The 121896-nt window shown below is 35.7% G+C and overlaps 13 protein-coding genes and 1 pseudogene across 20 annotated transcripts; 4 read left to right on the top strand and 10 right to left on the bottom strand.

The window, feature by feature from the left end:
* The first annotated feature begins 2516 nt into the window (after positions 1-2516).
* Positions 2517-4639, top strand: LOC130993151 (protein DETOXIFICATION 33-like). The gene is made up of 4 exons (XM_057917929.1): positions 2517-2778; positions 3024-3039; positions 3116-3892; positions 4009-4639. Exons 3-4 carry the CDS (start codon positions 3357-3359, stop codon positions 4151-4153), a joined length of 681 nt encoding a protein of 226 aa, XP_057773912.1. The 5' UTR covers positions 2517-2778; positions 3024-3039; positions 3116-3356; the 3' UTR covers positions 4154-4639.
* Positions 4640-12333: 7694 nt separating this feature from the next.
* LOC130993149 (tubulin-folding cofactor A-like) lies at positions 12334-15645 on the bottom strand (annotated as a pseudogene).
* Positions 15646-17683: 2038 nt separating this feature from the next.
* Positions 17684-19721, bottom strand: LOC130993148 (40S ribosomal protein S24-1). The gene is made up of 5 exons (XM_057917928.1): positions 19534-19721; positions 19320-19437; positions 18740-18910; positions 18042-18128; positions 17684-17891 (listed from the first exon to the last, which is right to left on the bottom strand). The coding sequence occupies exons 2-5, from the start codon at positions 19431-19433 to the stop codon at positions 17850-17852; spliced, it is 414 nt and encodes a 137-aa protein (XP_057773911.1). The 5' UTR covers positions 19434-19437; positions 19534-19721; the 3' UTR covers positions 17684-17849.
* Positions 19722-25108: 5387 nt separating this feature from the next.
* LOC130993147 (uncharacterized) lies at positions 25109-30991 on the top strand. Its single transcript, XM_057917927.1, has 4 exons — positions 25109-26475; positions 27819-28390; positions 28469-28691; positions 29163-30991. Exons 1-4 carry the CDS (start codon positions 25222-25224, stop codon positions 30513-30515), a joined length of 3402 nt encoding a protein of 1133 aa, XP_057773910.1. The 5' UTR covers positions 25109-25221; the 3' UTR covers positions 30516-30991.
* Positions 30992-33038: 2047 nt separating this feature from the next.
* On the top strand, positions 33039-35117 carry LOC130993145 (uncharacterized protein At4g14100-like). Its single transcript, XM_057917925.1, has 2 exons — positions 33039-33704; positions 34648-35117. The coding sequence occupies exons 1-2, from the start codon at positions 33206-33208 to the stop codon at positions 34830-34832; spliced, it is 684 nt and encodes a 227-aa protein (XP_057773908.1). The 5' UTR covers positions 33039-33205; the 3' UTR covers positions 34833-35117.
* A 143-nt stretch (positions 35118-35260) lies between these two features.
* Positions 35261-38074, bottom strand: LOC130993144 (protein NRT1/ PTR FAMILY 6.1). The gene is made up of 4 exons (XM_057917924.1): positions 37333-38074; positions 37046-37263; positions 36380-36960; positions 35261-36306 (listed from the first exon to the last, which is right to left on the bottom strand). The coding sequence occupies exons 1-4, from the start codon at positions 37547-37549 to the stop codon at positions 35421-35423; spliced, it is 1902 nt and encodes a 633-aa protein (XP_057773907.1). The 5' UTR covers positions 37550-38074; the 3' UTR covers positions 35261-35420.
* Positions 38075-41207: 3133 nt separating this feature from the next.
* On the bottom strand, positions 41208-44192 carry LOC130993146 (peptidyl-prolyl cis-trans isomerase FKBP19, chloroplastic). The gene is given in 10 exon segments (XM_057917926.1): positions 41208-41397; positions 41480-41556; positions 41751-41811; positions 42226-42270; positions 42361-42441; positions 42684-42734; positions 42827-42912; positions 43703-43837; positions 44009-44066; positions 44068-44192. Coding segments are annotated over 10 exon segments (777 nt in total). The 5' UTR covers positions 44149-44192; the 3' UTR covers positions 41208-41295.
* Positions 44193-45076: 884 nt separating this feature from the next.
* On the bottom strand, positions 45077-48348 carry LOC130993143 (uncharacterized). Its single transcript, XM_057917923.1, is given in 8 exon segments — positions 45077-45264; positions 45266-45466; positions 45569-45751; positions 45874-46062; positions 46446-46746; positions 47152-47201; positions 47440-47611; positions 47955-48348. Coding segments are annotated over 8 exon segments (1329 nt in total). The 5' UTR covers positions 48143-48348; the 3' UTR covers positions 45077-45219.
* Positions 48349-58132: 9784 nt separating this feature from the next.
* Positions 58133-63002, bottom strand: LOC130993142 (putative disease resistance protein At1g50180). 3 transcript variants are annotated; one of them, XR_009091586.1, is made up of 3 exons: positions 61800-63002; positions 59845-61665; positions 58133-59671 (listed from the first exon to the last, which is right to left on the bottom strand). XR_009091586.1 is itself a non-coding variant. In XM_057917921.1 (2 exons), the coding sequence occupies exons 1-2, from the start codon at positions 62845-62847 to the stop codon at positions 61196-61198; spliced, it is 1518 nt and encodes a 505-aa protein (XP_057773904.1). In that variant the 5' UTR covers positions 62848-63002; the 3' UTR covers positions 58133-61195. The 3 variants fall into 3 exon arrangements, 1 of the variants encoding a protein (XP_057773904.1); XR_009091587.1 differs by having other exon boundaries at positions 58133-58456; XM_057917921.1 differs by having other exon boundaries at positions 58133-61665.
* On the bottom strand, positions 59856-60761 carry LOC130993928 (probable disease resistance protein RF9). Its single transcript, XM_057918965.1, has one exon. The coding sequence runs from the start codon at positions 60759-60761 to the stop codon at positions 59856-59858; it is 906 nt and encodes a 301-aa protein (XP_057774948.1).
* A 2226-nt stretch (positions 63003-65228) lies between the features above and the next one.
* On the bottom strand, positions 65229-68477 carry LOC130993141 (cytochrome b-c1 complex subunit Rieske-4, mitochondrial-like). Its single transcript, XM_057917920.1, has 2 exons — positions 67973-68477; positions 65229-66174 (listed from the first exon to the last, which is right to left on the bottom strand). The coding sequence occupies exons 1-2, from the start codon at positions 68136-68138 to the stop codon at positions 65531-65533; spliced, it is 810 nt and encodes a 269-aa protein (XP_057773903.1). The 5' UTR covers positions 68139-68477; the 3' UTR covers positions 65229-65530.
* Positions 68478-87449: 18972 nt separating this feature from the next.
* Positions 87450-93199, top strand: LOC130993138 (E3 ubiquitin-protein ligase ORTHRUS 2-like). The gene is made up of 9 exons (XM_057917918.1): positions 87450-88080; positions 88807-89342; positions 90049-90174; positions 90848-90947; positions 91028-91089; positions 91166-91268; positions 91430-91571; positions 91753-91967; positions 92109-93199. Exons 1-9 carry the CDS (start codon positions 87631-87633, stop codon positions 92769-92771), a joined length of 2397 nt encoding a protein of 798 aa, XP_057773901.1. The 5' UTR covers positions 87450-87630; the 3' UTR covers positions 92772-93199.
* Positions 93200-93386: 187 nt separating this feature from the next.
* Positions 93387-95337, bottom strand: LOC130993140 (uncharacterized). Its single transcript, XM_057917919.1, has 4 exons — positions 94339-95337; positions 93948-94018; positions 93691-93789; positions 93387-93604 (listed from the first exon to the last, which is right to left on the bottom strand). The coding sequence occupies exons 1-4, from the start codon at positions 94907-94909 to the stop codon at positions 93494-93496; spliced, it is 852 nt and encodes a 283-aa protein (XP_057773902.1). The 5' UTR covers positions 94910-95337; the 3' UTR covers positions 93387-93493.
* Positions 95338-99162: 3825 nt separating this feature from the next.
* LOC130993137 (crossover junction endonuclease MUS81) lies at positions 99163-109358 on the bottom strand. 6 transcript variants are annotated; one of them, XM_057917912.1, is made up of 15 exons: positions 109019-109358; positions 108497-108585; positions 108310-108388; positions 108129-108215; positions 107916-108041; positions 107163-107418; positions 106616-106754; positions 106402-106523; positions 105335-105492; positions 104077-104134; positions 103650-103808; positions 103035-103114; positions 102545-102776; positions 101840-101926; positions 99163-99527 (listed from the first exon to the last, which is right to left on the bottom strand). In XM_057917912.1, exons 1-15 carry the CDS (start codon positions 109210-109212, stop codon positions 99423-99425), a joined length of 1971 nt encoding a protein of 656 aa, XP_057773895.1. In that variant the 5' UTR covers positions 109213-109358; the 3' UTR covers positions 99163-99422. The 6 variants fall into 6 exon arrangements, with proteins under 6 accessions (XP_057773895.1, XP_057773898.1, XP_057773896.1 ...); XM_057917915.1 differs by having other exon boundaries at positions 99163-99513; positions 109019-109344; XM_057917913.1 differs by having other exon boundaries at positions 106616-106736; positions 109019-109344.
* Positions 109359-121896: the final 12538 nt, after the last annotated feature.

Raw genomic sequence — 121896 nt, 5'->3', positions numbered from 1 at the left:
TAGATAGGCCTTGAGTTGGTGGAATGACCAAAAAAGAAAGAAGGCCTTGAATTAGTGAACGGATGGAGTAATACTTTTATTTCATTTTATTGATATAAGCTAAAAATCGTTATTTATCCAAAAGCTATGAAAACTTATTATGCAATTAATCTTCTTTTGACATATGTGTAAACACAAATTTTGTATTTCAATTTGATAAAATACAAAACGCGTTACAAAGATAATTTGATAGAATTTGAAGATAGATTTATGCGAGTTGCAATCTCTAGTTAATCCTCTGATTCTTCTCTTCCATTTGATTCTTGAACAAACTCGAAGGTTCTTGAAATACTTGATTTGATGACGCCAATCCAAGGGACTTAAGTCGTGATTTTGGATTAAACGTTGAACTTGATTTGATTTGAGAAGAACGTCCTTAGAATTTTGTAAGAACGCCTTGAAGCTTTCGAACTTGATTTGATTTGATTTGAAGAACGTCCTTAGAATTTGTAAGAACGCCTTGAAGCTTTTGGGACTTGGTTGATTTGATTTGAGGAAGATCGTTCTTGGAATTTGTAAGAACGCCTTGATCACTTGAAGATTTGAAGAAATACTTGAAGATTTGAAGATAATTGAATACTTGAAGATTTTGAATGCTCAAATACTTGAAGATTCGAAGGATACTTGAAGATTTGAATGCTCAAATACTTGAAGATTCGAAGGATACTTGAAGATTTGAATGCTCAAACGATTGAAGATTTGAAGGAGACTTGAACGTTAGATAGAATTCTTCAAGATACTTGAATACTTGGAAGAATACTTGAACTCTCCAATTCTCCGCCTCTTCTACTTGTGATACTAGAGAGAATTCTTTGTGCTCTTCGATCTTCCACTCCTTCACGTCCTCATTTATGAGCTCTCAACACCTCTATTTATAGATTTTAGAGATGGGCTTCATGGGCTTTATGGGCTTTGGGCCTCCATATATGGGCCTTAGGGCTTTAGGTGTCCATAAGCCCATTAATTCATTTATGTTAAATATTAATTATATATCTATTTAATTTAGGAATAAAATCCCATTTAATAAAATAGAAAATATAATTGAATATTTAATTCATGAATTTACACGTGGCACGATTTAATTTGACGACAAATTTAATTGCCTACAAATTGCCCCATCGAGACTTGTTTATAGACAAAATGCCTTTGGTAATAGACGAGTCTCGAAATATATCTTGATAGTTTAAACTCTTATCGCGGAGTTCTTGATTTTGAATTTTGTAAATAGTTTATACTCGTATTTAGGAGTTCTTCAATTGATTTTGGAATTTTAAATAGTTTATACTCGTATTTAGGAGTTCTTCAATTTGAATTTGAATTTGCAAATAGTTTATACTCGTATTTAGGAGTTCTCGTATTTCTTTGAATTTTGTAAATAGTTTATACTCGTATTTAGGAGTTCTTCAATTTGGATTTGAATTTTAAATAGTTTATACTCGTATTTAGGAGTGCTTCAATTTCTTTGGATTTATAAATAGTTTATACTCGTATTTAGGAGTTCTTCAATTTCTTTGAATTTTGTAAATAGTTTATACTCGTATTTAGAAGTTCTTCATTTTGATTTTGAATTTGTAAATAGTTTATACTCGTATTTAGGAGTTCTTCATTTTGAATTTGAATTTGTAAATAGTTTATACTCGTATTTAGGAGTTCTTGAATTTCTTTTGAATTTATAAATAGTTTATACTCGTATTTAGGAGTTCTTGAATTTCTTTGAATTTTGTAAATAGTTTATACTCGTATTTAGGAGTTCTTGAATTTCTTTGAATTTTGTAAATAGTTTATACTCGTATTTAGGAGTTTTTCAATTTCTTTGAATTTTGTAAATAGTTTATACTCGTATTTAGGAGTTCTTCATTTTGAACTTGAATTTGTAAATAGTTTATACTCGTATTTAGGAGTTCTTCATTTTGAACTTGAATTTGTAAATAGTTTATACTCGTATTTAGGAGTTCTTCGCTTGAATTTGATTTTTTTTTTTTTTCAACGTTAACTTGTGGAGCACCTCTTTCTTTTTCTTTTTCTTGCAGTACCTTCAAGAGCATTAAATGCTTCTTGTTCACTTCCCGAGATCAAAATTGACTGCAGCAAATTTGTTTTCTTATGCCATCCTTTTCCTTTTTGCAACAACCTTACCTCTTTTAGGAGAGTTTTTTTTTTTTTTTTTTTTTAGTCTGCGACAGCTGTAGTGAGAGGAGGCATGTGCATAGCATTTGCTTGAGAGCCTTTGCAGCCTGTTGAAAATTGCAAAGAACAGCTGGAACTCCACCTTTTCTTCGTACACACTGGCAGCTAGGATTTAGGGTGTGAGTTTTCGGTTATAAATAGAGGGGCCATTCTGCAGTCTTTTTCATTCACAAATTCTAAACATTGCAGCCATATTTTCTCTTTTTCATAGTTCTTAGTAGCGTCTTTCTTGAGCTAGGCACTACCAACCATTACTTCATTTCATTCATCTTTCTAGCCTCTTCCGGGAAGAAGTTGAAATATTGCTGGTGAGGAGCGAGATCTCGTCGACTTTTGGGCTGAAAGCCGCGACTTGAACGCTGAAGGCGAGCCCAGTTGCGAGGCGAGTCGATATGCCTGGAAGGTGTTCGTAAAATTGTCTCGAACGACGAGGGCTTCCTTCTAGGCCTCGCCTGCGCGGAGCTCGCCGAGAATCTCCGGCTGGTGGCCAAACAGCAGGCTTCAGGACGCGAGGAGGCAACATCGGCAACAAAGAGCTTGTGCTTCCATGAAGTAAGCTTCCTTACACCACCTCTTTTATTATTTTAAGCCTTTGAATTGTGTATGGTGTGTTTCTTTTATTATTTTATCTGCATCTTTTCATTAGTTTTGCTGCTACTTTGCTTGAGAAATGCCTCAAGATATAGCTCTTTGACTCAGCCTTCCTCATGCGTTCTTTAAGAGCACCGCCTAGCTACTTGGGTTATTCCTCTGCTTCTAGCTGTGCATCTAAATTTGCCTCGGTTTTATCTTTGAAGGTAGCAGCATCTGAAGGTAGCAGGCTTATCCTTGACAGCTGTTTTCAGCTTCCCTGCGACAACTTTAGGCATCGCCTTGGTTTTTTTGACAGATGAGACCCTCTCCTCGGCGGCGGTCCGCTTGGCTTGAGTCGACGGTGCAGCGTCATGAATGCTCCAGCACCGACAGTGAGCCTCGGTGGCGGGAGTGGAGATCGCTGCTGCTCATGCCAGGAGACGGAAGCATGGTAGAAGTTGAGGTTGAACTCGCCGGATATCCATGGCGGCGGCAACTTCAGAAAAAAACTGAGAGAAGCAGCAGCAGTTCATGGTAACTCCAACAAGAGGTGGTGGATGGGCTGTGCGCTGGAGACGCTGTGCGGGCAGGCGGTGGGCGGCGGGCGATACGAGATGCTGGGAATCTATATGAGGAGATCATGCATCATAACTCTCGTCACCGCCTTGTTCCTCACGCCTCTCTACATCTTCACGTCGCCGATCTTGAAGCTCCTCCGCCAGAAACACGAAATCGCCGACCTCGCCGGAAAATACGCGCAGTGGGTCATCCCTCAGCTCTTCGCCTACGCCGTCAATTTTCCGGTGCAGAAGTTTCTGCAGGCGCAGAGCAAGATATGGGTCATGACCGTAATCTCCGTCGCCGTTTTGGGATTCCACGTCGTTTTGAACTGGATTCTGATCACCAAGCTCGACAAGGGCCTCGCCGGCGCCGCCGTAGCCGAGAACGTGTCGTGGTGGCTCGTCGTTCTGGCGCAGGTTATTTATGTCGTCGCCGGTTTCTTCCCGGAATCGTGGACCGGGTTTTCGATGTCGGCGTTTAAATCGCTTCTTGGTTTTGTGAAGCTGTCGCTTGCGTCGGCTGTCATGCTGTGGTGAGTTCTTCTCTTCTCTTCTCTCCGGAAATTAATGATCATTCATTTTAATTATATGTAATGTGATTAGTGTTGAAATTCATCTTGTCTTCTTTTCTTTTTCTTGGTTAATGCAGCCTGGAATTGTGGTATTACACCATTGTCATCCTCATGGTTGGGTGGTTGAAGAATCCAGAGATCGCCGTCGATGCTATATCTATTTGGTTACATTCTCTTGTAAACACAAATTTTTTGTATTTCAATGTGCGCAGTTCTTGCTGATTTTCGGACCAGCGGCGGCGGTATTTTTAGGGAGATGGAGAGATGGCTTCTCGCCGGATTTCAGAGACTGAGAGGACGGCAGCGGGAGTGGCTCCTTCGGTGGGGCTGAGTTGGATGGCGGCGGCAAATTTGGGAGAAGATTGACGGCCGACGGCGATTTCGAGCATACACTCTTAATAGATGCCGGAGCAGGAATCTTGCAAGGCGACGGTGGAAGCAGTGACCCGCCGGATTTGCGGGAAGAAGCCGAGGGCAGTTGGTGGAAGGCAGCGGCGGCGGTGCCAACAACCGGGACGCGGCTTCGCCGGATTAGAGGCGGCGCAGATCGAAGAAGAAAGGAGCAACTGGATTTTTGTGTTCCTGTGCTTCTATTTCAGCGTGAGAGAGAAGCCGAGAGGCTTGTGGGCTTTTCTTAAATGATTATGTTGGGCTTTTTTAAGTTAATATTGGCCCAAAATTATTAATAAACGGAATACTTCTCTGATGGCACGCTGATTTCTTCCTTCTTCCTCTTCTTCCCTTTTCTTTTTTTTGAATATTGTTTGGAATATTGTTTATTTTTCTTGCAGTTGATGGCAATGGGAGCTTGGAAGTTTGTGTTAAAGATTAGCATAGTCTCATTAATCAACTTCATGGCGGATTTTGCCCCAAACGAGATGCTTTGAGTATTTGCAAAGTTCGAAATCTATTGTCTTCTTTCTTTCAGTCTTGACATCTCCATCTGCCCGACTAAAGACCATCTTCAAAGAGTTCATCCAAAAATCTGGCAGCAGCCCATCTAAGACCTTATTTGAGTGATGTTTACTTTGCACTTCAGGTGGCTCAATCGGCTTTTAATCAGATTTCGGGTGCGCTCGGATCTGGGCCCTTGTGAGTCCAACCTTTGAAGATTGCTGGTTACATCTTCTCTTTACGCCCATTTGAGCAGGCTAGATGACTCAATGGTGTTCTATTATGTTTGGTGAACGTGTATTTCCACTCCACAAATGGATTCAACTTTAGCTTGGAGATGAGTGAATTTGTCGATGCATAGCCGACCTCAATGCCAGATGACTCAATTCTTTGACAGGTCTTGGGTGCGCTCAGATCTGGGATTGTTCGAGTCTGGTTCGAGTGAGGTTGTTATGTTTGGCATCTCACGAAATTGGGAGAATTCTGCACAGCGGCTCGAGAAGATTGAATCTTCTCTTCTTGATGCTTAAGCCAAGGAGAGTGAAACCATCGTCCGAATTGCTTTGATCAAGGAAGAGCTTGCTATGATAGAGATGTGGAAGACGAAGATGACATTGTCCCTCAAGCAAGATAGTGCCTCCTTTCATTCCGTCTGAGGTGCAATCCAAGAATTCAAAAGAGAGTTTGACAAACATAAAGCTGCACCTATTGATGAGGAAATGCTGAGGAATTTGAAGACTTCAGAGTCACATTTGATCTCTGCTCAGAGAGCTTTGGAGGATCAAGACCATTTGCTTAGTATTGGTGCAAACCGTATTTTCTATCATTTCTCTTTTGATGGTTCTCATTTGGTTTGTCATGGATATTTTGACATCTTTATCCAAATGTGCTTATGTTGTTTTTGATGGCTTGATTTTCTTCCCAATTTGAGACATATTCGGCTTCACATAATCAACTTAAATCATAACTTGATGATATAAATTGAAAAGAGTCAAACACAATTCATGACTGAACCTAGAAATTATCTAAGTTGCCTACGTACCCTTTTGAAAGGGATCAAGTCAAAACGTAGTTCATAGGATCAACAAGTGTTTGGGATTGGGTGCCGTGCACAGTTTATACTCATGCGGGCCAGGAGTAACATGCAGTTTAGGCTCGTGCGTCAAGGAGCTGTCTTCATACACTCCATTTTGTTGCTTTTCTTCATCTGACTCATTTTTTGGCTTTTCTGCTTTTCTATTTTTTTTTTGTTTTTTATGCTTTCCATTTTTTTTGGCTTTTCTATTTATTTATTTTTTTTCTGTTTTTTCTATTTTTTGGCTTTTTTTTTTTGGAACTATATACATATGTATATGCTTCAACTTCTACCACCTTCAAGGATAGTAGTACTTCAAGAACTTTCCTTTGAGAATGGTAACAATTGGCCTCCTTGCAGCGAGGGCCATGTCTCCAATTTGAAAAGAGGGCGCTCGCACTGCTTTGTTGAAGGATCTTGAAGGAAGAGTTTGATAGTATTCCAATTTTGCTGGACTTCTAGTCTCTCTTCATCCAGAGTTTCCAGTTCTTTGGGGCTTAAGTGCGAATTCTCTTCTCCAACGACCATTTTCTCGCAGGAGGTGATATGGTTTGCTGTGACATCGTCTTCATCTTTTCGGCGAGGATCTTTGCAATCAAAACACGTCATTATGCTTTCATTTCTCTGGCGTATGAAGGCTAGATTCTCTGCAACGCTTGTTGTGATAACGCCACTTCTAACGAGACTTGCAATTTCACGACGCACTTGACTTTGAGTAGTATGAGGAAGAGGAACTGGATTACTAGCACTATTAGTAGTGTAGTAAGAGGAAGCCACACTTTCTCTATCTTCTTGATCTATGGCATCTCGTGTGAAGATGGTGGTCTTCATTTGAGCTTTCATTTTTTTCCCACATGACATAATCAAAGTGGTGTATCTTTTCATTCGAGAAGGGATCAAACTTCTCCATTTCTCTGTTATGTGCAGTTCATCACTCCCTTTTTGTCTTGCTTCGTCTCCATGATTTGCCTTTGCCAAGTCTTTTAAAGACAGATACTCGTTGAGCTTTTCTTCTACCCATCATTCTGAAAACAGAAACCCTTTGAATGTTTGACGATTCCATGGTTTGTTGGGTGCTAACATAGTTAGTGGCAGCTCTTTTGATGGCGATACGAACGGGACTCTGCGCTGTATATCCCAAACCTGCTTTGGAGTTTTGGCCCGCGTTATCAGTCTTTTCCAAATGAGACTTTGACATAGAGCTTTCTTGAGGATTGTATCCAGTATTCACGAGGAGTTTATATGCCTTCGGACCAAAGTGCTTTGAGAGTTCTTTGTTTGAGAGATCTTCATGATCTGTGATGCTACTTTGCTTTGGTCGGACAAACCCTTCAAATGGTTGGTGAATTGGCTTCTTGGCATCAATCTTCGTTAAAGGCATGGTGAATCCTTCCATCTTCAGAAAAGATTCTTCTTTCTTTTTCTCCTGGCAAGATCTCAACTCGTCATGTGATGTATCATCTTTCACCATTGAGACTTTGGTTCTTTCCAAATAGAACTTAGCATCAGCAAAATGTGATTCTGCTTCCGTAAACGGCTTTTGATCACCAACCACTTTTCTTATGGCACCATTTTGATAGTACTTGAAGCATTGGTGCAATGTAGAAGGAACAACACCATTTTCATGAAGCCATGGTCGACCCAGAAGCATATTATAGGACGTCTTGGCATCGATAACATGAAGCAACGCTGTCGAATCCATGTCCTGCATCAGCAATCGCAACCTTATAGTTCCAAGAGCTCTTTGCCCTTCATGATTGAAACCTTGGATCATCAATCGACTGTTTGACAGCTCATCTACTTGGATTCCCAATTGCTTCAAAGTCCTTAGTGGCAAAATATTGACCGCCGAGCCTCCATCGATGAGAATTCGATTGACCTTCTGCTCCTGTGTATAACAACTCACGAACAATGGCTTGTTATGAGGTTCAGATCCAAGCTGCAAGTCTTCATTGGAGAATGTGATTGCCAATGCATCATCGTCTTCATCCGTATTTAGCTCAGGTTCTTCATCTACTTGATTGGATGTATCATACAGAGCTCCAATACCTTCTATTATGTCATTCAAGTCGGTGGAGACCATATTTACAGCAGTATCATCTTCTTCAAGAGATATTTTCCCTTCTCGAGCTAACCGCATGACCCTATCTTTGAAGATGAAGCAATCATGTATGGGGTGCCCAACCAGACGATGGTATTTGCAGTAACTTGGATCGTCTGTCCTCCCTGCTTCATTTGGTCGCTTCATTTCTGGCAACTCGATAAGCTTTTCTTTGATCAGGTCATCAAAAATTCCTGAAACATCAGAGTCTAAGAATGGATATTGTTTTTGTTGCATTTCTTTCAAGGTAGGTCTTCTTTGCCCCACGTCTCGGGAAGAGTTCTGATTGTCTCGTGAAGTGTTCTGGTTGCCTTCTTGTCCAGCTTCTCTCTTTAAGAATTTCACCGAAGTTGCCTTAATCGCCATGGATTCTCTCTTTGGTGTTTCATCGGATGGTTTGCTTCCTTTCTTGAATTCTGGCTTGAATTTGCGAGGTTCTCGGATGGGTGGTTCTTCGATCCCGCTTGCCATCATGCTCAACTCCATATCATGAGCTCTTGTAGCAAGTTCTTCGAATGTTCTAGGCTGGATTCCTCGCAAGATGTATTGCAAGCCCCAATGCATCCCTTGAATACACATTTCGATGGCAGATGATTCAGACAATCGGTCCTTACAGTTGAGACAAAGGTTTCTCCATCGGTTGATGTAGTCAATGACTGGCTCTTCTTTGAATTGACGTGAACTTGTGAGCTCCACCATGCTGACAGTTCTTCTAGTGCTATAGAAGCGGTTGAGGAACTCATGCTCCAGTTGTTCCCAACTATCAATTGAGTTTGATTCTAAGTCGGTGTACCAATCAAAGGCATTACCTTTCAATGAGCGAATAAACTGTTTGACCAAATGATCTCCATAAGTACCAGCGTTGTTGCATGTTTCAATGAAATGAGCCACATGTTGTCTTGGATTTCCTTTGCCATCAAACTGTTGAAATTTTGGTGGTTGATAGCCAAGAGGCATCCTCATACTGTCAATTCGCCGAGTATATGGCTTGGAGTAAGTTAACGATGACTTGGAGCTTCCATCAGAGTTATTCTTCATTGTTGCTTCGATGAACTCTTTGAGTTGGTCAATGGGAATGAGGCCACCAGACGAGAAGAGAATGTCTTTTCCTGAAGGCCTTTTTCCATCACTCTTTGATTTGTCTTTGGAGATTTCTTCATCGTTATTCTCTCCATCTTCTTCGCTTTCTTCGCCTTCCCTATCGTTGTTGGCGTGGCTTGAATCTCCTTTTTCTCCTTTAAGCTTTGCAATCTGGGCATCTTGCTCTTGGATGTGCTTGGTTAGAGATTCAACCATCTTTGTCAAGTTCAAGAGTTGTTCCTCCATGGTGGAAGTGTTTGTCATCATGACACTTGCATGGAGTTGATAATTTTCAGTGGGGAATGTGAAGCTTCTCTCAAAGTTGTCATCTTCTTCATGGATAGATGGAAGATGAAAGATCGGCTTGGACACTCCTTGCAATGATTTCGATTTGCTTCGCGTGATCATACCAACGTTTGCCGAAGAAGCTTTGGATGAAGCTGGAGCAGCTGCATTTGATTGAGTAGACATAGTTCAAGATTTTTGGTGAAGAGTAGAGATGAGAGGTAGAGATTGTCCCACCGGGCGTGCCAAAATTTGTAAACACAAATTTTGTATTTCAATTTGATAAAATACAAAACGCGTTACAAAGATAATTTGATAGAATTTGAAGATAGATTTATGCGAGTTGCAATCTCTAGTTAATCCTCTGATTCTTCTCTTCCATTTGATTCTTGAACAAACTCGAAGGTTCTTGAAATACTTGATTTGATGACGCCAATCCAAGGGACTTAAGTCGTGATTTTGGATTAAACGTTGAACTTGATTTGATTTGAGAAGAACGTCCTTAGAATTTTGTAAGAACGCCTTGAAGCTTTCGAACTTGATTTGATTTGATTTGAAGAACGTCCTTAGAATTTGTAAGAACGCCTTGAAGCTTTTGGGACTTGGTTGATTTGATTTGAGGAAGATCGTTCTTGGAATTTGTAAGAACGCCTTGATCACTTGAAGATTTGAAGAAATACTTGAAGATTTGAAGATAATTGAATACTTGAAGATTTTGAATGCTCAAATACTTGAAGATTCGAAGGATACTTGAAGATTTGAATGCTCAAATACTTGAAGATTCGAAGGATACTTGAAGATTTGAATGCTCAAACGATTGAAGATTTGAAGGAGACTTGAACGTTAGATAGAATTCTTCAAGATACTTGAATACTTGGAAGAATACTTGAACTCTCCAATTCTCCGCCTCTTCTACTTGTGATACTAGAGAGAATTCTTTGTGCTCTTCGATCTTCCACTCCTTCACGTCCTCATTTATGAGCTCTCAACACCTCTATTTATAGATTTTAGAGATGGGCTTCATGGGCTTTATGGGCTTTGGGCCTCCATATATGGGCCTTAGGGCTTTAGGTGTCCATAAGCCCATTAATTCATTTATGTTAAATATTAATTATATATCTATTTAATTTAGGAATAAAATCCCATTTAATAAAATAGAAAATATAATTGAATATTTAATTCATGAATTTACACGTGGCACGATTTAATTTGACGACAAATTTAATTGCCTACAATATGCATCCACAATTTTTACGTATTTTGTGACTTGTTGCATTATGCTAGTGTTACTCCCATATCTACTATCTGTGTTCCATATCTGATACACTACGCTAGATAGTATAGAAAGTTTTACCCAACGAAAAGAAATTTAAGGTGGTGTAGCATTTTATAAATAAGAGTTGGGGAAAGTAGGGCCAAAAAGAAAGTGCTAAAAGGCGCGACGGTGTCCTACTACAAACGTGGGTGAGACTATTACTCACTTACTTTTCTAAATCTAAAGGATTTTGCGGCTCTCACATTTGACTATGGTTTTCGTTTTACCCTCTTCCCTATAAACACTTTACACCCCAAAACAAAAGACAAATGCTATCAACTCAAATGTGTGCACGTGCGCTCAAGAGTCACTGTGACACCATCATAATACAATTCTATTTGCTCCTTCAAGATAATACTAATACATCCGTGAGTTGATCTCCCATCAGCTTGAGCGTATGGCTGAGATCACGGACGGAGCCAGGAATTAAGTTTGGGGGGGCTGAAATTGTACGGGCGCCCTTGAGAATTTTTTTTTGAGCATTCTGTATATTTAAGGTATTTTTTTATTAAAATACGAGCATAATACTAATAATAACGAATAATATTTTCATAGATTATATAGTTTCAATATATCACAAAACTTTTTTTGGACATTCCGTATATTTAAGACATTTTTTATTAAAAGGCAAGCATAATAATAATAATAACAAACAACATGTTCATAGATTATATATTTTCTATATATTACAAATTAGTTTCAATACATTATAATTTTTTTTAGCATTTCATACATATTACGCATTTTTTATTAAAAGACAAGTATAATAGTAATAATAACAAACAATATTTCATAGATTATATAGTTTTAAATAACAGAATTATCCTTAAATTAAGTATATATGAGAGAATATAATTACCAAATACTCTTTTATAAAACAAAATTATTTTATAATAGGTATAAACATATATCTATATATATTTTTTTAAAAAAAAAAATGGGAGGGGGCTCTAGCCCCCCTGGCTCCGTCCCTGGCTGAGATTGATTTTACTTATAGAGGTCAAGTAATTATTATTGTAATAAAAATAATTATTAATATAAAAAAAGTAAATATTTTAAATAATACTTTGTCTTATGTTGATTATTAATTTTCATTATAATAATAATAATTACTTTGAATTATCCGATTCAAACTCGCGACACGTGTTCAGACCCGCACCCCAACCTCGACCCGACCCGATCCGATCCGTCTCACTCATACACACACAGTCTCACGGGAATTTGCAATACATATGCCCATCACTTTCTATTATCTAATATTAATTTGACTCAAGATTACTCATAAATCATGGCTATCTTACATAGCATTATCTTGAAATTGAGTAGTGGATCATATCTATCCAACCGAACATGAAGATTAATCTTATCTAATTTTACAAATCGAATAACAATTTTCAATTATTCGAGATTAAATTGATCTAAAATTTATTTAAATAAATTGTGATTAGATTAGTTTGAGACTACTCAAGATTAATTTTATCATAATAAATTTTAAGACTTATAAAGCAAGACTAACCATAGGTTGTATATATTCTGTGACTAAATATTGAATGTAGTCTTTCTAAACATCACATCATAAAACCAAATCTTGTCTTATCCACTAGACCAAACACTCCCATATTAATTGATAACATTTGACAAAGCATTCAATGTAAAAACTTCTTCTTTTTTTCTCCACCATATATAATAATATTAGTTATAGTTTGATAAATGAGCAATACAGATGAGGCCTAACTCAAGTGGCAAAGTTGAGGCACCCAAAGGCTCTCATTTGTGAGAGGTCTTGGATTCAATCTCGTCTGCATGCGGTGTAATTTTCCACCTTTGTATGGTGTAGAGATCTCACCTACGCATGGATGACTTTATTTGATTATATAATAGATACCTCTAAAAAAATAAAAATAAAAATAAAAATGAGCAATACTATTGGTATTGGGAAGCATCCAGAATGAAGTGAAATCATTCTCCTTTCTCTCTTGTGAATGTTTCATCACACAGATCCTATGAGATTTGTAGTCAACAAAGTAGACATCATCTCATCTCTGCAATATGATACCAAATTTGGCGATGATCAGAGCAAGACCGGACAGCTTCCAGCTAATCATGTCAATTCCCAATGGTTTCATACGGATCTTCATCAATATATATATATATACGTAGGGTTCTTGTTGAGAGAACTCTTTGCACTGCACCTGTAAATTAACTACACCGAACCTATAAATAACTGCACTGAACTCTACACTCAACAAATATTTCAAATTACTTATAGATTTAGTGCAAGAGTCCTCACAGTAAAAAGTTTTTATTTGAACCATACCCTATGTATATATATGGTTTAATCATGTCGCATAGAAGAACACCTTCTATGACAGATCTAATGCCTTTTAAGGAAGTTGACCGTTTGATTCTTAGTCCTCACTATTAGCCGTTTGTATTACAATACTGGATTTATAAATATATTATTGTTATCCCTAGAAGATAGGGTAAAAGATTTAGGAGCAGAAGGATAAAATTTCATCAGCACTGAAGCATGATATATTACCAAAGTGCCTTTAAGATCACTTAGAGCAGCCTCTAGACGCTTGCGGCAGTCAGGAACCATCATCCTAGATTCAGCCAGCACATTTTCCTGATCGAAATATATAAAAACACAAGTCATAGAAATGGAGGAACGAAACAGCGCAAAAAAGAGCATATTTTATTAAATCAAGATTCTTATGGCAAGGAAAGCCATAATTTGTCAGATATATCACTCTCTGCATGCCATGTGACCTCTTTGCATTCATTCTTTGTTAACAATCGATGTCCCAAATCAAAGCACATTCCATCTGAGTTCATCCATTAAAATAGTAATTAGGTACGATAGAAGAATTGGAGCAACCACAACACAATTCCACCTTGTCAATTCGCCAAGAATCTTCACTAGATATATGTTTAGCATGCACTCAAACCTCTCACTTTTTAACAAAATTTAGAATGTCAAGTGCCAATACATCCCTTTTTATATTAATCTCATTTGATGCAAATAAGAAGTCTAAATCAACATAGTCAGCAATACACATAGAAATTTAGCGACTAAAATTTGAGCTATGGCAATTAAAACTCAACAAGCGAATGAAAGGTCACACCCAATCCTAACAAACTTTGCAAGATAAATTTCTTAATTAGAAAGCTTCGAGTTCGCAGAATCAAGCATTATAACATGTCGAGTTATAACCTCATGTGATTGCAGAATCGCCATCACAAATTTCAAGAATAGCATAACTCAAATACAGAGCCTAGCATGTATTTATGTTGAAAAAGGAAAAAGAAATCCCACATTACATTTCATTTGGAGAAAGAATAAGATGTGGTCAAGCAATAATTAGTGAATTGGGAGAGAACTAGGGCACGGCGAACCTGCTGTTTGAGATCATATGGATTAGCGCCTTTTGCCTTCATATCAGCAGTTTTAGCAGACTCTCTTTCAACCTCTCTCATAGGAGTGAAGCTCTTTTGCTATTCTCTTGCATGTCAATGTCTTTATCTTCAAGTTCCTCAATGTCGCCATTGTTGTGCAAATGTTTTACTACACTTTCATTTGCACAAGACTATTGAGCCGAAAGATTTTTCCAAAAAGAGAAGAGAATTTCTGTAATACGGTGAGAGTAAAGCTTTGAATAAAATTAACCAATCATGAGAAAACTAAACAATTATAGAAAGATAAGATAATAGTAGTGGCAAATAAATATTATATATGTGTGTGTGTGTGTGTGTGTGCAAGCGGGCGATTAATAAGACAATAACAGGAGATTGCTGAATATACCGTGAATCAGTCAAAACAACCAAACTTTACTGAGTAATTTACTCTGATTAAATTAACTTACCAATGGAAACAGATATCTATATTTTGTATTGAGAAGTATGATTCAACAAAGGCAGAAATAGTCAGGTGTGGAAAAATGAAAAACAAGAGAAAACTACAAGTTGAGCATAAGAAGAAGAGGGAAGTCGGGGAGCATTTGGATGACAGAACATTTGGAGCCCTTTTCAGTTTTCACAATTTGTTTCACACACAATCCAATCAAAACCACATAAATGTCTTGATTTGTTTGAGTAACAAGACATATTTGAGTAGCAAACTACTATGCTTATGTCTAGACATAGAACTACTGGAGCTGACTCACCAGACCCCGGCCATCAGGGCCAAATGTACTGATTCCGGTCAGGCACCAGGCTGCATATCCCTCAGCCCAGTCCAAATAGAGTGAAATCAAGACTCGTTTCCATAGGAAAACTACATTAATCATCATAGAGCACAGTCCATTCAGACATCAAAGAGAATCAAACAAGTAGTCAAGATCATCAATATAACAGGATTTCAAATCTTCTTAAGATCAAAACTTTTCTTACTTCATTCCATTTTTTCCAAATCCTCAATTTCCACCTTCACTTCCTTAGTTTCAAGAAATTAGCAGCATTTGATCAGATCGTCATCCATAAGCTCAAGAATACAACTTTACAGGATTTTTCCAACCTAAACCAATATCTATGGAGCTACTGATATTCCAATCCAACAACCAAAAAAGAATGGAAGGGAACATGTGTAACACACACAATGCACAATTCATATCATAAGAAACAGAATCGAGAGCAACTTCTTCCTGTAATTGATGATGTTCTGACGTAGCTCACCAGATAGCCAAAAACTATCAAATTACCTGGTGACGATGAAGCAATTCAACAGGGTGGCTGGCAGGCGGCCGTGACAAAGCATCCGGTGCGGAGAATGGGGGGATTGCCAGCGGCGCTTCACAGGGGCTTCTAAGTTCTGGGTTTATGATGAGGAACAAAAACTGCTAAACCAAAATAAGGAACTTTGCGGGGCCGGGCCGGGCCTAATCAGCCCGAAAGTTTCGGGCTTCTGACGGGCTATAAATGACCATCCATCGGGCCTGGCCATGTTCACTTGTTCAGAAGTTTACCTCTAAGGACCCGTTTGATAGCTAGTTGAGATAAAGAGTGATAAATAAAACCTAGTTAAAATAATATGGATTGGGTGAGATTAGTAATGTATTTTAGTGTTTGATAGATCAAGATTAAAATCTTGATAACATGAATGAGTTGTTTGATAGTTTAAATTAAAATTTAGATTAAATAATAAAATTACTATTTTAACCTTATATTAAATTAATTGAAAATTTTAAATAAAAAAATGAAACACTATTTTGTTGGGTCTTCATCTTCAACCTCCCGATTCTGCTACAAAATTTTTTTTGGTCTTCATCTCCAACCTCCCCCTCCACCTAATCGGCGCCGCCTCCCTCTCTCCAGCGCCGCCTCCCTTCCTCCAGCGCATAGCGCCGCCTTCCCCCAACCCCCTTCGAAAAATTCATGTTTCCCGTCTAACGCCTCCCATCCCCAACAACCCCACCTAATCGGCGCCGCCTCTCTCTCTCTAGAAGGTGAATTGTCTACAACACCACTCCACAAACACGTGCCTCCCATAGCCCACCCCAACCAACCCAACTCAAAACAACATCAGACCTCCCCCCATGCCTTCGTCTTCGTCAGATACCCCCGATGGGGGGTTTTCCTCGTCTTCATCATCCTAGGGATCCCGCAGTTCAACGAGACCGAGTTACAGCAGGCCTCCCTCCTCGGAGGCGTCGCCCCACCTTCATGCCACAATCACAGTGATTTCATTTTCTTTTTTTGGGGTAAAGTTTTGGGCTCTGATTTCTTATTTATTTGTTTGTAATTGGACTTTTTTTTCAAAAAAAATCATGTTTGGAAGCGAGGGCTGGGGTTGGCGGGGATGGAAAGGTCGGCGAGGACAAGGGTCGACGAAGGTGAGAGCGAGAGAGGGGCGGCGAGGGCGAAGGTGAATCTGGGTTTCGGCAAAGGCGAGGACGAGGCGAGGGAAATCTGGGTTCGGCAAGGGAAAGAAGGGATCGGCGGGAACGGCGATGTCGGCGATGGTATTGGGCGGCGAGGTCGGCGAGGACAGGGTGGTCTATTAGCTGTTGATGCTTGCGGGTTAGACGGGAGAGAAGGGTTAGGTGAGAGGGAGACAGAGGAGGCGGCGATGACAACTGGTTGTAGGAGGAGCGGCGGCGGCCACTCTTCGCCGTCGGCCGTTCGACTGAGGAAAGAGAGAGAGGGCGCAGCCGCGCAGGGGAGGGAGAGAAGCAGAGGAGGGAGAGAAGATGAAGGAGAGTGGAAGGACAAAAATGTCTTTTCAATTTTAATCTACTTTACTATTGGAGTTGGGGTTGCTTAACTCACGATGGGGGTGATATTTGTATACTACATGTAACAGTTGTTTTTTTGCGGGCCTTAGTTTTAGTGCGGGCCTGAGGTACTATATATTTTGTCTATCAAACACAAGATTAGGGGAGATAAATAAGCTAATACCCCCTTGTAACCCCTAACAAACACGCCCTAAATACAGAAATTATCAACTTTTTTCTTTTTAGTTTTGTGTACAATTTTTAGAACTACAGAAATTATAAACTTTTTTCTTTTTAGTTTTGTGTGCAATTTTTAGAACTTATTCACAATCACACACAAATGTACAAACTTTTGAGTTTTTGTAATTTTCGCAGGGTGCACAACTTCTTGTAATTTTCTCAGGGTGCACAACTTCTTCAAATTGGAACAGAAACGTGAGAAATGAGAATCAAAATAATGTCATTTTAATTATTAAAAAATCCAAAATATGAAATCCACCTTTAACAGCATATCTAATAATAGCAGCTACAAATTTCCCATCTAAGAATCTGAAATTCATCCAAATTCAAATATCACACAATAAACAACCAAAATATTTTGTAGGTTACCAACAATCAACCACAAGCAGCCACTGATACAAAATCCTAATCAAGTAACCAATAATCTTAGATAGATTAGTGAACGAACTTGTGTGTGGACATAAACAAACAGCATACGTTGCTTATGGTAGCAGGCAACCCAGAATGCATATCACCATCAAAATATCTAATCAGACTGCAGAGACAAAAATGTTACTAATACATTTTCATTTCACTTCATAGAAGTCTTCTCCCATCATCAATAACAGATAATAACAATCAAAAAAGAGTTTTGGCAAAACAAAAACATCACAAACACATACGCTCTTGTGATAATATTGAAGATCGCAAAAAACCAAAATACATAAAATCCTAACTTATTTCTTCTTTCCAGCCTTGGCAGCATCTCCAGCCTTTGTCTGCACAATGATGTAAAACCATAGTTAGCATAGTCAGTGGATCATAGCTACAGCAAGTTCAATAGTAGAGGATCAAGAAACGAGTTTATCAAGTTTGGGAAGTGAGCTCAAAACTATTGAGGCTCAATCACAGTGTAAGGAAAATCATACCTTCTTGACACCACGGATCTTCTTGGCTCTGTTCTTGCGTTCTTTCATCTGCTTCCTCGACTTCTCAATCTTGGTGTCGAGGCCATTCTGAATCCCAAAAGTTGGTTAAGTTAGATGCAGGAACATGACTTGTTTCCAATACAAAAAAAGCAACTAACAGCCTATTAAACAAGACTTATGTTCTGATTTCCTAAGGATTTTACATGTGTGAACATGAGAAGAAATTTCTTAGGAATTGTGTTTAGTTTGTATATCTTAGGAGAAGGAAATAATATTGAAACAGTATAAATTGGAAGGAACATGACTTGTTTCCAATACAAAAAAAGCAACTAACAGCCTATTAAACAAGACTTATGTTCTGATTTCCTAAGGATTTTACATGTGTGAACATGAGAAGAAATTTCTTAGGAATTGTGTTTCGTTTGTATATCTTAGGAGAAGGAAATAATATTGAAACAGTATAAATTGGAAGGATGGCTGTAGAAATGAAAAATACAAGCTATGAAGAATTTTAAGGAACCCAAGCAACTAATACTATGTGATAGACCTCATTGCAAAAGCAGGTTCAAGAAACAAAAGTAAGCAATGAAACATAATACTAGACACCCATAAGCTATGGCCTAGCTGACGATACATCTTATTACCAAAATACACAGAAATATATGAATAAAAGCAGTTATATAAAATAGACAAATTACCCTGATTAGCCTGTATTTTGGCTCGTATTTCTTAGCATTTTCCACAGAATCATAAATCAAGCCAAATCCAGTGGACTTGCCACCACCAAAGTGAGTCCTGAACTTGAACACGAAGATCCCATTCGGATCTTTCACCTCGTACATCCTAGCCAACTTCTCCTTCAGCTCAGCCTTCAATAAAACAGAGCGAATGAGACAATCAAACAAACTTTCTACACACATTATTGCTTCCAAATAGCGTTGTGTTGTTAAAAATCATACTACTTCTCATGTTCCATTAACATACTCCTGAACATAGGAAGATCAACTGAAACACTATTACAATTCAATCGAACTGCTATCGTTTACCCACATATATACATTCGTCAAAAACTTATTTTCTACTTAACCGGCTCAAAACAAACTAGACAAACAACTTTCCTCTAATAACATAACAGCATACCGAACTACAAGCTCTCTAACATCTAAAAACACTAAAAAAACATCTAATTTAGAAATATATATAATATTTCCGAACTAAATCATGTACACAAAACAAAAATAATGAAGGTAAAACAACAATGTAAACAGAAAATCAGACCTTGGAAACATTAGGTCTTCCGGGATGCAACACATCGATGATGAATTGCTTCCTCGAGAGGAGGCGATTTGTCATGAACTTCCTTGTTCTGATTGTGACCGCCTTGTCCGCCATTTTCCTGCAAGATATTTCATAAAGAGCTTCAAATAAATATCTCGATTAACTCGTACACGATTGCAAATTGAGGCGGACAGGTGTAGTCGAAGAGACATACGGAGTAGTTTAAGCAGTCCACGCCGTGCTTCGCCGCTGGGATAGGAGGAGATTGTGCCGTGCGCGATGGCGTTTTTGCGAGGAGGAGTGGCTTTAACCTTAACCCTAGGGTTTTGTAAATGAGAGAAATTTTCATGGGCTTAATAGATCAAACGGATATAGCCATAGCCCAAATATAGTAACAAAGCCCACTTTGGAGACTTTCAGCAGAATGTATAAACATTTTATTCGTATACAACGATTTTATTATTTTTATTTATGTTTTAAATTATGAATTATTATTATTATTATTGCCTGCGTTCTGCCAGAAAGAGATGTATAATCTCGAAATATAAGTTCAATTTCTCCTTAATTTCTTATGTCGTTTTTTCAATGAAAATGCTGAGTATCTATATCTATATCTATATCTATCTATATTACTATAAAATAACAGTATAACGGCTACTTTTTCCGAGCAAAATTTCCCTCTTCTCATTTTTCTTTTTTTATTTTGATTCTCTTTTAAAAATAATCAACTTTGATTTATAAAAAAATATTCAATATAAATGTTAAATTAAAGATGATGACAAGATCTTTAATTTGATGTAAATTTTATAAAAAAATAAATTTAAAATAAATAAGTTATTATCGTTTAAAGTCACAAAATTATTTTCTTTTTCTCTCTCCTCTCTTCTATCTTCTTTCTTTAAATGCCAAGGTTCTTCATTTTTTTTCTATTTCATTCCTTTTTCTATTTTTAATTTATTTTATTTTTTTGTTAGAAATTATTTTTAATATTTTTATTTATATTTTTTTATTATAACAATTTAATGCAACTAAAAAGATTAAACTTATATTTGTTCATGTTTATCAATTATAAATAATTAATTGGTAGTTCAAAAATTCAAATGTTTTCAGATTCATGTGTTTATTGAGATTATGTCGTTCATAACTTCAATTTTTTATTGAGATTTATATTTGCATTTATTTATATTTAATTATATTTAATATATATATTTATTTATTTAAAATATTGTTCAATTTCAATATTGATTGTGCATCGCACGAGCGGGCATACTAGTTATAAATAAAAGATGGAAAAAATTACATACTACAAACCTTATCCAAGGAGAAAAAAGCCGCATTGCTCCTAAAAAAGGTGAGGGCAAGGGAATGGAATAAGTCGTAAGCACAGAGCTATTCTTTTTCGTGCCTCTTACGTGATTTGGTAGGTTTCTCATCATCTTCTGCTTTTTGTTGCGGCGGGCACTCTCACCAGCACTCATTGGCGAGGATGTGTTCCATTGGTTGATTTCATGGCTCCAGCCCCTCCTGTGAGGAGGACTATTCGTTCTACTATGGTGCGCTGGACCCCTCAGATTCTCCGTGGGTGAAGCTGAACACAGATGGTTCTTATGATTTCGAGATGCAGCGTGGAGCCGGTGGAGGCGTGGTTCATGATCACACGGGAGTCTTCCTTGCTGCTTTATGCTCCCCTTGCATTGTCTCTTCCAGTTTTGAGGTTGAGATATGTGCTCTGCTTGAGGGTCTTCGACTAGTTGTTACTATTTCTGCTCAAATATGAGTTGAGTTGGATGCCACAATAATTGTGTTGCTCATGTTTGCGAGGTGTCATGGTCATGCTAGTGTTCGCCATACTGTTGCCTTGATTCGGCAGGTCCGTTTTACTCACATCCATCGGGAGGGAAACCAGTCTGCAAATTTCATGGCGCGACGAGGACACCAGGTTCAGGAGTTCTCTACTTTTGATTGTTTATATGTTCCTAGATATTTTCTTGCTCTAGTTAGGATGGACCAGCTTGTTATCCTAACTTCAGATTTCGTTTCTATGATGATAGGTAGTTTGTTTTGGATTATTTACTCTTTAATGTTGTTTGCTTTGCCTTCTGGGCGGAGCTATTTTGGGCCAGTCCTTTGGCTATCTTTAACATGTTCTATCTCGTCTTTTTCTTATCGTATCTTTTGGGTGTTGTTACTTTTGGGCAATACTTTGTATGAGATACTTGTTGATAGTTATTTACAGATTGAGGGTCTGCCTAACCCCTCACCCTTCAGATATTTATATATATATAAAAGAAGAGGGTTGTGTTTCATAAAAAAAGACAAAAAGATAGATTAAAAACATAATCTATCAAAAAGAGAATCCCTAATAAAAAAAACATACTCCCTTCGTCCCACGAATCTTGATGCAATTTCCTTTTTCGATCATCCCACGAATCTTGAAGCATTTTTAAATATGGTAAAAATTAGCCAAAAAAATAAGGGTTGTTAATTACACTTAAGTTAATTAAAATTATGTCTCTTTATTAATTAGGGAAGTTGGGCAGATTAAAAAAAAAGGACTTCAGGTAGTAAGCAGGTTTTAAAATAAGGGTTTTAAAAAAAGGTATTAAAATAAGGGTTTTTACTTTGTAATGTCAATTTTTTAGACCAATATATAATCAATTATTGTAACAATTTATATTTTATTATTTAAATATTTATAAATTTAAATGACTTCAGGTAGTAAGCAGATATCACTATACGAGTTTGGGAATAGGACAAGCAATAAAATTATTTTTTAATCGAATATGAGATGAATATGTGTACATAGATTCAAACATGCTTCATAAATTGTATAATTTCTTAATTTATGAAATTTGATGCCATGAGTTTTAATAAATATTTAGTTGATAGTGTGTTGAGTAGAGAAAGGTACCAACCACTTTTGAATTGTGGGGTTATTAATTGTAGTTATTAATTATAGAGAAAGGTACCAGCTACTTTTGTTATTTATACTAGGTAGTATTAATATTTACTTTGTAATGTTTTGATTTTCAATAAGACAAATAATCAATTATTGTAACAATTTATATTTGATTTTTTAGATATTTACAGACTTAAACGAGTTTGAGAAAAAATAGCTATATTACAATACGTGTTTTGACGAGAACTGGTAGTAAAAACACTTTTGAGTTGAGTTTGCGACATGACTGATATATAAATTATAATAAGATATTCTAAAAAGATTTCGTATAATGTATAATTTCTATATTTATTAAAACTAAATTTTTAATCTTTTATTTTATGCTATTTATTATAAATGTATACTTGTAATGTCCAAAAATAGACATATTGATAAGCTTTTATTGAATTAGATAATCAATAACTATAAAAATTTATATTATTTATTTAGATACTTTATAAAAATTAAATGTATTCAGATAATTAATGGATATTATTATATATGTTTGGAAAGAGTGTTACTTTCTTTCATATATTTGTCAGTTTGGATGGGCACATAATTAAAATTACTTTTAAATCGAGTTTGGCATGAGTAAAAATATATAAATTTTAAACGAGTGCATAAATTACATAGTTTTTATTATTCATACTATTTATTTTTAAAACACACATAAGATGATCAGGAATCCACATGTATTTTTTGCGGAGGACTTCACTAATTGTAGAATTTAAATAAAAGATTATCTACATGCTTACGTGAAATTTTCTCTATTTATTAATCTTTTATTATTTATTATTTATTGTTTTTATATATTTTGAAATGTTATGAGTTTTTATTGAGATAGATAACTAATTATCGTAACAACTTATATTTGATTCGTTAGATATTTAATAAATTTAAGCATATTCGGATAATTAGCGGATATTACTATTATGAATTTAGAATAGGAGTAGTAAAATTATTTTTATTTGAATTTTAAAACTAATATGAATATGTAAACGAAGTTCATAATTTGCAAATTATACAATTATCAAATTTATACTTAAAATTATTAACAAAATTTATATATAAAAATTAATTTCCATCAAATTTCGACGAAACTAGTTTTTTTTTTGTTATGTGATAATATTAGTTTGTGTTTTTTTTTTTTTTTTTTTGAGGGAAAAATGAGGTAAAGAGTTTTGAACTTATGACTAATTTTGATTGCTAACAAGATTATTACTATTATTTTTTTTTGATAAATTTACAATATTAAATAAATAAATTAATTAAAAGGCCGCGCTACAGGGGACTTGAACTTAAGACCTTTGGCCTTAGACATTAACTTTTTACTGCTTGGCCAACACACGCCCACAGAATATTAGTTTGTGTTAGGAAAATGAATCATGGTTTTTGAAATACCAAGTTATTATTGATTATTCTAATTTTACCATGTAAGTTATTAGAACATGTTGATATTTATTCGATTATTATTAATACTTCACAGTGAATGGATCTATTTGTAATTGTTACTCCCTCGGTCCCGGGAGTCTTGACACGTTTGGGTTCGGCACGAGAATTAAGGAGTTGTAGATTAGTGTTTTAAGTGTGTAATTAATAAAGTATAAAATTGATAAAGTATGAGAGAGAATGTAATAAAAGTGATAAAGTAGGAGAGATAATATAATAAATGTGATAAAGTAGGAGAGAGAAAAGGAAACATGTCAAGATTCGTGGGACGGCCCAAAAAGGAAAACGTGTCAAGATTCATGGGAGGGAGGGAGTACTAGTTAAGATTTTATGCAATAATATTTTAGAAAACAACATATATATACATAAAAGAGAAATATTATTATATAGTTATGCCTAGCTATATTTTTAGTGATACATTACACTTAAAATAATAGTGTAATTTTATTTTAAATTTTTTCAAATTATATATATATATATATTATTTTAAAATTATTCCGTCATCATAAAATATATCCAATTTGCCATTTTCGTCCGTCATCATAAAATGTATCAAATTTATTTTTGGTAAGTTATCTACTCACAATAAAGTGAGACTCTTACTTCACTCACAACACATTTAACTACTTTATTAAAATCTGCGCAATTTAAAAATGGATACTTTTTATAAGGACGGAGGGAGTATAAATTAGGCCCCTTGAAACAAAATCTTGGCTACGTCAGTGCACCCATGAGCCAACCACTTTATTAAAACTTGTGCTAGTCTTAATTGGATACTGAAAGTTGGGACGGAGAGAGTATTATTTTGATGATAAAATTGATAGACATTTGAAAAACAATAATGTTATTTGAACAAAATTTGTCCGAACAAAATATGGTTAAATACTTAAAAAAATAAATTTATTTAAAATTTTTGGTTTAAAATAAAAGAGAATTTAGTTAGTTTTATTATTTTCTCCATGTTGTAATTTTTAAATAACCTTTTTAATTTTTATTATTTTTAAAGTACAAAAACTATTAAAAAATAATTAAAATTAAAAAAATTGTTATTACAAAAAAGTACAATGTAGAGAAAATAATAAAAGTAATTGAATTCTTTTTAAAATTTTAAAATAAATTGATTTTTTTAAATATTTAACTCTTTTTTTTGTCAGATAAAATTTATTCAAATAGCACTATTCTGTCGAGAACGTCACATTTTCACATAATCGATAAATTTTAAATACTGATAAAATTGAAAAATCAGCAAATGTCTAGAAATCGAACAATAACTCTGAAACTTGACAAGGGTCCCACTTGCAACCAATCGAACGGCCAACCTAGTCTCAAACACGTCACGTATACCTGGAATGACCATCATACCCCTGTAAACATTAAAACTTACATTTACCTTTTCCCCCTCTCGATTATGGAATTTAATGCCATCACAAAAGTCTAATCAGAGCTCAGACTTTTGACTCCATTTCTTTCACTCACTCCGATCCCATCACGAAACCTTTCGCCGCCGCCGGCCAAATGCTGCCGCCGGAGCTCCAGCCCCGGGCTTTCCGCCCTTACATCTCCCCCTCCTCCAGCGCTCCCTCATTCGCCACCACCTCCTCCTCCTCCTATAACGGAGAGCAAAACCCTAACCCTAGCCCTCCGACATCCTTATATTACGGCGGAGCAGCCGGAAGCGGCCGCCGGTCCAGCTCCTCTATGAAGAACTCTCGATTCTCCCCTTCCTCCTTCGTCCACAACGCCAGAATCGCCGTCGCACTCGTTCCGTCCGCAGCCTTCCTCCTCGACCTCGGCGGTGCTCCGGTCGTCGCCACCCTTGTTGTCGGACTCATGGTTGCGTATATCCTCGATTCGCTTAATTTCAAATCCGGTTCCTTCTTCGCCGTTTGGTTTACCCTCATCGCCGCGCAGATTACGTTCTTCTTCAGCTCCTCGCTCTACTACACCTTCAATTATGTTTCCCTTGCTCTTCTCGCTGCCTTAACTTGTGCATTGGCGAATTTCCTAATCGGAGTTTGGGTTTCGCTGCAGTTCAAGTGGATACAGATCGAGCACCCCACCATCGTGCTCGCTCTCGAACGCCTCTTGTTCGCATCTGTTCCGCTCATAGCTTCCACACTTTTTACCTGGGCAACTGTTTCTGCAGTGGGTATGTCGAACGCTGCTTACTATCTCATGGTTTTTAATTGCATTTTCTACTGGCTGTATTCAGTTCCCCGTGTATCCTCGTTCAAATTGAAGCAAGAAGTGAATTTCCATGGAGGTGAGGTCCCCGAAGATAGTTTCATTCTTGGGCAGCTTGAATGCTGTGTGCATACGCTGAGTCTTTTGTTCATTCCTGTATCTTTCCACATTGCCTCCCACTATTTGGTTATGTTCTCATCCAGTGCTGCCATCTCCGATTTGTTTCTGCTTTTCTTTATCCCCTTTCTGCTTCAACTGTATGCATCTACAAGAGGGGCATTGTGGTGGGTTACTAAGAACGAATACCAGTTGCAGAGCATTCGATTTGTCAATGGTGCTGTGGCTTTAGTTGTTGTTGTTGTATGCCTGGAGATTCGAGTCGTTTTCCATTCATTTGGGCGGTATATTCATGTTCCACCGCCTCTGAATTATCTGCTTGTCACCATCACAATGCTCGGAGGAGCTGCTGCTGCTGGTTCTTATGCTCTTGGTATGGTTTCTGATGCATTCAGCTCACTGGTATTCACTGCATTGGCCGTCATTGTCAGTGCTGCTGGAGCGATTGTTGTGGGATTTCCTATCCTGGTACGTAGTTTTCTGGTCCAATTATTCGCGACTTTGGTCATCTAATAATGTAATTTTCCTTTTGTAACCCCTTGTTTGAGGATTGGTTTGTGAATTCACTCCTTTAATAAGGTGTGCCTTTTCTTTCTTATATTGGCATGAAACTAGTGGCTTCTGACTGTAATTGTTGCCGTCTCTGATATTTGTTTTGAGAACTTCTATGGAATTCGTTTAAGGATGTCCAATGTTGAAAGGAAGTATCTTCTTCAAACTGAATACGTATCCTAACCATATTCTATGCAATTTGCGTGCTTTGCTGATGGTGCTATCTCTTGATATCTCTTGATTAGTTGCCATAGAAAATATTAGTTAGATGAGTCCTCATTAACTATTAAGGATTCTTAGATTAACCAGTGCTAAACTGACTAGCACAAAGGGGATTCAGAGTGCCATAAAAAGGTTATCTCGAAAATGCTAGTAGAATGTACCATACAAATTATGCTCCCTCAGCATGTTTTCACACATTATATAACTCTGAGACTGAAAGTTCTCTAGAGTTACTGTAGGATGCATACATTTTTCGTTCTGCTCTAATGGCCATCAACTGTTGCACCAACTATGCTCTATTCAGATTAGATTTAGAAATCTCATTTATGTTAGGCCTAAAGCTTTCTCCGTCGAGTGATGTTTTGTATAACAAATCAATGATTATCTACACCTTCTCTGTCTGCCATGATGTATCTATAACAATTTCAGCAAGAAAGTTTCTCTCAGTGCTGCTTTAATTATTTATCATTTGAAACCTCTACTTGGATATTGGAAGAGCAACATGGATAGAAATTTGCTAATGATCTCTTTTCTATTATGAGATGTAGTCAGTTCCATACTTCCATCTGTTTTAGAGATTAAGTTTCTGCCTGAGTTCGAAGCTTATTTTATAACTCTGTAAATAATCATCCACTATATACTCATTAATGGCAGCTGTGTTTCTCGATTCTAAATCCGTGATTGTGAACAAATACATAGTCAATAGGGGCTGACTTGCATAAGAATTTAGGTATTAAAAGAATTTGGTTTCGAAGTAATGATGTGATGTGATGTGATTGCCAAGGCTTTATATGCTGAGTTGTATGATCGATCCATTTGCTTAGTATATATTCAGAAAAATTGGTCCAGTAGGTTAATACTTTATATATGTCTCATCCCCATTTTCTGGTTTGCAGTTTTCTAAGAACAGAAACAATTTAGAAAACAATTATCCACTGGAAAGTATGAAAGACTAATGGATGTTGTGATCCAAATTTCTCTTCATGTTTTATTAGTATAAGGCATACCACTGAATGACTCCTTCTCTTACTTTACAGTTCCTTCCACTTCCTTCAGTAGCTGGATATTGTTTGGCTCGTTTCTTCACAAAGAAGAGCTTGTCATCATACTCTGCATTTGTTGTGTTGGGGAGCTTGATGGTTGCTTGGTTCATGATGCATAACTACTGGGATCTTAATATTTGGATAGCGGGCATGTCTCTGAAATCCTTTTGTAAGCTTATAGTTGGCAGTGTGCTTCTGGCAATGGCAGTTCCTGGTTTAGCTGTTCTTCCTCCACAATTTGGTTTCCTTACTGAAGCTGGATTGATCGGCCATGCATTGTTGTTGTGCTATATTGAGAACAACTTTTTCAACTATTCAAATGTGTACTACTATGGGATGGATGATGATGTGATGTACCCGAGTTATATGGTTGTCATGACTACTTTAGCGGGTCTGGCCGTTGTCAGGAGACTTTCTGTGGACCGGAGAATTGGATCAAAGGCAGTTTGGGTTCTGATTTGTCTGTATTCTGCAAAGTTGTCTATGCTTTTTATGGCTTCAAAGGCTGTGTTGTGGGTTTCGGCTGTTCTATTGTTAGCAGTATCTCCTCCGTTGCTGCTTTATAAGTACTGGAAAAACCTTTTGTCCTATTGTTAATGTTGCACTTTTTCCTGATAAACTTAATGGGTCTGGTTACCTTGCAGGGATAAATCGAAATCATCAGTGGCAAAGATGAAACCTTTTCAAGGTTATGCACATGCAGGCGTGGTTGCTCTGTCAGTCTGGTTTTGTCGCGAAACAATATTTGAAGCCCTTCAGTGGTGGTATGGAAGACCTCCATCTGATGGCTTGCTTTTGGGTTCTTGCATTCTCTTGACAGGCTTAGCTTGTATACCGATTGTTGCTCTGCACTTCTCCCATGTCATGGTACAGTTCTTTATTATTATTAATTGCATATTCATGTTTTTGCCATGGTTAATTTAATGCCACACTAATAGTAACTTCACTACCCTACATGTTGCTAATAATGTTTTGACTTGGTTTCCATTCTGTGCAACTCTTACAAGATACTATCATTTTACTGAACTTCTCTTAATGGATCAGTGTTTTAGATTTTCATTCCTATCTAGTTTCACTTATGTAAATACCCATCTACCCATGTTACGCAGCATATGTTTACCTTGATTATTTAAATAATTCCTTGATGCTCATACAGCATCAAAAGATTCTTTTTACCACATTCTCAAGTAGTAGTCTACCCAATAATCCAGTACATGAAACTTGAAAGATTATCTTCTTTTGCATTTTGTATCACCTCAGCGCATGCTGGTTAGCATGTATGCTTGTCAAATTTGTTTCTATTAGGACTAACTGAAGATTTTTTCATTTTATTTGCAGGCTGCAAAGAGATACTTGGTGTTGGTCATAGCAACTGGTCTGCTATTCATCCTGATGCAGCCTCCAATTCCACTGGCATGGACTTATCACTCTGACTTAATCAAATCTGCTCGTCAATCTGCTGATGATATTTCCATATATGGCTTCATGGCTTCAAAGCCCACGTGGCCGTCATGGTTGCTTATTGCAGCAATCCTTCTCACTCTGGCTGGTGTCACCTCCATTATTCCGATATCGTACATTGTTGAGTTGAGAACATTTTATGCCATCGCTGTGGGAATCGCTCTTGGCATTTACGTATCTGCAGAGTACTTTCTTCAGGCAGCAATTTTGCATGCCCTCATCATTGTCACCATGGTTTGCACATCTGTATTTGTGGTTTTCACTCATCTACCTTCCACTTCTAGCACCAAGTTCTTGCCTTGGGTGTTTGCTTTGATTGTGGCCCTATTTCCGGTAACATATTTACTGGAGGGTCAGGTGAGAATTAACAAGACTTGGCTAGGAGAGACTGGAGCTGAAGATATGGCGGAGGAGGACAACAGGATTGCGACATTACTTGCTGTTGAGGGTGCAAGGACATCTCTTCTTGGTTTATATGCTGCAATCTTTATGCTTATAGCACTTGAGATAAAGTTTGAGTTGGCTTCACTTATTCGTGAAAAGTTTGTGGAAAGAGGTGGACTTCGACACAGTCAGTCAGGTGAAAGCAGTTCAGCTATGGTTCCTCCTAGATTGAGATTTATGAAGCAGCGCAGAGCCTCTACTATGCCAACATTTACTATAAAACGGATGGCTGCAGAAGGAGCCTGGATGCCTGCAGTTGGTAATGTTGCCACTGTAATGTGTTTTGCAATATGCTTGATCTTGAATGTACATCTAACCGGGGGATCAAACCGTGCTATATTTTTCTTGGCACCTGTTCTGTTGCTGCTTAACCAGGATTCAGATTTCTTTGCTGGCTTTGGTGATAAGCAGAGGTACTTCCCTGTTACTGTTGCTATCTCCGCCTACTTGGTGTCGACTGCCGTGTATAGTATATGGGAAGATGTGTGGCATGGAAATACAGGATGGGGTGTCGATATTGGGGGACCTGATTGGATCTTTGCTGTCAAGAATCTGGCCCTCCTTGTACTGACATTCCCAAGCCACATCCTTTTCAACCGTTTTGTTTGGAGCCACACGAAACAGGCTGATTCAAGGCCCTTGCTTACCATACCGCTTAATCTGCCACCGGTCATAATGACAGACATCATCAAGATCAAGATATTGGGGCTTCTTGGAGTTATATATTCCTTGGCTCAGTATCTAATTTCGAGACAGCAATATCTCTCAGGGTTGAAGTATATTTAGACAGATGTGTTGAATGTGTTATTGTGAATTTTGAGGTAAAATTTGCAAGTTGGATGGCTAATTTACCCTTTTTGTTGCTTAAATGGCACATGAGATTTTGGAAAAGGCTCAGGTGCATGCGCAGCGGGAAGCAATTGCATCGAAGATTATACATGAAAATTACGTGCTTCTTGCTTGTAATTTGTATTCAGTGACCTAGATTGCTGACCAACTCGACTTCAGATGGAAGAAAAGGAAAGGGTCAATTCAATTTATACAATCAAGAGAATTGCAGGACCTGTGTAGTGCCATCAACTGTGGTGATTTTCCTCCCACCCCTCTCTCTCTCTCTCTCTCTCTCTCTCTCTTGTGTGTGTGGGCCGAAGTGGTAGTGAAAAACGGAATGAATATACGGAAAGGAGAGTGGAGATAGTAGATACCATTTTGCGGAACAATTGTCGAAAATTTGAGAGATGAAGAAATATCTTCCTTTGTTATCCTTTTTTTCAGCTCGCGCTAATATAGTAGCACCAGAAGAGTAAAATGCTAGCATATGATTTGAAGCTTCATGCATCTGAAACTACGCACATGATAACTTTCTCTTTTTTTTTTATTAACTAATAGAATTAAATAAAGAAATTTAAAGGCCGCGTCACAAAGGATTTGAATTCAAGACCTTTGGCCTTAGATATTAACCCCTTACCGCTTGTTCAACACCCACACACTAATAATAACTTTCTTTGTAGTAAGCACTGATGCCCCTATAAACTAAAATTAGCATTGGCATTATAATAAAGTTCACCTTGCGATTATGGGTCAAGTGGGATGATATGTTGTAACTTGTATGAAGTGGGTATAACATATTATTGCTATTATCAACGAATATATAGTATCATTATTAAATTATTATTGCTAAACGATGGGATATTTGAAAATGAAAAAACCCAAGAATAATGACAACTTTTTATTTTTGTGAGTTGACATGATGAACCAACTTTATCCACGTGCACATATATCATCCGATAAGCAAAAGAATTAAGATTTGTTACAAAAAATAATCACAACTTTCGGAAATAGTTGCATGTGAGACAGTTCTTATTAATTTTTCCAATTAAAAACATTATCTTAGACTGGACAATTTTGGAATTAATGTTAAAAAATCAGAATAATAATATCAATTTGTTTTGTGTTTATTTTTCAAATTTTAATATTAAAGAATATCAGTTCCAATACATTATTTTAATTTAATATAATGATAAAGGTCAGGGCCAATTTGCAAACATTTTGCCTATAAATCTTGTTCCAAAAAACATGGTTTTACTCGCCGGAATTTAAATCCACGTAGCAAATTCATGAACAGAAGCTTATTTTACCGAAGAGATTCAAGGATGTAATACACACATTGGAAATTTGTATCATTATCGTATTATAAATTAAAATTTGTATACAATTTAGTTTTTTCCGATAAAATAAATTAATAAATACTCTATTCACAAAGAATTGTCCTAAAAAGAGATGACATGACTTTTAATAAAAATAGTTTAGTGTTTATGAATAGAGATACTAATTCAACTCGAAACATGTAGGCTTGCTCGATTAGACCGACAATCCAAGAGAGTTATGATTGAAAATTTTCAATCCAATAAAATATATCGACAAACGATAGCTGACCCGAAAATAATGTGTTTGCCTGATTATATAAAAAAATTCTCGTTATTTGATTTTCAACTTCATTACTCTGTTTTGAAAATTAGTATAGTAAGATTTTTTCCAAAAGTTTGTGAAATATATTTTGGTTTAATATTAGAAAGTTATATTAATCGCTTCACTTCTCTGTGTTTTTAATTCAATACTTAACATAAAATATTTAAATATAAAAATTAAAAAATGATAATCATTTAACAAAAATATATACATATTTATATCTCTAGCTAAGAGCTACATATTAATACGTAAGTTGATGTTGAAATTTCATTTATTTATGTGTGTATTGTTTGTTACAAATATAATCTTGTCAATAAAATATACTCAGATAATTTTTAATAAATTTATAATTCGATTAGCCAGATGGAGCTAGCTCGAAACCCAAAAGTTTAGTGCTAGGGTTGCAGATTTCTAATTCAAAAAATTCTCAACCCAATTAGCCCACATTCGAATAATTCTACAAATTCAATCGGGCTAGCCCGAAATACAGTGGGTTCACCTAACTGATATTCCTAATTGTAAGTGGAGAAAAAGTCTCAGTTAAAAAGTAGCGTGTTAATAATGATAATAAATTGTATGACGAGTATAGAAAGAGGGCATCATTTGATAAAAAGTGTCTAAAAATAAAAGAAATTAATTTTTATAAATGCTCCAAATTAATAAAAATAAATTATTTTTTATAGAGGGAGGGAGCTCAGGTAGAGAGTAATATTCCATTGATCCCATCAAAATATGTATAATTTTTCTTTTTGATTCGTCCCATAAAAATATGCATAGTTCATTTATAATAATAATTTTCTATTAAACATCACAATCAACGTAACACCCTTCCTCCCTCCATCACATAATTCACATTATATTTTTATAGGATATGATTTCTTCGTGTTGTCCCATTCTATGCGTATATATTGTCCTCCTTATCCTTGGGACCCATGAGCATAGCATGCACAACACAGCCCAATCTACAAAGTAGATGAGGTAGGTTAGGTAGCTGTTATGGTTATGGTATGGTACTACCCCAATCTCTCAATAAAACAGTCGCCAATCAATTAAAAGCAATGGACGCTGTCCTCTTCCTCCTCTTCCTCGTAGCGCCTCTCCCCGCCTCCGCCGCAGTGGAATCTCCGACACCTGCGGCGTGGCCGCTCCAGTTCCACTCCATTTTGTACGTGAACTACAGCGGATCACTCAGCCTGATCGACCTCTGGTACGACTGGCCCAACGGCCGCAACTTCAACATCGTACAAGACCAGCTCGGCTCGCTTTTGTACGATCTCGAGTGGAATAACGGCACCTCTTTCTTCTACACTCTCGATTCCACCAAAAAGTGCAGCTCCGCGCAGTTCGAAGTCGGAATTCTTCGCCCCGATTGGCTCGACGGCGCCGAATACCTCGGCCAGGAGACTGTCGATGGCTTTCTCTGTAATGTGTGGCAGAAGCTTCATTTCATTTGGTATTACGAGGATGTCGTCACCAAGCGCCCTGTTCATTGGGTTTTCTACACCGGTAATCTTCTTATTTGATTTCTTATAATTATTGTTTAATTTGCTATAATTTTTTAGTCTTTATTGGTCCGGATTGTTGATTAAATTGATGGATTTGATTAATTGGATATTATGGCTTGTTCGAGCATGAATTCAGAGCATACAGAATACAGATAACTAGTGTTGTGCAAACGCAGGCTAGGTTTGATGACTGAATACAGAATACTTGCTTCCTAAATGGATGAGAGAATTTTACGTAGAATTAAATAGGACACACATGCACATCTACTAGAAAATTTCCTTCTCCAATTAATCGTGCTGTAGCAGTTCCCACTGAATTACTGAAGTCTAACAGAGGTGGAAGTTGCCCTTCTTTCTTACTGGACATTATGAAGCAAAATCAAAGTTTGCTGTCACCTTTCATGTGATTTCCTCTTATAGTATGCTTTAGACAAAAGTAGCATCTAGGTAGAATACAGAATATAAGGATAATTAAGTATTCAATATCTATTTAGTCTTTGCAATTTATTTATAAAGATAAGTGTGATCTACAAAGGTTGAAGAACTATGTTAACTGCTGAACCTGGCTTTCCATTTCATATGAGTTGACACTAAAGAGTGAAGAGCTAGAAGAAATTTCTTCCAAATGTTATAGCACAATTGCAGCATTTGGAGACTAGTTTGTTATTTGATGAATCATGAAATCAGATGATGTTCAGTTTTTCCGTCTTTCACAAGATGGTAAGACTACAGAAAATCTGATCACCTCGAAGGAAGCCCAGGGATATGGTTCATGTACACATTTAACATCAACTGTGTTGCATATGATATGTCTACAGTTTTTGCTCCGAGGGATGTTAATTTGGACTGGAGGGACATGTCACTGCTCTTGTTCGATTAGGGAATTCTGTCTGATGCAATATGCATTTCATTTCTTTTGTTTATCCCATTCCCAACAACTGCAGGAAGATCAATCCATGTAATGACTTTTGACGTGGGAGCTGTGCTTGAAGACGAGAAGTGGCAGGCCCCTGCATATTGTTTCGAGAAGAAAGAAATTCAGACTGATCTTAGATCTGAGTACAAAGTCAATGTTGGTTACTTGGAACCTCAACTTAAAGGGATTCTGGGAGGGACAATGCAGCTCTAGATGTAATGTTGCTCATAATACTTCACTATCTATTTTGTCCTCTTTTTCTGATTGTCTGAAAGATCCTACTGTTCTAGCTTGAGCAAGAGCTTGCGAGTGGTGCCTACCGCACTCGTGCATTCTCCATTCTTTGTGCCTGTGAAGAAATATCATTTGCATGTGTCTGGTAGATGTTAGCTTCTCGTGGAGCAATATTTAGTGGCTTCCACCTCTTAATGATAGATAGTACTGAGGTTGTCAAATGACTGATCTATATTTCATCTAATTTACTTGGAATGTTCCAAATTCCACTGTTTAGATTGTTCTTACGTTAGATTTGATTCTTATACATTGTCTATGCATTTGTTCTGACATATTTAATGAAGTTGTATCTGAACTTTGGAAGAGTAGAGCAAATTTGTTTCTCAACATTGAAAAGCAGTGGGCACTTGAGCAATGAACGGTAGGTCCTGTAATGAAGCATTTGACATGCAGATGAGCTATTAAGGCAATGACCTTTAAAGGTCCGGTGGTTGATTGAAGACACCGGCTACAGTTACGTGTACATGAAAATGCAAGCAGGAATTAAAACATGAGGCTACAGAAATACTAAGGTACTGTATGACCCCTGGTGCTAAGCTGCACATTTTCTTCTTCTCTTATCTCTGTCACCTGCTTTGCTCTGTACTGATACCTATGTGCCGCGAACAAAAACACGCAGAAATTGATCACGCTCATGACTGTAAGCAGCCAGTAGAAATAATCAAATCGGCCAGTGTTTATATTCTGAGACAGCCAAGAGGGTCTTCTTTTGTCTTCATTGCCCGTGATAGATTTGACGATGTTGTTGAGTATGGTGGCTGCAAAGCAACCCAAACCACCAGCAACGGCAGCATATGCAGACCCTATGCTTCTCATGGCATCTGGCGCCTCTTCATAGAGAAACTCCAGTAATCCGACAATGCAGAACACTTCAGCAATGCCGATCAAGCAATACTGTATGAGCAGCCAATATGCACTCAGGTCCTGCATGGGGGTCAGGAAACTGGCCTCGTAGCCGCGTTCTATGGCGTAATGTCTCCTGTACCACTCGAAGACTCCGGCCCAGGCCACGGAGACGATGGAGACAGCCAAGCCGATGCCCACTCGTTGCAGCTGAGAGGCACCATGAGGATGGCCTGTGATTTTCCGGGACAACGGAACGAACACTGAGTAATACAGCGAGAGCAGTAGGAATATGCTGAGTCCAGGGAAGACCGGCATGCACGTTACGGGCAGCTTCAGACTGCCCATGTGAGTGTTTAATGTGTACGCCTGCTGCACTGATAGAGTTAGATATTCTGTTAAGATAAGGTTGAGCATAATGGTGCAAGCTGGAATTGGGACCAGTTTCAGAAGGATTTTTATCTCCTCAACTTGTGTGACAGTGCAGAGCCTCCAGGGGCTCGGATCAACGCCATCTTCTTTCAGCTTCAGCGCAGCCTTGTCCAAACATCTGCAGGTTCAAATTGTTCCGAAATCATCAAATCAAGACATGGAAATGGTGTTTCTTTCATACAATCACTTACCTGAAATCATCAGTATGAGCGATCTTGCTGCTACCCTTGACGGCTGATCTTTTGCCCGGAAGCTCGTACAAGCCGACTATCTCGCTGCTCTGAAACGAAGCTTTTCTCTTCCTAAAGGCCGCAACCAGGACTTGTGCCACCCGCGTGAGTGGGCTTCCACCGGGTAACCTGTGCCTATAAAGAGGAGTTCCAAGAAAGAAAACCAGGTTGGACATGCCCATAGCTATGGCTAGTGAACCAAATGCGCTACCCCAGCCGTGTTTTATCTGAATGTACACTACTGCTGTGAATGCCACGATTGCTCCAACAGTGACTGAGAGGTAGAAGAAGTTGAAGAATCTGTCGAGATGCTCCTTGTAGTCCCTGCTTCTTTCATCAAATTGATCTGCACCAAAGGAAGAGACGCACGGCCTAATCCCTGCAGCCCCAAAGGCGGTAATATAGAGGACTGCGTAGAGGTAAAGCATCTGCCATGGTTTTGCAGGCTCACAGTTGCCCAAGAGAAGAGCAATCTGATCACATTTGTCTTGATTTGGCATCAGACTAGTCATGGTTGCGCACAAGGTAATCCCTGTTAGACCCTTAGAAGAAATAACAAGAGCTAGTTTATTAACATGGAGTTTGACAGACGAATCAATTGAGTATGTGCAGAAATGATGGAATTACTGCAAGATAGATGGTGGTGAAGATGGCTATGGTCCAGTATCTCCCGAGATAGGCGTCGGCGAGGAAACCACCAAGCACCGAAGATGCCTGCGATATCCCTAAGAAGTTGTTGACTGCATTAGCAGAGCCCTCGAAAGGGCGGTGCATTACGTAGAACATGAATGCCACCATGTTGACAGACAAACCAAAGTAAGCCATTCTCTCTGCCATTTCATTCCCTGCAAAAGTTGAACTGGATAATCATCAAGTTTCTAATTTCTCTCACCAAGTAAATATTCTCATATTACCGAAAATGAAGAAAGCAGCAAGCCAGCCACCGGTCTTGGACACGCTGAGCTCCGAAAGTGGCTTCCCGTGGATGTTCACCGGTGTAGCTCCGCCGGTGTAGCCGCCCCCCAGAGCAGTCCGCCTGTCGTCGGATTCCAGAAAGTACATCCCGAGCCGCTTCCTCCTAGCCGGAGTAACGGGCAGGGGCTCGGGTGACTTGATCTCCCGGGCAGCCATGCCTGATGCTACTTCACAAGGCCTCTTGCTGCCCTCATCTTCTTCCAGAGTAGCATTATATATTCAATGTGGCCACTAAATTTGGTATTTCGCTATCATATTTAACTTCATTTATTTGGCGTCAAGGCTGTTGGGAATTATTGAGGAATGCAATGTCAAGATGATTATGAAGAGGAAATAACATATACTATCATTAATTGCAGCTGCAATAATGGTTGTAACACAATCAGAATCTCCTCTCACCAAACACCTGCAATTCGATTAACCACTATCTTCCCCTAATGATTACAGGTGCGCATATCGTCAAACTAAACGTACGCGTAAATACTTTCATCATCATATGTCTCACACTATTTTGAATTGACTTCAAATCTAAACTTCATTCGATATCATCAATCTTGAGTAAGAATGAAATACTAGGAAAATCATTTCAACAGAAAGGTGTATATAAGTTGCTCGATTTTCACAGTGATGACAGATATAAATCAGAGTAATAAATGTATGACGATGGATGCAATAAAGAGTGATCCAACTACCATGTGGAGCAAGACCCTAATAAATACAAGTGGAAAAAATTAAGCCAAATCTGCAGCATTAATTGTAGCAGCTGAGGGGGGAGTAGTTGGTTGGCCTCAGGCTCAGCCCATGTCACTCTTTTTAGACTTCAAGACAATAAACCCATTACTGAGATTATCAAAATTCCAGTACCTAAATTGGGCAGTTTTTTCATCCTTTCTTTATGATAAATGTGATCCCATTATTTGGATTTTAGTCCATGGGACAACGGTTTTCTAATTAAGGTCTGTAAAAACAAAGTTTTCTTTTGAATTCTTTTTCTATAATTTTTCTTTTTCTAGAATTAGATTTTACTTGAATAAACCAGGTGATATTGGTTTTGGGATCATTATCAAAGTCCATTTTTTGCCAAACTTGGAAATCCAAACTCATTTGGACATGTTCAGATGCTGAAATAAACTTCTTGGGCATAAATCATTTGGGCCTTGATTCATGGGTTAAAATTGATGACCCCAGCTAATCGTTATATAGGCGATTTGAAGCTTTAAGCTCTTGGAGCTTATAAGATGTTTCAAAAGCTTATAAGATATAATTTTTAGAATTTTTGCTAGAGAGAGAAAATATTTTTTTAGAGAGAGAAAATCGAAAAAAAAAAGAACTTGAATGATATATTGATAAAAATAATAAATTATAGTTGAAAATTAATTGTAAAATAATTGTTGCATATGAGATTATAAAAAAATAAGTTGGGGTAGATGAACTTATTTTTTTGAGAGCTTATAAGCTCTTGGAGCTTATTTTTGGTGCTTGCTTATAAGCTCAGCCAAACACCCTCTTAGTCCCGTTCGTTCATGTGTAAACTCTTACACAGACAATCATTAAAATTAAGTGATATTTTTAGTAAATACATATAAATTAAATATTACCTACGTCTAAAAAAAAATTCTAGAATGAAGGGACACATATTTTAAGACGAAATTGTTGAGTATATTAAGAATGATGAAAAGATATCGTAATTAGTATTTCAAGTAATGAAAAAAAGTAAAAAGTAAGAGTGAATGAGAAATTAATTAGAGTGAGGTAATGTCCAAAAATGAAAAGAATTCTTTTTTTATTAAAGTTATTTGGGGATGGAACCAAAAGTATAAGTTATAAGTAAGTCACTTATCAATAAATTCAATCAAAACTAAAATAAAGAAAATAAAGACATATTTATATATTTTGAAATACTTTCTTATACCCCTCAAAAAAAAAAAAACTTTCTTATATACTCCTACAACATTTGTAACAATACTATTATCATTTCTATCATCGTTGAAAATTTCAACGTTTAGTCAGTTGTAAATTCCTTGTCTTGATATAGCAACATATATATTATTGATCATTTGTTGCTTAAGGAAAATACTGTTACATATATTAAGGATCATAATATTATTTCCGATAGAATAAAAAGAACGAACGAGAGTTTAAATTCTCTTTGTTAGAAAATACGGGAAAAGAAATGAAAATTTTAATTTTAAGTTTTATTTTTTCATGATGAATTTACAACTAAAAATTAACCCCTGAAAATTATCAAAAAAATAACCCCTTGATTTTTTATTTTTTATTTTCTTTTTCCTAATACGAAACCATGGTCCCTTAATCCTTTACGGGCCACTGTCCCAACACATCCAGCTCAACCTTTCAGCTTCTTTTTAATCTCCCCATCTAAGGCCGATTGATTAGAATAATAAAAGTTTATTTCTTAATTTTTCGTATTACGACCATCTCATCTATATATTGACGACAAATACGTTCAATTTAAAGTAGTATTAAAAAAGTGAAAACATCGTGTAAATTAATCATCAACATGAGAATTAAAAAACGGATTAGTGAGGGACCAGGCTTTTGAATCCTTATAAAACCTCCTTCAAAATGATAATGATCATCCGATCCCATTACTTCAGAAATAAACCTCAAAGATCTGTCTAGCATTCTTGATTTTGTTTCTTCAAATAGCTAGCAATGGGAAGCCGATGGAGGGCAAAATCTGGAATGTGATATCAGACTATCAGTAGTGATAACGCCGAGATCGAAGGGGCGGGGCGGTAGTGATGCTGCGGAACAAGAACATCACGTTTTTTAATCCGATGCAGCAGCAGTTCAAAGCCACCCACTTCTTGCATGTGCATGCCCTGTCCCATATTTCCACAATTAATTATGTCTCCATTTAAAGGAAATACTCCCAAATCATGCAACTTTTAACAGTTACGTCATGGGATTCAAATCTCGACGACGACACACATCATGTCCCAAGTTGAGCTAGAATTTAAAATTAGTTATCACCAAAACGATGTGCCAAAAATGAGTTGGCATCAAGAATCTAAATGACGTCATTTTGAAGACAACTTATTATTTATAATTTGTTCTGCCATGGCATAATTGGGATATTAAAGTGTAATTTTTCCTAAATAGTAGTATCATCTTTTGGTCGTAAATTCGTTGATTCTTCATTATGCTCGTCTCACCTAATTTCATTATAAAAAAAGTGTAATGGTCTGTATTGGATTACATATTCGAATTTCTTGCAAGAAGTGAAAACGGTGAAGTAGTGGACCTAAAATACGAGTTAGAACATGTAAGTATTGGACGATGTTTGTAGTGTCGACAATGGCATGCTTCCCATCCCATCCCATCCCATCCCACCTCATCGCATCATATCATATACGGCTTCTCGAAAACAAACAGGAAAGGCGCAGAATGATCTGCTGCAGTGCAGTGCTTCATAGATTCCAAGTACAAAAACGGACGCGCACCAGCCGGCCTCCTCCCTATTACCTCCTCACCAACCGTGGACGAGCAGAGGCAGTTGATGGAGACAAGGTCGATTACGACCTCTTGTCGAAATGGAGCTTCTCTTCTCTACAGGTGCATAAAAGACGAGGACAAGGCGGCCGGCATATCTGCAAATCACAGCCATCTGGACTCACTTGCTCAGGAATTTCGAAATGGAGCTCCGGAGATTCATGCTTCCCTTCAACTCATTATATTTCTACCCACACTGCTTCTTTCTTCTTCTTATAGATTATTTACTTTTCTATGTTGTGATTCGATTTTGAAGCTCTACTCCCCTACCGCTATCTCCTCTTATTTTGACACATTCTTTCCACTATTAAAAACTACCACCAAAATATCATAAAATTGTCAAGTACAAAATCAGATGGTTTCAATGACCGCAACTCCAACACATCTTAGCTTCTATTTGGGATTATTTTGAGGAGCTCGATATCGAAGAGGAGAGTTTTATCTATCAATCCTTGGTTCCTCAGCACAAAATCCAACGCCCTTTGACCCTTTATTAAAGAGAAGTAAGATCAAAGTAATTCAACCAGAGATCTGTAATGCAGTAGTAAGTATATGAATAAAAAGTAGTACCGAGAAAGTTGTTGGCCTTGGACCTTTCTTGTTGAAGTCATTCTCAGGATATCCTAGTTCAGGGGGGGACAACTATCCTGAAACATTGTCCAAATACCGTAAGATACAACTTACAAGGATTCATACTAATTTTCATATACCCCGCTTTTCAAGATTATGGTTTAACATTATCCCACTAGCATACACGTGAACAAAGAAAATTCACCTTAACCACATCTTGTGTTGCTATTGATACTAAAATATTGGCAAAACTTGGATTGGAGAAAGGTACATCACCTTCGTATGCCACCAAGAGCCATGCCTGATACAGCTTCCTCAAACGCCGGGATGACCTGAAGATATATACAGACCAGCATAAACTTGGGGGGAGACACACTCACTTCTTTATGTAGTGAATGGTACACGGGAAACAAGGAAACTGGCAACCTTCTAATTGTAAAAAATCTATACTAGCCCTAACCAAAGTTACTATTATGAGTATGGAAAGCTAATTTTCTTTTTCCCTTTCAAACTGATGCGTTAAATAATATGTGAGCTTTACTAATCAGGATATCGGATGGTTGAACATGATCATTAAATCATATGTGAGCTTCACTAATAAGTCTCAGAATTTTTTTGTCTCAATAAAAATGTAAATATTAACCTATGAATATGATTTATGATGCAGAACAGTAGGATACACCTCTATCCATCGGCCATCAGATTTAACTTCAGCAGTTATAAATTACTAGAGAGATATCTCCTACCTCTTGCGATCCTAATCTGAACTTATAGAACTCTTTGTCATCACCCTGCATAAGAAAACAAAGAATAAAGCACAAAGACGAAAACAAGAGCAAAGAATCCATGAATCAATAATTTATGGCAGCAGAGAGAAATACAACGAACGAGCCACCCTTTGTCTTGTTGCGAGCTTCAAATATCCGGCCATAATAACCAATGGTGAAACCATCCCAATCGACCTACATGCATGAACTGTCAGTTTTATTTCATGTTGTTTTTATTCTGTTCAGTAACTGAATCGAAATGCAGATATCTCATAGTAACAAGTTAATGGCTTTGAACTAAACAGTCATTTAGAGAATTTAGTGAAAACCAAGGATGCGTAAAGCCAAATTAACATCTATTTCAACATATTGATCATTTTCCATGATAGTTCCTCGAAATAGTCGCTATTAAAACATAGAGAAGATGATGGGCTTACCACGACGATTTCTCCTATCTTTGGAATGGGGCCAGTGCCTTTTCGCAAGTCCTGCAAAATTATAAACATTTGGAGTAAGAACTAGGAACGGTAACAAAGCAAGATATACAAACTCGAAACTTGCATGCTTCCAGAAAAGTGACCTTATACTGGAGACCTGAATTTGTTTCTTCGTAATCAGGATACTTCATCTTTGTCTTGCCATAATCCTTTCCACGCAAAGCTGGCACTGTATGCTCAAACAGTGAGCCTACTATTAGTCTTCAAAGATACTAGGCTGCAAGTAATAATAAGATAATTATTCAAAGAACTGAGAAACTCATGTGCTATCCATTTTAGCACTTAAGATATGGCAATTCGCTAGTTAAAGCCATCTTGTCATCTACATTAATTTTCATCAAGTCTAAATCTCTAAAAGCTTTACTCCAATTTAGTCATCATGCATAAACAGTCTGGAAAAAAAAAAGGATAGTTAAGGTATGCAACAATGGCAACTAGTCTGTTACTTCTTAGATATCTACATATTGAACAATAATTGAATTTCTATTTGCAAATGATCATATGTATTTCAGTTGACAATAGATATATTCCTCTGATGGGAAGGCTTAAACAACAGCTAGATACACACATCAGAAAGTCTTTATACGGCATTTTCTGACATCCATTTCCTCACTTTTAAACAAGTAAGGACTTGTAATTTGATTGATTGAATGCTGGTTTAATCACATCCCACCTCTTTAGATAGGATATAGATCATCCAACCAATCCAATAAAGTAAACGAGGCGTCGAGGCCTACGTGGACTTTGGCATCGCTTACCTCGGGAACATGTATTGATTTCTCGAAGTTCATATTCGATTCGCAGAAATTATTTCCTTACGAATTTCATTCACAAAACAATTACGAAAATAAATGAATAAACAAAAAACAGATGTGTGGTGGTGGGAGGGGGAATTAGGGCAAAAAGTACAACATTGTAATTCAATGAAGTCTAAACGGAGAGAAGGCAACGAAGATTACTGTCAGCGAATTCAGATGCAATGGAAGCTTCACCACTTTGATAACTGAAAGCCGACGCTGCCAATAGTCCCATTGAAGACATCATCAACTGTCTCCGATCAATCAGGATGCCTCTCTGTGCGCTCCAAGCTTCCACTCTCGTCTTCAATTCAGTGAGAGACATTGATTTGCATAAAAAAAAGGATAAATAGTAACGAATTGGAGCTAAAATAAATGAGGTTCAAATCGATGCTCATATTATAGCTCATCATAAAAACGAGAACTGAGGAAAAGACATAGAAGAAAAGAAATGGTAAATGAACTAACCGAAAGAGCTTGATGATTCGGAAAGACTCCGACAAACAATGTGCAGGCTCGAGAGTGGACGGTGGCGGCGGACATGCGGTGGAAGAGTTAGCCGGAAAATGCCGAGGAAGCGATCCGATGGCTGATATTGAGGCCATCATTTTCAGAGAGAAATTTCTAGTGGAGTTGGCAACGTTTCGCGGGAAGATAACGGCCTCATATATTTCCTTTACCGATTAATTACTCAAATGCCTATTCTGCCCTTCCTTTCAAATACTTAATCGAACTCAAAAGTTTATAAAAAAAATATTAATTACTTCTTGATAATTTATCCTTGTAACAAATAAATACAAGCATAAATACAAGCATCGACTTATTTACATAATAACTAATATGCAATTGTTAGAGGAGTATAGATGCACACATTTATCTTAAATGATTATCATTTTTTAATTGTTACATCTAAAATGATGAGTATAACTTTTGAATACTAAATTAAATACATTTCACAAACCTTTGTAAAAATATCTTACTATACTTAACTTTCAGAAGTAAAGTAACAAAACTTGAAAAACTAAAACAAGAAAATTTCTGTATAGAGCTCGGGCTATTTTCGAGTCAACCAACTCACAAATTTCAGACTGGCATGCCTACCCACAAACATATACAATGTTGTACTGTACACGCATTATATTGATTTTGTTATTTCCAATATATTCGTTTAACTTTTCAATTCTTTTAGTTAGCAGTACATTTTTTGTCCTCCATTTCATATTGAAAATAACATTTACTTATTTAAAATGGTATATGTATATGGGCACATGCTCCCGACAGTGTAACACATTCATAAAATGTTTAGAGCTTAAGAGCAGTTTTGATGGTGAGATTTGAGGCTGTGAGCCATGTTGTACATTGAGTCGCACCATTAGTAACCAAATAACATTCAAATTGATATATTCCAAGGGAATCGACACAGATTGTGAGGTCTTTCTTGGGCATATTTTTATAAAACCACGTCAAAGCCCAGATTCTCCATTTTATCTTTGAGTTAGTGTATAAATAGGCATCTTATGCAATTCGGCACACCTCTAGTAATAAAAAAACCGTTCCAACCAAAGCAGCAGCAGCTTATGAAAAATGTATTCTACAAATCATACACCAAAATATTCTTATTGTCGTACAGACACTCTCACTCACCCAGCGGCATTCTTTATTCCAGCAAACAAAACAGCTTAAAGGCTGACTAGCTTCAGCGAATTCGCCTTCTCTTGCAGACTATCCGAGCAAGCTATCGAAGCTCTTCTTGAACGAGTCCACTCCTTCCAGCTCCAGTTGTGCCCCAACGTGGCCCCAGTCGATTCCCAACTTCTCAAGAGCGCTGTAAATGCCTTCAGCTTCCGACACATTTGAGTCGATAGTCCTTGCAACAGTCCCATGATCGATGAATGCTAGGAGCGCTTGATCAGGCATGGTCGAAACCTATAGATACAACCAGAAATTAGATACAAAGGACAAAAAATAAAGGTCAAGAAGAAGACAAAGCTTTCCCCTGGACCACTAATAGAGGATAAGATGGCTCACTGTGTCAGGTCCGACAAGAGGAGCCACATATAGAGTGTCTGGATAAGCTGGATTCTTCACGCTGGTCGAGGCCCATAGAAGCCTTTGCTTCTTAGCTCCTTTCTTCACCAGTGCCTCCCATCTCGGCCCCGAGAATTTCTTCTGGTACAGCTGGTAAGCCAGAGCTGCCTGAGCATTTGCAGCCTGTCGAACAAAATAAGATTACAATCAAAACTAATATAAGCCAGATCTTTGGCCTGGTGCACTATTAGAGGTTTCTCGTATATATATATATATATATATATATATATGAAGTTATGAACTACCTTCCCCCGGAGATCAAGTGCTTCCGGTGTCCCAATCTTCTCAAGCATCTTGTCAACAAGAGAATCCACTCGACTAACAAAGAAAGAAGCGACACTTGTGACTCTGGAGAGGTCACTGAGCCCGGAAGCTTCAAGTCCATCGAGGTAGGCATCAATAACTGCTTCATATCTAGCAAGAGAGAAAATAAGCTGCATATATCCATAAGATTAGTATCAGTATCGACAGTTAAAATATAAAAATGGAAGCTTACTTTGAAAAAATGGCCTCCACTATCTGCTCTTGCTTATATGCTTAAGTAATTCACTAATTCTAACATTAAAAAGAACAAATCAAACTACAGATAGCATCACTACATAAGAGGTTGAAACTTCTTGCTATACATGGAAAGACTGACTATAACTTTGAAAATCTCATATTCAGTGGATCACATAGATTACCAAAGAAGACATGTCACCCTCAATAAGGGGTATTATGTAATTAAGTAAATTAGATTACATAACGCTCAATGTTGCTCAAAACATTACCAATTCAATATCATCAGTCCCTTGAAAGAATGTAATAATCGACTCACCGTAACATTAACGCTTATTCCGTTTGCAATAACTTCCTTAATTGAAGGAATGCATGCAGCTGTAGCAGGTATCTTTATGTAGACATTACGGCGATTAACCCATTGATGAAGCCATTTTGCGGCCTCTATTGTATTCTCAGTATCCTCTGCAAGTAGGGGTGAAACTTCAACAGAGACATATCCATCTCCACCATCTGTATCATCGTAGATCGACTCAAAAAGCTTGCAAGCATCTTGGATATCTTTCACGACGAGCTCCCAGTAAGCACTTTCAATGTTTTTTCCAGATTGTACTAGTTCCCTGTAGTTATATTGGAATACAAACTGAATTACGGAGGCGAAGCCGTTCAGATATCATTCTCAAACTAAAAGTCCATGGCAATTTCATTGCCAGGGAACCAAGATGAAAACTTTAAAGGCCCCAATAACAAAGAACAAATAATTTTTGAATGAAAATAAAAATTAGGTGAAGGGGCCTAGCAATACAAGGATAAACAACTGCCACAAGTAAAGTTGGTACCAACTTAATCATTTATTCACAAGAAATCAGCTTTGCATAAGCCTCAGATAAACTCAATTTCAGAATAACAAGTAGAGAAGAAAAAGATTTACAAGGATCAGCTACAACAGTAGATTCAAGACATTTGAAGCAACTCCAACAAATTCACAAGATCAATATTCGAAAACAAATCCAATCATGTCTTACACGAACTGATCATTGTATGCACTTGAAGTCGAAATTGCTTTCTGGAAAATCTGCAGTTAAGACACATTAGATGATTAGTCGAAGCTAAAACAAAGGGATTGTTTTTAATAGTAAACATATCATTATATTCATTTATGTACAAATCAGATCATGCGATAATTTAAATTAAATAAGGATGATACATTAACAAATTTAATAATTTATATCCTTTGCATTGATGTAATTTCTTCTTCTTTTATTAAAAATTTATTTCATCCTTTGCATTGATGAAGGGAGAGGGCAATTTACCGCTGGGTTGCTGGTTACCCCTCGAACTCCACTCTCGATCAATGGGATGAGATCAGTAACTGGACGGCATAGATTATCGTACCACGGGCTCTGCCCTTCCTTCTCATACAGATCATGGAGAGTTGTCCTCTTCACACTACTCCCATTTCCATCAACTTGAGAGCATCTCGCACTGCACAATTAAAAAAATTCAACCAGATTCATAAATTACAGATCAATGGAGTTATAGCTTCGAGTCCCATATACCCTAAATCTCTATAAACGAATTGATCCCTTAAGGCATCCTAGTAGATACAATTACACAAACAACACTCAAAATACGAAGTCCACAAAATCAAACACCTAGAAAATCAGCTGAGCTCTTTCATCTCCACGAAACAAACAACAAAAGGCCGAATTTTTACGAACACAACAAAAATTAGAAGAAACAATATTAAACCCCACTAAACAGCAACACGAGGGAGAGTGAGAGAGTGAGAAGAATAAATAAGTTGAAGATGAATATATATGCTTACACCAACGAACCGGTGATTCTTTGGCCAGCGCGCACACTCAGCTTGGATGAAATGGATTTCTCGAAAATGGCGATTCTTTTGCGAGGATCAACAACACAGCACATAGGCTGCTGCTGCTGCGAAGATCTGCTGAAGCTAGTTGCAGAATTAGCAAAAGCTGAGGCCGAGAGCTTGGAAATGGAAGCCATGGGTGGTTGATTCAGAGTGCTGGTGAAGAAAATATAAGCAAAGAAAGAAACTCTTTCGATGCTGAGCTGAATTTATTGGTGGAGCGATACAAATGAAGGTGGTAGGAGACGTCTAATTTTGGGAATTAGGGCAGTAAATTTAATTAAAACAATGAATGAGTTGAAGGGCTGTTTTCTGTGTTGACCTGGCTGTAGACGCTATGAAAAAGCCGGTAAGTAAAGGGTAAATTTGGGAAATAAGTATGATTGTTTGGTGAGGATGGGAGTAGGTGATCTATAGGACTTTGGGTTATTTAATTTAATGCAAGTCAGTCAGCCTTTGTCCCGGGTCGCCAAATCACTGATAATGCGCTTCTTGCTTTTGAAATTTTCCACATGATGAAGTTGAATAAAGCTAAGTCTCATGGTGTCTTTGCTTTCAAACTTGACATGGCAAAAGCGTATGATAGAGTAGAATGGGATTTTCTTGACTCTATGATGAGACAGTTGGGCTTTAACCATTGTTTTGTTGACTTGATTATGCGGTGTGTTTCCTCTGTTTCGTTTCGGGTTCTTGTGAATGGTTTTCCAGGTGAAACTTTTGAACCGAGCCGCGGATTGAGACAAGGTGATCCCCTATCACCGTTTCTCTTTCTTTTTTGTGCTGAGGCGTTGTCTGGATTGCTCCGTCGTGCTGAAACACAAAATCTGCTGCATGGTGCCCGTTTATGCCGCTCGGCTCCAAGGGTGAGTCATCTTCTCTTTGCGGATGACTGTATTATTTTTGGGCGGAGTACAACGAGAGAGGTGGAAGTTGTTGGAGAGATTTTACGAAGCTACGAGGGTGTTTCGGGTCAGAAGGTAAGCCTGGAAAAATCCACTATTTCCTTTAGTAGTGGTGTTTCTGAGATTTTGCAGATGAATTTGGCCGGTCTTTTGGGGGTTAGTCGAAGTGGACAGAGATCAAACTATTTGGGGATTCCAAGTACAGTGGGGAGATCAAAGTGTGAGATTTTCCAAATGTTGGTGGATAGAGTTCGGAAAAAAGCTAAGGATTGGAAGCGAAGATTTCTCTCTGGCGCGGGAAAGATGGTGCTCATTAAATCGGTTCTCCAATCAATACCATCATACCTTATGAGCTGTTTTGCTATACCGGAACAAATTTGCCAACGTCTTAATAGTGTGGCGGCAAACTTCTTTTGGGGACAAAAACATGATGAGAAACGAATTCACTGGAAGAGTTGGAAGAAGTTATGCGTGGCAAAAGGTGATGGAGGTTTGGGTTTCAGAGATGTTAGTCTTTTTAATCAAGCTATGCTTGCAAAACAAGCTTGGAGGCTTCTTACTAATGAGAGTTCGCTTATATCCCGTTCTTTAAAAGCCCGATATTACCCACGCAATGATTTGCTTCTTGCTAGAGATGCTCATAATCCTTCTTTTGTTTGGAAAAGCATTCTAGTGGGCAGAAAATTGCTTGAAATTGGTTTGGCTTGGAAGCTCGGGAATGGAGATCGAATTCGAATAGGAGAGGATCCTTGGTTACCCAAAGGGAATGGAGGTTTCGAGGTGGCAAAGGTAACTGATGAGGCTAAGAGCTCAACTGTTGCGGAGCTGCTGGAGGAGGATGGTTACTCGTGGGATTTGCTGAAAATGGAGGCAATGCTGAATGGAGAGGACCGGTGGAGGGTGGTGGCTCAACTTCGTGGTAACCCTAACGAATGTGACAAGCCTTTTTGGCCGGGAGAAAAACTCAACACTTATTCTGTCAAGGCGGGCTATAGATTGGCATTGGATATTAAAATGAGAACGGAGGCATCTTCGTCTTACTCTTATGGGGGTTTGTGGAACTGGATCTGGAAACTGGAAGTTATACCGAAAGTTAAATTGTTTATGTGGAAGTGTCTTGCTCAAGCGCTTCCTACTGCTAGAGGTCTTCGAAGTAGGAATGTTGATGTCGATTTATGGTGTCGTAGATGTGGCCTTCATGAGGAAACTATGGAACATGCTCTTAGGGATTGTGAATGGGCAGCGTTTGTGTGGTCGGTCTCTCCTCTACGACTTCCTCCCATGTCTGGAGATTGTTCGATCCTCGACTGGTTTGAGCAGATTCGCAGCTGTCCCGAACATCTGGTTCATGCTCAGTTTGCGTCGATTGCTTGGTCAATTTGGTATTCAAGAAATCTGCTCACTTTCCAGCAAAAAGAAGTATCCCATGTTGAGTGTTTGGGGATCGCAAATCGTGCGATCTGGAAGCCGCATCCTCGAGCTTCTGGACAACTTCCTGGTGCGAGTACAGTCACTTGTGTACGTGAAGGGCAGCGAAAATTCTCGTGTGATGTGGCTTGGAATGGAGGGAATGGGATTGGGGTTGGAGTGGTGATGACAACAGATGAGGGTACAGTGGAGGGATGTAGGTTTGGTTTTATTCAGGGAAATTTCTCGGTGCTTGAAGGGGAAGCTTTGGCTTTACTGGAAGGCCTAAATCTGTGTCGGGAAAGGGGAATTGACGATGCCATACTGGAGACTGACAGCCAATCCCTTTATTGGTTGGTGTTGAAGAAAGAAGACGATCTTTCCTATTTGGGTAACACTCTGAGAACTATAATCAGAAAAATGGACTCTCTCACTCATGCTTCTATTAGTTGGACGCCTCGTGAAGGAAATATCCTTGCTGATAAACTAGCTGATTTTGCTCTTTGTAATTTTGCACCTCTTTCTTCTGGTTTGTTGCTTCCCTTTGATGTAAACATTCTGTGATTTTAATGAATGTTTATCTTTGCCTCAAAAAAAAAAAAAAAAAAAATTTAATGCAACATATACTTTATTATTATAATTATTTGTGTGCATCATTGAGGGTTATATGACATCACATAATGCGTATAAAAGAAATGTCTAGCAAAAATACAGAAAGTAAGATAAAGATGAGTTTTTGAGTGTTTTGTTGTTCTTCTTTTCCAGGAGGAAAAAAAAAAGATATTGGTATTTTTGGTGATAATTCAGTCGTTATTGGTGTCTACAGATATAGTTAGTGATTTGACTTTAAAATGTTGGAGGAAAATATTGAACTAATTACGTCGCCATCCAATATTGGCGGCTATTGCATAAATGTTTTAATTTAATCAACACAAAAAATTGAGCTTATTTAATTTTTTACATTGATGATCGCGTTATGATATAATCGAAGTCAATGTCCTTTGTTTCATGAATTAACCATTCTATTATATTGTTGGAGGTGATTGGTATGATGGAACGAAGGTGGAAATGAAATGATGATTCTTATTTTTATTCCATTCATTTGTTTGGTATTTTTTTTTGTAGAAATTATCATTTCATTTGGAATCATCATTCTTATATCTATGGGAAATTGGGAATCACCATTTCTCCCACCTATCATGGTATTAGTCATTCCATTCTATTCTCAATCCTTTTAAATTTATGTTTTGACATGTATATTTGTATAAAACATGCATTATTTATTATTATTATTATTATTATTATTATTATTATTATTATTATTATTATTATTATTATTATTTACTCAAAATATAAAAAAATATATTTTTAGAATAAATAAAATATTATTAACTTTATATAAGCAATAGTCTAATATATGCATTGAAATTGACACAATACATTACACAATCATATACATGGATTGATATTAATAAAATAAAAAAATTTAATTTTATTCCTAACTTTATTTCTAGCTACTAATTATAGGAATTGACTTAAAAAAAAGAATCACAATTACATTCATTTGGTATTCCTTGTGCATATCAAGCATGAGAATCACTAAGGTTTGTCATTCTTTTCCTATCCTCATTCCATTCCTACTTTCATTTCATTCCACCCTTATTTCATTCCATCATTCCTATCACCTTTGATTATTAGGCCAACACACGCACACCTAAATTATATTTTTACTAAGAACAAATATCGCCTTTAATCATAAGGAGTATTATTTTTATTTTAAACATTGTCACTTTTATTTATAAAAATTACTATCACTTTTAGAATAGTTATTTCTAAATATAAGAATTATTACTTTTATTTAAAATACCATGTTATTTTTATTTATAATAATTGTCACTTTTATTCACAATAACTAACACTTTTATTTATAACAATTGTCATTTTTATATAACAGCTTATGCATTTGGATTCGAGTTGAATTTTGGATCGGCTCTCGATCAGGTTTAGGCCGACCCAACCTGCGCATTATAATGTCTCATTTGCATATATTAAAAATACTATAATTTATAATGTATCATTTGTCAAGTATCATTTTATTTAAAAAAAATATGTATCATTTATTATTAAGAAAAATATCAATTTATATCATATTTATGTGTATAATATTATTAACCATTGACAAAAATATCATTTTATGAAAAGAAAAAGTAGGAGTATTATTTACGTGTTACTCCCATCATCCACGAAATGTTTGGCATAATATTTTTTTTTTGTTCATTTATAAAAAATTATTACTGCACATATTTATTTATAGTAATAAGATATATGCAATAAAGTTCTTATTTCAGTAACGACTTTATACATATTTTATTAAAATTCATATCGTTTATGACATGATACGTGTGGCCTCTTGTACAAGAGACCCTCTTTCATCAAATAGTGTTCAAATACAAAGCATAATTTTGTAATGTAGGTCAATAATGTCATCGTATTAGGAATTGAACAAATGTGACGTATCTAGAAATATTTGGTTGTAGATAAACGATTCCATTTGACATATATGAATCTAATGCCTTTTTTTGCCTTTTTTTTTTAAGGATTAAGTATCCAATTCCCCTTTATCGATGACGTCCCTATCGCGTGCAGTCAGAGGTAGAGTTGTTTACTATCTCAACGTGGTAAAATCACACCAAATACCCCCCGCGTTTTAATGGCGATTAACACCATTAGAAAGGGTTAAGTACCAAATTCTCTCCTATCGGGGGGGTATTTGATGTGATTTTGACACGTTGAGGTAGTAAACAGCTCTAACCCTGACTATAGGGTCATGTACGCGATAGGGACGCCATCAATAGAAGAGAATTTGGTACTTAACCATTTTCTAAATAAGTGAATTTAATGCTTTTAGGTATGAAGATTAAAATAATTTATTTTTGCAATTCATACATTACACAGTAAATTCATACATATTATACACATAATTCATACATTTTAGGACTTCATATTTTATATGTTAAAAAGTATTTATATCGTAGCCCTCCCATATATATATGTATATATATATATATATATATATATATATATATGTTGGAAACTTAATGAAATATCTTAGCCCTAGTTTTGATGATACCAAAAACCTTAAGTTTTTTTTGTAATAGACTAGAACTTTGTGAACTCAAGTGTTGGAGTTCTTTTTTAGTTTAGCTAGTGTTCTGAAGACTGAAGACCGGAGGAATGAAGAACGAATGACTGAAGACTGAAGAACTCGACTGATGTTCGCAATTAAAGGTAGAAGTCAAATACTGATATTTGACTAGAACGAGTTTCTCAACTGAAGAATCAGTTATGACTGATTCATCTAATGCTGGCTACGTGGAATCAGCGAACTGATACTAAAGTCAAGTATCAGTTGACATTATTCCTCGGACTGAACCTCCAACGCTAAAAGGAAGCCACACAATCAAAGTACATCCGCATTAAATGCAGAGATACAGAGGATCGTCCTTTCTCTGCAGAGCATTCCTTTTTGGTGATTACCTTTTTAAATGCGCCTTACCTCCTGTACATGAGTAGCCGTTTCTCACCAAATAAGGAATCTCGAAGATTGAAGCCTCAGCAAAATTCGAATTACTCTCCAACGGATGAATTCTTGAAGACCATCTCCGCCAGTTGATCTATTTAAGACCTCTCCTATAAATAGAGCTCGAGGATCACTTCAATCTTCACCAATTCAAATACACAAGCTGAAACACTGTCGAAATTGCAACTCAGCCAATCAAAGTCTTCCAAAGTTTGAATCGAAGAAGAGAATCACAAAGCCAAAATCAGTCAATTGTTGATTACATATATTATCTTAGAACCTTAGGCAAATATTGTTTATCCAAAGCCTAAGTTACTGATTATAGAGAGTATGTTCTCTGTGATCTAGTTGATAGTTTTCGAACCTCCTTTCAACTGAGCGAAAAGAATGTTTGAAGTTGTGTGGAGTTCAGACCAGTGTTCTGACTTTAAAGAGATCTTAGTGCCCAATGCGCGCTAAGTGTGTTTGAGAAATCCAATCCAGTGTGTTGGTGCTGAAACGTATGGTTTCAGTTCAAGGTTTGCTGTGCACCCGCAAGCATAAGCCCAGAGTGTTTGTCAGTGTGATCTACTGACCGGGGATGTAGGAATTGAATTTCGAACCACGTAAAAATCTCTTTGTCGTTTATCACTTTCAGTTTTACTTTCTTATCTGTGCACAAACGTTCTTAACTGAAACTGATTAATCGCAAAGTGAAACATAAACCTGACATCATGTTAATCACAAATGCTTTTTCAAAAAACAAAGTTTTCCGCTACGTGTGTTATTGGTCTAACTGATAATTCTTTGGATAGTCAGTAAGATTTATAACACTTCTCTATTCAATCCAAGACTGAAGCTCTACGAGTGTATCAATTAAAGTCTTGACTTTAACTGATATCTTTAGTGAATTATTTTTCAGTATCAGTTTTCAACCTTTCGTTAATTGTTAAAGGTTGTATTGTGTTTGATTTTGAAAAACTGTCTTTAGGTGTATTTCCTCCCTCCCCCCATACACCTATTCTTGGCCTTTGAAATGAGAATTCTAATAAAACCTCTGTTGAAATGAGAATTAGGAACCTAATCTTGGCCTTTGAAATTTTAGATCTAGTGGTTAGGATTAAATTGAAATAAGTGGGTGACTTTTTTTATTTGGTTGGATATGTTTTGCCGTTCTTTTATTTTTTATTTTTACTAGAAGGATATTTTAGTCTTTGTTTATTATTCTTATTTCCTTAAATATTACTTCATCCGTCCCACTATAAGTGGCTCAAAACTTTTCGGCACGGGAATTAAGAAGAAAGTGTAAATGTGTTAAAAGCGGTAGGGTCCACACTTTTTTAAAGAGTTAAACTTTGTCATTTATGGAAATATGCCACTTATAGTGGTACGGCCAAAAATGAAATACAGACCACTTTTAGTGGGACAGAGGGAGTATTATATTTTGGATTAATTTGGAACTAACGTTTTTTTCTATCTTGTTTTTTTAAGTATACTCAATAATAGATAAGACTTAGTGAATATTATTTTATAATTATAGAGCCTTATTTTTTTTTGTTGCACATTCTATCTAGGTTTTCAGCGTTTCTTATTTTCTGTTCTTCTAACTCTGTCGTTTTTTCTTTAAGTTTTCTTTAGTCTTCCATACACTTAATATCAATTCTTATTAAGGCCAGTTCAAGCAAGTGTTTATATACAATGAACACTAAAGGTATTTATGAATTTATATTAATTGTCGTCTTTTGTAGAATAATTTCTACAAAATAGGGTTGAAATTTCTTTATGATATATATATTTTTTTTTGAAACGATTATTTGTTCTAATTTAATAGTTATGAAGTTGTGTTTTACAGTGTTAATTATTGTTGTTTCAATTCTTGATCATAGTATCTATGATTTGCATAAGTAAATTATGTAATTGCATAATATGTTATTTTGTTGTTGCACGTTTAATTTTTGTGTTGCATTCCTTTTTACTTTTTTGCATAATTAATTATGCACTTCATTCTATTTATATGTAGATTTTAGTTGCATTGTAAATTAATTTCATTTCACAGATGTTGTAACGCATATAATTGCACATGTATGTCTTGTAATTGCATGGATATGTATTATCAACTTTTATCCTACAAAAATTAGGAAACGATATATGCGCATTTATATGTTCATGTAACAGCCCGGCTCCAGAGTTGACGGCTGTCCCCACAGACCAACACGAGTCTTTTCTAGCGTGTTTTGTCCTCACTCGCACGCTCTCGGAGAAACTTCTCAGGGCATCACCCATCCCGAAATTGCTCCAAGCCAAGCACGCTTAACCTTGGAGTTTCTTCCACGTGGGCACCAGAAAAGAAGATGCATCTTGTTGATATGAGTAGCACCTATCAAATCATTTAAACTCTCCTCGAATATGCAGTCTCATACCTGCATATTCTCGAAATTCCTCTCGTTCGGGTGTGTTCCGGTTCATCCCTGCGCCCCTCCGCTTGAAAGTCTTAATCGGAGCCGCTCTTTGTCCGTGCCTTTTTTGAACCGGCGATCACTCCGCACTTCGTCCCCGGGCGTTACAGGCCCACCAGCTTCCGCTTGGTTCGTCCCCAAACTACACCGTATTGGGAGAGGTTCGGCTCTGATACCACCTATAACAGCCCGGCTCCAGAGTTGACGGCCGTCCCCACAGACCAACACAAGTCTTTTCTAGCGTGTTTTGTTCTCACTCGCACGCTCCCCGAGAAACTTCCCAGGACGTCACCCATCCCGAAATTGCTCCAAGCCAAGCACGCTTATCCTTGGAGTTTCTTCCACGTGGGCACTAGAAAAGAAGATGCATCTTGTTGATATGAGTAGCACCTATCAAATCATTTAAGCTCTCCTCGAATATGCAGTCTCATACCTGCATATTATCGGAATCTCTCTCGTTCGGGTGTGTTCTGGTTCATCCATGGCCCTTCCGCTTGGAAGTCTTAATCGGAGCCGCTCCTTGTCCGTGCCTCTTTTGCACCGGTGATCACTCCGCACTTCATTTCCGGGCGTCACAGTTCACCAGTGCAACAGAATATAATGACTCATGCATTTCAGAAAACAACTGCGTAACATACCAAATCAACTATGCAATCAACCATCTATGTCCATATGCAATCAAAATCTTGCTTTTTATTGTGAAATAGATTTACTATTTTTTATTTCTTTATCTTTAACCACACTGTATATAGGGTGTGGATCTAGTGAGAATTACATTTTTTATGAGAACGTGAGAACCAATATAATTAATGCATTCACTGTAAAAATTAATGCATCTGCTATAAAAAAATAATGCACTTGAAAAAATAAAATTTTCGCTCCCTCCAAGACCACTGTATATCTTGATGATCAAAAGGTTGAAAATTATTCCTCGTTCTTATTTTTTATGTTAAGTGCTTGTTTGGTTCAAGTAGAAGAATGGAAAGGGAATGAAATCAAAGAAAGTGGAGGAATGGTAACAATAGTTGTTACTTTTATTGAGTGTTTGATTCAACAATGAAAATGAATCACTAGTAAGTGTACAATTTCTTTTGTTTCTCTTCTATTTTGAGGGGTATCAAATTGGGTGATTGAGTTACACTCAAGTAAGGGTAATAGTTAACCATTACTCAAACCAAACAATAAGTAATGAATATAATTAATTGAATCATTTCCAAGCTCCAAAATACCTCAACCAAACATGGGCTAAATGTGTTGAGATTTGAGAATGTGTGTGAACTCTCTCGAACGAGTAAGTCAATAATTTTTATGAACAAGCATTTTGGTTGAGTTCAAATCCTAGTGTTGTGCCCAAAAATAACAGTTATAACGGAAAGCTAAAAGAACCCAAGAATTTACGTGGTTCGATCATAAATTTCTACATCCACGGAGGGTCGGTCGAAATAATTCACTATTTGTGGTTGGAGTTTACAATTACAGAGTTGTCTCTTGAATAATGAATATATGCCCATATTTATAGGTAAAATACTAAGAATTCTAGTAGGAATATGACTCCTTTTGTAGTTAACAGAGCTATAATTCTTCAAGTTTATTTTTTCTTCGTGATAATCTCCTCCTTCTTTATCAGATATGTGCGGATCGTAGATAGAGTCGAATCCCGAGAAATAAGGGTTATCTCCAAAATTCGAGAAATAAGTTAGAACTCAAGTTCGTCCTCAAACTCCAACTCTTCAAAAAATGATTAGTCATGGTGCTATCTCGAGTTCTTTTCTCAGGCAAATTGAAAACTACAACATCTTAGTATTGTTTTTTTTAAATCAAAGAAAAACCAATATATTACGAAGAATCAGCAGCAATAATATCCCTCTGAACAATGACTAAAAAAATTAGCTAAGTTATGGACCGCCATATTAGTCTCCCGATACACATGCTTAACATTAAGCAGAAAATTCTATCTAGCAATGTGAACAATCTCCTTTAAAGGAGGTATCAAGAGTCCTCATCTACACTCACCATGACTCGCGCCGCAAGGATATTCCTTTAAAACATCTCAGTATTGTTATTTATGCTCTTCAACCACTTCCCTTGTATGGCTATGACGATGACTAATCAATAATATTCTTGCTCCTGAGAATCCAAACATAAATAAAGGTAAGGAATATCGGAGCTCTGCAAAAACATGCGGTGCTACAATTTAAAATATGGAGCTACATGGAACAATTCAATTATTTATGAACTATTTTATTCAGGGTTTTGATAATTTATGGTCTGACAAGATAATAAGATGACTTGGGCCTATTTAAATTTCTATTAGAGCCTTAGCTAAAAGTAGTATATTCATGCTAACCAACCCAATTTTCAATTTATTGGATTCTAAACAAAAATCGCAATCCAATCTGATTGTATCAATTGAGGATGACTTTGATAATTGATACCATTAGGTCCATACAGAGCAGCAAATCTTTAACTCTGCAGGGCTTAAGGTCGGCTTACGAGCTCGGGTTTGTAAATGGGCAAGGTCGGGTTCGAGCTCCGCTCGTTTAACTTTTGATTACGATGGAGCCCACTTCACATTTGTAATGAAGTAAGCTCCAACTTGGTTAGCTAAGCATGTAAAACTGTATTTGAGCTTAAAATTGACGGATTGTGTTGAACATTATAATCATATACCACATTGACCAACACAACTTTAAATTACCTGAATTCTATATAATTTCTTACACACAAAACATAACTAGGAAATACTAATATATTTTATTCTAGGGAAAAGAGTACAAAGAGGAACCCTTGAGAAATGCAACAACAAGACTGCACCTCGAGATACAAATAATAAATAAATAATGCGTTGAGCTTCATTAAAACCTTAATAACGAATATATACCCTCTAAAGAAAAGATAAAATGTTTGAGCACCAAAAGTGGTAGTGATAATGAGTAACTCTCAAGAAAACCAATGCTCAACCTGTAAGTCAACAATAATACCAAAGTCCAATAATAGGAGACGAGTATGAAATTTGTTAGGAGTGAAAATAAAAATACAACGAGGGGATTAGACTTTGAGAATGCATATATATATTCTTCAAATCAAGTTTTTATTAAAAAAAACCTAAAAACCCCTGAAAGCACAAAACGCAAACTAAGGGCCGAGTCTCGTTAAAACTTTTATGGTGAAAATTCAATGAGAAAAAACTAGTAAAGGAAAAAGAGTGCTCGTCTAAACGGTAGAAAAAAGAAGATAAATTGTAGAAAAAGAGTGCTCGGCTAAATGTTAGAAAGAAGAAGATAAACGGTAGAATCACAAAACTAACGAAGAACCCAAATCCGAAGGACAAGCCCAACTTGCCTGCAATACAAAACGGTTGAAAGAAGAAGATAAACATTTGTTTTAGTTACTTAATTATGGTTGTGATGCCTATTTTAACAGGATAAACTAACTATAAGAGTAAGAACAAACACAAATATATACTTTTAATAGTGAAAACTAAAACTGAAAATGCGAGAAATAAGATACCGTACCTGGGTGGACATTAGTTTTTGATGATAATTGAAGGGACATGGCTGACTTTGTGGAAATCTTCTCCTGATGCCGATACTCTTTTTGCCAATTCTGGCATTCCATAAAGTATCAATTCCCGAAGAGTAGAAATGCCACTCAATCCATCTGGAATCATCTTCAGACTAGAACACTCAATGATGTGTAATAATCCATCTGGAATCATCTTCAGCCTAGAACACTCAATGATCTGTAATTGGGAGAGAAGAGGCATGGCTCTTGTCTCCACTTTCCACTCCCTCAACATTGGTAATTGATATAGCACAAGCTTCATGAGGCGAGGAAAACTGTTTGATGGACATGTCATCTCCTCCCCGACAAATGATTTTCGGAATAAAAACAATTCTACCAAGCAAGGAAGCTTCCCCAGTATCTCCATTGGATCGTCCTCAATCTCACATTCAGACAATAACAATCTCCTGAGGTTTGAGCTCATGAAGTCACGCCCACACTCCACCAACGCCTTCCCTAAGTTGACTTTAATCGACAAGAAATGAAGATTGGGACATGTGAATACCTTCTTCAACACTCCCTCATTTGTTCCTAACTCACAACCCTCTTTGATTTCAACACTACAAAACACTAACTTGTCCATGATAGCAATGGCGTCGATCATGGCTGACAAGCTTTCATTGTCGTGCATGCGTGCTCCAAAACGCCGAAGATCCTTCATTTTGTTCATACATTTTAATTCATGCACTCTACTATCCAACTGCCATAGGCTTTCCAACTCAATCACTCCCTCATCCAATGTTAATCGATAACTTCCAATATTTTCCTTCTCATAATCGGGAAGAGACAAGTGTTTTAAACGTAGCATCTCTTTGAAAACATTTGGTACTTCAACATTCCCCGAACGACTTAAATCAAGGGTGTCCATGTATACCAAATTCCTTATGGATGACGGTAGCTTATCAAATTCACATTTTTCTAAACGCAAACGTCTAAGGTGAACAAGATTAGTGATTCCTTTTGGTAACTTTCTTCCTACAAATTTGAATCCCACCATGACTAGGTCTTTGAGCAATTTGAATTTATGAAAGTCACCGATACTTTGCGGGGGAAACTCATCAGAATTACTACGATTGAACATTTGAAGAGACCTTAAATTTTTGCTACTATCTTCTCCACAAGTGATTGTAAGCTCGTCAGCTTCAGGTTCAATTTCCTGTGTTCTGAAATGGATGGCCAAATGTCGTATTTTCATATGAGAGGAAGCTTGTCGTAGTAAGGTACTAAGTTTCCCACTTTGATACTCCAAACTTTGCACACCAAAATCCTCCCTTTTACCCAATTTAATACATAGTTCTCTTACTACATCATGAAGTTTGCACCTCCAATATTTTCTTGTTGTTGTGACACACCGTTGATTTCAACTTGGACGATGGACCTAGAGGCCAACTCACCCAAGTAGAGCTCCGCGATTTCCATCAAAGTTTTGTCCTTGTCTCCAATATTCTCATATGAAACCATGCCTTGTGCTATCCACATCCTATATAGATCCCCAGCATTAATGTTTTGGCCCTCTTGAAATAATCCCATATACAGAAAGCAAGGCTTCAAATAATATGGTAGACTTTCATAGCTTAAATTTAGCACTCCATCAATCTCATTTTCATCTCTGTATATGAATTCTTTGATATCCCTATTTACTAGCTCCCACTCCATCATCGAATTTTTCACTCTCAAGACCCCACCGAGTAAAGAAATTGCCAACGGCAAATACCCACATTTCTGCACCATTTCTTTCCCAATTTCCTCAAAATTTTCTTCCAATGCAAACTCTGCATTCAATTGAAATAATGAATGAAGAGTGGATATTTATATGGTGCCACGACACACGATTTTAATTTCATATAATAAGATATACAATTAATTTGTAAAATAGGCAAAAGTGAACTAGAATATATGGAGTGACCTGGAATGTTGGTATGGGGAAATGCTTTCTTCTTCAATAGTTCCAAAGCATGTTCCACATTTAGAAGCCCAAGTTCTAATGGGAATCCAATCTCTGCAACCTTCCGTTCACGCGTGGTGAGCAAGATCTTGCTGTGCAAATCCTGGACAAGAAAGGCATGCTTGAAGCTATCCCAGTGAGAAGTCTCCCAAAGATCGTCTACAACAATGAGGCATTGCTTCTCTCTTTGTATCTTGCATAGTCGCTCAATCAACTCTGAGTTGCTCAGACTCAGAAGGTCGTCCTTCATTATTTGTGGGCCATCGCTCACACCCTTGTTGTTTTGTTGCTCTAGCTGCTTGAGCACATCCTCCCAAACTGATCGAAAACTCTCAAATTGCTGACTAATGCAAACCCATGCGCGAAGATCAAAGCTGGTCTCATTGTAGAGTTTTTTGGCAATGGTGGTCTTGCCCGATCCCCCCATTCCCCACACTGAAATAACTCGATTCTCGTTGTCTTGTTTTAGGAGATTACGAAGCTGCTTCAGCTCATCCTCCATCCCCACAAAACAGTCTCCGATCTCGAATTCGGGGAAGGTCTTCCTATTAATGTTGGTAGACGAGGTTTCCCCTTCGTCTCGATTGATGATGATGCTCCTCTTTATGCCATTCTCTTGCATGTCCTTGCTTATCCTTTCAAGGCGGGATTTGATTGGTGAGATTTCGGAGCCTAGTTGGTGAAGCAAGTAGCATTCCTCCAAAATACAAGAATATCTGCGGATGAGCTGTCTCAGACCTCGTCTTCTCCTTGAAGACACTTGATAAGCTGCGTGTCTTTCAATGGCAGCTTCGGCTCTGTTTGCCAGATCTCTGATCTCCGAGATCCAATTGAAAATGGTTCTGCTCTCACGCCGCCTTCTGTCAGCATCTTCGAGGAGACACTTCATCTCTTTCAGCTGCCACCCGAGCTCCTTCACTTCATCGGCTACGCCATATAAAAACTTTCCCTCTTCCAACAACAAATCGCGCAAGGTTTCCAGAGCAGTCGACACCACTGCTTCTGCCATCGCAACAATTGATTTACTACTGGTGAGAGGAAGGAACTTGAATCCGAAGGAGTTGAATTCGTCTGAGAAATATTGATTTTAGGACATGGAGAGTTTGTCTGAGAAAAGAGAGAGAGGTTTGACTCTCGTAACATGGCAAACGCGTAAAGTAGTAGCTTCTGAGAAATCATCTTTAAATATAAATAAATAAAAGTAGCTTCTGAGAAATCAAAGCACGTTATCTTTATTATTTCCACTTTGTTTTAGTTTCTACTTTATCTTATCCTTCATTTTCACTCATTCAACGGTATATGGATAAATCCTTTTCATCAAATTGATCTGGTGGAGTAAAGTAGTCACAATATTTAAAATGAAAATGTACTTTACCTTAAATATTTCTAATAAAAATTTGAATTTTAAAAATACTAAATTTAATAAATTTATTAATATAAATTTACTTTTGGATGAATCTTCTTAATTGTCTTTTCATTTTTCTAAACCAACAATTCAATTCATGAGCATAAAGTACTTTCGGTTAAATCTCACTGATTGTCTTTTTATTATTCTACCTAGGTTATTGATTCATGAACATAAAATTATTTCAAATAAATCTCCACGACATTAATTCATGAACATAAAACTAAAGCCATCAAACAAAAATCACAGAGGGTTAAAAAGCATAGCAGGCCATTCTTTTCTTTTTTCCGTGAGATCATAAATTGAAAACACAACAAACAATGTAAAAACTCATAAAATTTAATATAACATATATTATAATTTTAGGAATATATATATATATATATATATATACATACCACATACTAAATTAAATTTTAATATTTACTACGAGTAAAACTTTATTAATATGACGAAAAATTATGTGAGATTGAACCTTTAGTAATCTCCAATCAAATTATGAATAATTAAGGAGAATTTGAGTTTACTAATTATAGTTACAGTTTATTAAGTGTTTAATTCTCAATTAGAAAATATTTTAATGATATTTTATTATTTTTTTGGTGAATATATTTGGAAGATAACTATTTATGTATAATTTATAAATTTGTCTACGAACGAAAAAATATATAGTTTAAAAGTATACATCATGCATATATATATACATATAGGGGTAGGCTAAAATAAAAACACATTTTAGAATATAAAATAAGAATTCATCACCTTATTGGATGAATTCATGGTCCCGAGTTCGAATCTCATAGGTAGCAAAAAAATTATTTTTCTATATAGAATTCATACATTTTTAGTTAGTTGTTATTTTATATGTTAAAGAGTGTTTATACCCTAGGCAGTAGACAAGAGCTCCAAACTGAGACTCATCATCATTCATCAACATTTGTTGTCAAAGGCATTAGAGTCTGTGACCAACTCGAGCGTAGTCAAACCCTTAGGCTTTATCCATGAAAGTTGTTGGTGCATACAAATAAGTCAGCAAGAAGCATAACGCTCATCCCTGTGCAAGAAGCATCTCAGCTGGTCCAACCAACCTGCGATGATTGGCTAATGCAACCATTCTTCCCTTGTTTCGTTTCTGGTCACGCCAAGGTGACTATGGAGTTGGACTATCTCCAAACAGATCTCCGCATACCAACACACACTTGGTTCACTAGAATTTCTCTCCAAAGAATAAAATTAGTTTCATTCTCAGTCGCCGGACTTATAGGAATGCTCAGAATCTTTAACTGCATCGACTAACATCTCCACCTACTAATTTACAAACTATTCAAACTTTAAATAGTCTCAAAATGGGAAATATTCCAAATTATTGACTTTCTTTTCTCGCACAATCATTTTTGTTTCCATTTTTATGCAGCGCGCTATAGTAGTTAAAGTTTAAGTAATGATTAAATTTGAGAAAATAAAAACCCATTAATTTCAATGGAACCATTAAACTTAAACTAAAATCGCCCTAGGTTTTATTGTTCTTTCGAAATTATTACAGAAGCAAAACGAACTAGCAGGAAATCAAATTGTAGACCGCAGTCGAATTTACTTGGTAATGAGATAAGAAAAAAGTGTTAATAGGAAAAAGGGTCTACTTAATTTTCTGTGAAAAATCTCCCACGTTTCTTGTCTAAATATAATTGTGTCAAAAATATGTAAAATAAAATCTGAAAAATAGAACAATTTAATACTATTAGTAAAAAAATCATCTAATTACCCAGCCAAATGATTTGGCCGTCCGAACAACTAGATCAAGCTAGATGATCTAGCCACCAGTTAAAAAATTTGAGACATTAAAAGTAAATCAATTTAGGCATGAATTGCATGTCTGTAAAAGATGATATTTTTCATATAAATTAAGTGTACATAATCAATTTAGGCATAAAATACCTATGTCTATAAAATAAGGCATTTTTCATATAAATTTAATGGACGTGGCATTTTAAAGTTTCACTCTGATCGTAAAAGAAACTCTCAATAGTACAGTGTTTACTCCCAACAAATATGTGAATCTGAATACAAAATCTTTCCAAGGAGAAAATAAAGAAAAGTAGCCAGCATTATTCAAAAACAGCAGTGCCCTTTCAGACTGCAGGCCTATCAATCAAGTCAATAAAGATTAAGGAATCCTTGAAAGACCAAAACTAACTAATAAAAATCGGTCTAAAATTATTCGTCACCATAATGGAATTACCAAAAAAATTGGCGTACCACATCCTTTACTTCAAGAGCGACTTCTCTCTCAACCAACCAACAACTTGTTCTCATCTAAAAAGGTGTAAGTGGGAACCTCCAGGTTAAATGGTGCAGGCCCTTTGCGAATTCTACCAGAGATGTCGTAGTGGGACCCGTGGCATGGGCAAAACCAACCGCCGTAATCACCAGCATTTGGCAAGGGGATGCAACCCAGATGGGTGCAAACCCCGACAACCACGAGCCATTCCGGATTCTTGACCCTCACAGCGTCCTCTTGTGGATCACGAAGCGAGGCAACATCAACACTGTTCGCCAATTTGATGTCATCTTCAGTTCGGCGCCTGATGAAAACTGGCTTCCCACGCCACTTCACAGTGACAGTTGTCCCAGGTTCAATACTAGACAGATCCACCTCGAGGGAAGCCAGAGCAAGGACATCTTTACTAGCAGACATGCTCAAAACGAATTTGAGCACAAGGAGTCGAGCCAATGATGCATATACAAACCTACCTCCAGTCAAAACAAAGTATGCAAACGCACGTTTGCTGGGATCACCTGGTGGATAACGCTCGTGGTTGTGCTCATCGTAGACAATCTTTGAGCTGGGATTCTTGATTGCTGCAACTGTAGCAGGGGCTTCCGGAACCAAGCCTGAGTCCTGCCCTGCTGCAAGGGCACCAGAAGAGAACCCTACAAGATGCACAGAGGTTAGTAAAAATATTATTTCACTCTCTCTGACTTTCTAAATTATACATGCAGAACAGCTGAAAATGGTACAAGTCTTAGGTACTCAGAAAAGCAGCTGTCACAGGAAAAAGGGAGGGGCAGCAGCAGTGTATCTATTGGTAAATTTTCAGTGCTCATGGTATACCGGTGGCATGTGACAAGAGGTTGAGAAAGACGGATAACAAGATAAAACAACTGAGATGCGAGACTTAAAATTTAATCATAAAAAGAGAGCAAGGTAAGCCAAAGGACACAACTGAAAAAAAATCCTGAAAAGAAAAAAGAATGTGCAAAGACAATTAAATGGTAAACAGCTAAAGTGATGGAAAATAATTTCAACATACAATTAGGTCTGAAATAACCAACTATCCAACAACTCAGCTGTATGCATATAATCACAAAGAATCTGGTTAATAGTTGTTCTCTCAGAGAATCTATACCACGATACCAGACACCTAGTGTTTCGATCAAACCTTTCAGCATACAGTTAGATCTGAAACACACATGCCTCTACACATATAGTTAAGTCAAATCTAATCGGTTAGTTGTTCCCTTGGAAAACCATTACCACACACATAGTGCCAAAGTGAATTCACGACCAAGAACCATTGACCAGGAAATAGAACCACTAAACTTGATTTAAAAAAAAAAAAAAATAAAAAATACTTCAATGGAGACGTAGTTGAACCCCACCCATTATGAGATCTATATCTTAACACTTAAAAAGCTTGAACAAATGACACAAAGCATAACCACAATTTCTGCGGGAAGGGGTACAATTTGCAATCGTAGCTTAATACAAAGTCAATTCACTCCGCAAACATTTAAATCTAATGATCTGGGGGTAGGAATACATATCCACCACACTACTGCAAGGAAGGATTTGGTTATCTTTTGGAGGGGAGCGGAGTAAGTACTAGAATCTAGAATAGCGTTCTTAAGGTTACCGCATGCCAGATTCAAAACATACAAACCATCAAACTGTAGGAAAACAGCCTAATTTTAGTTGGAGAAAGGAAAAATATATAACCTGCATCAAAAGATTCAAAACAACAATATCAGAGTTATTACTTGAAGAATATCAATATTGCATAACCAACTCCCATTGGTTCATTAGGTTTCTATACAGAAGGTATATAAATAAATAAATAAATAAAACTATCTGTCAAAGTATGTTTGTACTTGAACCAAGACTAGTAAGCAGTTAGTTGGCATGTAGGATTTTACAAGCATGGGACTGGGTCTGGGAGGGAGAATTTTACAAGCATTTGCAGGCAATAAAGTGGTTACTTGCTAAAAATGTTACATAATACTGTAATTAGTATCAGAAACAATTAAATTCTTTATAATAACAGTGGGTCTGATATCTTGGGCCTAATTATCTACTATCAAGTGAAAGCATCTTAATTCCATAACCAACATATTGGCTAAACTAACAAAATGAGAGAATATAGCGCTAAAGATGCAACTAATCTACAAAAGATCGGGGAATACTAATCCAACAGCTCCATGAAGAGCTTTCTTCGAACTTATCATATCAATGAAAACGAAGGACACCAATTTTTGGATGGATAGTTAAATCACAGAATAATTGATGAAAAAAATAGCATTTTATGACACGGATCAATTCATCATCGAGGAAAAGAAGAGGATCCACATAGCTCTTGATTTCAAACTCCAACATTTCCTTGACCAATCGGATCTTCGCAACAATAAGACATAAAATATCAATTCAAACGAAGCTAATAAAGAAGCAAGGAACCTCTGATCTGATCAAAAACAGAAATTGATTGAACGGGTGAAGAAGTGCGTCCATCCGATAATGAATCGCCGCCGACAAACGGGTTTCTGGAGGCGAATGCGGCGGATGGAGCCTGACCCGACCGCCATGAGAGAGAGGACAACCTCCTCCCCGCTACCCTCAGCATCTTCGATCAATGGAAGACTTTTCACGTATCGATTGGATATTACGACGGATTCTCGAGCCCTAACTCAGGATCTCTCTCTCAGAGGAAGAAGAAGGGAAAATGGAGAATGCAAATAGAAAAGGAAAAATAAAAGTTCGATATGGTGAATGGCACGACGCCGTATCTTAAACTTTGACGATTTCACGGCCCACGGTGTTCGAGGCTGGGCCGGATCTGAAAGATGTGATCGGGCTTCGAATTTTACTAGCCCATTTTCTGCTATTTAGTTTAGTTCACATTGATGCGCTGTTTTGTTTATTACTTACTCCCTCTGTTCCTCACTCCACAATTTTTCTTTTCCACCAAAACTTCCTACATAGATTGCAGTGATATTTTTGTGGGCACCATTCAGTCTTTATTCACTCTCACTGATTTCTCTCCCATCTCTTTCTTTTTTCTTCCTCTTTATTATTCCTTTAGTCTAACTATCGATTTCGTTCATGAAAAAAATATAAGTATGTAATGTGCATCTTAAATCAAAGACTACAATAAAAGCTTCTTTTTTTTTGAGATCAACAATAAAAGCTTTATTTTGATATAGGTATATACAAGCTAAATTTAAACTGATCAAGTTATAACTATTTAAAGTAAATTTTATGTGTGTGTGTATATATATATATATATATTACACAATTAATTTAATTATGTTTCTTCTTTTTGAAACTGTGTTTGAATTTATAATTTTAATTTCAATTTTTCATTTTAATTATGAAATTAATTTTTATTATTTATCAAATGGTTAATTGCTTCTAGAAACATTAACTTCCAGTTTGTTGCAATCTATAAATATTAAAAATACAACTTTCAATTTGAAATCGATTTTAAAATTGAAAGATAATTTCATAGTTATCATAAAATTAAAGGTTTATTTATAAATTATATTTTTTTTCTTAATCTTTTTTTTAGGTTTATCTTCTTATTTTCTGGTTTTATTTTTTTCTAAAATTGTGAAATTCAGCTAATTATAAAATATTTAATATACATATAAAAAAATCACGATAAGAGCTTTAATTTGATATATTTTATGTAAATATTGATTTAAAATGTTAAAGTTATACTCCCTCCTCTCTCATTTATTTGAAGAGAGGAGTGTTTATTTGAAGATTAAAATTTAAAAATATATATATATATATCACTCCTCTCTCATTTTTTTTGAATAAATCTATTTTCTAATCCTTTTCTATTTTTTTACTTTTCATAATATCATTTTATTATTGTGCGTTCTTCTTTATTTTATTAATATTCATTTCAAATATATTCAATTACAATTATTTTTTTATTATATTCATAAATATGATAATTGAGTTTGCATTAATTTTATATAAATATAGAAATTAAAAGCATTTCTCCTGTATTTTCACGGGGTGCGAATACTATTATTAAATTAAGATTTTATTGTGTAACCAAAAAAATAAAAAGAAGAAGAAAACCTTGAAAACACAGAGAGCAAACTAAGGGTCCGGCCTCATTAAAATCTCAGGAAGAGAAAAAGAAGTGTTTGTAATACAAACCAGAAAACAACAAAAATAGAAACAATAGCGAGTCACCAAGTTTCGAACTAACCATCACCTGGGACTCACCCTCGCCAAAACCAACGACTACAATTAAGGCAAAAAATTCAAATCAGAGCTTGGGCTAACCATCACCCTAATCTCAATTTTACCCCGATTGCCGAAAGAAGAAAACAAGGGAACCTCTCAACTCACCGTCCACCGATACCGTGAAAAAAGATGAAAGAGGCGACCAAAAAAGCAGCAAAAGCGTCTGAAGGACCCCAACGCTTAGCGCACCAAAAAAATGATGTCGTTCTTACTGGTCCAGGAATGTAGAGTCATTGTTTTGCTTACAGGAACATAATTACTTTGATTTGTCATCAAAAACCTAATCCAAAGTGATGCCACTATTTTCTTGGATCATGGTTGTAAACTGCTAAAAGAACATCAACATCAAAGATTTTGAAATTTTATTTTTGTTGTGGCCAATCAGCATACGCATCAATTTCTCAGATTTATGTCAAAGGAAACAGTCTCTCATTTACCAAGTTTTTTCCACAATTGAGTATACAAATTTGATTCATTTGAGTACAGATCCAAGGAATTTTGAAATGTTAGAACCGGGTACACGATCGAGTGAATTACAACTGAAAGCAACTTTTACAATTCGAAACTGGACTAAGGAGAAAGATGAATTAAAAGATAACAACGTGACTAGAAACAGAATTACAAAACAAATAAAACAAACTAGATGAAGGCGTCGAGTCGAGATGGAACTCTTCCCGCAAGAAGATTATCGCCCCGGTAGTGCTCACGGTGTAGGCCTATCTTCCCCAAAGGTAAAACGACGAACGTCTCGTCGGATGTAGCACCACAATCCGGCGAGCTCCGGCGAACTGAATTGGATCGAGAACTGAGCAGTATGCAGTGAGAGAGAGTGAGGAAAGCAGATTTTCGTAGGTCTCAAATGCCATGCTTCTAGTCCACTATTTATAGGCTGCTCAAGCTCATTAGGGAGATTAAATCCTCAATGAAGAAAATTAAAAAACCATGGACTGTTATGGGTGTTACAAATTCAAAAGCATTTGAATTTGTTGTTACATATTGATTCTGCATCAATGGCAGAAATCAACCTCCTGTGCAGTTTTCGAAACTGCTGAACTCTTCAAGGCTTGGGCTGAACGGGTGGGCTTTAGTTGGGCTGAGAACACAAACACAATTGGGCCGAAAATTAATAATCCAAAAGAGCCCAAAAGTATTTTGTCCAAAAAATTATATAGTTTGGACCCAAACACCACCCAAAGCACCAATTGCCAAGACCCAAGTCCTTGGCCGCGGCCCGTACCCGTACCCGTACCGGACCCGCCCGTCCGTCCGATCGATCATCGGCGGCGGCGCGCGTGAGGCCAAGGCCTTCATCCAAGCCCATAGCAAGCCCACAAGTTATTGGTTCCATGTGCATTGCTATTCTTATACAAGAGTGTTCTTCTCTTGTTTTCCAATGTGGGACAACAACACATTACAAGTGTTATTTCCCTTCTCAACACCCAAACTTTGATATACAATATCTCACTCACCGGAAATCGGTTTTGAGACTTCAAGTATACCACGTTCATCTACTCGAGACGTAGATTAACATCCAATAATTATTTCAATTAAATAATGAACATTTAATTAAATAATTAAATTCAGATATGGTCCAAAACCATATTTCCAACATGAAATGCAAGTGCAATGGTTCTGACAACAAATTTATTTTGAACGAAGTAGTTTATCTCACGTGGAGAGAACGGTGTGGTTTTATTTCGATCCATGTTGGCAACAATATACTCCATCCGTCCACCAATTTCTATTATAATTTGTCATTTTTGTCTGTCTACCAATTCATGTCCTACCTGTTTTTAGTAATTATTTCCTTAACAAATGAATCATTTTTTTCTTAAAAGTCATGTCCCTTTCTCCACTCAACAAATAAACAATACATTTTTTCTTAAAACTCGTGCCCCATTCCCCTAAGACACGAATTGTTGGACATAGGAAGTATCATTTTTTGGGTTGCCAGAAATTTAAGTCGTCAAAGTCCCAATTGCGATAATATAAAAAAATATGTTTTATTTGCAACGATTTAAAATTGGAGATTTGAAGTTGAAATTGAAAATAGGCCAAAGTTCGTGCCTTATTTTGTAATTTACCATCCAAATATGGATTCATTATGACACATTAATTTATTATTTCGATATCATTATATGCAATATGATACGAGCAAATGGACCAAACGTCTGAACCATTATCGCAATAGATTTGAGTCTTTTTTAGACGAAAACTACTTCCTTTTCTTTTCTTTTCTTCTTTGCGGGGAGGGGGAGGGGTGACATCTCCGTACTCCTCCTTTTTTTCTTTTCTTTTTTAAAAAATATGAGAACTTTAGTTTATTTCAATCTCGCACCCTTCTATCTCTGTGCTCGAATTGAAGTCTGATTTATTATGTAGAAGACTCGATTTCAAGCTCTCGTTCAATTTTATCTGATTTCCTGAAATCAGCAAAGGTACCAATATAATTTGTTTGTTTTTGTTTTTGTTTTTTTTTTTTAGCGCATAATTTATTTGTTTGTGATTGTTATCGCAATTGATTTTATTCTTTCTTTAAGTGAAATATTGAATTCGACCAATTTATCAATCTATCGCTAAATTAGTTGTTAGCGGTGGTATCGACCTACTCTACGCTTTGGGTTAACGGGTGGGTTTTTCAGTTTTTTTGGACTTGGGGGAGTTGGGGAGGGGGAGCAGTGGGGTTTGAACCGGGGACCTCACTGTTCACACACAGGAGGTCGCACCGCTTGGTGTCCCCTTGGGGACTGGTTTTTCAGTTTTAAAATTTTTAAACAGGTTCATAAATAAATATTAATATAAATCTTAAAACCAACAAAACCTCGTGTATGTGAATGTATAATTTAAAATTTTCTAGATATCATTATTTTGTATTAGTTGGTTTCTGTGTTTGAGTATATTGTTTCTTTAATTAGTAACTTTTTTAAAAAAATTATTACTCATATTATAATGTATGAAAATGGATCTATGTACGAATAGGATTTGAAGTATCCAAGACCAAATATATCAGGGATTAGGCTGATTCTCCGTTTTACTCACTATCATTTCTTATTTAAGAAAAGTAAATAAAATACTATTTTCAAATATGTATATTCACGGAATGTGGTTATGGAATGGTTAATATATATATTAGGAAATATTGTTTTCAAAAATTATATTTCATCGAAATATGGTTGTTATTATTTAAATAAATATTATAAAGAGTTATGTCATTTATAAAGATTATCGGTGGCGATGACGAATGTGCTATCCTAGCAAAATTTGGCCCGTTCTTATTTACATCGATTATTTCGCCCACTCTTGTTCATGGTTGATGATTTTATTGGTGTGGTTGGTGTTTCTATATTTTTATTTTTATTTTTATTTTTTCAGTAGTAGTGTTTATATTCTCCAAAAGCTAAATTGGTTATATGGTCGTAATAATAATAATAATAATAATAATAATAATAATAATAATAATAATAATAATAATAATAATAATAATAATAAATGTGATAAATTTGTGTGAAATAATTTGTCGCATTTATAACTGTTTATTGTCTCTCAGATACAATTAAACAATCACAATTATTAATTCTTCATTGTGGGACTGGTCGTATATTATAGGCTAGCATATGCAAGCACGCCATTCTATTAATATCTGTTTCTTTTTACTATAGATTTATCTATACAATATAACTGTTTTTTACTGCTTGAATATATTTTTTAAAACCTTACAATACATTGCATTGTAAGAATTTATATTAACTTATGTTATACTTATATAATTTTGGGATTCACGGAGCTAGTACACTTGATAATTAACATGGCAGACTCAGAATTTTTTTAATAAAAAAAGGGAATTAATAATTAATCTTCATTTTTTTCATGTGTGAGTACTCGAACTCTTAATTAGAAGTAAAGTGTTTTAGTACTAAATAACATACGCTTTATTGTCAGACTTAAAATATATGTTAGCTAGTTTTGAATTGGCAAATCTAGCACAGTGTATTACTAATGAGATTTTTTTGTGAAAAGTGAAAGAAAGACGATGGATATTGAATCATAGATTTTTCTCTTTACACAAAGAGATGTCTCATCACCATCACTTTGAGTGTTCTAAAAAAAGACTCTACAACGATTAATGAGCAATAGTGATGAGAAAAATGTGAATTTCCGAATTTTCGTGCAGAATATCTTACAAACAAAAGGTAACCGTGCATATAGAACCGATCATCTACCCACGGTGAGCAAGCATAATGTGTCCATCATTGATGTGGCAATCTTAATTTGGAAAGAGAATTAAAATATCTTACTCTAATTAAGATTACCACATCAGTGGTGGGCACATTATAATTGTCCACGGTGGGTTTTATTTTTTAATATTCATTCCTGCATCCGTCAAAAAAAATAAAAAAATCATTCGTGCATAACAATCACATCATAAATTGCACATTTGAAGCTTTTTAGTATTTTGCAATGACGATTCACATCCATATCTATAATGAGCGTTTTGGATTATCTACAACTGCACTGCATCATCCATCCATATCTATAATACTCCCTCCGTCCACGAAATGAGTACCCATATTTCCTTTTTCGTCCGTCCACGAAATGAGTACTCATTTCCCTTTTTAGCAAGTGTACCCCACACATCTCTTTAATTAATACACTCAAAAAAGTGGGACCCTTAAACTATTCACACTATACTCCATACATTTCTTAAAACCCGTGCCGTCCACAAATGGGTACTCATTTCGTGGACGGAGGGAGTAAGCGTTTTGGATTATGTACAACTGCACTGCATATTTTACGGTGATTTAGAGAAAATTTATTGTCCGCCGCTTTTAAAGCTTCATTTTTTGCGGTATGAATTTTAAGAAATTGTGAATTAAGTAGGGTCTCATTTTATTGTGAATGAAGGGGTTGGGCGATTTTTTTGTGAGTAAGTTAAAGAAGTATGAATAAAAAATAAGAAATTTGTGGTGAAGTAGTCCAAAGTAGAAAGTGAATTTTTCTTATAGAACGTACAAAAATGACCAATTGCGTACGTTTTTGTGGGACGTAAAGAAAATTATTTTATTGTGTTTAAATATGTTTATTAGATTGTAAATATACAACTCTTTGAGGTTTTCTAAAATTACATATGATCTTTTCTTTCTGAACATAAATACTCGACCATTCAATATATTTTTTTATTTTGCACATGATTTAAAATTTCCTCTAATTTAAAATTAAGTTGGTAATAGAAAATTCTAACGTTGCCACATTGGTAATGAGAAAAAACGATATAATATTGGAATACATCAAAACATAGCTATTTATAATTAGGATTAATTGTCTCTGAAATGTTGAACTATCATCAGATTTTAATTTAGCATACAAACTTTAAAAGGTAGCGTTGTGATTACTGAACTTTCATCAAATTCTAATTTTGCATAAAAAATTTAAAAGGCGGCGTGGTAGTTATTGAACTTTCATTACATTTTAATTTTGCATACAAACTTTAAAATGTAGCGTGATAATTACCGAACTATTGATTTAATCTGATTTTGCTACCAATCGAGATTTTGGTCAAATTTAATGCTGACATGGCTAGTTGAATTATTGACGTGGCATAATCGACGAGGGAATAAAACGACATATGTGATGGCACAACGCAACCACTATTCGAAATCATGTAAGCTTAGATTATTCGGCTACCCATGTCAGTAGTAAATTTGGTCAGAATCTTGGTTGGTATCAAAATCGTACTCCCTTCGTCCCATTACAAATGTCCCATTACTTTTGGGTACGAAGATTAAGAAATGTGTAGAAAGTAGTTAAAGTGGATTGGTGGAAATTGTTTAAATATTAGGTACAAAGAGAATATATTGTCAAAAAAAGAATGAGACATTTGTAATTGGACATCCCATTATGAAAAGTGAAACATCTGTAATGGGACGTGAGGAGTATTAAATTAGTAGTTCAATAATTATCGCGTTACCTTTTAAAATTTGCATGCAGAATCATAATTTGATAAAAGCTCAACAATTACCACAACACGTTTTAAAGTTTTTACACTACTTTTTAAAAGTTGTATGTAAATCCAAAAAATTGATTAAAGTTCAGTAATTATCATACGACCTTTTAAAGTTTGTAATAAAAACTAAAATTTGGTGAAAGTTCGGTATTTTTCCGACAATTGCTCCTTATATTAAATACGAGTTTCAAATCCAAGCAACAGCTTCAGGTACCCTTGACGAGCTCGCCCATGATCTTGAAAGATGTAACATTAGTCCTAGAAAATTTATCGGCAACATATGAATTTAGTTTCCTGTCTAAACGTGCTCTTTAAACTCAATCTAGTCGTGAATATTTGCTTAATCTTGTCGGAACTCCCCACAATCGAATGACTTATAGATTTAAAACTTATATTTTAGTCAAAAACAGTGATGCTTTGATGTGTTCTAGTATCATACTATTTTTCTCATCGTCAATTTTGTCATATTGAAATTTCCAATTGCCAGCTCAACTTCGATTTGGAAGAAATTTAATATCGCGTGCAAACCTAAAAAAAATTGAAAAGTAGAATAATTATATACAAATGAGAAAAAGGATTATATGTTATTTTATAAAAATTTCAAAATTCGTATAAATTCGTACAATTAATCCTTAAAAATTGACGTAAGAAATGTGTACAATCGAGAAGATCGGGGGTCTACCTAGCTAATTGTTTGTATTGCGTCCATATGTATAATTATTTGTTTTTGGGTGTGCATCTGAAGAATTTTATCATAACATCTAAGATTTATATTTTCGTAGGGTTAAAAAAATAGATTTATATTTTGTATGGTATTTTTTATGCAACTCATGGTCTAGATGCGAAAAGATGTCAAATGATACGTACTTTTTTAGAGGTATACATGTCAAATACTATTACTTATTGTTGACATGTTGTATTGAATGTGAAAATAGGGAATAAATGATTATTAATAGTATTAATATTAGTCAACGTGACATTAAAATCATTGGATTATAAGTAGTGTTCTTATGTTTGTGTGGGTAGTGATCCTTTTGTGTGTGATTATTTTTTCATTTTTATGTGATGTAGTGTAGAGGTCTTGCTGTATGCTAGTTATTTATTTTATTATATTTAGATATCTATTGAAATTCTAATTCAAAATATAAAATTATTAGATTATTTATGGACTTCAGTCATTAGGGTCTAAGAGACATTAGTTCACTTATTTGATTATATTTAAATACCTCTTGAAATTCTAATTTAAAAAATAAAATCATTAGATTATTTATGGACTCGAGTATTTAAAGAGCATCGTCTAAGACCATATCCTATAAATAAAAAAAAGAGTTCATAAAATGTTTTTGAGTAAATTAGTTTAATTCGTAATATTGAAATTATAAACAGGACAACGCTCACGTATCATGACCACATAAGGTTGATAATTTTGGACACGGCACGAAAGCACGATACGAAATTGCACGAAATTAATGAATTAGTGTCAAATATTATCAGGTTCGTGTCCTTATCGTGTCAACCTGATAAGGACCTGATAATTTCGTGTCGGATTCGTGCTGGGTTCGTGTCACCTGATAGAGTTATTAAATATTTATTTTAATTTTTTTATACTTTCTACACTTTAGCTTTTAGGGTTTCGTGTTTTATCAGGTTTTAATTAGATCGTGTTGTTATCGTATTCGTGTCGGGTTTGTGTTGTGTTCGGGTTTGAGTGAATCGTGTCGGGTTCGTGATCGTGTCGAGCACTTTTTTAACAGGTCGTGTTCAGGTTTGGCCTTATCATATTCAGATCGTGTCGATACCAAGTCGACTCGATAACAATCCGACACGCACGATTTATCAGCCCTACGTATACCACAACTCTAAAATGTTTTTTGAATCAGGATCCAAGTTGTATATTAATTTTTCTTTTCTACTTTTAAAAAATAATTAATAATGATTCCTCGTCTCCTTCGTCCCAAATTCCCAAACCCCAAAGTATTAAATGTAAGGTCACATGTTATACGATATTGAAATTTGAAAAGCAAGAAGAAAAGTGAGATTTTTCCACCAACAAAAAGACCGTAATTTCTGGAATTTATGATGATACTAATATTGTCCTTTTTGAATTACAATTACACGTAATCCATCAATATATGTGTATGATCAATGATGTAACCACTATAAATGTGTTCTCATCCCAATATCTTAGTCATATTTGGATGAACAAACTGATCATAATAGAAAAATGAATTAAAATATAATTAAAGAAATAACTTTTTTTTTCTCTCCAAAATATCATTTTATTGATATAAGATGAAAGGAGAGACCGAGAGAGATGCTTTTTTGATTTTAAACTCCATATTTGGAGTATCTTTTGTTGGAATAAATGGCTTAATTAGCCCATAATTACTTTGTAATTAATGGAATTAAATGGCATATTTGGAATCTACATTTTGAGTAGATTAATTTGGTATATTTACTTGTTCAAATCTATTAAGAATTGAATGAGTAATTAAATGCCAAAAGATAGCCATTGAAAATGGAAATGTGGAGTGTCTTCCCACATTGGAAAAATAAGGAAGTTGAAAGCTATTTATAAAGTGCTCTCCACCATAAATGAACAATCAAGTGTACTTCTCTATGGTGGACCTTATGGTGCACCCAAGTGGGTTTTGACTTAGCCTTTTAACGTTAAAACTCAAATTCCTTCCGAGTCCCAGGCCGAGCACGTGCACGTCGCACTTGTCGCAATGGGCGCTTCATTAAAATCGTTGTATCTTGGGGACATTTGCCATCGAACCGTGTGTACTGTGCGGGGCAATTTTGTCTTACGGAGAAAGAGTCTAACTCTTGCCTCGGTTCCTGCATTCTCGTCGTTATTCTGTCCACATTTCTACACCCGTCAATAACAATCGTAAGACAAAATTTGTGTAGAAGATGACGACACCACCCAACAACAATGTTCCACCACCCAACAACAATGCTCCACCAGTTCCGACCAACGTACCACGTGTAGAAGATGACGACACCACCCAACAACAATGTTCCACCAGTTCCGACCAACGTACCACATGCTCCAGCACCTGCTGCTGCCGAAAAGCCGGAAAAATTCGCAGGTTCTGAATTTAAACGTTGGCAGTCTAAGATGCTGTTTTATCTTACTACCTTGAATATGGCTCGTTTTGTGAATGAATCTCCTCCAACTGTGGGGGAAGACGATACTGATTCGCAATTGCGGATCGCATATGATGCATGGCATCATAGTGACTTTCTATGTCGTAACTATATACTGAATGGGCTAGACAACACTCTCTATAATGTCTACTCTAGCGCCAAGACGTCCAAGGAACTATGGGACTCATTGGAGACGAAGTACAAGGCAGAAGATGCCGGCTTAAAGAAATTTATAGTCGGTCGTTTTCTAGACTTCAAAATGGTTGATAGCAAAACTGTTGTGGAGCAAGTGCAAGAATTTCAACTTATCTTGCACGACATTCTTGCCGAAGGTATGGAACTGTCTGAATCTTTTCAGGTGGCTGCGGTTAGGGGTGTAAATGAGCCGAGTCGAGTCGAGTATTGACATACTCGAGCTCGAGCTCGGTCTATATGTATCAAGCTCGAGCTCGAGCTCGACTCGCTCGAGTTTGAGATTTTTGAGCTCGAGCTCGACTCGATTGCATATTCGATGAGCTCGAGCTCGACTCGGTCCGGCTCGATTATTGAATCTTAATCGAACTCGAGCTCGTTTAGGCTCGGTGAGCTCGAGCTCGTTTAAGCTCGTCTCATACATGCTTCAACAAATTGTATATATTATGAGCTATATTAGTAATTAAGCTATAATATAGGGATAAAATCGTAATTTGTTTGAAAGCTCGATTAGGCTCGCGAGCCTAACGAGTCGAGTATGATGAAACTCGAACTCGGGCTCGATACCTAGTCGAGTAGCTCGAGCTCGAGCTCGACTCGACTTATACCGAGTCGATTTCGAGTAATTTTCGAGTCGATCCCGAGTAGCTCGCGAGCTAGCTCGACTCACTTACACCCCTAGCCGCGGTGATAGAGAAATTACCACCACATTGGAAGGACTTCAAGAACTATCTCAAGCACAAACGCAAGAAGATGAGACTTGAAGACTTGATCGTTCGCTTGAGAATCGAAGAGGACAATAGAATCTCCGAAAACAAGACGAACAAAACTTCCATGGAGGCAAAAGCAAATCTAGCCGAGTCTAGCAACAAGAAAAAACGCAAGTTCAAAGGCAAAAATCCAGACTCAAAAGGTCAGAAGAGGATCAAAGGAGATTGCTTCAACTGCGGCAAACCCGGTCACATGGCAAAAGATTGTCGCAAACCGAAGAAAGACAAGCACAATGGTCACCATCAAGCCCACGTGACGGAGACAAAGTCTGTGCCCCTCGACTTAGGCGAACTTGACTTGTGTGCCGTCGTAGACGAGGTCAATATGGTCGGCAGTCCAAGAGGATGGTGGATCGACACCGGTGCTACCCGGCATATCTGCGCCGACAAAACAATGTTCTCCTCGTATGAAGCTCTCTCCGGCGACAGAAAACTGTATATGGGCTATTCTACCGCATCCTCTATCATCGGAGTTGGAACCATTGTGCTCAAGATGACGTCGGAACTCAAGATAACCCTACAGAAGGTGTTGCATGTTCCCGACATTCGCAAGAACTTGATCTCAGGATCCACTTTGTGCAACGCCGGATTTAGACTAGTGTTTGAAGCAGGCAAAGTTGTAATGACCAAGAATGGTCGCTATATAGGAAAAGGCTACCTAGATAATGGCCTTTTCAAGCTTAATGATATCCATGTACTTGTACGTGATAATGAAATAAAGAAAAAAGTTACTTACTTGGTTGAGTCTCCTAATTTATGGCATGATAGATTAGGACATGCAAATCTAAACACACTACGTCGTTTAGTAAATTTAGACTTATTGCCAAAGATGTCCTTCAATCAACACCAAAAATGTGAAATTTGTGTTGAAGCAAAAATGGCAAAATCTCCTTTTCATTCAGTGGGAAGATCAACGAAACCTCTTGAATTGATTCACACCGATCTATGTGATTTAAAACTTGTGCAAACAAGAGGTGGAAAGAATTACTTTATAACATTTATAGATGATTGCACAAGATTTTGCTATGTGTATCTTTTGAGAAGCAAAGACGAAGCATTCGAAGCTTTCAAAACATACAAAAATGAAGTTGAGAATCAACTTAACGCCAAGATCAAAATGATTCGAAGTGATCGAGGTGGCGAGTACGTTGCACCTTTTGAGGAATTTTGTCGTGAAAATGGCATTATTCATCAAACGACTGCACCTTATTCTCCACAATCAAATGGTGTTGCAGAACGAAAGAATAGAACATTGAAAGAAATGATGAATGCTATGTTGATAAGCTCAGGCCTATCACATAACATGTGGGGGGAAGCTATTCTTTCGGCTAATAAAATTTTGAATAAATTACCCCAAAAGAAATAAGAAAAAACTCCATATGAATTATGGAAAGGAAGGAAGCCGTCCTATAAATATACAAAAGTGTGGGGGTGCTTAGCAAAAGTTGAAGTACCTAAACCCAAACAAATAAAAATAGGACCAAAAACTGTTGATTGCATCTTCATTGGATATGCAAACAATAGTAGTGCGTACCGATTCTTGGTACACAAATCGGAAGTACCCGATATGAATGAGGGAATGATTATAGAATCAAGAAATGCCATATTTTTTGAATCTATATTCCCTAAGAAAGAGAAGAATGATAAAAGTTCGAAAAAGAGAACTTATGATGAAATTTCGCTTAAGGATAACGGACCAACACGTGAACTAACACCGCAACCAAGACGCGGAAAGCGAACAAAAACTGCGAAAACCTTTGGTCCGGATTTCGTAGTTTATACTTTAGAAGACGAACCAAAGACAATCAAGGAAGCATTGTCTGGTCCTGATGCCGATCTATGGCGTGAAGCTATCAATAGTGAAATCGAGTCAATCTTAAACAATCACACTTGGCACGTTGTTAATCTTCCCCCGGGAAATAAACCATTGGGTTGCAAGTGGATTCTTAAGAAGAAGTACAAAGCCGATGGATCTATTGATAAATACAAAGCACGTTTAGTAGTTAAAGGCTACAAACAAAAAGAAGGGTATGATTACTTTGATACATACTCTCCAGTCACTCGAATTACATCCATTAGAATGCTAATTGCTATAGCCGCATTATATAATCTTGAGATACACCAAATGGATGTAAAAACAACATTTCTAAATGGAGATTTAGAAGATGAGATATATATGGAACAACCCGAAGGGTTTGTGATTCCCAGTCAAGAAAAGAAAGTTTGTAAACTTGTAAAGTCTTTGTATGGACTCAAACAAGCTCCCAAACAGTGGCATGAGAAATTTTACCAAGCAATGATGGCAAACGGATTCAAAATCAATGAATGTGATAGATGTCTTTTTTCACGGTACTTTTCTTATGATGGCTTGTGTAGTGTGTCTAAGAGGGGTGTATTCATTGTGGATTTCCACAAACTTCAAAAAGTCCATGGAATTTAAATTCCATGGAATTCACATAGATTTCAGACGACTTTCAAAGAATTCGTGGTTGGATTTCACCCCGATTTTCACTGATTTTCGAAGAATTTAGGGGATAATTCTGGAATTGAAATCCATGATGCCAACGCCCGCTGAGTCCCAGCACCGCTGGAAACCCAGCGACCGCTGGGAACCCAGCGTGTTCTGGCTTCCAGCGGCCGCTGGAAGCCCAAGTCAGAATGCTCGAATTCTGGGGATTTTACTCAAATCCCAAACAAATACCCCCTAATTCATGCTCAATTCCGTGGATTTCATCAAATCCCCAACTAATACACCCATAATTATATAATTCATGCTCAATAAAATCAACCTGGGCTGGGCTGCCTGGGCCCAGCGACCGCTGGGAACCCAGCGCACGCTCAAATCCAGCATCTGCTGGACTCTCTCAACGGTGGCTGAGTTCCAGCGGTCGCTGGCTTCTTGGCCGCCACCGCTGGAACTCAGCGCTCGCTCAAAACTCCATGGATTTCAATTCTCGTGGTTCTTGGCCGGATTTCGTCGTGTGTATTTTTTGGATGAAATCCATGAAAGTCATTCCGGATTTGAAGTCAGTGGAATAACGAATACACCTAGATTTGTATGGATTTTAAAAAGTCTGAAACGAATACACCCAGATTTATATGGACTTTTAAAAGTCTTGAACGAATACACCCAGACTTTTAAAATCCATAGAAATCTATTAAACTCCACAACGAATACACCCCCCTAAGTAAATCAAGGAATTGTCTGAATGGATGATATATTTGATGGTTATTATTATGACTTTTAATATACTTTGTTCATATGTCTAAAATATCATTTTCAAAAATATATTCAACCGATTTTGTTAGTATTTCTAATTTTTATATAAAAAAATTAGTGAACTTGGAAAAAAAATATTAAAAAAATACAAAGATAAAAAATAATAACAAAATCCGTTGAATATATTTTTAAAAATAATATTTTAGACATAAATCACTATATAGAAAAAAAAAATCGGTCAAATTAAACATCAAGAAAAAACTGATTTTTTATGAAGACTAGTACGCTCATCCGTGCGATGCACAGCGAAATCGAAATTAAATGACATTTTAAATAAATAAACATAAATATTAAACATAATTAAATATAAATAAATGCAAAATGTGATTTAAAAATAAAATATCAATTATTCAATAAAATCTCGAATTTAAAAATATAATTTTCAACTATGTATAAAATATAATAATAATTAAATAATTTTAAATTATTTGATAATGAAAATTAATATACACATTATTATTATAGAGTATTCCACATAATATTAAATAAATAATTATTTCATACACATACATAAATAAAAAAGTTCTAAAATTTTAACAAAGAGAATTGAAAATAAAATATTTAAAAATTTTAATAACATATTCGTTTTAAATTCATTTTTGATGATTTTTATACCATATTAAAGATCTTGTTACGAACTTAAACTTAAGATGCATATCGAATATTTCTTCATAAATCAAATTTGATGTAGAAAAGAATAAAAATTATAAAAAAGAGAGAGAAAAAATTATAAAAAATTGATGGGAGAAGAGAAAGATAAAATAGAGGGAGAAAACTCCTGTTTTATATATTATATAGATAGATGTCTAAGACACCTGATGTCCAAAAATCTTTTCCTTTTTTGTTTTTGGGTTATCCCAATATTCATGGTATGTTTTTTATTTTAGATATAACTAGCATTTGCATCACGTGCAATGCACGGAAAAATATTTTTAATTGTTATATTTATATAATTTAATACTAATTCAATTATTATACTTATAAATGTAATAAAAAATTAATTTTAATTGAATCTATTTGAATTGAATATTGAAAAAATTAAAAAATATTCACAATTATAAAATTTGATATTATGAAAAACAAAAAAAATAAGTTAAAAAAATTAACAATAAAATACTAATTAAAAGAATTTAAAATATATTTATTCAAAAAAGATGAGAGAGGAGAGAGAAATTTATAAAACTTTAATATTTAAATAAATTTAATTTTTACATTTTAAAATTAATTATTTTCATAAAATATATCATATTAAAGCTTTTAACGTGATATTTAATTTGATATGCATATTAAATATTTTATAGGTAATCGAATTTCACAATTTTAGAAAGAAATGTAACAACAAATAAGAAGTTAAAGAAAATGAAAATAAAAATAAAATTAAAAAGTTTAAACATAAACCTTCTATTTTATTATAACTACAAAATTGTCATTCAGTTTTAAAATCAATTTGAATTGATTTAAAACTGAAAACTCCATTTTTAATATAGTACTATATATTAAGGGGTCAATTAACTCTCACTAATTATAATGTCAAAGGCCAAAAATACTCCTAACCCTAAAAAACTAAGAGACGTCTCCAACAAGAAGCCATAATATGTCTCGGCTCCCTCTTTCTCTCTTTCTCACTCTCTCTCTCTCTCAGCCGCCTCCACCCTCCTCACATTCTCCACCCTCGCCTGCCTTCTCCTCCACTTTTCTTCCCTCTGCTAGTCGCCGAAGTTCTGTAAAGGGAAAGGTCTCTCGCCTTTCTTCTTTCCCTCTCCTCCACCGCCTTCCCTTTGCTACGTCGTTGGAGGGATCAGAAATATTGGAATAGGCTGATACAGAATAACTCGGTTCCACCAAAGGTTAAAGTGTTTTTATGGCACGTTTTTGTTGACATAATTCCGACGGCTGCTAATCTACGAAATCACCATGTTCCCACAGAAGGGCATATGTAGCTTGTGCGATGATCGTTGGGGCTCCATGGAACATAGCTTACTTTTCCGTCCAAACTGTGAGATTGATCTTTTTAATTCTCAAGTTCAAATCTATTTTTTTCTAGTTCACTATTACACAATCGATTACTCCAATATATAAAATATAAGTCATTCAAATAGTATAAATATATATAGTTTATAAAAAATAAATTTTTATATAATGAAAATTTAATAAACTTTATTATTTAGCTAAATAATTTTTTATATATTAAGCTATTGATAATTAAAATGTTCTTTGACTGACACACCTAAATTCGAAGAATCCCCTTACTATTATTGAATCTATTGAATTAATTAATTTAACTAAAAAAATACTATTATTTGATTTGATATATTGGAATTATTGACAATTTGAGTTATGTGCTTTGTGTTCTTTTTTTATTGATAAGAAATTAAATAAATAATACTCCATCCGTCCCAATAAAAGTGGCCACCTTTCCATTTTGATTTGTCCCACTAAAAGTGGTCACTTTCTAAAAATAGAAATATTAGTATTTAATTAAGTCCACTTAATTAAAATTAGGGCTCTCTAATTAAATCATAATTTATTTACCTCTATCTCACTCAAAACCCACAAAACACATACAGAACTCTCACACACCTACTCGGCCCCCTCTTCTCCCCCTTCTCTCTTCTTCTCCGGCGACTACAGCAGCACCGGCCGTCGGCCACCGCCCCGCCCCGCCCCCGTTCCCTTCTCCCTCGTCCTCTTCCTCCCTAGAACACACACAACGACGCAGCCTCCTCCCGCGAAAGGGGAAGATCGTTTCCTGGGTCAAATCGGAGGGGGATAAGCCGAACAACGGCGAATCAGTCGTGGTGGTCGACCACAGCGCCGCCCTTCTCTCAGAAACCCTAGATCTAAACTCTCCACCCTTCTATTCTCTTCTATTCTCTTCTTTTCTCTCGCGATTCTTCTCTGAAATTCCATGTATGTGTGTGTGTGTGTTCTGTTTGGAGCGTCTGGTTTGGCGGCAGCTCTAGATCTGAGGGTTGCCTGGATTTCGGGCATGGCGGTGGCGGCTCTGCCATCACCGGTAAACCAGATATGGTGGCGCGATTTGGGGGCCGGGCTTTCAGGCGGTTGGTTCGACAGGAGAGAGAGAGCTCGACGTAGGTGAAGTCAGATGTGGGTGTCTGGTTCGCGATGATAGGACGGCGAGGGGCGACCGCCTTCGTCCAGGTGCAGTGAGAAGGAGAAGAAGTCAGATGGAGGAAAGTAATTATCTCATTAAATTTGGTGGACCACACTCATTTTTTTTTTTGATCAGAAAAGAAAGGGATAATATTAATCATCAACGGTACCAGAGGTACCTAGAATTTAATACAAGAAGAAAGCAGAAAATCACCAGAGCACCAAACATCAAAGCTAACGTCAACACCAGAAATATAAAAGGTTTTGATCCAGCTCCACAGCCTACCTTTCACCTCCAACACCGTTCTTTTAACATCCCAAGGTTTTCCATCAAATCTACTCTCATTCCTTTTTTTCCACAGAAGCCAAATAATACCTGTCCATAAAGCTTTGAGGATCTTCAAACATTTCTTGCCTCGTCCGAGATGACAAAACGAAGTGAAATGTTGGACGATGTCTCTCGGTCGAACTGTTGTAACTCCCATCCAGCTCAAGATAGAGTCCCACACCATTGAAGCTTTCGGGCACAGTAAGAACAGATGATCCGCCGTCTCCTCACTCGAGATGCAGTAAGTTTCTTAATCTCCGTGCCCAAATAAAAGTGCCCACTTTTATTGGGACGGATGTAGTATTATTTTGCCAACTAATTGTCACGCAAGAACAAATACATCATGTCAAAATTGGCACACCGCTATTATATATTAGCCTGATATTTGATCGAAATTTGGATTAGTACAAAATCAGATAAAATCAAAAGGTTGAGTGCAAAATCAGAATTAGATGAAAATTCAGTATTTTATAGACAATTAATCCTAAATATTTTAATGCCTCAACTTTGCCTTTTAAACTTCTTCTTTTTTACCATATAAGAGAATTAATAAAACTAAAATGGGAAATTTAAATACATAAATGCTACTGTGCACATATCCCACGTAATATGCACTACTCAGCTGATTCAATGAATAATTTGGGTCGCAGCATTTAAGCTAAAATTGAAATTGATTTTTGTATTTATGTAAGAACTGTAGAAGAACTTATCAAATCTTGTACACTATTGAAAAGGTTTAGTTTATTCCCTAAAAAAAAAGGTTTATTTATTTATTAAAAAATAGGTAGGAAAAGAGGGTGAAAAAGGGAAGCAAGAGGGAAACTGGCAGAAAATGAAAAAATTCAAAAAGTTTCCTGAAAAATTAATTCCCGATTTCAAGTCCGCGCCAAAGACCCCCAAATTTCTCTCCTGTATTTAAGCAGCATACTCCCAGAACCAACCACTCACTCTACTCTCCACTTTCATCTCTTTCTTTATTATTTTCATCATAACTATTAATTGTATTTTAATCCAATGGCGCAAGTTAGCGACCTCCCGTGCGACGGCGACGGCTTCTGCATGCTCTGCAAGCAGAAGCCGCCGGAGGGGGAGATCCTCACGTGCAAAACGTGCGTCACGCCGTGGCACGTCGCCTGCCTCGCCACCCGCCCCCTAACCCTAGCGGACACTGCTCACTGGGACTGCCCCGACTGCTCCGATCTCTCCGCCGCCGGTGCCTCCATGCCGGCCGTCTCTGGAGGGGGACTGGTGGATAAGATTCGCGAGATCGAGTCCGATGCATCGCTCACTGATCGGGAGAAGGCGAAGCGCCGGCAGGAGTTGCTGAGCGGGGCGACGGAGGCCGAGAAGGCGGAGGGTAAGGATAAGGAGACGAATGCTGCGGACGCTGGGGGAGTTTTGGGGATTCTCGGGGACCGCTTCAACTGCTCCATTTGCATGCAGCTTCTCGATAGACCCGTTTCTGTACGGTTTTGCGCTTCTCTTCATCTCTTCGCTAGCGCAAATATCTTCTGCGTGTTTGAAATTACGATGTCTGTGACTGATTTGGGATTTTTTTGAGGGATTTGACTTTTGCTACGGCTGAAAATGATGAATAATTTAAATGGGGTCTGTTTTTGGCAATTTCAATTGAACGGCGTCGTTTATACTTGTGTGTGAATATGTATTTTGTTTTTTCTGTGTTTTGTGTTCTCAGACTTTTTTTCCAAACAAAGTCAAGCCCCTGTTTGTATGCTTATACATATTCAATTATCTTTTCTGCTAGTTGTGGTAAAAATTCATTTTAGTTTCCAATGAGCTTGATCGTTGTTTTGCATGGACTGAACTTAAGATTTCCGAGTTAAATTCAAATGCGAGGCAATGTCCGAAAACCATCCTGATGAAGTATCGATCTGCTTAAATTTATTGAATGTGTGTAGATGTTTCTGTTGCATATTCAATGCGGTTTGCTGTTCTATAAAGTGCTCCATTTGTTTTATATTGAAATGGAAGAATATTTAGAGATTATATGCTGATGGTTTTTTTTTTTTTTGTCATTAATAACCTAACAAATTGCTCAACTGATGGATGTAATGATTTCCTATATGTGGATTCAACTGCAACATGCTATTATGTAAACAAATTTAATTCCCATGTAAACAAGTTGGAGAGCTTCCAAACTCATCCTTGTGCTCTTGATTCTGTTTTCAGACGCCATGCGGTCACAACTTCTGCTTGAAATGCTTTCAAAAATGGACTGGGCAACAGCGCATGAAGAGTTGTGCTATTTGTCGCAAGATGATTCCGACCAAGATGGCAAGGGAGCCTCGAATTAACTCTGCTATTGTTATGGCAATCAGAATGGCGAAAGCTTCCCAGCCTAATTACTCTGGAGGTCCTCCGAAGATATACCATTTTATCCACAACCAAGATCGTCCTGACAAAGCATTTACTACAGAGCGAGCCAAAAAAACTGGAAAGGCTAATGCATGCAGTGGGAAGATTTTTGTCACAATTCCATCAGATTTTTTTGGTCCAATTACAGCAGAGTACGACCCGACAAGGAGCTCAGGTGTTATGGTTGGAGAAACTTGGGAAGATAGGATGGAATGCAGGCAGTGGGGCGCTCACTTCCCCCATGTTGGGGGTATTGGTGGTCAGTCTAATCATGGGGCTCAGTCTGTTGCTCTCTCGGGGGGTTATGAAGATGATGAGGATCATGGTGAATGGTTTCTCTACACAGGGAGGTATTCAGCTCTGCTTCTATTAGGCTTTGATTACTTAAGATGATATTATGCCTTGGCTTTCTTGTTACCCATGAAATCACTTTGAAGTTAATGTGAACTGGATGTGCATAGTCTGTCAACACTTACTTTGTAAAGGCCTATTAATAAGTTACCATGTTGAGTCAAGTAGTCAACATCCGATAATTTTCAATCGATGCATGAGGAACTTCTTTCCTGGTTGTCCAATTCTTTTGGTTTAGTTAATGCAATTTGATTTGGTCAATTATCATCAGTAATTTAGTATAGTGGTAGTGTAGTGCTTTTCCAGCAATGCCTAGCATCAGACATGCCTTCTAGACTAGAACATGTAACTTTGTCTTCTTAAGATATCTGAATTTCTTATGAACAATATTGTGCTATCTTTGATTCAGCAAACAAGCCTTGTGTGACAATCATAGGATTATAAGGAATGTTTGCTGATTTGAACCTTTGAACATTATTGACATTATTATGAGTTAACAGTTCTCTTACAGGATGGCCATGTTTGGTACCTTGCATATGGAGTTGCTTGCTTGATCGACCACTAGTTTAAACTGCTATTATTGGAAACAACTTATGAGGACCTGAAGTTAATTTTTGTGTGCTAGATGTTTTCTTGTGTTTGGTGTTGTATTTTTGCATATTGGTAATGCCTATATTAAGTTCTCTATTTTATTGCTGGTTACAGTGGCGGACGTGATCTTGCTGGGAACAAAAGAACGAACAAGAAACAGTCATTCGACCAAAGGTTTAGGAGCTACAATGAAGCTTTAAGAGTTAGTTGCCGTGAGGGTTATCCTGTACGAGTTGTGAGGTAAGCTGTAAATATATTTGAGAAGTGTGCAAAAACATGGCACATGTCCTAGAATGTTATTAAGGGTGAGAGCAGTCACAAGTTTGTACTTTGTATTTAATTTTCCAGCTGCACAGTTCTCATCTAGTGATATTTCACAGTAAAAAGCCAAAAAAATGACTAGGGAAGTAGAGGCCTTATGATGAAGTTACATTTGCTAAGTTTAAGTGATGTTCCCTGTGAACATTCAATTAAGGTTTTTTTTTTTTGCATGACATAGTGTGCTTTATCCATGTGATGCTTAATTTTGTGATTCTTTTTTTTTTTTTTTGTACTTTGTAAATGGTGGATGTTGAGGAGAGCTAATAATTCAATACTTAAAGAATTGTGCTTCTTTTGATTAATCTGGATATTTTCTTGAATGCTAGAATATACTATTTCTATTGTTTTTTGTGCTGTTTAATACTTGTGTTATACAATGAAACTATATCTTCTACTTGGGGAAAGTATTGGCAGAATTTGTTAGCCATTAAGTACTTGTTTTTCTAGTGACTTTCATTCTTATGCAGTGCTATGGAAACTTTGAAAGTTATTAAATCTGAACATTTTCTTTTATGTATCAAAATCTTGAGAGGTTGATAGCTGTCTTACAGCTAACAGCTTGCTCTTATAATAAGTGTCCTTTTTGTTGTAGGTCTGCTAAAGAGAAACGGTCTTCTTATGCACCACAGGAAGGCGTGCGTTATGATGGGGTTTACAGGGTTGAAAAATGTTGGCGTAAAGCTGGGCAACAGGTGCAAATTTACCAAATAAAGAATTTCACTTGCAATTTTTATTTATATTCCTTTATGACATTCTTTTTGAATAATTACAGGGATTTGTGGTCTGCCGTTATCTATTTATTCGTTGTGATAATGATCCAGCGCCATGGACTACGTGAGTTGTTTTATTAATTGCCTCACTTGCCCACTCCACTAACTCTTATGTGAAACTATATCCTTTTGGTTTATAGTGACAACCAAGGAGATCGACCAAGACCTTTACCGAACATTCCAGAGTTGAAGCAAGCTACTGATATTACTGAAAGGGCAAAGAGTCCTGCCTGGAATTATGATGTGAGCAACTTAGTCCGACTAGGATAATTTGTTAATTTTCTTGTGTTGTGTACTTGAATTAGTGATTGTATCTTGAGGTTTGCACGGGTCTAGGACTTTACCTCTACAATTCTGAGGTTAAAAGTACTATAAGACTCATCTGTTTAAAACTTTTCATATAGGAGAAACAGGGCCTATGGACATGGATGAGGCCTCAACCACCTAGCAAAAAAACACCTGGTGGTTGTGGTAATGATGGAAAGAGTACAAAGAAAAGAAAGAATCGGAGTGGAACTGGAACTGTAAAAGAAAAGCTTTTGAAAGGTAATTTTCCTTTTCCCTTTTCAATACTGCTTTTATTATTGTGTCTTTTCTGAAAATTTTGGACATTATCATATGGCATCATTTATTGTTTCAATTGACAATTTGTTTTGTGGTTCTTGTATGTTTATACTTTTTGTTGCATACTTGCATGTTTAACTGTGGCATGGTAAATATAATGCAGAATTTAGTTGCCTCATCTGTCGGAAAGTGATGGTTCTGCCACTCACTACCCCGTGTGCTCATAACTTCTGCAAGGCTTGCTTAGAGGGTGCCTTTGCTGGGCAATCTCATGTGAAAGAGAGAAAAACTGGAGGGAGGACGCTTCGAGTGCAGAAAAATGTTATGAAATGTCCATCTTGCACACAAGATATTTCTGAGTTCCTTCAAAATCCTCAGGTACAAGTATTATATTTTGTTTTGTTTCTGTTTTTTATTTTCATCTGGTTGTAAAGAGCTCAGAAGGCTTATCCTCAGACGCTAGATAGAACTTAAAATGGTTGCCCTAATGATTCGGCTTGACTATGATTATGTTTACAGGTCAACAGGGAGTTGATGAATGTGATTGAAACACTACAGAACCAGATGGAGGAAGAGTTGAAGTCTAAGGAAACAGAGGATGGCCAAAGTGTGAATTCAAGTGAGAATGCTGATAGTGAGAGCTCACAAATGGAAGTGCAAGAAGATGCTGACAGCATGGATGAAACACCAGATGCTGTTGCTGAAAATAAAGAGAACTGTGATGTGAATGCTGAAATCCCAAAAGAGAACAAGACTGATAAACCTTTGAATGACACAAAAACTCTTCGTGTTTCTAAGCGAAGGAAAACTAGTAAGGATGGTGCTAAAGATGGAGATTCAGGAGACACAGAAGATCATGCAACAACCAAAGCAGGCAGGCTTGCTGATAGTGAGAGCACAGAAGTGGAAGTGCAAGAAAATGCTGACAGCATGGATGAAAATGCTGACAGCATGGATGAAACACCAGACTTTGTTGCTGAAAATAAAGAGAACTGTGACGTGAATGCTGAATTCCTAAAAGAGGACAAAACTGATAAACCTTCTCGTCGTGTTTCTAACCGAAAGAAACCTAGTAACGATGGTGTTAAAGCTGGAGATGCAGGTGGCACAGAAGGTCTTGAAAAACCAAAACGTGGCAGGCCTAGGAGAGCCTGTGTCCAGAATAATTCTGGGGCGAATTAGATCCAGATGCAGGCAAGGAGCAGAGAGAGGCTTTGGGATGATGCTGGTACCTCTGCTGTCTCAAGTTTGACTTTTGCATATAGTCTCTTCTCCTTTAATTTGGCAGCCCCCGCCCTGATGTGGGTAACTTTGGACTTATTATTATTACTTTTACTTGGTAGGTGTGGGTTGGGGCTTGTGTGAATTAAGTAAAATAGTTTATGAACTACATTTTTGGTGATTTCATGGGTACAGTTTCTCTTGGCATAATTTTAAAGAGAACTTTTGGAACTACATGTGGATGTGATGGCGTGTACCATCTTTAATCCATTGTAAACTTACCCCTATGAAATTAATCTGTACTTAAATTTCTCAGTTTTTTAAGGCTATGCAGAGGAATGTATGCTCGGCAGCCAGGCTTATGTTTCTACTTCATTCTATTTCGTTCACTTTCCTGGCTGTGTTCTGTGCTGTCTATGTACTTTCTTTAATCATGGTATTGCATTTCTTTTGTGGAGTGACATGTCTAATATGTCCACATAATCTATGTATTGTGCGCAACTCACCATAGATATTAATTATGCGTTGGTGTAATTCAATTGTGGCAAGACATCAAACTACTGGATGGAAAGCAAATGCAAAACATACATCAACTGGATTTATAGTCTCAGATAATATGTTTAATCTAAATTGTGTTTCAAACATAGTGCAGTTTCCTATTTGACAAAATATTAGTTGCCTACCTAATCGAGATTCAGCTGATTGTCCTGCTCCTTGAGCCTTCTGATCAGAGCTTCCTTCTCCTCTTCGGGCAACGCATTGAAAATGAAGACTGATTTATCTCCAATATCGTCCTGCAGGACAAGCAAAGATGATGCAACTGTAATATATTACAAATGGTGACACTGTGATATCAGCATCAAGCAAGTGATGCTGCTACCTTGATAGGCTGAGTGAACTTTCTTCCCGCGAAAACCACAAAGAGCGCCATCCACACGCCCAGCAGAGTGAGTTTTGTTCCATCATCCATCAAACCAGTCTGTATACCAATTTAAAAAGTCCATTATTTGAGGAGAGTGAGTTAGCTAGTGAAGTCATTGTTTAATAGTGTGAGAATTATGTCAGCTGACAAACCAAATTTCAACAAAAGAAACCGGAATCTTAGACGGGATAGTAAGGATCAAGTGTAAACAATACCAGATGCCCAAGCAGAACAGATGGAATGATAAATGTCAATATACCAGCTTCCAACTTGCCATAGCAAAGTCCTGTTTGCAAATACAAAAAGATTAAATTAATCGGAATAAACAAAAACTAATTATGAACTGAAATTTTTCCCTCGCTTACTGTAAAAGCATAGATTGATAAACATGTCATATGAAGAGAAACTAACCTAATTCAATTTTGTTTCAAATTGAACTTAAATCAAATTAACCTCCAACTTGATATCTAAATTATACCATAAGTAAGCTGGAACAGTTAGTTGCGGGCTTCACTTAATTCACCACTCGTAGCACTCCAGTTTACAAATTGGCAACAATTTCAGTTGAATTTGTTACTAAATTCGCAATAAGATCGAAAACCAGACCTTCCTTGAAGACGAGACCAGTCAGAGCCGCAAACAGGGGACCAACAAACCACACAGCCGTCGGATTCTCAACGACGTACTCCACCAAACTCTTCCCCGCCGGCTGAGCCAAGGCGGCGTACGTTGCTAACGAACCAAGAGTACCGATCGCCCACAGCGCCTGGAGCGTGCGCTTGATCTCCGTAACATATATGTGAATCAAGTAGAGCGACAGTCCCAATCCACAAGCTCCTACGCCGTAAAACAAGTCTAAATTCCTCGCGATCAACTCAGACAATTCCGAATTACTGCTGTGCAGGAACGCCGCCGCCGATGCAGCCACAGAGGAGGAGGCAGCAGCGACCAGCCCCGATCTGTAGAGAACCACTTCCTGAACGTCGGAAGATTCGACTTTCCACGGGCCGTAGACACCTGGATAGACGGCGTTTGAATCGGGCTGTTCGCCGACGGCTTGGCATTTGACGGAGAGCGAGGAGCGGCGGGTATTGATGGGAGGCGGAGTGGGGCGGAGGAGCAGAGAGTGAGGTGAGGGTTTTGGGTAGAGATGAAGAATGTTGGTGTTAGCTATCATGGTTTTGGGGAATATAGTTAACGGATACGAACCACTCCTGCCCGCTATTTTTGGTTTAGTTACGAAAACCAACTGCCCTTTTCTCTCTCTCAACTCTCAATAAATAGATAAAAATAAATTATTTTATGTGATGATGGTTTAAGCAGGAGAATTTTGATTTGAGGAAATTGTTTTGGAGTTTTTCAACATCTTGCGCTCATCAATTCCTGTATTACTCTTGTCCTCTTGTATCTCTTGATTAATAGTAATACCATAAACTGCAACATTCTCTTTCAATACTCAGTTCCATTTTGTCCATGCTTCAGGGAAGCTCTCATCTTCAATGCTACTCATCGGGTGATCAAGCAGCTGATATATGTCGGTTTTTTCTTTAAAGCTTAAGATCATCAACACCTTCCCAATCTCTAATGTGCTCGTTCCTCATTTTGTTTCATAAGGAAACAAATACAAAAAATAATGAATCTATCTAATAAACGGCAGAAAAGGCACAAAAACTGGCTTGGCAGCTTCCTTTCATATTGTCCCAAGCATCACGCGCAATTTGTCCAAAAAAATACAAATAAAATCAGAATTAAGTCACAAATACGAAAAAAAAAAAACGTCACGAAGAGCACGACGATTTCAACAAGTATAATTCGAACAATACTAATTTAATGCATTAACCATCAAACAATCAAAATTTGAAATGTGCTAACTCCTTGATCACGAGAATATGTCGTGGATGCAAGCTTCTCTTGGCACATTCACCAGACATTTCGTTAATGCATTCTATTAGGTGTTGGGTTCAATAAACCCAATCCAATCAACAACTTATAATGGCAAAACAAAAATTGAGCGCCATACAGAGTTAATACTTGGATGATCCCTTAGGCCATACTATTACTCTTGTTCATTTACAGTAGAATCTCCGTATATATTAATAGTTATGTTGGGAACTTAATGAAATATCTTATTCCTTATTTTGATGATACCAAAATCAATAGGTTTCACTTGTAATAAACTAGAATTGTTCGAACTCAAGTGTTAGAGTTCTTTCTCTAGTTTAGTTGTTGTTCTGAAGACTGAAGACTGAAGCCGAAGGACTGAAGACTGAAGCCGAAGGACTGAAGACTGAAGTTGCCGACTGATGTAACGATTAAGGCAAAGTCAAATACTGATATTTGACTAACCAGTCCAAGAATCAGTTACGACTGATTATTTAATGTGAGCCACGTGGATTCAGCGGACTGATACTAAAGTCAAGTATCAGTTAAACATTCTTTCTCGGACTGAAGCTCTAAAGCTTAAAGGAAGCCATGCACTCCAGAAGTACAGCCGCATTGAATGCAGAGATCTCATGATCATCCTTTCTCTGCAGAGGCCACTCCTTTTGGTGACTACCTTTTTCAGAGATGTCTTATCTCCTGCTCTTCAAAGTAGCCGTTCTCACTAAACAAAGGAACCTCGAAGATTGAAGCATCGACCCAAGTTCAAATTACTCTCTAACGGAAGAATTCTTGAAGACCATTTCAGCCAACGGATCTATTCAAGACGTCTCCTATAAATAGAGCTCGAGGATCAACCGATTCAACTACATAAGCTGAAACACTGCCGAATTCGTTACTCAGTTCCAAAGTTTGAATCGAAGAAGAGAATCACAAAGCAAAAAATCAATCACTACTGATTACATACATTCTCTTATAACTTAGGAAAATATTGTATATCCAAAGCCTAGGTATAACTGATTACAGAGAACCCGTTCTTTGTAATCTAGTTGGCAAGTTTTCGAACCTCTTTTCAATCGACCGAATCGAGAGTTTGAGTTGAAAGGAGTTCAGACCAGTGCTCTGTCTCCGAAGAGATCTTAGTGCCCAATGTGCGCTAAGAGTGAGAAATCCAACCAGGTGTGTTGGTACTGAAGATAGGATCTTCAGTTGTCCAGGTTTGCTGTGCACCCGCAAGCACACGCCCAGGTTTGCTGTGCACCCGTAAGCACATGCCCAGTGAAGTTGTCGGTCTGATCAACTGACCGTGGATGTAGGAAGTATTTTTCGAACCACGTAAAAATCTCTGTGTTGTTTGCAGCTTTCAGTATTTACCTTCTTACTTGTGTTCAAACCTTCTTAACTGAAAACTGATTAACTGTAAAGAGAAACTTAACTTCTGACAACATGATTAATCTCACAAGCTATTTCGAAACAAAAGATTTTCCGCTGCATGTGTTATTAGTCTAACTGATCTATCTCCGGATAGTCAGTAAGATTCATAACATCTCTCTGTTCAACAAACTTGACTGAAGCTTTACGTGTATCAGTTAAAGTTTATGACTTAACTGATAACTTCTTACTGAAGAGTATTCAGTATCAGTCATCAACCTAAACCTTGCTAAAACTCTTTTAACTGAAAAGGTTGTAACAGTTTATGTTTCAAGTTTCTTTTTCAAAAATAGCCTATAGGTGTATTCCCCCCCCCCCTCATACACCTATTCGAGACCCTCATGACCTAACAAGTTAGAAGTGTGAAATTTCATTAAATTTGTAATGCACTCCCTCTATGTTCCGTGCATCTATCTTGAGACATTTTCCTTTTTGAACCGTCTCACTTATCTTGACATACTCCATCCGTCTCACAAAAATATGAATATTTTTCTATTTTGGAGTGTCTCACAAAAACATGAACATTTTCATTTTTGTACGTTACCCTCTTATTTTTCCCCCTCCTTTTCATACTTATTCACAAAAAAATCATCATGGCCCACCACTATTTTTTCTCAATTAACTCATTATGCTCACAACTCTTTATAAAGTGAGACTCATTTTCCACTCACAATAACTTTCAACTAACATTTCTTAAGACCCTTGCCACTCTCAATTGTTTATGTTTTTGTGAGACGGAGTGAGTATTATTTTATTTGACAAAATTTTATTATTTATTCACTTTTTCACTTACCATAATTAACACACTAAATACTAATTTCTTAAATCTCATGTCCAAAAGTTTTGTCTCAAGATAGATGGGACGGAATGAGTATTAATTAGTTCATAAATTAGTAATTTGGTATTTTCTATTTAGTAAATTTAGATTTAATTTTATACGAATTCAATAAAGTTAAATTTAATTATATAGGAATTTAACAAATTTAGGTTTAATTTTATTGGAAAATACATGCGCATTAAATCTAACTATTCAATATATTAGACTAGATACGTTCAATTGGACATTGATGAAAGAACCACTAGACAAACAAAAGTAAACAATTTTAAATCATACTCAATAATACAACTTATACAATGATTTCTCATCGAAAAATGTCGATAAAATAAGCATTGACAAACCAAATACTTAACTAACTATTTGAGTACATAAGAGATCACCCACCTGCACCCAAAAGTTTCCAACAGTTGTTTGGTGAAAATTTCAATTTGAAAGTTAGCAAAGGTAGTAATCAAACACTCAAGAGGTCGTCTACTTAGAAAAATAAGGGATACTAAGATCTAGTAAATACTATAATAGGAAAGAAAATTTTGAAGAAGGCAAGAGAGATAACGAAACTTTGACAATTGTCCGGTAAAAGAAATTTGTTGGTGGTTGTTAATTGTCTAGCTCTAGTCCATTCCAAAAATATTCAAGGACTAAAAAAGATTATGTTGTAGATATCGATCCAGAAAATATTGATGCTGTAGATGGCACCAATCTAAAGTCTCCAACTTGGATTATTGCAAACATTATTAAAAACATCCTAGGAATGAAGGTGTTTTGACGAATTAAATGGAACAAATACTCAAAGCATTCATGAACTCAACGTATACATGATCTTCACTTCAAATTGAAGCATGTTCAATGAATAAATATTCATGAACTTAATCGCGTATTAGAATACCCCGGATGAAAATGAAGCATGTTCAAAGAATCAAAGCTTAGAAAATATCATTAATACCATAGTCAAAAACCGATTGAGGATGAAACTCTAGATGATACAATACAATACAATCAAATTTACGCAAAAGAAATACTATTAAAAATCGTCTATAATTTCTTATTGCAACACCATACCAAAGATTTTAAGTTCCTTGAAAATGTTAAGAGTTCAAATTCATTTTGATATAAAATTCAATACAAAGCAAACAACAATAAGTTCATGTTTTACTATGATTGAAATTTTAAGAGATTATTAATTTATGAAGCAATGAGACCATAGATTTATACAAGGATCTTCTAAAAAATTATTATCTTTTAATTAATTTACAAAAAAAATAGTTTACAAGTTAGGCTAATCTTAGAATTGTTTATTAATTTATCGAGTATTAATTTACAGAGGTGTATCTAATTTACCTTCATAAGATACATTGGCCGACTAAACAACTTTCTACGGTCAAAAAAATCAGCAGATGGTTCTTTGAGAGTAAAACCACAAAGGCCTTAAAAGGAAAAGATAGGATTTTACACTAAACCCTTCACATAAATTCTTAAACTGCAGAAGAAAACATTCCTTCTTATATCGAGAGAGAGAGAGAGAGAGATTTATACAGAGATTTTAGCCACCCCAAACTAGTTGGAATATGTTTCTGCTTGCAGGGCCACTGATCAAGTTGTTGCTCTGCCTTTTAAGCATTTCCTCCTGTGCACTAACATCACCCTCCTACATTAAGTAAATATGATACCAAAATAAAATTCTACTGAAAAAAAAGGGATGCTTGCTTTATGTATTCTATTGCATTCATTATGTATTCTCCTCATCTAGTGTGTCTGCACATCCATCAATAATTGGAAACATTTATACGAGGAGCAACTGAGCAAGAATGCAATAATAAGCTGACTGTTAAAAGCAAGGAAGTGGCATCAATCACCAAAGAAGTGAAACTTGGTTGGGATCAGGTAGGGATTCTGTTAGAGTTAAGAGCTTCCAGCCTTAAAAATCTATTCCATATGAGATTAGCGGAAGGGGAAAGACTGTTAATGAATGATCGTAACCTGATGGATCAACAGACCCAACCATGTCGGTAGAAGGGAGAATCTCCCTGGCCAAGCAATTTCTGCAGTAAACGGCAGATGGAAACTTAAGCTTGGTCTTGCATGTTATAATATATCCAAGGACTCCTAGACCAAATAAACTCTTAGAACTCACAAATAAAAGTAAAGATAGGAACCATAAGAAAACTGCTCTTCCATCATCCCTAACTAGATAACCCAACTACCATTAACCTCATCCTCTGCACCTGTATAAACTCACATTGGAACGTTGCTATCAGAATCAAGTGTGGCTGGAGACTGTTACAGAACAAGGAGGAAGGGGACAAATGGCAAGAATCTGCGAAGGGGAAGGACAATGTTTGCAGTAAACATTGGACAAATCCACTAACGTGCATAGATCAGCTTTTGGAACGACGACAGATTCACCCAGAAAAGCACAGCCACCTAAATTTTCCAGTTTTGCCCTTTGAAACCAATCGTTACTTCAACTTATTCTCTTTATCTATTCTGCCACCTCCCTTAAATTTCCTATTTTTCTAATTTTGTTCTTTGTAAATTTCTAAAAGCTACAAAATGGCATCCAATATTTTGAAATATTTATAAAAAGTATCAGTTGTTTTAAACAACTTGGAAATTCCAAGTCAAGAAAAATGAAAATACAGTGTATAGAAATGATAACAGTTGTATCAAATAAAATAAGTAAAAAGTACATTTTCAAACTTTTAATTGTTTTTCACTAGTTTTTTCACTTTTTGATGAGGGATGTAAATATTAAAATAAAAATGCAGTGAAAGTGAGAAAATAGATTAAGGGAGAAATTTGAAGTGGCAAAATATAAAAAAATGAAGTGAGGATGAAGTAAAGAAAGTCTTAGATGGTTTTGCGCTCTCAAAAGGTTCACTTCATCTTCCATCATTAGTCCGTGTACATTTTTCTGTAACTTCCTCTTACAAATATAGTACTAATATACTTCCAAATACAAATGAACATGACAATGAAACGTTGAACTTTCCAGCAGTATATTGAGGGTAATGATATGAACGTAGTAAGAATCTTCATTCATCAATCTGATTTAAAGTCATTTCTCTGTCAAACTACTTAACAAGAAGTTGGAAAGAGTATTTCAATTTAAGCTTCAATATTTGGCTATAAGGTATCCATTACGAACTAAGTTAAAAAGACATCACAGAAGTAGCATTCCCATATCTAAACAAGCTGAGAAGGCTGCCTGAAATTGACATGAATTTATCATCTTATGCAAAACCTGACAGATGTATATCATGTAAACTATGCTTCTGAAGTGTGGGGTGGATGAAGGGTTCGGATTTTACTTTCAGGGATTTAAATTTCAGAATGTGAAAACTCCTCTGCTTAAGAGTAGAGTAGTGTAACAACTGAAACATAATTTCACATAGGGTTAGTACTTTACAGAAGTACATCATCTCCAGTTCAATGATATGACGCCTTACTCTTCTCAATGCTGCCTAAATACAAAATACTTATTTTTCTCCTTTCTGCCTGGGGAGGATAGAGCTACATTGTCATCGAAATTTACATCTCAACTATGGCTTGCCTTCCATTGACTAACCATGAGCTAACTTCAAATATTTTGTTCCCAGATTCTCTTAAAATTAAGAATTTGTGAATGAGGTTGACACATAAAACATAAGGTTGTCATCCAATTTTATTTACAATGAAATTACTTCAACCTAATAGCTACAAGCTCTTGACTAAAACGCTAGATCTCAAAAGATAGTTCTTCCAGTAACTAGCCTAATGGAGAGAATAGAACCGACGTTAGTGAAAAGGCAAATCAGCAATACAAAAGAAAATTAGCTTTGGCTGTGCCATTAATGAACTAGAAAATGGACAACTAACAAGTTACGTTCTAAACTTGTCAGTAAAGTTCGGTTATAAAATATTCATTAAGATGTAATAATAGTACAAATGTATAGTACTAAAGGTAACAAGAGAACTTACAAGAAGTGAATAGGCAGAAGCAAGAGACAACAATGTTGGGTACATATCTAAAACAGCAAGAGCAATTTCCTCCGTTACTTGTGGAACCTGCATTAAGAATTATTCAAAAAGTATCGCACTTTTTCTTAATAATGATAAAACAAATGAAAAGAGTCATGAACTCTTTTCTCACACTTCTATTATTGATGAAGTTTGTATCTTCTAGCTAGCTTCAATTGCAAAGTGGCAAAAGCTTCTTTAGATGATGCTCTACACCTAGGAGTACAACTCCAAGGTACATGGTTAAACATGGATTTCCACCAATACTCTAAGGTTAGGTATGTGGTGAAAATGTAAAGATCCAGTTGTACTCCTAGATTAGCATGGACTAAACCGTTTTAACAATAACCAGAACAGTGGTTATCTTATTAGCAACAATGTGATTTCCAGAAGTAGGATACAATCACAAATAAGTAAAAGTAGGGAAAGTGGTTTGCATGTGTTGACCTAGTGGTAGAGCGGTTAATATGCCTGAGGCCAAAGGTCTCAGGTTCGAGTCCAGTGTCGGTATAAAAAGAAGGGGAAGTGGATTTGGTTTTACTATCATCACTATCAGTATAAATAAATAAATAAAAAGAGGAGATGCTTCGTGGAAACAATTAAATGCAGACATGCTGGGAATATTGAACAATTATGTCGCCTGCACATCTGGAATATGAGCTATACCTGCATAAGCTGGATACCGAATACATCGCTAACTGTCATTTTATCCAACTCTTCACACCTTTTGATAAATTCATCAAAAGGAGGGCATCCCTCAATGCACTTTTGATTGGGATCCAGAGATCTGTAGTATAGGTTGATTGATTGAGTAAGATAACCGTACTTTTTCAATGTATCAGCTAATCCATTAGTTCGTTGCACATCAAACCCCTCCAAGATCTCAGTCGTGAAGCAACTGCATTAACAAATTTAACAAGTCCTAATATGCTGTAACCAAAATATGATGCTGCACTTTAGGAAGACCTCAAAACTAGACTTGGTAACCCATATAACTAAATGATACTCCAGTAGTTAACAGAAAGTACTCTAAAATTCATTCTCTCCATGCATAACATCGTTGCCGCATCTAGCATATACAATGAAAAGTTATTTATGCTAACCAAAAGGTTAATTAACAACATCATAAAACTAGAGAGTAGGCAGTACTGCTTACGCCGTTTTGATGCTTTCAGCTGCCTCTGAGGAATTTGGATCACCTTCCACCAGATATATCATCTTCTTAAGCCCACATCGCTTCAAAGATATCAAAATTGTTATAAAAAAAGATAAGATATTAGAAACCAATGGTATGATCTCTGCAAAGCATGGGAATTGGTAAGAAAAGAACTTACAGTTATTATTTACTGTATAAGAAAAATAAAGTAAAAAACCAAAGAAATCATCCAACAGATAGCTGTGGAAGAAGACTGGACAAATTTCATTCAGAAAGTGAAAAAGCAATGAAGAAACATGTATCTGTGGTAGGGTGGATGAGAAACGCCATTTTGTGTGCAACAGATATCCAACTAACTAATCAGTGAACAAGTATCTCATACTTCTTTATATAAACATTTAAACTTGTAACTACATCAACTTTGATAGTTACCTGCTCTTATAACTTCAAACTGTGCTATTAAGACTTAGAAAATAGCTTACTATATAGTTTGCCCAAGATTTTTCCATGGGAAAAATGTTGGGTCACACTCTGATAATGTGGTTGAGCATATTTCTTAAAACATCAAGTGAAAAGAAAAAAGATCCAGTTCGGGATTTGCAGAGTAAACATTACCACAAGCCGCATTTTCTGATCTCGATATCTGTTGTCCCTTATCGAGTGGCGCAAATCATCAATCTTCTTCCTCTCAACAATGAAATCGAGAACGTATTCACTTCCAAGATACTTATGACGAGCTATCCAAATGCCATCACCGACAGGCAACCTTCTAACCTGTAAACAGTAAATATGTTGATCATCAGTTACAAGAACTATAAACTATCTGCAAACATATCTGCCTATAGTACAAGACCAACAGCCTACGAGCAATACATGAACCACCTCAGTTAAGGTGGCAGTTGCAAAACAAAATACAAAATCTGTCACAAGGTAGGCATTCATGGAACTATATAAATAAATCTAACTACGAAAGAAAATATATTAAACAGAATTTAGATAAGAGTCGTCCTTGACAACAAAAAATACAACAAATTGTGCTAACCTCTATCTGAATTTGAAACAGAGAGCATATATTCTCTATAATTTTTCTGGAACGTGATCTGCAAATAGCATGTGTGAGAGCATGGTACTACAAAATCTTCATGAGAAGAAACTGCAAAAGTTTTGCCAGAAGAGATGAAACACAAGAGTAATGATTACCAATACTTATGTTCAATGTCAAAAGTCTTGCCAGGAGATGAAACACAAGAACAAGTCGTGAAATAATAGATGTCCAACCCTTAACACTACCCCACAATCCGTCTAGAGAATCAAGATTCTTCACGATTCTAAAAAACTCTCTAATACCTTTCAAGACAAATCAACCACACATGGCTGGAACAGTAACAGAGTAACAGCCAATAGCACATTATTTTTTTTGTTGATAAATCCTCCCAAGATTTGAGAAAAACAGATCACTGATTGAACATGGCAAAATCCACTCCAAGCACAATTTTCCTCTGCACTTTGTGCCACAAATCAATAGAAGACGAGCAAGCAATTAAACATGGCTTAGATATTTTAATTACATCCTACAGAAACGGCACTGTGGAGAGCATGTTGGAAATGAGTGTGCAATATACATCACACACGAGCGACTTCCCAAGACCAACAATGGATTAAAAGATGGAATAGGAGGGTAGGTCTGGTAGGATTCTTTATGAAAGAAGATTTCAAACAAAAAAATTGCAAGGAAACATAGAGGTCAAGGTCCATACCCACCTCATCATAAGGTTCTCATTCTCATTAACATCGTCTAAAAGCTACATATAGAATGGCCATAAATTAAGAAGATACAGAAGATTGTCTACAGCACAGAAGCACTCACACAGATTGTGCCACTAAAATTCTCATTTAAGTCCTTGCACAAATCAAAAAGTAATTTCCATGGATATATCAACAATCTGGCATACTGTTCCTTAGTAATTTTGGTAAGATGAAATAAAATAATACATTACTCATCAAGATTTCAAGAAAGATGCACTGCATATTTCTCTATTGCGATAGACAACTTCAAAATACTAATAATAGTCTAGTAAGAGTCTTGTCTCTGCATATCTTTGATTTTCTCGTCCTGTGAAAATGAGCTAAGAGCCTAAGACTATACACCCAAAAATGGTTTAGAAAAATCAGCATATGTTCCAGCTACAATTGTATGTTCCTTTATGTGTTAAGCAATCTAACATATATTGCTTAAACTAAATCGAGCAGGAAAATCCAAAAAAACGTGTTACAAACAAGAAGTTTATGGCCGAACTCACCCTTGCATAGCAAATTGCTCCCGGTTGTCTAATATCAGAACTACTTCATAAACATCCCCAAACTTCTCTCCAATTGCCAAAGGTGGTGTCGCCGAAGAGTTGGGTTTAGTTTCTGATCCTTGGAAGCCAAGCTGACTCTTAACATTCTCTTCAACATTCTATAGACATGTAGTTGAAGGAAAGATTCAAACATCCATAATTTTCTTACCAGAGATAACACAGGTCCTTAGTTTAGTTAAATGGAATCTATTTGATCAATACCATATAGCCAGTTCTTGCTTATGCTTATATGATCACAGCCGATAATGATTTCCAAATATCAAAGTCTTACACATTGGGGTATATTATAATAATGAAACAAAATTCAGATAAACTTGGAAACTTAACTTTATTCATCACACCATTCTGTTTTTCTAGAACTCCTTAATATATGTGGCAGTTGCACATTCTCTTTCATAATTCTAGCTAGCTAAATTTGAAACATTGTGTAGGATGACGCATTTGGGTGTTTATTTGGTAGGGGTGGGGACAAAAGGTAAGGGCAGATAATACCATGTTCAAGCACTGTTATATACTCCCTCCGTCATGTAAAAATAGTCCTAGAAGCTCATGGCACGGGTAACGGGTTTTAATGATTGTAGTTGAGTGTATTGTGAGTGGAGAAAAAGATCCACATTAGTTGTAGTATAATAATAATTCATTGTAGAAGTGGTGAGCCATTTGTGGTAGAATATGTAAATAAGTTGATGTATTAGGATAAAATGTGTTGTGGGTTAGTGTCTATAAATAGAATAGGCATACTTTTTGTGGATGTCCCAAAAAGAAAAATTAGGACTATTTTTGTAGGACGGAGGGATTATTTCTTTTTGTAAATTCTTCAAGTTTTAAAGGGGATGAAAAAGTTCCCAAAAACCAGAAGGAACATAATCTCAATTCTACTTTCCACAAACCCTTCTTTCTAATAAAAAGGATTGATCTGTCCCATTTACAAGAATTTGTACCCTCACCGCCCAAAACAATTATAGCCAGTTTCACAGCCACCATAGCCAACCTGAAATAAGACTTACATTAGATGAGCACGGTTTCAAAGGACAAGAACTCCGTCCAAAAGTATGAACCAATGAATTTTTACTGCTAGAAGCATCATTTGCGTGTCTTTGCATTTCACTCGAATTTGCCCCTGTTCGACCTGCCAGCAAATGATGGCAACTTCAAAGCTATTATCGCCATCTTCTTCTAGATAATAGATAGACATATAGTGAGGGGGAGGAGTATTATTACCATCTCTAAGTTGGAACGAATAAGAAGGTGCATAATGGTCATCCGTTCTAGATATAGGAATGGAACTTAAACTATAAATATCATCTTCTCGAAGGCGATCAAGTGATGATATGTCCTTTCCCTGAGATGTTTTTGTGACCTCAGAAAAAGCACGGAAAACTTGCTGCTCAGAAAACCCAATACTGATAAACTACCAAAACAGAACTTAATAAAGTAAAAGAACAAACTTAATGGAAGATATAAACTACAAAAAGATTAATGAAAGTCATATACGCCTTGATAAATAATTTAGACCTTATTGTTGCAAGCATTTAAGATTTAGAAAAAAAAAAAAAAAAAGTAGGCATCAATCAAAATAAATCAGTTAGATACCATTACATTAGTAGCTCAAACTAATGACGGCCCCACCTTACTAACATGAATGAACAACTTAACTGACTTAATTCCAATACATAAGGAAAGACAGCAAAACAAGCACCAAAAGAGTGTAATCATATAGAACGTGCAGAAACTATGCAAACTTACAACATTAAAGAACCCAGAATACCTTCTCAAGATAATCAGGTGGAATATCTACCGATAACTTTCCCTTTTTCACATTATTAGTTGCTGCTTTTGCAACTGAAACAGCCATCACAGGCTCTAAATCTGGCAAGTCTTCTTGCAAATCAACACACACTTTGTCTCTTTGGGCCAAATCTGAACATCTTTCCAACCCATCAAATTTCTTATTTGGACCAAGCATTCCAGATCTCAACAGGCATTCACGTGCTACTTCTTTTCCTTCTTCTGTCAGCATATACCTGCATATATAATCAGCAAAAGCCCACAAAGTCAGTAGTTAGAAGTTAGAACCACATTTGATATGGAGCTGATGTCATAACTCTTGAACCACCATCAATATCCGAAATTGGGACTTTCAGTTCACAAGTAATTTGTTTCAAAAGAAGACAATTAGACAAGATATTTAATACTGCTTCTGTGTCTTATTCATTATAACATACTATTTCCATTGTTCTAAAAGATAATTAAGTGCAAAATAAAGTGGTCTTCAAGTGGGAAATACCATTCATTAACAATAGTCAATAAACTTGGGAACCTCACTTCAATAACATGGAGAAGTAAAAGTTGTACAAGTACCAATTCCAGTAGTTTCAATTCAGTAGTGGAAAGGAATGAATGGAATCTGGATGAGCTAGACATGATCTTTGTAGTTTATTCTTAAATATCAAAGATTCAAATAAGCTTGATTCATCTAGTTTGTAGTCAAGTCGTCAAGTGCTGGATCAAGAAAACATACTTAGCTGGGCAACTGGACTTCACAACAAGGCCTTTACTTATCAGTGTTTTCATACAGTTCCATCCACTGTACCAGTCCCTAGGTGAGCTCCCAAAATGTCCAGCTTTTCCCTTTGCCTTTTCTGGCCTAAGCCCAGAAGAAAGAAAAGAGAAAGTTGGTCAATTTTAAACAGTATAGCCAGAATATGAAGGCCATTCCTTACTGAAAACATACGCAATCGGTACACGAGATAATCCACTTGTTTCAGCTGCATCAATGAGTTCCTTTTTGTGCATAAATTCATTGCCATTTTCTATTCCCCTAAACCAAATGAAACAAAAGCAATAGTTCATCATAGAAATTCCAGTGATGAGATTAAAAAATAATATCCAAATATCAGATTCTAACCATTTACCTGAAAAGTGAAATTAGTAGAGCATAAGCAACAGAATTCTTTTGTGGCACATAACGCTTTGGTCCCTTATTTTTGTTTCCTATAGACGTGCATTAGTTAAGTACAGAGCCAAGAACAAGAATCATGTACTTGAATAACTGAAACAATCGGTCTTTATTGCTAATCTGCTATTATACTAGAAAATTACCCTTTTTGGTCAAGTTTTCAATCTCAGAAGGGCCACAATCCATCTGAAAAAACTCTTGCATCTGCTTCAAGATCCACTTACCCACACCCCTGCAATCAACATGCAATTACTACCGACAAAATCACATCTGCCATTTCTATATATACACACAGGTGAATACAAGACATGTACTTATGCATTTTTGCCTTTATAATCAAATACTTGCCTTGCATCAAACAAACTGAACAGAAAATAAAACACAAAAAATTCTGCAAATGCAACGGGCTTAACAGTGTAGGTTAAGCTTCCCTCGATCAGAACACAGCATAGTAAAACTCAATGATAAATTAACATCTAAGTCGTGCAGCTAAGACCATCACTAAACACAGTTAACAATTTAAGTCTACTAGACTAGGTTAATGTATTTCCTAGGACACTCCACCACTAAAAAAAGGACGTTTGAATTCTTTGTTTCCGAAAATAAGCCATATCATCTACAAATGAAAATTAGAAGAGCATAATTCCAGTAGCATTTTCACTCACTTAATCTGGGCCAAGTCTTTAAGGTTTCTTATTGGGTTCTGGTAGTTACAAATGTTTGAATGAGCCTTCGAAAGCGTCATGTCCATATTGTCGGAAATTCCCTTGGAGCTCTGAGCCAATTCATGCCGCTTGTTCATCAAATACGCCGCCACCTCTTCGTTTTCCGGGCACGCAGCCTTTCTTGCATTGTCCATTTACCTAATCGATTCAATTCTAGGGTTTCTGAGGCGAAATTCGGTGGTTTTGGGGTACAATTTCGCTAGGGTTTGCAGTTGGAGATTTATTTGGGTACAAAAATGGCGCCAGGATTCAGTGGTTCAAACTTGAAAGTTGTAGGAATGCACGGGGAAATGGTATTTGCAACTTTGGCCCCCCATAATTGAGCTTAATTGCAAAATTAACCGTTTCTTAAAATCTACCCTCTTTGATTGAATTTATTTACAAAATTGTCATCCGAATCAATTTGAAATCAATTTAAAATTGGAAGTTGCCTAATATGGTATAGATTGAGATGATATTCTACTACCATGAGCCAAATTTAAAATACTCACTTTTAATTCAGGCAATTCTTTTTACTAATGAGGGACCTAAAAATTTAGAAAAAATTTATTATATTTTAGTAGTCTTATCCTTTATATTTCATATTCTCTAAAAAAGTTATGAGAAAGCATTTTGGAGTGTGAATATAAAGGAAATTGGAATATAGATTATTATTAAGTATTTGTCATTATAAAGATTGTACATTTGGAGTTTGATACTTGTTTAAATACATGTACTAGAAGATGTTTTTCATTGCCTGATATTCGTAGAGACTCCTTATCTGTGCGGATTTTGATTACAAATAGACATCAATGGGTTATTTATTCATATGATTTCACATAGCATCAGTTTATGATTCTTATTATTGAAGGAATAATCTATTAAGATTATTGTTGGCTTTTTTATAGGTATCCTTAAGGAGTTATTTATCAAGATAGGGTTTTGCACTATATAAGGAGATGAGAATAACACTTTCCAATTATTGCTTTTATATTCTTTTGAGTGCATAGAGTATTTTGTATTGTGTTGTTAGATCATACATTGTGTTGTTATTGTGTGATCGTGCAAGTTAATCGTTTTTCATTGTGTGAGAGATTGATTGTTCAATTCTAGTTATTTTTGTTTTCTTGTTTCACTAAGTAACTAGTATTTCACCCTTGCATATGTACGGGGTAAATTATTGAAGTTTTTTTTATAATATTAATTAATTATATATTAATTAACCGTGTATTGTGTTAAAATAATAAATAAAAATTATTGTGTTATATTGAAAAAAACACATAACCTTTAATTAATCAAATAATTTATTATTTTATAACTGTACTATTACAAATAGGGGTGCTATAATAATAATAATTAAATGTAAAACTGACAATTGTAATATTTAATAAAGCATGGTAATACAAATCAATAAATCTATAAGTTTTAAGAAACTTATCTGTAGACAATATTTATTTTACTTGATATGCTATTTATCTTTATCACGTGCAAAAAATTTCAAGCCACTCTGACTCCTTACTCTTGAAACAACAACATAAAGTTGACCATGAGGGAATATTGGTTTCTTTTGAAAAATCTCAAAGTGTGACAGAGATTGTATTTGACTTTTATTGATTGTCATGGCATACGAAACAATAAGAGGAAATTGTCTCCATTCAAATTTGAATGGGAGTCGTGGATTTGATAAAGTCATGGACATTCTAGAAATCAACACTTTTTTTGTCAAAATTAGTATCGGTCAATATTTTAGCTGGATCTCCCCTAATAGACTCTTTTCAGTAGGTGTCCCCCAATAGACTCCTTTTATCTCGTGATTAGGCATTCCTGAACATTTCAAATTATTCAAAAATTCAGGTGTGTGGACATCGTTTAAAACATCATGAATTCCCTCTTAAATGCATGTTTTGTCAGAACTTAAATATGCCCCTATTCTCATATTTATTCATCGACATCATAGTAGAATATGATTTATATACCTATTAAAATACAAAATTGTCTTATTGGAATTATGATTAATTATAATTATAGAGAAGTATTTTTTAAATATCAATGAGAAATGTAGTTCGTATTAACAAATAAATCACAAAGTGTGAATATTAAATCTATACTATACTAAAAAAAGGGAGTTTTCAATTTCAAATTGATTTCAAATAAATTTCAAAATTGAGTGGCAATTTTGTAGTTATAATAAAATTGAAGGTTTATTTATAAGCTATACACCTTTTTTTTTCCTTTTTCTTTAACTTCTTATTTTTCTATTTTATTTCTTTTTAAAATTGTGAAATTCGACTAATTATAAAATATTTTATATGCATATCAAATTAAAGATCATGACAAGAGCTTTAATTTGATACTATGTGTTATGTAAATATTGGATTTAAAATATAAAAAATATATTTATTTAAAGATTAAAACTTAAGAAAATTATCTCTGCTCTCTCCTCTTTTTTTTGAATAAATCTATTTTTTTCAATTATCTTTTAACTTATATTGTTTTCTTTTTTCACAATATCATTTTTTTATTATTATGAATTATTCTTTATTATTTTTATATTAAACTAAAATATATTTTTCTTAAATTATAGTATTTTTAATTATATTTAGAATTTTTATATAATAATCAATTTTATACTATATAATAAAATATAAAAATATTTTTCGTGCATTGCACGAGTGCAAATGCTAGTTATTTTGATACGTAGGAATATAGATTTTGAAATACACGTATTTGACCCTATCTTATTAATTAAAATGAGAATTTTCGATTACTTTGATACAAATATATTTTCGATTACTTTGATAAAAATACAATTACACAAATTAATTTGAAACCAATGTTGTATTAAAAATGTAAAATCACGACCATTCACATAAAGTATCCAACAAATATATATAATTTTACATAATTATTTCCTGAGATATTTATATCTCAAATTTTTCTGAAGAATATAAAATTAAAGAGATATTTATATCTCAAATTTGTCTGAATCTTACAGTGAACCAATATACTCCAAAACACATATCCAAATAATGTGTACAGATAAAGATTTCAAAACAATACAAGTATAAAACAACTTTTTTTAGGGGGAAAAATATATAATAACTTTAGCAAACATAGAATCCAAATAAAGTCGTTGGAAAAATATCATCGAATATCTCAAACGTACGAATCTTTGAGGTAGACGTAAAGTTAAAAATATTTTTGATAGTCTTGAAAATGCATATTGTTATGTTGCACTTGAATAAATTGAAATGCATATATACATATTACCAACATTAAAATTAATTTGCATCCTTAAATGATCAATGTGTTTAATCGACCCATATATCCGATTACTACTTCGATCATCGAATAGTATAACTCGTATGATGAAAAATTATTTGTCTTTTCGTAATTGATAACTTATATATCTGAATAATTCGTAACTTTAGAATCAAATCAACTCTACTTTCTCCAGTGTTTTGAATATGTTTGATTAAATTGTAGAAATGAGCCATATTTTTTGGTGTTAAATGTAAAATAACGAATGAAGATTCGGTGCAAGAGGTGTTAATTTGTTTCATCGGACATGTATATATAATGAATGTCGTGCTCATACATATTTATCATTGGACACTAATATTGGCTCTTCTGACATATATACATTTTGTTGCTATCCCCAATTCAGCTATCCATAATTAAGATGACGTTAATATATTACTCACGAAATAGATTGATTCTATAGATAATTCCACATAATTCCACAATCCAAATTTGAAATATGTTGGACACCAATTTAGACTCTTATGACATACATTGCTCTCCACTAATTGAGGTATCCTCTAATTGAGATTATGTTAATATATATAAATAAATAGATTGATTCCATAGATTAATTATACGTATTCCATATTCGAATCTAATTCATTAGCAATAAAGTATTGCAATTAACATAGTATAATTCAAGTATAAACAACAACTGAATATCGTATCCACGTGGACTGATAATCGAAAACACTCCAAATAATCCTAATAAATACTATTACAATATCCAAAAAAACACAAAATATGGTGGAGAAAATAACTAAACTCAACATAGAACAAATAAAAATAGATAAATAAATAAGATGAATAAACGAATGACCCTAGGGAATGTAACTTCATTAATTAAATCCACACAATTAACTCATTAGTGTTAATTATCAATATAATCCAATCCTAATAAAAATTCACAAAACTCACCATATATTCTCGTCAGAGCAATCTATGACAATAGATTAATATATTCTCTACCACCAGTAAATATCAAGAAGAAATATACTAACTCCAAAAAGAATATATGAATAGTTCACTATGATCCACATAGCCGAATAGCTAAACATGCAAATTATTGATTATGTAATTCAAACGAAATCAAGCATCAGGAATTATGAATCTGAAACTAGAAGGCAAAAAGATATTAACAAGTCAATCATATAAATTCAATCAACTATTTACAAACCCTAAAATCAGATAAAGAACTAGCCGAACATAATAAAAGAAAATAAAAACATCATTAAAATAAAGCAATTAAAATATATAAAATCCGAAAAGAATCGTGAATGAACAGCTTGAATCTTGAAGTCTTGCAGAAAATAAATCTAATTTATGAAGGCAATAAAGTTTTAAGTCAAAAAACTGAAAAATATGAAAAGAGATGGAGAAGATAGGTGTCTAATAGGTCAACAAAATGACCTATATATAGGCATAGGGGAAAAACACAATACATAATTCGAAAATACTGATAAAAGCCCCAAAATATACAAAAATGTGAAGAAAACAACGAGTTTGGTGACCACGACCGGCTCCAAGCTAAAAATCCTTTTTGAGCTAGTGGTCGCCACTTGATCGTCGTCGGATCGTCGGTATTCCGCTGTTGCGCGCGATTTTCTTGTTTTGGCCATATCTTCTTTGTCCGAACTCTGATTTGCGATCCAATGGTGCCCCTGAACTCGTATCGAGATGATCTACAACTTTATTTAGACCATGCTTCCAAATTCGGCTTGAAATTTCTGTAGATTTCATCAAAGTGTGAGCAAGTATCATATTTCGCAATATAAAACAATATAAACATAAAACAACCATCAAACACTCAATTTTCTATAAAATTAACATTATGAGAACATTAGAAATCATGGAAAAGTGAGTGTTATCACACATTCCAAATTCCAATTCCATATATATATATATATATATATATATATATATATATATATATATCTATACTATATTAAAACAGCAGTTTTCAATTAGAAATTGATTTCAAATCAATTTGAAAATTGAATGGCGATTTTGTAGTTAAAACAAAATTGAAGATTTATTTATAAACTCTATTTATTCTTTTCATTTTCTTTTCTTTAACTTCTTATTTTTTTGTTTTATTTATTTCTAAAATTATGAAATTCGATTAATTATAAAATATTCAATATGCCTATCAAATTAAAGATCACGATAAGATCTTTAATTTGATATAGTTTATGTAAATATAAGATTTAAAATGTAAAAATTATATTAGTTTAAATATTAAAATTTTAAAAATTTCTCTCTCCTCTCTCATCTTTTTTTTACTAAATCTAATCTTTAATTCATTTTTCATTATTTTTTAATTTTGTAAACTTTTTTTTTACTATTCATAATTTAAAATAAAATATTAAAATATTTAAGTCAACTAACTCACATTTCTAACAAACGTTTATTTACAGTTCTAGAATCTATAAAAAGGGTTTTATTTTCTTTTTCTTTATCTTTTTATTTCTTTGTTTGTTCCTTTCAAAATTTTTGAAATTCGTTTAATTATAAAATATTTAATATGCATATTAAATTAAAGATTGTGATAATAACTTTAATTTGATATATTTTATTTATAATATAAAATTTATATTTATTTAAAAATTAAAATTTTTAAAAATTATCTCTCCTCTCATTTTTTTTTGAATAATTTTTTTAATTGTTTAAATTTTTAATTTTTTAACTTATTTTTTTATTTACATAATATCAATTTTTTTAATTATTGTGGATTCTTTTTTTTTCAATATTCAATAAAATATATTTAATTAGTTAAAGTTAATTTTTTTTATTATATGTATAAATGTGATATTGAGTTGTTATCAATTTTATATAAATTTAGAAATATAAAAATATTTCTCGTGCATTGCACGGGGTGCAAATGCTAGTATATATATATGGTGGAGTTCTATGGAGACCACTTCTTATATAGAGAATGAAGACCAAATCTTGTGCGTCGATCTTGCTTAATCTAATGGTGATCATTCGTCCATTAATTATTGTAATTTTTTCATATTTATTTATTTCCCTAATTACAACTAATCAAATCTTTTATTTTTTGCTCAAATCTCTCCCTCACTGTTCCGTCCCTTTCTCCAAACTCACGCTCTCTCTCTCTCTCTCTCTCTCTCTCTCTCTCTCTCTCTCCCACACGTTCGTAGAAAATACTAATGAACATACTAATGTTCGTTGATATGTTCGTAGAAAAATAGACGAACATACTAATGTTCACATAGAAAATACTAATGAACGTACTAATGTCCGTTGCTATGTTCGTAGAAAATTTAGTATGTTCGTTTGTTTTTCTACGAACATATCAACGAACATTAGTATGCTCATCAGTATTTTCTACGAACGTGTGGGAGAGAGAGAGAGAGAGAGAGCGTGAGTTTGGAGAGTGGGACGGAACAGTGAGGGAGAGATTTGAGCATAAATAAAAGATTTGATTAGTTGTAATTAGGGAAATAAATAAATATGGAAAAATTACAATAATTAATGGACGAATGATCACCGTTAGATTAAGCAAGATCGACGCACAAGATTTGGTTTTCATTCTCTATATAAGAAATGGTCTCCATAGAACTCCACCCTATATATATATATATATATATATATATATATATATATAGGGAATAGTTCAACAAGAACATAAATATTTGCAAAGTTTAGAGTCATAATCTCGTTCGTTAGATCGATTTTAATCAAGGGCTGAGATTAAAAGCTAATATTAGTATCCCTTAAATTACTCACATCCCTCTCTCCTCTCTCCTCTCTCTCTCTTCCGTCACTTTTTCCCTCTCATCTCTCATCTCTTTCTCACTCGTCCCTTTTTCCCTCTCTCTCTCTCGTCTCTCACACAGAACACACACACACTGAACCCACGCAGCGGCAGGCAAGCCCACCGCCGCTGGCGCCGTCTCTTCCAACGCGTTCCGACCTCAGCGTGGCGCCGCCTCTTCGGTCGCCGCTTTCCTCCGTCATCTCTCTGTTCTCCACGCCACCACCGCCGCCTCCCTCCGTCATCTCTCAAGTTCAGCAATCGGAAGCCGCATCTTCAACCGCCGCCCCCTCCGTCCGATCTATGTTCTTCACACCACCACCGCCGCCTTCGAACGCCCTCAAGTTCAGAGCCACCGCCCCCAAGTTCAGCAATCGGAAGCCGCCTCTTCGACCGCCGCCTCCCTCCGTCCAATCTATGTTCTTCACACCACCACCGCCGCCCAAGTTCAGCAATCGGAAGCCGCCTCTTCGAACGCACTCAAGTTCAGCCACCGCCGCCCTCAAGTTCAGCCACCACCGCCGCCTTCGAACGCCCCAAGTTCAACCCACAAGTTCAGATCCACCGCCGCCCTCAAGTTCAGAGCCACTGCCGCCTTCGAACCCCATCAAGTTCAGCCACCGCCGCCACCTTCGAACGCCCCAAGTTCAGCCACCACCGCCGCCTTCTGAACTCCGGCCGCCGCCCCCTTCTCCGTGCATTGAACATTCGCCGGAGAAGAGGAAGGGGGCGGCAGATTTTGTAAATAATTTTATTGAATTTATACGTATAATTCTGTGAACTTTTGAATTTGTGGTATTGAACTTCTGAACTTGTGTTGAACTTGAGAGAGAGGAGAGAGGGGACAAGAGAGAGAGAGAGGAGAGAGGTGAGGGGTGACGGGAGATAGAGAGAGGAGAGCGGAGAGAGAAAGGAGTAAATTAAGGGATATTATGAATCTTACCAATTTTAATTATATTAACTTCTAATCTCAGCCTTTGATCAAGATTGATCTGACGAACCAAATTGCGACTCCATTCTCCATCTAATATTGTGTTTTCGTAGAATGCAACCCTATATATATATATATATATATATATATATATATATATATATATATATAGGGAAGGGCTAAAATAAGAGCATTTCTTAAGATATAAAATAAGAATCATTTTCAGCCCTTAGATCATCAAGATCTACGGTTGATTCGTAATCTTGTTAGATGGATTTATGGTCCTGAGTTCGAATCTCAAAGGTAGCAAAAATTTATTTTTCACAATTCATACATTTATACAGTGAATTCATACGTGTTCTATAAAAAATTCATACATTAAAAAATTGCTCTTATTTCTTATTTTAAGATATGCTTTTACGGTAGTCCACCCCTATATATATATATATATATATATATATATATATATATATATATATTGTGACATATATAAATATACCATATTGGCTGATGACTTAAATATCCGCAATTTATGCTTCTTGAATATATGCTTTAAAATGGCCAGAATTAAATATCTGTAATTCCATATATATATATATATATATATATATATATATGAATCCACAAAAAGGGTGGGGTTAATATAGAAACCGTCCCTAAGATGAAAACTAGGAACCAATATATACCATTGATTACATTAAAATGGAAGGCCCAGATTAACTTTTGAATTGATAAACAAAAATCTACACGGCAAATTAAAAGTGGAATAAGGATAAAAAAAGTAAATTTAGATTTGTGATTAACTTTTTTACACATTCATTTCGTAATTACCGCACATTAATTTTACCATTTATTGTTTTCAAATATGCATGACAAATCATCCGTGCAACACAAAAAATAAATTATGCAACAACATATTATTAGATTTCACAATTTTTCTTATGTGCAAGGTCAAATCCAAGCAATAAAATACAACAACCGAGCAATACAATAATCTCATCTAACTATGCATTCACAAAAATACTTAACTATGCAAACTACGAATCATTCAACCATGCACCTCAAAACTTCAAACCCTTCAAATATGCAACTATGCAATTACGAATCCTTCATCTATGCAACTACAAATCCTTCAACTATGCAACTCAAAAACTACTAATCTTTCAACTATGCAATTCAGAACTTCGAAACCTTCAACTATGCAACTGTGTAACTACGTTGATTGCATTAAAATGTTGCACAAAAGAATTTGTAATTGAATAGATTAAAATTTGTGCACAGTAAATAATATGAGTTGATCGATAATATTGTGTGTTGGTTATTTACATAAGTTTTTCACTATAAGATTTTGTTAGTGTAACTTGGTGCATAGAAATGTGTTTGTTGCACAGTTAGAATATGTTTGTTGCACATTTGAAATTGAAATTGCATAATTATTTTAGTGTGTTGCATACGTGAAAATATAAATGCATATTGTTCCTCAATTTTAATGTGTTGGTTTAATTGTTTTGTGTTGCACATGTGAAATTTTAGTTGTATAAATTAATTTTTGTTGCACATATATTGTTTTCGGTGCACATATTAAATATACAGTTCAATAGTGGCGTTTGGACATGAATTTGTTTTACAGCTCAATAGAGTTTTAGTTACACAGATATTCCTTTAGATTAATTATAATTGCACAGATTAATTTTACTTGCACAATTATGTAGTATTTATTTTTATAATTGCATAGTTGTTCATAGTAATTACACAGATATGATCTTATTGTTACATAGAATAAATTAACATTCTTTTATTGTTACATAGAATAAATTATGATTGCATAGTTGTTCATAGTAATTGCATAGAGAGTACCAAATACAAAAATTAAAAAACGTGTAAAACCTAGATGGAACGTGAAACTTTAAAGGATAAAGCTCTTTAATTAAAAAAATATTATTAGAAAAAAAACGGCTAAATCAAATTAGCCAACTAATTTAGAGTGATTAATTAAATAAGAATAGTAAAAGGACATAATTAACCTTCTAATAACTTAAAAAGAGAAAAAAACGTGACTAACCACTAATGACTAATTATTAGGCGTCTATTTTAAATAATTAAATCCTAACCACTAGATCTAAATTTTAAATGGTTAAGATTAGGTTCCTAGTTCTCATTTTAACGGAGGTTTTTATTAGAACCTCTTCCTATATATATATATATAAATATATTTAAATATTCGTAATTAATCAATGTAATTAAAATTTTAAGTAATTAAATATTAATGAATATAAATTGTTTGATATATAACAAATTAACCAAAACACAATAAATTTCAAAAATAAAAAGATAAAAAAGTAGAAAAACAAAAGTTATGATGTGTGTATTTTAGTTATTTAGATTCGTGTCATTTGCCATCGATTTTAATTGATATTATCTAAGTTATGGTGCTTTTGATGCAGGAATTGTGTGAAGTGTGGAAGAAGGTTCGTGAATGAAGAAAGCTGGTGAAAGTTGAGAATAGCGGAAGAAGTTGATTGATTTTGGAGGAGTTTAAAAATTTGGGCTTGGAGCTAATTATTTTATAATTAATTAAGCCCAAAAACTCTTGTTACAATTTACTTTGGTTTTTAAATTGGTTAAGGGCCAAAGCTCATATTGTTAGAGAGAGGCGGCAGTTAGGGATTTAATTCCCATGTATATTTGTTTTGCTTTTGGTTAAGGGGCGTCACTTTTTAATTAGTAGATATATAGGACTTAGTTTAAGTTGCAAGATACGTTTTTACTACTTAGAGATTATGTTTAATTTCTTGCTTTTGTTTTTGGTGATTGGCGGCGAGAACTTCAACTTTTGGCAGACAAGTTTCTTTTGTGATTCAAGTGGTGATTTTTATATTTTAATTCCAATTTTATTTGTCTTTTTTATGTTTGCTTTTATTTATTTGATTATTCTTAGTTTAATTATGAGTAGCTAAATTCTTAATTCAGCGAGAATAATGAAGTATTGATTTAATAATCTATGAGACCTAATTAATCATATAATTGATTCCTGTTAATTTCGATTTATTCCTTGTGTTTAAAGATAATTCTGATTTTGTTTATGCCTAATCAACTTAGATTTAATTGGATTACAATCAATTTAGTTCCTGCCAATCCATAATTATTGGAATAAGGCTGATTAGCGATAAAGCTACCATGTTCGTAGTAGGAATAAATTGGTAGACGAATTATTACTTGCGTTTATTGGATAATTTGTCTAAACTGGGTTTCTTCATCTTAATGCTATTGAAACATTAATTCTAGGTCTGGCGTCAATAGCTAGGTTGTGTTTTAATAAGGGAAATAGGAAAGTATGGCGTCTACGGATGTCTATCGACACAGTAAGTAGGAATTGAGGTATGTCAGTGCGTTCACGGTATCCTATAATTGGTTGGTTGATAGGGATTAATTCATCTTTGAGTCGATGAGTAGAGTTATTAAATTAATATGGATTTATTCGAGTTGAATTACTTTCTATTGATTGTTTTCTAGAATATTTTCGTGCTTTATTTGTTTTCTTAGTTTATAATTAATTTTCTCTCTCAAAATTAAGGCGTGGTGGCTACACCAATTTAGATCTCTATAAAATTGATTGCAATTACCCGTTCTTTGTGGTTCGACCCTGCTTACTACTAACTATACTAATTCTTAGCTATTGCAGAAATTATTTTGTGGTTATACGACGTCCATCAAGTTACTATTTGCGGCGAGTCGATTTTGTTATTACATATTGTATTGATTGGTGAAGATATTGTGAAGGATCAGTTTCAATGGTTTTTAATGTTCATATCATGTTAATTTTATAGGAATTGAGTGTTGTATGGTTATTTTGTGCTTAAATTGTTTTATCTTGTGAAATATGATACTTGCTCGTACTTTGATGAATTTTACAGAAATATGTAGTTTGAATTTGGAACGGTAGTTCGTCTCGATACGAGTTCCTAGGCGCAAACATTTTGCAAATCCAAGTTTGGACGAGAAAGATATGGTCGAAACAAGAAAGTCGCACGCAGTAGTAAATAGTGCCCGACGGGAATTTCTGAATTTCCGGGATTTTGTGAGATTTTAAGATTTTATCAGTATTTTCGAGTTCTACACTGTATTTATCTCTTGGGCCTATATATAGGTATTTTTCCTGACCTATTATACACATATCTTTACTTCGTTTCACCTCACTTCTTCCTCTTTTCATATTTTTCAATTTTAGATTATAATTTTATAGCTTTCATAGATTAGATTTCTTTTCTTGCAAGATTGAAGAATTCAACATTCAAGCTGTTGTTCAGATTTTTTTTCGGGTTTTATCAAGTTTATTTATTTTTATTGCTTTATTATTTATTATGCTTTTAATTTATTTTCTGATGTCTGGCTAGGTTTTTAATCTGATTCTAGGGTTTGTAAATTGTTAACTGAATTTATGTGATTAATTTGTTAATTTATGATTCATAATTCCTAGTGCTTGAATTCTTGTGAATTATCTGATCAATAGTTTACATGTGTTGCTATTTGGTTTGAGACCTGGCGGAGATAACTGTTTAGCGGATTCAGGAATGTATGATATGATTTTAACCTTGATATGATCCATCTATGATCATGATCATAGGTTTCTCAATCCGCTAAATAGTTATCTCCGTCAGGTCTCAAACTGAATAGCTACACATACAAACTATTGATCAGATAATTCACAAGAATTCAAGCACTAGGAATTATGAACCATAAATTGGAAGACAAAAAAGTATTAACAAATTAATCACATGAATTCAGTTAACTTTTTACAAACCCTAGAATCAAATTAAAAAGCTAGCC

The sequence above is a fragment of the Salvia miltiorrhiza genome, chromosome 7, assembly GCF_028751815.1.
Source record: "Salvia miltiorrhiza cultivar Shanhuang (shh) chromosome 7, IMPLAD_Smil_shh, whole genome shotgun sequence".
Taxonomy (NCBI): domain Eukaryota; kingdom Viridiplantae; phylum Streptophyta; class Magnoliopsida; order Lamiales; family Lamiaceae; genus Salvia; species Salvia miltiorrhiza.
The sequence above is the reverse complement of the archived record's forward strand: the minus strand, read 5'-3'. Positions and strand labels throughout refer to the sequence as shown.

Bases quoted from the DNA above. Each gene is read 5' to 3' on its own strand.
- LOC130993145 (XM_057917925.1), top strand. From the start codon at position 33,206: ATGGTACTACCCCAATCTCTCAATAAAACAGTCGCCAATCAATTAAAA. The intron at 33,705-34,647 runs GTAATCTTCTTA...CAACAACTGCAG, and splicing joins TCATTGGGTTTTCTACACCG to GAAGATCAATCCATGTAATG.
- LOC130993140 (XM_057917919.1), bottom strand. From the start codon at position 94,909: ATGATAGCTAACACCAACATTCTTCATCTCTACCCAAAACCCTCACCT. The intron at 94,019-94,338 runs GTCTGGTTTTCG...ATTTGCAAACAG, and splicing joins TGGTCTCGTCTTCAAGGAAG to GACTTTGCTATGGCAAGTTG. The intron at 93,790-93,947 runs GTATTGTTTACA...ATTGGTATACAG, and splicing joins CTGTTCTGCTTGGGCATCTG to ACTGGTTTGATGGATGATGG.
- LOC130993137 (XM_057917912.1), bottom strand. From the start codon at position 109,212: ATGGACAATGCAAGAAAGGCTGCGTGCCCGGAAAACGAAGAGGTGGCG. The intron at 108,389-108,496 runs GTAATTTTCTAG...GCACGTCTATAG, and splicing joins TGAAAACTTGACCAAAAAGG to GAAACAAAAATAAGGGACCA. The intron at 106,755-107,162 runs GTATTCTGGGTT...GCTTTTTCTGAG, and splicing joins CACCTGATTATCTTGAGAAG to GTCACAAAAACATCTCAGGG.
- LOC130993147 (XM_057917927.1), top strand. From the start codon at position 25,222: ATGCTGCCGCCGGAGCTCCAGCCCCGGGCTTTCCGCCCTTACATCTCC. The intron at 26,476-27,818 runs GTACGTAGTTTT...CTTACTTTACAG, and splicing joins TTGTGGGATTTCCTATCCTG to TTCCTTCCACTTCCTTCAGT. The intron at 28,692-29,162 runs GTACAGTTCTTT...TTTTATTTGCAG, and splicing joins TGCACTTCTCCCATGTCATG to GCTGCAAAGAGATACTTGGT.
- LOC130993142 (XM_057917921.1), bottom strand. From the start codon at position 62,847: ATGGCAGAAGCAGTGGTGTCGACTGCTCTGGAAACCTTGCGCGATTTG. The intron at 61,666-61,799 runs GTCACTCCATAT...AATTGAATGCAG, and splicing joins TCCCCATACCAACATTCCAG to AGTTTGCATTGGAAGAAAAT.
- LOC130993148 (XM_057917928.1), bottom strand. From the start codon at position 19,433: ATGGCGGACAAGGCGGTCACAATCAGAACAAGGAAGTTCATGACAAAT. The intron at 18,911-19,319 runs GTCTGATTTTCT...GTTTTATTGAAG, and splicing joins GAAGACCTAATGTTTCCAAG to GCTGAGCTGAAGGAGAAGTT. The intron at 17,892-18,041 runs GTATGATTTTCC...ATCATTGTGCAG, and splicing joins AGATCCGTGGTGTCAAGAAG to ACAAAGGCTGGAGATGCTGC.
- LOC130993138 (XM_057917918.1), top strand. From the start codon at position 87,631: ATGGCGCAAGTTAGCGACCTCCCGTGCGACGGCGACGGCTTCTGCATG. The intron at 88,081-88,806 runs GTACGGTTTTGC...TTCTGTTTTCAG, and splicing joins TTCTCGATAGACCCGTTTCT to ACGCCATGCGGTCACAACTT. The intron at 91,090-91,165 runs GTGAGTTGTTTT...TTTGGTTTATAG, and splicing joins GATCCAGCGCCATGGACTAC to TGACAACCAAGGAGATCGAC.
- LOC130993144 (XM_057917924.1), bottom strand. From the start codon at position 37,549: ATGGCTGCCCGGGAGATCAAGTCACCCGAGCCCCTGCCCGTTACTCCG. The intron at 36,961-37,045 runs GTAATTCCATCA...ATTTCTTCTAAG, and splicing joins TCACCACCATCTATCTTGCA to GGTCTAACAGGGATTACCTT. The intron at 36,307-36,379 runs GTAAGTGATTGT...TTGAACCTGCAG, and splicing joins GCTCATACTGATGATTTCAG to ATGTTTGGACAAGGCTGCGC.
- LOC130993928 (XM_057918965.1), bottom strand. From the start codon at position 60,761: ATGGACACCCTTGATTTAAGTCGTTCGGGGAATGTTGAAGTACCAAAT.
- LOC130993151 (XM_057917929.1), top strand. From the start codon at position 3,357: ATGGGCTGTGCGCTGGAGACGCTGTGCGGGCAGGCGGTGGGCGGCGGG. The intron at 3,893-4,008 runs GTGAGTTCTTCT...TGGTTAATGCAG, and splicing joins GCGTCGGCTGTCATGCTGTG to CCTGGAATTGTGGTATTACA.
- LOC130993141 (XM_057917920.1), bottom strand. From the start codon at position 68,138: ATGCTGAGGGTAGCGGGGAGGAGGTTGTCCTCTCTCTCATGGCGGTCG. The intron at 66,175-67,972 runs GTTCCTTGCTTC...TGCATCTTGTAG, and splicing joins TGTTTTTGATCAGATCAGAG to GGTTCTCTTCTGGTGCCCTT.